At 45.3% G+C, this 144,179-nt stretch overlaps 1 protein-coding gene across 1 annotated transcript; it reads right to left on the minus strand.

Moving 5' to 3' along the window:
• Positions 1-1,378: 1,378 nt before the first annotated feature.
• Positions 1,379-83,244, minus strand: pcdh19 (protocadherin 19; the record flags this gene model as incomplete). The annotated part of the gene is made up of 5 exons (XM_080746173.1): positions 1,379-2,140; positions 29,468-29,640; positions 33,747-33,805; positions 77,575-77,920; positions 81,098-83,244. 5 exons carry the CDS (start codon positions 83,242-83,244, stop codon positions 1,581-1,583), a joined length of 3,285 nt encoding a protein of 1,094 aa, XP_080602299.1. The 3' UTR covers positions 1,379-1,580.
• Positions 83,245-144,179: the final 60,935 nt, after the last annotated feature.

Here is a 144,179-nt window from a genome sequence, read left to right on the forward strand (position 1 = left end):
ACTTTTTTCTAGTAGCCCACACAGAAACTTGATGGCACGAGAACTGACCAATAAGAAACTCTTTACAACAAGGTAGACTGCAAGTCAACAGTTGCCAGGGGTCACACAGTAAACAAAAGAATAATCCAAGTTCATTAAAAAAAAAAGAAAATCAGGTTCAATAAAAAGCCAAACAAAAAACAAAATAAAAAGCAAGTTAATTTCAAGTATAACTTACTGATAAAATAACTACACAGCATTAAATATTCTCATTATACATTTTTAAATTATTTATAAAATATATTTTGGCATATATGTGTTTTATTTTTTTTTGTAATTTTTGTGTTTGTGTAACAAACGCTACTGTAGCTTCAGTTGAACACCAATGTTTATTTTTTTTGTCCTTTTTACTCTTGAAACAAAACATTAAAGGGATTGTCACATAACAACAGGATATTAAAAATGATAATAGGTAAACCCTATACAGAGTTTCACATAGCAAGACATAAGTGACGATCCCTTCCTATCCTAGCCCCATAGTCAAAAGTCAGAAAAAAGTACAAGACCAGAGCACAAAGTTCTAATTTGTGCTCCACTGGCTACAATCAACGTTGGGCAGAGGAGATTTCAAAAGCAATAAGTCTTTTTTTTCTTCTTCTTCTTCATATAGCTCAGTTGGAACACGAGGATCTGTCTGTCATGTTGCCAGTGTTTAATGGCTGGCCAGAAAAGAGAGAGTTTAATTTAGCTCCATCTGTGATAGAACATAAATACTGTTAAGGACCTCACAGTCTGATGACACGTGGATGTCCTCAGGGATACGGAGAGGTTTCCCCTCATCAGGCGACAAGAGAAGGGGAGGGGGGGGGGAAATGAGACAGCATATTTTGGGCGCGTCTACCTTTCCTCCTCCCGTATGCAACGGGAAAGTGCGGGCACCTATCGGAGGGCCGTCGGTCGCTGCCAGGAATCCTGTGCATGTCTGTTGTTGCCTGTTGGGCTTGTCACAATGTCAGAGTTCACTGTACAAAGGAACAAAGAGCGACGGTTCTTTTGCCAGCTAGAATTTAACGGCAAAAAGAACGAATGAAGGCAAATATCAGTTTGTAGTACAAAAAGTAGTTCAAAAGGCATAACTGTACTTCAAGAATTGGCACCGCAGGTGTCCACACGGGCTGTGTATTCTGCTTTGGCGCAAGGGGCTGAGGAGCCCCACCGGCCCACGTCCATGTAGTCAACAGTAACCTGCCTGTCCACTCACTCCAGACCCATAAACAGAAAACGGAAGAAAAAGCAAACAAGGAGAAAAAGTACTGCAACTACAACAAAGCCACATCCACTACCTCAGCTTTAGAGCACACAGCTAGCTGCAGCGCACTACAGTTCCTTTATTCGCGGCTTGAGCTGGTCCTTGGATGTTGCGTTCTGCACATTGGGGGTGTGTCTGTCTACATCCACAGCCTGACTTGTTTTTTTAGTTTTCTTTTCCTCCGGCGTACACACAGCTATTGCGGGGTATATATATGCGAGTTTACACTGTGTATGTGTAATTGTGTATGCATGTCGGTGCATGTGTGGTGTGCGTGGGGGAGAGAAACTCGCTAGAGCACGATGTCCTTCAGGCGCTTGCTGCTCGGGGACTCCTTGTCGCGGCCGTCGTGCAGGAGCGTGTTGATCTCCCGGACGGCCGGTTCACTGTCCTTCCCCTCGGGCTGCCGCAGCAGGCTGTGGTTGGCGATGCGCTCGGCATCGCGACATTTCAGTGTGCCGTAGGTGGACGGCGGCTTGGACGCGGGGCTCTTCAGGTGCACGGGGGAAGTGATGGGGCTGGCCGCCTCGCGCCCATTGCCGGCTTCGCGGACCGCCCCGCCGTTGGCCTTGGGGCTGCACACCTGCGACTCCTGAGTCCGCTTGCCCTTAAGCTCTCCCCGCTCCGCATCCTCGGGGCCGTCCTTGCCGAAGGTGGCAAAAGTCCTTTTGGCGGTGCCGTCCTCGTAGTGGGGCACGTCCACCGTGGTGGCCTCGATGGACAGAGCGATGACATTGCGGCCATGCTCGGGGGACTTGGCGCGCGCCGGGATGGGCACGCGAGGCATCCAGCAGCGGTCCGAATGGCCCAGGATGCGGCACTCGTCTTGGCAGTGGAAGCCTTCACTCGAGTCTGCATGGACACATGGGGGGAAGGGGAGAAGATGGGATTGTTAGATTTGTCTGCTAAAGCGGACCATTTTTCACTTTTTATTCCACCGTCATTTGCATTCCCTTTAAAAGATTTCCACATGCTTTTTCTTCTATGGCTTTCATTATATTGAAACATGTCAAAGCCGTAAATTGAGAAGGAAAAAATCACACCCGTGTGAACTGAGCGGTGGTTTACCCACCAACCCCTAGAGCTTCGAATTAATTTATATTTAATTAAAACAACAAATCTGCAGCACTACTCGCGTGTAACGTTAAAATGTGGCTGGTCTCGCGAGGCAGAAGTCTCCATTCGCCGCTGCAAAAGTGGGCTGATCTACAAGTCCACAATGCGTCACTGATCCAATAGGTTGTGGGCTTGTAGATTAATTAAAAGGGTGCTTGTTTAGCGACACCGACATACAGCGAAGAATAAACCTCCAGCTACTGAACTTTCCCTACACTGACCGTCCTCCGCCTAGCAGACAGTGCTTTGCCTCTTGAGTTAAACGTGCTCACGTTTCACACAATGTAACTTTAATTGATTCAGAATGATAACGAGTCAAGCTGAAACGGGCGACTCATTTGGTAGGGACGGGAAGGCAGACTGTTTACGAGACTTCTCCACCGAAAACACTGTGTAAAGCATGGATTTCTTCTCTCACGAGTCTGCCTGCACGCAGCCACGTTCACGGTAAAACTCCCTCCGTCCCTCTGTAGACTACCTAATTTGGTTCAAACGAAAACATAATCCATTGGTGTGATTATAATTGCTCGTTTCACATCGTGGTTGTTCCACGCTTCGCATAGACGATGCGATGATACTGCTCTTGCTTTTACCAACGCCAGTCGTCAGGCACGTGCACACAGACATCAAACGGGGCTTGAGCCCCTGCCCTTTTAAGAGAGAATTGTCCACCAAAGGGCCCTTTTAGAAATGTCAGCCCCTGCCTCTCTTAACATTCTCTGCACGTCCCTGACCAACGCGTGAGAGAGAGAGAGAGAGAGAGAGAGAGAGAGAGAGAGAGAGAGAGAGAGAGAGAGAGTGTGTTGTCTGCCTCAGTGGTGCGTGTTCCCCACACTCAAGCCCCCACCGTTGCGCTGTGTGTGTGTGTGTGTGTGTGTGTGTGTGTGTGTGTGTGTGTGTGTGTGTGTGTGTGTGTGTGTGTGTGTGTGTGTGTGTGAGAGAGAGAGAGAGAGAGAGAGACAGAGAGAGAGAGAGAGAGAGAGAGAGAGAGAGAGAGAGAGAGAGAGAGAGAGAGAGAGAGAGAGAGTGTTGTCTGCCTGCCCTGCTCAATAGCGCCCCTCCTTTAACGTGTGTGTGTGTGTGTGTGGTCTGTGTGTGTGGTCAGGAGAGGTATGGCCGGCGACAGACATACACGGCAGGCGACAGACATACACGGCCAGTAACATCTTGAAAGCGAATCACAGGAGCGGCTACCACCGCTCAAAAAATAAGTGCTGAAAAGCCTGTGGCAATCTGCAAAGCCCAAGTTGAAATTCTTATGCATAATTTGCTTTCCTTTTTAAATATGGGATTCCACATAAGCTTTATACTAAGTTGCACGCTGGTGTCTCACACTGAAAATGGTGGATCTACAAGCTCACAACCTGATGTGCTGTGACACATTGTGAGCTTGTAGATCAGCTATTTTTGGTGAAAGACACAATGCATAATCAAGTATGCAGTAAATCAGTCTCTTGCAGCTTCACCAGTACTTCCTGGCAAATGGAGCTGCATGGGGCACTTCTAATGTGCCAATTAAATGATGTATTGTTAAATCAAAAGTCCATTTGCAGCTTGTGCATAATTGGGTTTTCTGTAGCAACACTTGATAAAAGGGGGAGTTTAAACAGTGCAATCAGATAGCTCACTGAAAGAGACACCAGACGAGTTGTGGTATTGTTGCCTGGTTCATCTCTCGCTGTGTCTCTGTCATCTGGCGCCGAGTTATAAATATGTAATGATGTTTTAACGCCGTCGAGAAAAAAAAAGATTTGTCTGAGTCTGTATAACTGCACACTTTCTGTCTTTGTTGTGTTCAGGAGAAGGGCTTTCAAGACAATTTCTGCATCATTATAACAACAAGAAATGCACTGTTGTTCAAGTTGAAGCGCTGTCATTTTCTCTTCCTCCTACCTTCGTTTCTTATCTAAAAAAAAAAGTGTCTTTAATTCACACAAGCTCTCTTTAGTCATCCAAAGGACAGTATTTGAAGCTTGAAGTCTTTTGAATCCATGCATATTTCATTTTTAGCCATCTGCTCTGATAACCTAACAGGGACATCCAAGATGTCCTTATGTTTACAAATGACCTTAAAAGAAAGCTAGATGGCATGCTCACTCACAAAGTGGCACAATGTGATCATCACACACATAAACCAAGATTCATAGGGGAGTCTGTGGCTGAAATGAAAATAGGTAAGGTATTTTACAATGCATTTACGGATTTGCAAACTTTGTCTTTGAAACAAAACCGAAAGCCAATGATCCTTTGTTGCCTTAATTGAGTTCATTTTAAACAATTCAGCCACAGCAGTCCTATAGTCATTTGTCTTCTAAATTCCCACTATGCCAACATGTCTTCATGATCTCTCAGTTGGCCCCGGCCTTGTAAAAGAAACTGACAAACAGATGTGCAGTGACACATTTCTAAGCCCCCCTATTGCGCATCTCTCTCCCAGGGCAAAGTGCCCTCCTCCCGACTAGAGGCCCAAGGTGACAAGAGGGGATTGTGGGAGGGATTGCCATCGACCCCGGTTCATGCGCTTACATCTGGCACTCGCAGCTTGACAGATCACCTAATTAAAATCACTAATTATCTGTTTTTCTCCCATCTTTGCCGCACTCTGAGGGGCACCTCTGCTTAAGGCCTGGGGATCGATATTTAAAGATCTTGGCGACAGGACTTTCAGGGGCAGGTATACCAGAGCTGACTATCATAAACTGTAATCTGATGACTTGGTGAGAGAATGACTGACTGGTTGACTAAAGGGTCTCACCGGCTGTTTGACCCTATCTATCGTGCTGGAATCGGGGATCTAATGGCCTGAATCACAACAACAACACAAAGGCCAAGCATTCAAGCATCGAGAGTAGCAAATATCAATTCCACCATGAATGTTTGATGGTGAGATCGTGGCTGAGGATAACCTACTGTACCTTCAGTGTTGGTGTGTGTGTGTGTGTGTGTGTGTGTGTGTGTGTGTGTGTGTGTGTGTGTGTGTGTGTGTGTGTGTGTGTGTGTGTGTGTGTGTGTGTGTCAGTGGTGTAAGTACCTTTACTTAAAGGGCCACTTCACCTCTGGGACAACCCTATCTTATTTTATTGTTGTTTGGGACAAGATCAACACAACCCTGAGTTATTTTTTGTGTTCAATCTGTTTTTTATAGATATTTTAGTATTTCAGCATGTACTAGTGATGCATTTTGCATCATCAGTGATCAGTCATCAGTGATCATCACTATACATGCTGAAATCTATAAGCTCACAATGTGTCGCGATGTGACGCTTTGTGAACTTGTAGATCTGCTATTTTCAAAAGATTTATAGACATTTAAAAACTTGAAATGGGACATTCTGCACAATGAGTACTTTCTACTTTTAGTATTATACTTTTGTACTTTTTCAAGAACGTTTTCTATATTGCAGTATTGATACTTTTACTTAAGCAAGGAATGTGAGTACTTTTTCCACAACTGTTTTGTGTGTACTCTATACTGTACAGCATGTGAATGCGTGCGATGCTCCACAAAATGCACATTCCAGACAACCCTCCGTCCCCAGGGACAGATAGCGTGAACACAACTACAAATAAACTTCTGCATCAACTGCTGCATTCACCGCAGTGGCCGCCTAAGTGGCCGAGATTTAGTCTGTGATTACAATGCCCAGGTGAACACACACACGCACGCACGCACACACACACGCACGCACACGTACACACGCGCACCACACACACACGCACACACCTACACATGCACGCACACTACATCTTAAAAAGTATTCTCATCAGTAAAAGTCAGATGCACAGTGTTTACACGGTGTGTGAGGTATCCCACTATGAACAGACATGTGGACAGAAGCACCTGTCTATGGTTCTAAATTCCTTTGATACAACTGCCCTTTGAAAATTGAGAACATTGAACCTGTTTCACGTGTGGCAAAATGGGCATGTATATATATATTATGTGCAAATGTGCTCGACCCACCCAAGCAGCTGTCCCTTACAACCCCGCAGAAGCAAAGATACCAAGCTGGTGGATTTCAGTAAAGATATTCGTTCGCAAAAAAGTACACAGGGTTCCAATCAGAATGTAATAATGTAATCAATTTTCTGCACCAGGTACTAAGAAAAAAGAGGAGTAGGCCTATAATGGATTGTCAGCTTGGCAGCCACACAATATCGACTAAGGAGGTTTACATTTTTTCATTCAAATCCCATATCCTTTTTCTTATCCAGCTTATACCACACTTCAATGTATTAGTTTTTATGTTGGATTCTCCTGTTTGATGTCTTTTGTCTGATAGGTTGCTGCCAATGGATTTAATTTGAAGGCGTGATCATCATAGGTATTTGGCGTGGCCAATTCGTCGTGGTCTTGGAGGTGCAAGCAACACCAGTATCGGGATTGTGTTTTTGAGACGGATCATATACAGCGTTAAATATACTGTAGATATTCTGTCCTAGCGCAAAATTATGTATTTTTTGTAGTACTGTATCGTGTAGTAGCTAGTTGTGCAACATCTTATGACTACCATAATGATATTCATTTCACGATCTCCCAAGCCATGAGAAGGATCCAACTCCATGTCAGAATTACCTTTTGTTTACACCTCCAACACACACATCCCCTGCAACAAGGAAAAAATCCCCTATATTCTGCACTAGCTAAAATAATGTTGTGTTCCGGTAGTGTAATAGCCAATTGAGCATGTGTTTAAAGGGCATGAATTTGCATGATGCAAAAAAAATGTGACACACATCAAGATGGGATACAATAAATGTAAGCTCCATTCTTAGTATCGAGGGAACTTGACTAGAAACTATTGATCAGTCTGAATGAATGCAATTTCCCTTGGATTGAAGCCGTTTTCTAAAGCATGTAAGGCATGCCAAAGTTCTGTGCTCTATAGTAAGATGTCCGTGCATTTGGAGAGAATCCCATTTACCGCCTTTTTTTTTGGAGTGTATGATGGAGCAATCTTGGTTGAAAATTACATTGTTGTGAAAGCCGAGAGCCATTAACACAGACACATCCTGTCTCCTCTTGGAGTTCCACAAACAGCAGATGTCACTGTCAAAGATTGCTGAGGGAAAAAAAGGGTGAAAATGGGATGGAAGGAAAAATGACAGACTTTCAGCCCCGACAAAGCAGGATCTCTCTTCCCATTCCAAGGAAGGAACACAATGTAATGCTAAGAGATGAACCAATTAAATGGCTTCTGCAGCACTGCTGAGGTCTGTAAGTGAAAAAAGCACAGAGCAGGGCACCTGCTGTGAAGGTCTATCCAAAGTCACGAGGAAAATAAGCTTGCCAATCAGTAGCAGGAGCAGATTTAAAGCACGGTACGGAACACTATGTCACTGGGAATATTTCCTATCTAGGATTTAATACCTATTAATTACTAAAGGAGCTCCGTCGGGAGGCAGAAGCTGGCTGCGTTTTTCAGTGTTCCATATTTGAAATTGAAATAACTTTTGGTGGCTGGAAAAAAAAGAGAGAGAAGAAAATCCCTTCAAGTCCCTCAGCAAACGCTGTGCTTTAATTTTGAATCAGGGTTCAAAGGCATGGGAAGGCAGTGGGGAGCATTTTGAATATGTATGCGCTGTTACACGCGGCACTGGCAAATAAAAAATATTGCCACTTCAAATACAAAAAGAAAACCAGTACTCTCCTGATAGAATGGGCCATGTTTTGCCAGTTGTTGTTACCTGAAATAACATCAGTTTGCATCAGCAGGGGGAGAAAGGCCACATGTTCCCCCTCATTGCAGCCTCCTGTGCTGCAATCTACCAGCAGCTGACTCCATTCCCCTATTTTCACTCAATCATGAAGGCTTCGGAACTTTTAAGTCACCGCAGACAGGACTCCAGCATGGCGCTCTCTGAAGCTGACGCACTCGTTGCTCAATTTACCCTCGCGTGCCGCCTATAATGATTCCTCCATGCCATACACCTGGAGGTGCTATTTGTTTGCTGCTAGCTGGGAGAGAAGGGCTGTGTTCATTAGAACAGACACCGCCACTACAAACTCTGAGCCTCCACCAGAGATTCTGCGACCTGCTTGGCAGCCATTGAAGCCGTCCTTGGAAAAGGAAGGCTGCTTTCCCTCCAAAAGCAGCTGCCGAAAAGCCTCCAGGTTGAAGACAATGATGTAATCCTATAAAAGGAGGGGGAGAGCAGCGAATGTGATCGCTTACACTAAAGATGGCGTGGATTAGATGGCCGGGGACTTTTGATTTGATGCAAATCCAAATTCAGGTGACACACTCTCATTTTCTGTTGGGTAGTTTAATTGCAGCCACAGGGCTATGGGGACTTTGAGTATGACACAATTCAGTCACTTAACTTCACAGCTTGATGAGCCCTAAAAAAAGAATTTGGAGCAGAAGCTTGGTATGGTAAAGAATCTATACCACTGTTGAGCTGAACCGGTATCTATATGTTTTTTTTTTCTTCTTCTTCTTTTTGCAATAACACCAAATGAAGGTGATACTAAGAGAACAGAAATCTGTTCAAACACCTTAAAATATACCCATGCCAGGTGATCAAACACAGAATTTAAAACAAAAACATTACTTGTGACTGTCATTATTTCCACCCACGCTGCTGTTGACATTCTGCCCTACATCCACATCTTTAGACAATGCCATTCTATGTGGATTCCCTGAAAAGACAAATAGAATCGCCTCTGTCGAATGAAAGGACAAGCGGGCAAGTCTGACATTTTCATTTTGTCTCTTTCTGTTTGCTGCATGAGTGCCGCCGTGGACGGCTGCATAATGAGAATGAGTGGAATTGTTGCTGGAGTCCCTCTGACCCGTCTTAAGGACAGACTGTTGGCCAAGGCTCGCCGTCATGTCTGCAGGGCATCAGTCTGCATTTGCCACTACAATGCTCTCTGCCAGTGGAATGGCTGTTTTAATAATTGCTCTTATATTCATTTTCCGTCCTGGCAGCCGCGTGGCAAATTATGAAGATTACATCTAAATTGTCACGACAGTCTCTCGATAGAGCCTCCGATGCGCGATCTGACAGCGGAGCCGCACTGGGAAGTGGAATCCCTTCCTATTTAACGGGAGCACCTGTCGAATAAGGGGGATGTGGCCGTTTTGTCTGCAGCCGCCGGTTGGTGCGGTGGCTCGGAAATCCACTTCAAGGCCTCTATTTTTTTAGGTTGAGGTCTGCTCGAGACCCGATTAGCCGGGCGGCGGCTGATCCAAACGCTGGGAATGGAGCTTAGCTTCTAGTCTGCTATAACTGGAGGATAGTTCCGTGGCCGACTAAGGCTGAAGCCTGGCCAGGCTGCCTCCTACACTACTCACCAGGGAGAGTCCAAGCGCTGCTGTCATGCTAGCCAGCCAATTCAGTCTGTGGGCCATAAATCAGCCTGGAGGCCTGGCTCCTGAGGGAGCGGCAAGATGGAGTGTGATGGTCTTGTTTTTACAAACAGTAGAGGGGCACCCTTACTGCGCCACGCAGGCCATTATTCTCGGCACAGCACTGAGTCCTCTCTCTCTCTCCCCACAGCATCTGGTTCAGTCACATCAACCCTCCCTGCACACGCACCATCCATCCATCCATCCATCCCTTGCAGCTCCCCTCGCGAGCCCCCCAATCCTCTGTGCCCCTCCCCGACTCTGCCCCCGCTTTCATCTCATCAGTTTCACTGCCTCGTCTACATCAGCTTAATTAAATAAATCTGTCACCCAAAAAAAATCTCTGCCTCTCTATGTTCTGTCTATCTGACCGCCAAGTCAGATAGACACCCTATTTGACTTCTAGTCAAATATTAATTATTGAGGAAATTGGACTCGCTGGGTGGCCTTGTTAAGACTGTCATATGGCCCCAGTTCCATTTCTGAGCATTAGCACTGTACCAGCCAATTTATCAGTACGGTATTCACTATCTACTGTAGTCCACTGAGCATTGCTGAGTGTGTGTGACAGTGCATCACTTCCCACAGACCTGTCTGTTTTCTACTCAAAAGGTAACACAACGTGACATGTTAACTTAATGTACAGTATAGTACATTCAGTGACACAAACAAAAAAAGTGACCATTTTCACTCTGCTGCCACTTATTTCATACTGGAGGGTTTGGTTCAACCTGTTCCCGTTACAAGCATTGCTTTCCTTAATTATTTTGAAAGCTGGCACTTAATTGCGTCGGTTTCCTTTCACGCCTCGGCCCTCCTTCTGCCTCCCCTCACTATCTGTTGGCCCATCAACCCCAGTGTGTGCATTCCATAGCAGGTCTCGGTATAAAGAATGAATTTCCAAACTGGTGTTGACAAACAATGCACTAGCTTCTAAATTGGTACAAACAGCATCTGCTTAACAGCTGTGTAACTGCGGCAGGAGGAGCAAAAAAACAAAGCAATCGCTATGCTGTTTTATAAATCACTTTGTCATTGCAGTGCGCTGTTTCCTGCAAAGGCAGAGGCGCTAGCCAATGGACTGCTTGATGTAGTGGTAACGATGCAAGCCCGTTGTCACAATGACATACGCGGGTGGGCTGGTTCCAGTGCCCTGGCAACTAATTCTATTTTGCCTGAAAGGTGTCTCTCCACACCCTGCTATGCTGTGGGCTCCATTCCTACCAGCAATGGCAGTTAGAGGTCACAGTGCCCAAGCAAGGGCTCTATAAATGTCATCGCAGGCCCCGGAGAACTTACCCTTGGCCCGCACCATTACATATGGAGATATGGAAAGCTCCGAGGGGCACGTTTCCAAGTGATCGTGACTGATCTGGTGTGATCTGTAGGTTTCCTGGGCAAGCCAGTGTAATAATTTATGTGGTGGCTTTCACACGTTACACTGAGCCTGAGGCTTCCTCCACAGTCGCGCTGAACTGGATTTAACCCAGGCGGACATGCATGAAGAGTTAAGCCAGACTGAGAGAGGCTGAACTGGGCTAAACGGAGAAAGGAAGGTAAAGAGAAGTTCCTTAGAGAGGGAACAATACCAATATGGCACACTGTGTATATATACTGTATATCATCAAAGAGCCAGGAAGCCAAGCTATATTTGCGTGCAGTCAAACCATTGTACTGGAGTATCGATAGAAATAACAGGACAGGGTGCTGTCCGGTTAGCCCTCCTTATCAACCACTTAAACACTATGTACTTCATCTAGAGGTGCTATTTTTCTGCTATCGTCCCCCATAATATGACATACCCAGAATTGGGATGCTACGGGTCGTGTGGTTAAAAAGTAAACATAGACGTTTGCCCGTTTACAATACAAATCTTGACGGAAAGGTGATTATATCTGGGTATTCTAACCGAGGACTTCCTCACTTTAAGGCGCCATATACATTTTGTTTTTACTTTAGGAACAAGTCTTTCATTGGCATGATTTTAACAGTTCAATGCAGAGCATCTCAAGCTTTTTTAAATGTATGTACAGTGCCTTGGTATTTTCTTCTTTTCTTTTTTGACAGTATATTAAGCACCATTTTGTCTGTACAACAGTATGGGCCTTTGGAACAGAAAGTAGTACACCCAGTACATTTTCTGAAAGACAGAGGCTAGGATGGAAGCAGACCATGAATAGCCTTGTATGTCGTCTATGTCGGGCGGAAACCTCCTAGGTCCAAAAACTGTTACTTTTCAGGATTCATATCCAAAAATAGCAGATCTACAAGCTCAAAATGCTTCGCTTCTCGCCAGTTTCGAGTTTGTGGATCTGCTTGTGTGTGACGCTGTAGTATGATCAAGTAGGGAGTTAATTTATGAAATTAAAGAAAAACATTTAGAATATGGACATACTGTAGGTTTCTGCCCGACAACAGTGATTAACGTGCACCAGTGTATCATGTACTGTCTGGGGAGCACACACTGGACGCGAACGGCTGCGCAGCGTCGCGCCGCGGTATCGACGCACATGAAGTGCCGCACGGTAACCCCAACTGGATGCGGCGCGCTGCCAAACAGTACATCCATTTCCCCGGTGGGGAGAACCATGGGAGAACACGTTCAACGCGCGGCAACGCTGGATAAATAGAACAGTGGTGTATCGGCGCGGCAGGCGACGCGGCAGAGCCGCGACTGCGCGCGTCTGACGCCGCCGGTGTGGGTTAGTTCATTGAAAATAACGGGGCCGTATGTTTTGACGCGCCGCCTCCGCGCCGCCTCCGCGTCCAGTGTGGGTTCCCCTTATGGGTGACCACAGCCAGTTTAAAGAGCATATAAGACACAGTGGTGAGGACTTTACAGCTTGTAATGAACCGTCTAAAGACACTTGTACAGAGGGATGCATGACATGTCTTCCTGAAATGATTGGTTGCAAAAAAGAGATTCTTAATCTCAATGGATTTTACTTTCCTGAAATACATTTTAAAATTCAGTTCATCATTGCTGTCGGGTGAGAACCTTGTATGTCCAAAATGTTCCTTTTTCATTATTATTTAAAAAAACATTTACAGTGAAAATATCTGTGACACTCTTGTATGGTGAAGTAGGTCATTCATTTATGAAAATAAATAAATAACAAAAAATTTGAAATATGGAGATGCGAGGTTTCTGACAGCAACGTTATGTTAAATTATTCCGATTTGTCATTAAAGGCTGCTCTGCTCGACTGCCAAAAATTCACGGATAATGAATGACCTCAAATTGAACGTGGTCTCTTATTGCTTAGCGACGTATTACAACAGTACTACACTCTCCCGAAGGTCAGCATGCTGCCAGACCATTGGGGGTCCCAGTTGCAGGCATGCATGCCCACTCAGCCATGCCAGCCCGCCCATCCGCCCGACCCGTCCGCCGATCTCTGTCGGCTTGGCTTGCTTCCTCTGCCACGTATCTGCAGAGGACATTTTTAAATACACTGGAACGAATGCTGCATTTCTGTGTTTAAGCTTGACCGAGCTAGCGAGCTAATTTGCTCCTAAACCCTTGAGTCTGAGAGGAACGAGGGGGGACAGAAACAGACAGTAAATTACATCCGCGAGTGGGGTTGAGAGCACGAGGAAAGAGCTATTGAGGGGTGGGGGGGGCTAGGCTTGGGGAAACGGGCCGTGGTAGTTGATGAAGTGATCAGGGAGGAGAAGCACATTGCATGAGGTCACATGGGCTTTCTCTAGACTCCAAAGAGACGACCAGCCAACAATAGTACCGATGGGATAGAGATGGGACTCATTGTAAGTAAATCTAGGGCTATTTGTGATCTGCTAGTCTAAGTCAGTGTTTTTCAAAGTGGGGGCCACAGCCAACAGGGGGGCAATAGGAAAGGAGAGAGAGAGAGAGAGAACAAAACAGTTAAACAATACAACTAATGCATATAAAGTTAAGATTATTGTGATTTATTTTCAAAAATAGGGAGATAGCAGCAGATCTACAAGCTCACAACCTGTCGCACTGTGGGACATGGGAGCGTGAAGATCAAAGTCATACTCGCAGAAGAATAAGGGCACACATCTTCAAACTTGAGTGTGAAGCCTTGGGAATGCTTTGCAATTAAAGGAACACAATTATAGACTTGTACAGTATGTCATACTTGCTCTGCAGAAGCCAATACAACTAAAGATGTTTCACCGGTGTGATTATTTCTGTCAGCCAAGCCATGTTCCCCCCACCACACACACAACACACAATACTCTCGCAAAACATGACCAATCATGGTCGAGGGAAATGGATTTGCGATTGAACACGCTTTTTGAACAGCCTACACAATCTGCCTCGGTCCACAGGAGGAAATCACGCCACTCTCACAGCCATAAAGAGCTCGTATTGTTCCTTCCCCCGCCGCCAAGTGTCGGTTCCATCATATTCAGTGGAAATAAACACAATACTTCAATGCCTATCAAGCAAACCCACCTGAGCATCGCCCCAGCCTGAGCTGGACAAATCAATGTGTTTTGGACCAATGTCTTGGTCCAAAACAGCTGGGTCCGCCGCACCAGGGCAGAATACTTCCTCTCTCTCTCTCTGTGAGCTGGAAGGCTGCCTCAGAAAGAGCAGCCTTACATAATTAATGTAATGTGCCTTCTCATTCAGTCATGTTCGCTCTGCGTCAGCGAGGACTATGTGTCTTATATTCCATTTCATCTTCGTCGCGCAGGCACCAGCATTCACTCCACCGTTTCTTTCTCTCTTTTCCCTCAGATTTCCCTACATCCAAATCTACGTTTTTTTTCTCCTCTCCTCTTCTCTTCTCCCCCCCTTGTCCTTCTTTTCCTATAATAATTTTAACAACCTCTATAAGTAGGCCGTAGGCAGCCTGCTGAGTGCAGTGTCTATATAAGAGCTATGGTTTAGCTGTGCAGGCAGAAACTTATAAGAAGGGTGTCTGCCTTAGGAGCTTTTCCAGTAGGATTTGATGGGTGCGTCTTTCTAATTCCCACTGACCCTCACAGACAGTGTCACAGAAATGGCGGACAAACAGTGTGGCAAAAATCCATTTGCTACATTGGACAGAGGAAAAGCAATAGAGGAAGCTATTTTTTATCATCACAGTCACAAAGGCTGTGAGTGGTATAAAGTGTTGCTATGTTGCAGACATTTGGGGAGCAGTGCTGCTGATTCTGTCCCAAGGTCTTCTGTCATAGTTGCTGCGGAGAAGCCCCACGCGCTGCGATAGTACTTAATATCAAGCAGTCAGAGGCCATGTCCATGGCATGCCTTTAGCCATCCACCCACCCAGTGATGTGCTACAGAGAGGATTGTCAGCAGTGAGCCAATCCAGGGGAAGTGTTGGTATCTAAGACATGCAGACAGAAGTGGAGGTGGGAGAGCGAACCGGAGAAAAGAGAAGGAACTAATAGGCACATCTTTTCCGATTTGAGGAACATGACTATGTAGCATACTTGAGGATGATGGCACGGTTCTGACACAGTGGCAGTAATTGGATTCCCCAGGTCCTGTGCCCACTCGCGATACCACTGCTGGTCTAGGGAACGTGAAAAGTCCTTATGTGTGGCAGTGCAGCTCGGTGCAGTAGAGTGGAAGTGACAGGTGTCAGAGATCCAATTCCCCCACTCCTCTCGATCCCCGGATTCCCCTTTCCCTCTGGAGACAGCTGTGGATCAACCTGCCCGCTGCTGAAGCGAAACGCCAGTGCCTGACACTCGGATGCAAGACCACGCCGCAAAGAGGATAAAGGGTCACAGGCAGGCTGCACACCAGCCAACACACACACACACACACACACACACACACACACACACACACACACACACACACACACACACACACACACACACACACACACACAACCACACACACACACACACACACACACACACACACACACACACACACACAGTCGAAGTGAGAGAATAACAAGATTTGGAGTATAAAGTAAGGGATTGTGTCTGTGCAAGAGAAGACCCAGACTCGTCCTGTAGGGAACCCGTCATCCAAACTAATAGCCATGTGGCAGTAAATCAAATCAGACGTCTATTGTGAGCTCCTCTGAAGCATCTGTTGTGAGTGCTGCAACATATGAGACTGCTGTTTGCTAAGATACTTATATTTGGCCTTATTAGGATGCCTGTTTTATCAAGTTTCGTTTCTGTTCATGCTCCTCTGCAGTCCCCGCTGGCCTGCAGTTGGCACCCTTATTTTTCAACTCTGCACCCTCCTTTTTTTTTTACCTAGAGGGCCCTATTTTTGTCCATGCTAAACCCCTTATCCCTAAACTTATTTGCATTTTTTTTATTTTTTAAATAGTTCAAATAGCTGATCGACAAGCTCACAACTATTTGAAGTATTTTTAAAATCTTTTTCAAAATAGTAAAAAAAGAAGTCTAGGGATAAGGTGTTTAGCATGGACGAAAATAGGGCACCTAATCTCTTTGCCGAAAACAACAGATCTACAAGCTCACAACGCGGCTATAAGCTTGTACAGTAGATAAGCTATTTTTGCCGTAAGTTTGCCTATTTCGAGCGAATGTTCGCCCATTATGACTTGCCCAGAAGAGGGACGTTAGGGTTAATGCGGCTAATAATGGTGCTGTGTCCCGGACCTCCTATGGTGGTTCCTATGTTATGGAGGCCAGTAGCCTGTCTGGCCATAATGCTCTCCCCTACTCTCCGCATGCGGCCTCAACTTTAATGGGGGAGAGCACAGGAACAGGCACATCATTAAAAAGAGCCATTCTGAAGCTTTCCTGTCTGCCATTAAACTTAACAGCCGACCTCTCCCATTACCTTTTTATTCTCCCTGTTAAAGTGGGTAGGGAACAGTGAGGGCTGAAAAATCACAATTGGCTGGCGGACTATATCAATTGATTGAATTTCATCTTTTCTTTTGGGCAAAACAAGATAAGTTGTGGAGTGGAGAAAATAAACGCTTATCTGCATTCCCGTGGTGCACTGGGAGTTTCTTTCTTTCTTCCTCTGTCTTCTTTCGTCGGGAAATTCATCGCGTAAATAAAATGTGCAGCTTTGAGGGACTGTGACACAGTGTAACCACAGATACCTCATGGTCAAGTGGGGGGGAGAGCATTCAGCGTCTACAAACATACATGCACAGACGCACTCTCACTCTCTCTCTCTTTCTCCCCATCTCTCTGTTGCAGCAACATCTCTCATCAATACTCTTTATGTTGCTAGCATCCGCAGACTGCTTCCCTGTAGGCAGACCTGCACAAAATGTTGAATTACAACACAGTGAGCTCATCCAGACAAGGTCTTACAGGGGACGGCACGCGGACACCGACGCTAATAGCTGAAGGAAATATGGCATTGATAGTGGAGGGCTAGGACGACCTCTCCTCAACCTGTGCTCTGGAGTGAGAGGAATAAAATAATAAAGAATCCAAAAGAACACCACCGCGCCTCACCCAGCTTTATGTTTTATAAGCCTCGGCTGAGCACAATGTTTCTGCAAGGGGGGGGAAAAAAAGAGGCTGCATTTGGAATGAGCAAGTCGTTCCCGCTGAATATGCATCGGGGAGGCAAGATATGGAAATGCCGTGTGCCCAAGGTAGTAACCTTTTGTTGCCATCCTCATTGCGAGAGGTAGGACAAACATGCCTTCACTGCCACAATATTCCACCCAGGCTTTAATGTTTGGAGGATAAAGGAGAGGATGATATCGTCGTTGTCGGGTGGAAACCTTGTATGTCCAAAACCGTTCGTTTTGTAGTTAGCGTCTTAAAAATGATTTAAACTAGTGAAAACAGACGATCTACATGCGAGGCGTTGTGTGCTTGTAGATCTGCTGTTTTCACTACTTTCTTGTAACAGCCTTGTATGATGAAGCAGGGCTTTACTTAACGAAAAAAACTCACAAATTTGAAAAATGGAGATACGAGGTTTCTGCCCGACAGTGACGATATGCAAGGTATAAAAACAAAAGCCGGAGAGAGTAGACAAGAAACGGTGGCGGAGACATTAATTAAGCATGAAAGACAACGAGATCTTATGTGGATTAAAAGAGAGAGGGTCTACCTTGTTTCTCACAGTAAGGAAGTGATGGGGGTTAGAGAAGAAATGCACGTTGCTGCATTGAAGGAGAGTCCCCCCCACCCCACCCTGTGTCTCTTCCTCTCTCTCTTGCCCCAGCTGCAGTGATAAATGTCTCTTTGTATTCCGGACAGAAAACTGTGTGCTACAATGTACTTGTCAGACGACAGCTGATTTTTCCCCCCTTAAACAGAGCAGAGTATATTCTTAATCTCTCCCATTCGTAGAGGGGATAGATAAAACATGCCTCCTCCCAAGACACATTATTCCCAACGCCCACCCCTTCCATTCACCACACGTTCATCCCGATCGCGCACGTGCAGGTGCTTTGGCGTGTGCAAACATTACCCATGCACAACGCATAGCATGTGCCACCGCGGCATACGCGCCTATATTTCACGGCATCCTTAACGCCTACAGTATAACAATGGTTCCACTATGAGGGGCTCCTAAATGGGAGTGGAATGCGGCAGCTAATGGAGTTGATTATAGCTATCTGGGTTGTGGGCCGGCTGCCAGACTCTGCCCTGCCTGGAGGGAGCACACAGGCCGCCTGGTGTCTGATACCCTGGGATCCCTGTAACACAAGCCCTGCTTTGGCAGTCGCCCTGCTACTATCCTGCATTGCTTACAGCCACACATCGAGTCCCAGTCAAGTTAGCCTTTGTGCGGCGCAGTGGCCCCGGTCGCTTATGGTAACGCGGTCAAGGTGTCAGCCAATGATCACGCGCCATTTCCCAAATCGCCTCCTCCGAGGCCTGTCGCAGCGGGGCAAGGTCACGAGCACTGGGGCTGCGATAGGTCGTGACATTATAAACGCGAGGCACGGACCTCGCCTCTGGAGAGGGCCCCCGGGTCATCAGCGCCGAGGCCCACTTTCTGGATTCCCTGGTTGTCGCTTTGAGTACAGATGATGTAGCGGCAGCAGCTCCGCCCCGCAGAGCCCTTTATGGCAGTGGTCCTCAACCTGTGGGTCGGGGGGGGGGGTCCCCAAATTATTTTGTGGGGGTCCCCAGATGATTAACTTAATGTGCAATATCGTTCTCTCACTCAACAGTAACCGAACCAGAATAGGTTTAAGTGTAGAGGATATAGAGGAGGGACAATTTAAGGACTTTTTAATACCTCTAAAAACATTGGTTAAGTTGTCAAATATTAGAGGTGGAAATTGTGAAAATAGCCGATCTACATGCTCACAACGCCTCGCGTTGCAAGGCGTTGTGAGCATGTAGATCGTCTATTTTCACAACAGAACCGTGTTATACAAAATGTTATGCCTCAACTCTTAGTGCTCGTCAGGGTGGGGGTCCCCAGTTAAAATATGATTATTTTGGGGGTCGTGGCCTGAAAAGGATGAGAACCACTGCTTCATGGTCACGCCCAGAACAGCATTAATGCCCCTGTGTCCAGGGGTGGAGAAGGGGTCCCACGCCATGACCTCTGAGGACTGTGACACGCCAGTCTGGAGGAGGAGGAGGAGAAATGGCTGCCCGCTGTGGCTTCGCAGACGAGGAGCAGAATCAATCAGAACCACAATAGGCTGGCAGACTGGAGACGATGCAACGGGGTTGTGCTACTAGGATTTCACTGTTTCCCCCTCTGGCCACAGTCTTTCCCTCCCGCGCCATCTCTCCCTCTTCGTCTCTCATTACCTCTTCCTTCTCTTATTAACCTTTAAATACACACGCGACACGTACACAATGCACTCACAAAGAGAATTTCATCAATTCAGCCGCGCTCTCCTTCCTCCTCTCTCGTCCACAAATGTTGGTCTCTCCCCTACAACTTCAACGTATTACCTGGTCTTAATCTTCCTCCCTCTGTCTGGGATCATCCTTATCCCTGTGTTTTCCCATCTGCCGTCGATTGGGGGCATGGCTTGGCGAGGTGTTCCACAAACAATTGTGATTTCGCTCGGTTTCTGAGGAGATTATTAACACACCTTGCATGCCACAGCATCATGAATAAGCAATGGAGATCCGGAGCCCTATTTTCCCTCTCTGCCTCTCTCACTCTGCCTATCCTTTACTCTGTGTGTGTGTGTGTGAGTGTGTCTCTCTCTCTCTCTCTCACTCTCTCTCTCACACTCTCTGTCTGTCTGTCTCGCTTTTTCACTCCCGGGCGCGATGTGAACTGAATGCCAGGATTGTCTAGAAAATGAGCTGTCAGTTGAGGCTCTGCAATGAGATACATCAGACTCATTGCGAGTCCTAGAAAAATAATGAACCATTCCCATTTCTTTCTCTGATACGTTCAATACGCTATCCATGACAAGTGCAGGGAGATAAGCAGTCCCCTCTCGAGCTGATTAAATACACTGGGTGTATTGAGGAGGGCTTTGGCAGAACGTGAGTTCAGGGGATGCCATTATGGTATTATGGTATTATGTTGGAAGTCATGGACTGCAGATGAAGTCTCTCCTTTGTGTGTGTGTGTGCGTGTGTGCGTGTGTGTGTGTGTGTGTGTGTGTGTGTGTGTGTGTGTGTGTGTGTGTGTGTGTGTGTGTGTGTGTGTGTGTGCGTGCCTGAGGCAGTGCTCATGATATTCAAAGGAAAACCAAAACAGTCCTGTAACAGTCCTTTATCCCCCTGTGCGTCAACTTTTTCATTGTAGGGCTGACACTTTGTTTACATCCTAGTCTATAGACTAGAATGTAAACAAAGTGTCGGTCTGACAATGGCCAAAATTATTATTTTATCATTATTTTACGCCTTTTGTGGTCATTTTTGAATAGAAACACATATATGAAGCTTATTTTTTTATAAAATATTTTCGAAACATTATTTTTATTTTAGCATCCGTTTTTCAAGAAAAAGTTGACTATAGCTCCTTTAAATATATCCTATATATGAAGAAGGACTTGCATATCGGTGCTGTCTCGCAGAAACCTTGTATGTTTAATTGTTTTCGTAAATTAAACTATATGACAATATATATTTGTATTTTATACTTTGTCATATGACAGTTTCACACGAAAGAAGTGAAAATAGCCGATCCACCCGCTTGCAACGTGTTGTGAGCTTGTAGTCTATTTTCTCAACATTTTAAAGATATGGGGGGAAAATCTTCACAAATCTTCACCTATAATGCCATGCCCAAAACAGGGCATGGTCTGTATTTGGGTTTTTCAAGTATTTTACTAATGGAAAGTATTAAAAAGAACTTCGTAACTAAATATTAATGACATTGTATCCATACAACACAGGTTATCGTTTTTTTATTTTAATTTAAAGAAATTTAAAAAAAAAAGTAACCATACAAAGTTCCCAGACGACAGTGACAATATGACTTTGAAAAATATAGAGCAGCTTGCCTTTTGAGTGACGTTTGAGGGCTCCTAATTTTTAATGACATGCCCTTAGCCAAAGTGATCAAACTAGACTCTAGAGCATTATTACCGCGTAGCTATGCTGGTTCTGGGAGAGTCTTACGTCAGATATATTTCTAGGAACTCGCTGCATTAGATTATTGAAATTTGCCAAATGTTTCAGCTAAAGCAGAGAAGATGAGCACAGGTCGACACAGCTTGAAATTAGATTTTACTTCTATATATCGTCGTTGTCGGGTGGAAACCTCGTATCTCCAAGTTTCAAATGTGTACGTTCTTTCGCAAAGTAAACAAAAGATCACAGCAGATCTACAAACACACAACGCCTCGCGGTGCGAGGCGTTGTGTGCTTGTAGATCGGCTGTTTTCACTATTAAATCATTTTTAAAATGATAAATGCAAAACAAACGGTTTTCGACATACAAGGTTTTCACCCGACAACGACGATATTATGCTCTCCTGTATATAATTTCATGGGCACAGTTTGCATCATAAAGATCCATCACACCTGCTTTCATGAACCCTCTGTGTGCGCGTGCGTGCGAGAGCATGCAGTGGCGTGGCACCGCATCTTTCTTAATACTCGCGTTGCATCGAGCTGTTTGTCATTGTCAGCCATCTTGCCTCCATACGTTCCACATTAGATTAGGCAACAAAACGAAAAGTCTAAATCAAAATGGATGGTCCCGGTATAGTGTTTGTATGTTAATCTGATCATACGCTGATCATGAGGCGACATGCACTGTAGCCATGCAGCCAGAGGCACAAGGAGCAGAGGTTTGATGTTTCATTCGCTCACATGTTGAGTCCTCTGCTGCACTCGGTGGGGTTATCTCTGCAAGGAAACACACTCCTACCTGTCAGACAGATCATTTCCTCTACTGCTTTTTTATTTTCTCCCTCTCAGACTGCTTACTAGACTCTGAACTCACCTCTCCATGTGTCTGTCTGTCTCTCGCTCTCTCTCTCTCTCTTGTGCGTGTGCACGCGCACACACACACACACACACACACACACTCTGGCTGTCAGCACGGCCCCGTTCCTGTTGCTGCCCTGATTCTGACACCTGTCAGCGTTTTCATTAAGTAGATCAGAGAACTGTAAACTAGAGACGTTTCCATGTTAAATTTAGGGGCGAGTTTGCAGCATAAACACAAGGTGCTGCTATACCCTTTTATTCAATTCAAGTGCTTGACTGGCACAAGCTTGAGAGATATGTGGCTTGGAAATATATTTGCAGTCAGTCAGGCACGTGCACACATAGACATCAAAGGGGGCTTGAGCCCCTGCCCTTTTAGCCGTCTGTAAAAATAAAGTGACCTCTCCAGACAATGAATGCAGTTTTTACTATGGTGAAAGACATGCAAATGCCCTCTTTCCATTCAAGAGAATTGCCTTGTCTAAATTATCCTGAACTTGAAGGCAGCATCTTATGTTGAAAGAATTGTCCTCTCTGCGTAGAAACCAAGCATCAAAAATAGACGACCTCCAAGCTCACAACGCGACGCGTTGTGAGCTTGGAGGTCTGCTATTTGCGATATTTTCACCAAAAGGGCCCTTTTAGAAATGTCAGCCCCTGCCTCTCTAACATTCTCTGCACGTCCCTGCAGCCAGTAGATGTGGAGACAAAAAGAACGAGAAAGACGGAGTGGGAAAACGAAGGCGGCAAGACGGAGAGACTTGAAATCAATTAGGAGCGGCGAGACCCTGTGGATCCCGCGATGGAGGAAGGGAGCGATATGTTGCCCGCGGAGAGGCTTCCATTCCTGGACTCGGGCTTCAGGAACACGCCCACAGGGAGCGACCAGATAGATGAGAGATATCCTCTCGGGGTGGAGGTTATGGAATGTGTCAGGAATGAGAGAGGCTTGTTCCTTGCTCTGGCTAATTGAGCAGTCTTTGTGTCCCTCCGAGTGTAATAAGCCGCGGGGAAGATCTGTCTTTTCTTCTCTTCGACAATGAAACACTTTTGCGCCGCCGCCGTTAATGTCGCCCAAAACGAGACACCGGACCGCGAAGCCCACAAAATGGACACTGTGAGGAAAGATTACCAAGAGTCTACCTACTGTAGCTGTACTCCCCTTTCTCTGCAGCGGCAACTTCAGTGATATAACAATACAACAAATCTTGAGCAGGGGAAAAGCGTGGCTCATCCAACATCCGCGAGGAATTAAGTGTGAGGGCTACGACAATCAAAGGCATTGGAGAAAAATAGCAGATTTAGCTCTCTTTTGTCACCAGGCCTCCTCAAAGCCTGCTCTCTTCCTTCTCTCTTGATAACAATTGACTTCTAGAGCCAAAGCTGGCATGTCGTACATTTCCAACCAAATCCCCTCCACTTCACGGACATGCCTATGAAGATAAAAGCATGAGAATTCATTTCGTGCAAGGCGCTTCTATGGCTACAGTGGTATCTTCCATATTCACTGTATCGAGATACGAAGGAGCTAAAAGATAACCCTTAATTTATAGATTTGAAGAGATTTAAGCGTAATTTGTTCTTCACATAGCCTCCTGTTCCTCATCTAATCGGTTGTGTGGGGGGACATTTGAGGTCAGGTTCTCAAAGCGAGCGCCAGCCCATCTTCAGACAGGTTTCAGCACGGCGGCCGCTCATTCACCCCAGTTTCTATAGTCTGTAAAACTGTTGGTTCCAAAGCACGGCTTTGAGAGTTTCCACGCTGGCAGATAGTACAGATGTAACGGCCCGCATTGTCAAAGCTGTTCGCTGAAGGAGAGAGAATATCGCAACAGTACAGGAAATGGACAAAAGCCAGTAATAAAGTGCTCAAAGGATTCCGAGGAGAGGAAGCGTGCTCATTGTGCCGTGGAAGCCACATTCATGCGAGGAGATGAGCTTCTGTACATACAAAGATTCCCACTCGACGTCTGCAGGCCGGTGGGAGGTAGCAGGTCTTTGTGCAGAAGGTATAGCGGGGTGTCCCCCTGTGTAAACGGCACCTTTAAACACAGCACTGAGAAAGGTAAACATCTGTGCTTAAAAAAAAGCCCTGGAGTTTAACCCTTCCTCATCAACCCCCCCTCCCCACACAAGAGAACAGAACAATAAAAATACAAAGAACACACGTTTCTTTTGTGTCTGTTGTGCCTTGTGTTGTTCTTGTTGTCGTCCTTTGGCAATTGCAGGCTCTGAACTTGTTTTCTGCTTTGGCTGCCAAGAGAGGCAAACTGTGCACCAACAGAGCTATTCCCAGCAGACAGCTAAACAGCGGGGTGTTTAGTGAACGCGCCTATTTGTTTTCTGACAATTCCCTCCACTCACTCAAACGGAACTACCGGCCGGTGTCCATTTATGTCAATTAAGACGGACGAGCTCAGAGTGAAACCGCGCCTTTCGCCGGTCACTGTAACCGCCATGATAGTTCTCATATTATACAAACCTCAACTGTTCCATTTGTGCCTCTGTATACCCGGGCAGGGGCGTCACACCAAATTCTGGGCCCTGGGTACAAGGATTCACTGCGGGGCCCCCCATGAATGTTAACTATTGAAAAATAGCAGATATACAAGCTCACAGCGCGGCACCGAGTGCCGCGCTGCGAGCTTGTAGATCTGCTATTTTTGAAAAATCGTGAAAATGTGTGCCAAGAAACCTATGTTTCCATGTCAGTGATGCTCAAACTTTTTCATGTGAAGGACCCCCCATCTCAAAATATTTAGTTCCAGGGACCACCCAGAAGCAAAATTTGAGTTACAAATGTTCACTTAAAAAATACATATATTCAAAGATTTGCGCACATTTTCACGACTTTTCAAAAATAGCAGATCTACAAGCTCGCAGCGCTGTGAGCTTGTATATCTGCTATTTTTCAATAGCTAAAGTTACCAGGGCCCCTCCACCTTGGGCCCTGGTAACTCAGTCCCACTTTCCAACCCCGTGTGACGCCCCTGTACCCGAGTCAATCAGCGCAGTGGAATGTGTAACAGGAATAAGGAAGCTAATGTCCTCGCGGGGGGTTGGGTGGGTGGGGAGGGGGTGGTTAATGGAAGAGATAGACTCAATCGCGTGTCACGCCAAATCTGTCCGACCAAAGCACACCATCGTATACAATTTAACTATGCAATTAGACCGCCGAGATGGTAATGGAGGGACAATTCCATTTGCCATGTCATTACATTTCGGCGTGTACACAGATCTTTGGTCAGTTCATTTCATAATTATGCGCAGCTCTCATCATCATTCCGCTACCTCCAGGGTTCGAGTTATGTGGGGGCCAATGGGGGCTTAGCCCCCATAGATAAAGTCTGGGACCCCATAGTCAAAAACCCCTATGGGGTCTCTTTTTTTCCCAAGTGTTTTTTTTTTTTTTTTTTTCCTCCCCTGCGCTCTCTGGCTCTCATCAGTGGCGGTTTTAGGCAGAGGCTACTGCCATCTTAGCCTGAATGAGACATCTCTGATAAACCTCGCATAGCCAGACTTACTCGTGTCCCTGATTGGCTCTCACGGCTCTTTGCCATTGTCCCATTGGCCAAAAAGAAAAAGCAGACATTTCTTGACTCCAGAAGAACTCTTTGGGAGTTTCCGCCCCGCCCCCCTTTCAGAGGCTAGTGTGTGTTTACTTTCGCTTTGACAATGCACGTTTATATTTCTGGATATGAGAAAAAGAAAAAGAAAAAGCGTCAAACGGGACTGCGGCAACAGCGAACAGGTAAATAAACATTCTTGCACTGTCAGTTGTAACTTGTGTTGTGCGATGATCATGGAGCCACGTTGCTGCTTTAGTGGCGATAAGGGCTGAGTTGCGTTAGCCAGCTGCCTTGCGTGTCACGGATAGACTTGTAATGCTGCTGTTTTGTAATCTCTCCTACCTCGCTGTCTGACTATCTTGCTGGCTGGTGCATGTGGAAAGGGGCAAAGGGAAAGTGTAGTGTGCCGTTCCCGATTGTTTAGCAAAAAAACCCCCGCGGAAACCCAAATAAAATGCGATAAAAACGCGATCAAAACCGCGAAAAACTGCCAATTTTCACGCGCGCGCTGCGCGCGCACGAGACGTGATGACCCCCCCCCATGTAGGGCTCCCATAGCTCTGGGAGTATAACTCGAACACTGGCTACCTCGATGCAGCCACTCGCCATCTTTTAAGGCAAAGAGGAGACGGACTCAAGCGGAGCCATTTTCCTCAGTGCTCACTGCCTCATTTTTGACAGGGAGCGGGTAAACAGCCTCTTTTGTGGCTTCTTCTCGGAGAAGACTGCAATAAATAAATAAGAAATAAAACCCCACAAATATATACCAGACATCCAATTGCAATTCCAAACAGATATTTCAGTCCTTATCTATTCACTCTGGTCAAAAAGACTGGGTAGCACTGAGAGAAAATAGCCTCTTGTTGTGTTTAGTAGCACTGCATTGTGTTACACATTCAGGAGGCGCACATCCATTTGGCTGAAACAGATATAATCACCCCCGGCGTTAATGAAAAAAGAGCGGCCTCCGAGAGCTCCCTCCACTTGTAATATTGCTCATGTACATCTCGTCTAATTGTCTCCAATAATGAGATTGTAGGCACTAGAGGTCTTGTCAGGACAATTTCTCTTTTTTTATATAAAAGAGACACAGGAATATTTTTGAGCTTGTGAAATAATAATTGCGGCCCGGCGACCAATACTTAGCAAACTCACTTATCATTGTTCATTACCGTCTGACACTACTGGGGGAAGAGCTCCGTGTGTGTGTGGAGCTGATTCCAGCCGTAACCTATTGAAAAATAGCAGATATACAAGCTCACAGCGCGGCACCGAGTGCCGCGCTGCGAGCTTATAGATCTGCTATTTTTGAAAAATCGTGAAAATGTGTGCCAAGAAACCTATGTTTCCATGTCAGTGATGCCCGGCGACCAATACTTAGCAAACTCACTTATCATTGTTCATTACCGTCTGACACTACTGGGGGAAGAGCTCTGTGTGTGTGTGTGTTTGTAGCTGATTCCAGCCGTAACCTATTTTCCTAGACTGAAGCTGTGTGTGTTTATCTCCCATCCCAGTCATCGCAAAACCAACCACACGAGGCACATTCCATTCACACAAGCGGCCCTGCTTTCAAATCCCCATGGAGATCAGTGTTGTTGCCAGATCTTCGAAAGAATTAAGCAACTGGGGTTTCTTGGAAAACAAGTCCAAAAGAAGCGACTTAAGGCTGCATGCTGAGCACTTTAAACCTAATGTACGTCGTCGGCTATTTGAAAATAGCCGATCTACAAGCTCACAGCGCATCGCGATGCAACGAGCTGTGAGCTTGTAGATCTGCTATTTTCAACAAAATAAAATTGAAATATTTTGGAAACATTTTAACACACAAATCTAGTACAGTGGTCCCTGGCACAAACATGTTTTCAGATGGGGATAGGCGGACAATTACATATTAATTTGGGGGTCCCTGACATACAAATATTTTAAACATTATTTTGGTTTAAACTGGTTTAAACAACATTATGAAACAAGCACAAATAAGCAACTACACTTTAGAAACAAGGCAAACAAATACAGTATATATACGCAACCAGGCAACTACCAATATTTACACGCAACCTTACAGAAAAACAAGTCGCTTAATAATAAGCAGACATGACAACATCGATAGAGATGAACAACAAAATGGGAGTTCTGTAACATTCGATAGTCAATATACCACGCAACACAAAAGCCAAACAGCCACAAGGCTTTGCAGGTTAAATGCCAGCTTGATTAAATGTACCAGAACAACCGCATGGGTCAGAGGATCCGGAGCTAACAAGTGTCATTTACAGGTCCTTCAGCTAAGCCCACACACACACTTCACAATGAGCTGATAAAAACAGACCACATAATAATAATACAAATAAATACTAACATCCATGTGAATTATTTCATTGTGCATTCACAGCCAGTGTGATTTATTTTCCTTCTGTCTTCCTTCCGTAAATGTTTTTTTTTTCCCTCTCTCCCTTTTCTTTTTCTCAGAGGAGTGAAAAAATAGAACACTCTTGTATGTAAACACAACTCGCGTTCATAAAGCGGAACACGGTGAAGACAGAAGCATAATATTGTGGGTTATCTCAGGGAAAGAAAGGGAGAGAATTTAATTGGCAATTCATATTTTTTTAGTAGGTATAATGCTTAATTATTGCTGTCACTTCCTGTAGAGTGGAAGTGACTGGTGTGAATGGTGATGAAATACTCATAGTTTTCCACACTATGGTGCTCTGTTGCACACTCAGAGCACTTGTGTATTTAGCCTTCCCTTTGAGCTCGGTAAATATCCTCAGGTGCATACAGTTCCAAGCCAGTCTGTTCTAAACTGCTCTATCCCTTCTCCCTCTGCCTAAACCGTAAAATCCTGACTGTTAATTTAACTGCAGTCTCAAAGTTACAAATGGCTCCATTAACACTGAGGATTTTTACTGTGTATTGTTGTATGGCTCTCATCATAATTCAGGCTCTCATCTCTCGCTTTCTCTCTGATACCCTCTCTCTGACCTACTATCCCCTCTGTCCTACTCTGGAACGTTGACTGGCTGTAGTTAAGAACGAACATGACCCTTTACGCGGACTCCTGGCAGCGGCGAGGATGTCTTCTTGAACGGCAAGTCAGAGACGAAACATCAACGTTAATTCTCCCGCTAAATGATCCCGCTGAATAATGGATGAGGGCACATGGAGAGACATGGAGATGACGTCCACCTCCCCTACCTTTGTCAGACTAATTGCTGCCATTCAAGCGTGTCTGAAGTCAGGGAAGCTCCTCAAGAAGCAGACATGGCCACTATAACTGTCAACACTGATAGCCAAGCCCATATCAAAGGCTAGCGAGCGTTGGCCGGGAGAGATCCCCGCACATTAGCCACCCTCGGTGGGACATCAAAGACGGAGCCGCCGCCGCGTTCCGAACAAGGCACATCTGAAGTCTTATCTGGCAATGGGTTACGATGCACCGTAAAGGATGCTCATGTGGTATGAACATAGATGGGTAGTCCAGCACGCACGCACGCACAGCAGACCTATCTTGAAATTGAGGTAATAGACTCATAATAAGGCTCTTTCGGTTCCATAAAAACACAGGCACATGCACACATGTCATGCACACATGCACACCAGTGGCGTCAGTTCAGCAAAAGCTAAGGTATGGCAACATGACTGGTGTCTTGCACGCACGCCTTCGCATGCGTGCAAGACACCTGTCATGTTGCCATACCTTAGCAACAGGCGCATGATGAATTTAGAAGTACATTTTATTTTTATCCCTCTGTAGCCAAAGTATGGCATACCTTGCCATACCCAAATTGACACCTCTGACGCACACACACACACACTCACACACACACACACAAACAATGTTTTCCTACCTTGCTCGGGCAGCTGGCAGACGTTAGGGGGGACGGTCATGTTGAGCACGTCGTTGACAGCCGTGTCCACGTAGTGGCCTCTCTGGACGTCATGTTCGCTGTCGGTCTGGTCGCTCTCCTCGTGGCCGCTGTCCTTCAGACTGTTCCCCTCCAGGTCCTTGAACGTTGACGTGCTACATGGGGGCCAGGAGGGGGCAGAGACAGAGATTTTGATTAACTGTCACATCACCTTTTCTTTTCTCTCTTGCACTTTGTCGCCGCCGCCGTCGCCGCGGCGGTGCACGCGGCGGCCCTGGCGCCGGCGGCGCGGCACGAGCTGTCAGCCCGCTCCCCCGTCCTCTCTCTTGTCCTTTTCATGCGGCTCCGCTCCGTGTCTCTGAAACAGGGACGTGCTGGCCATTGGGAAAAGCGGGACAACTCCCGAACGGCCGGTTCATTCCCGGCCGGTCCAGGCCGGCCATTAGGAAGAAATTAAACTGTTTGCACAAAGTAAAAATTAAACTGTTTGCACAAAAGTAGTGAAAACAGCAGATCTACAAGCACACAACGCCTCGCGGTGCGAGGCGTTGTGTGCTTGTAGATCGGCTGTTTTCACTAGTTTAAATCATTTTTAAAATGATAAATACAAAACAAACGGTTTTGGACATTTCCACCCGACAACGACGAAATATAACTCATGTACAGTAATTGGCCCATTGGCTTGTCACTTGTCATGATCTGAAATGGCAAATCTTTGAGTAGCAGCAGCGCTATAGAGAGAGATCTCTCTCTATAGCACGCAATGAGGGCCTCTCCAACTCTTTTTCCCGGGCTGAATCAGGGGCCCAGCACGTCCCAGCTCTGAAGCATCGACAGCAGATGATGAATAATCCGTCTTGAGCTGATACTTATTACTGTTTACTTAGTACAGCACATTACTTGTGTTACACAGTACTTTGTGTTGTACGTTTTGGACCATTACTAGTTGTTAGCACTGCTGCACCAACATGTCACTGCATGTACAAGTACAGTATGAGCATGTGACAAATTCAATCATTGAATCTCCCACTACATTTTTAACGATGTTGCTCTGCAGTAGGCTAGTGGGTTGGTGTGTGTGTGTGTGTGTGTGTGTGTGTGTGTGTGTGTGTGTGTGTGTGTGTGTGTGTGTGTGTGTGTGTGTGTGTGTGTGTGTCCATCTGGCCAATCTCCGGCACTACTGGAATGATGGATGTGAAACGTTGCACTCACACTACCAGACTCACACTACCAGGCCAAGTAAGAAGCTCTACCAACATTTTCAAATCAGCTAGAACTGTCCGCTTCATGTTCAACAGGCCATGCCCATTTCCGCCATTTTGCACTTGCTTAAAAGCACACTTTTTGCTACTACTTCAGATCTCATTCGTGATCAAGATGTATCAGTCCGATTTTTTCAGATAGAATTCTGATTGGCTATGATTGGCTTGAAGTTTGCTGGCCCTGGGTAGCCAACTCGCCTTGGCAGAGATCTTCACTCTTGACGAGCTTGACTAGTATCTTACTATTATTCTCCCTCCATTCTCCCAGTTATTCCATTCACGTTCTAGTACACGCACACACATTAGTACACACATTGCCACCTGACCCCAGCATCTCCACTTGCAGCAACAACAGTATAATAAGAATACGCTTCTGACATGTGTCAAGGGCTTTTTCTCTCTCTCTCTCTCTCTCTCTCTCTCTCTCTCTCTCTCTCTCTCTCTCTCTCTCTCTTTTCCTTTTCTTTTCTTTCAAATTTAATAAACAGCATGGCAGCTGCAGGCTGTTTGAGACGGGGACATTTGGGATGGAAGCGCTGACTTCAAGGGCATCCGTGAACAAACAGAAGACACTCGCTACAATCAAACAAATGCTGCCTGTAATCAGGAATTCCTGGAATGAAGATGGATGTTAGGAAATGCTGGAAGCATTCAAACTGAGCATCTGTCTTGTTTAGAGTCTCGCAGTCAATAAAGAGGGTGTGGGTGGTGGGTGGGTGTGTGTGCGGACGGGGGGATGGGGGGAGGTGGGGGCACACACAATCAACAGCTGCACAGTATGAGCGTGATTTCCCCTCATTTAATTTCCACCCCACTGGAACAAGTATCACTTTGCAAACAACTCTAAAGACGGGTGAATAATGCAGGAACATGTGGCCTCGCGTAGAGAGAATATGGGGAGGGTAGAAGGAGAAGGAAAAACAAAGCTGTGAAGGAAAAAGGAGAGTTGGAAGATTTTGAAGGACAGTGCAAGGTAGCATTCCTTAGCTCAAGCCTTACTCCCAGGGGCGTCACAAGGGGGGGGAAAGTGGGACTGAGTTACTAGGGCCCAAGGTGGAGGGGCCTGGAATTATTAGCTATTGAAAAATAGCAGATATACAAGCTCACAGCGCGGCACAGAGTGCCGCGCTGCGAGCTTGTAGATCTGCTATTTTTGAAAAAGTCGTGAAAATGTGTGCAAATCTTTGAATATATGTATTTTTTAAGCGAACATTTGTAACTCAGATTTTGCTTCTGGAGAGCCCCTGGAACTAAATATTTTGAGATGGGGGTCCGTGGCCAAATACATATCATTTTGGGGGTCCTTCACGTGAAGAAGTTTGAGCAACAATGACATAGAAACATAGGTTTTTCAAAAGACCTAAGAAGGATTTGAAATATTCAAAGACTTGCACAAGTTTCACGATTTTACAAAAATAGCAGATCTACAAGTTCGCGGCGCGGCACTCGGTGCCGCGCTGTGAGCTTGTATATCTGCTATTTTTCAATAGTTAAAGTGAATCCTTGTGCCCAGTTGGTGCGACACCCCTGTCCTGCACGTTCTTGCACTCTGTGGCCAGCCTGGGAGAGCGGCGGGGCTGCAGCAGTGTAGGCAATGCTGGCCCTGATGTTATCACTGTAATTGCACCTGTCCCGGGCCTATAGCCTCCCTGGCTCCATGGGGGATTCCTTTGTAGTGTGTCGCAGAGAGACCACACCTGAATGCTCTTTGTTTACATTAGCCAGAAATCTCTTTTCACGAGGAAATTGCAATAATGGCTCCTTAGAAAAGCCCCCCGCATGGCTGGCAGGCACTCAAAACAAAAGGCAGAGCCCCTGCTCCATAGCTGCAGGCAGGGGCAACAATTGGGTATGGCAGGGGTATGCAGCTGCCATACCTTGGGTCCAGGGGGGAACATAAAAGTTACTTTTAAATATAAATCCATGAATGTCTCTTTGTCTATCTGTGCTGGTTATTATGTTGTTAAATTACAGTAAAATAACTACAAATGCAAAATTTCACAACATGGTATTATAATTATATTCTCCACACTTGTATTCTCCCCATCTTGACAAAATGGTATATTCCCAGGTTTCGCAGGTCAGCTGCACAGGTGTAATACATTAAAAATGTAGTTAATTTTGGCATGTTTACTAACATGCCAAGTTTAGCTGCACTTGAACAACCGGTCCAGGCTGCCATATCCAGCCCAAGAAACCGTAGAAACTAGGGGAAAAAATGTATTCTTAAAATAAATGTATTGTGCCTGTTGCTAAGGTATGGCAACATGACTGGTGTCTTCGCGTGCGTGCAAGACACCAGTCATGTTGCCATACCTTAGCTTTTTCTGAACTGACGCCACTGGTTGAAACTGGGCCTGGTCACAGACTGGTCCAGACCTGCAGGGCATCATTACTGTGACCCCCTGCATTCCTACAAGCCTATCTAATATCCGGCTTCAGGTGGACTCCCAGTAGACCTTATCTTCCCTCACAATGAAAACGTTTGTCCTGCACTCAAAAGAAGAAGAAGAAGAAGAAGAAGAAGAAGAAAAAAACAACACAAAACCTAATTATAGATTATCACGGTGCTGCTATCTTGGGAAAGGAAGTCTGTCTTCGCGGGAACGACTTATATATCCTCGGTTTTCAAACAATGGGATGTCTTTGATATAATTTGATCTTATTTTTAACCGTGTCACCTGGGTCGGGTTTATTCCTCAACTCGTCACACGTTTTGACTGTTGCGTTTTTGCACAGGATGAATAGGAAAAAAAAATTGGAAAAAAAATGTTTAAGTAAAAAAAAAAGAATATGTTCACTGATGATGGCACTGAAGATGTGCACTGTAATATCACAAGTGTCAAAATTATCGAGTCATATGATGCATTCCTGCAGTGCAATTAGAGCCCTCCCCTCACACCCGTGTACATGAAAAAGCGAGCATGCAAACGTAGGCCTTCATTAGGCAAAACAATTACCGATAACAACGGCAGATAACAGCTCTAATCAAGACATACCTTTTAATGAGGTGAGCTCTGCTGTTCACATAGCTGGAGTCAATGGAATAATTCTCCGTCTGCAACAGAGGGGTGTATGGGGTGGGGTGGGAGGGGGGAGGGAGGGAGGGGAAGGGGGGACAAAACAGAGACGGTGCATTTAATTATGGAAGGAACCAAAAATAATGTTAGCAGTAATTGGCTTTCAATAGAAATGTTACTTTACACAAAAGCCCCGGTGAGCAGCCCGGTGCTTTCAAAGGGCTGAATCCTATTCTCTTTCAAAGCACACACACACACACACACACAGAGACACACAGAGAGAGGCTGACTGGGAGTCAGGGGCGTCACAATGGGGGGGGGAGACTGAGTTACTAGGGCCCAAGGTGGAGGAGCCCTAATTATTTTATACTTTAGCTATTGAAAAATATCAGATCTACAAGCTCGCAGCGCGGCACTATAAGCTTGTAGATCTGCTATTTTTGAAAAGTCGTGAAAATGTGTGCAAATCTTTGAAATGTATATATTTATTTAAGCGAACATCTGTAACATTTTTGTAAATTTTGCTTCCCGGGGGACCCTGGAACTAAATATTTTGAAATGGGGGTCCGTGGCCAAATACATATCATTTTGGGGGTCCTTGAAATGAAAAGTTTTGAGCACCACTGACGTAGAAACATACAGTAGGTTTTTCAAAAAACCATAGAAGGATTTGAAATCCTTCAAAGACTTGCACACATTTTCACGATTAAAAAGAAAAATAGCAGATCTACAAGCTCGCAGCGCGGCAATCGGCCGTCTCGGTGCCACGCTGTGAGCTTGTAGATCTGCTATTTTTCAACAGTTAAAGCACAAAAACGTGAGTGGATATCCTTGTACCCAGGGCCCAGAATGTGGTGCGACGCCCCTGCAGGGAGTTGAGAGCTAAGGAGAGTGCTGCAGTGTGCACAGCCTCCCCTCCCCTCTCCTCCTCCTCCTCCTCCTTCTCCTCCTCTCCCATCCTCCAGCAGCCTCTGCTCGCTCCTCCACTGCCGGCCAGGCCCTGCTCTTTAAAATGGAGTCATTAGACTGGACAGCGCATCGCAGAGACAGCGAGAGAAGAGAGAGGGCTTCCTTTTTTCTTTTTCGCTCTCTCTCTCTTCACCTTTCTCCCTTTTTCTTCCCGCCCGTTTTTTCTTCTTTTTTTTTAAAGATACATTAATGTATAAATATTAAATAAATAAACGGGGAGAAGAGAAGGAGATGAAATTAAAGGGTGCACCGGGGGGAATCTTAACTTCGGCAATTGCGGATGAAAAGGCTTCTCCCGCCTGAATCTGCATACGATGGATCTCTCTGACCCACATTAGAGAACACAGTTCAAAGGCGTCCTGCATTCAAGGCTTTTTTTTTTCCTTTTTTTCCCTCCTCCCCCCTCCCCTCGCCTCCCCACAGTGAGGAGTGGCGGAAGGGAGCGCTGACAGAGGAGTGTGTGTACATTGAGCAGGTACAGCCTCCTCCAGCCCCCGTGTGCCTGCCAAGCATCTACTGGCACTAGATAAGATGTCACAGGGCCAGAGGGTATCAAAGCCTCTCAAGACTTTCCTCAGACTAGCCACAAGCCTCAGGATTACAACCCTTCGGCAAAGTTTTGATAAGATGCAGGTGAAAAATATATAAAAAAAGGGAAAAAAATGAATAACGTCCCGTTTCACTTTAAAATTCCAACCGTGTTGATACTCCATCCAGATAAAAGCTGGGAAGTCAATGGTTGAGTTCCACGGGAAGTCTACGGCGCACCAGTATCAAAGCCGTGATGAAAAAAAAAGTCACCCCCGCGATAAGAAAGGTTAATGTAGGCGCTGAGAGCACGGGCGCTGATTATCAAGTGAGCTGCGCTCGCTCAAACACAGCCCTGCTGGTTGAGGGACCCGCGGCCGTGCATGCATGCGCTGCTTGGCGTGCAAGCTGACCAAACGCATTTGGACTAGAAATGGCACTCATGCACACACACACACCTCCCTTATTAGATTGATGGGATTGAGCTATTTTTTTATTATTATTATTCTCTCCAGTATGCAACCTGTAAATCAGTGTTTCTCAAAGTGTATTCCAGGGTGGGTTCCTTTAGGGGGGTCTAAATGCAAGTATGTAAATGCAAGTGTGTACAAATTTGTACACTGTCAGAGTTAAGGGGAGACCTTGAATTTTACAAGTTTGAGAAACACTGCTGTAAATGTCTGCGTGGAGTCGTACTGTAAAAAAATAAAAATAAAAAGTACCCCTGTTTTTTATTAAGCTCCCACTAACCCCCCCAAGCTGCAGTCTAGTCTACGAAGAAATGTAAGAGCTTGTTAAATGCTACCAAGCACATGTCCGTGTTTGTTTAGACTCCATATCCAGTGCCACTTTCTGACAGCTTCAAAGCTAACATGAGCATGCTGTACGCCGCAGTGCTATCATAAGGGCTCTGCTACTCATATTCTTCCCCTTCTTTTTCCTGGAAAGTTGTGTGAAGCCTAACAATGTAATATGTCAGTGGGGTAATTATCGCCCACTATCCCATTTCCAGTGTCCGCCGGGCCTGCCAAAATACCTTCCGTCACTAGGAAATAAGGCATTGTTTGCCGTCTCACCTCCATGCCTCCTAATTACCTCTGTCGACAGATAATATAGTAATTAGTGTCTGTGGCAGGGCAGGCCCTCTGATTGAGATTTGTTAGACTGTGATGCAATCTGTATGCACCGAAGGTTAGCGTCATTCGCTCTGTCTGTGTCTCTCTCCCCTCGCTCTCTCTCTCTCTCTCTCTCTCTTTTTACCGTCCACCCCTAATTAAACTTTAACTCATTGCTACCAAGGAGATAATTTGTAAAAAGCCATTTTAATTAGCATTTTATTAGTGGCCCTTAATTTGAAGCACATCGTGTTTGCACTCCACGAGCCTCTCCTTTGTTTCTGTCTGCTTAATATCAAGGTAATTGGCATCAGCAATTATGCCTGCTACTCATACGGGCTTGTACGAGAAAGGAGACAGGAGTTTATCAGCAAAAGTATACTTAGACTAGTTAATTAATGAATCAAATATTAAAGTGCCACGTTTCACCAAAGGACACATGGCAATAATTTCTATAGCACTAGAATATATGTGGCACGCATCACGCACACGCACAACACACACACACGACACGTATATGTTAATGTATGTGTCCTGTTGGGTGGAATGTAGCCACCTGTGCTCCATTTGGGTCCCAGTAAGTACTCATTATACTGCCTCTCCACCTAGCCGTGCATCCAGTGAGAGACTAATGAACACGCGTGGCGCGGAGTAACAAGGCGAAAACTTCATTAAAGAGACAGGATACAAATTTCCTTGTGAATTTCACTCTGGCTCTTACCTATAATTGGTTTGGATGGTACCGTTGGTTAAGTGTGTGTGTGTGTGTGTGTGTGTGTGTGCGCGTGCGTGCGTGCGTGCGTGCGTGCGTGCGTGCGTGTGAGCGGGTGCCCGTGGCCGTGCATGTAAGCCTCAAGAGGAACACAATATGCCCTGGATTTCACAGTGTGTCAGTGTCTACGTCATTTCCCATAATACAATACTGGCCCACGGTCTTTTGGTAGAGCCCTCTTAAACAAAATAGAAGGTACTCAGTAAAGGAGAGCCTTCATTGCATTCAACCACTCAATGTTTTAGTCATTGGGTCCTCCAAAATGTAGTTAATCTTAACCACTTAAACCCTCTGAACTAACGTAAACTTACACTTAAGCCCCGTTCACATTGAGCCGATCCCGGGGCCGAGGATCCCCGATCAGATTTCGGGAGGACCCCCCGGGAAAATCGTTTGGTCGGCCCCGGAATCGGTCTTGGGCTTGAACAGTACCCCGACACGATCGGATTATGTTAATTAGCTTTTTTATGACCTCGGGACTCGTCGGGAGCACTCACGATAATATCAAAAAAGTTTGATATTCTCGGGTCATCGGGTAGGAATCCTTTACAATTATTGTCGTCTGAATGAGCTCACGGGATTGCTTCAGATTCTATGAAGCCAGCTCCTCCCTTTTTTTTAGGCTGCGCAGAGTGTAGGCTAGATCTGTCACCTCACAATAGAACAGCCTACACTTTTATTATTATTATTAGCCTACTTACTTTTTACTTTAGCTTACTTTCTCCCTAAAATGAGTTCCAGGGGGTCCCCAGCTAAATGATATTGAGGAACCTAGGCCTGTCCCTATTCTATATGCTTGGATGAGGTGGTGGGGCAGTAAAAAAAAAAAAAAAAAGCGAGAGGTTAAACTTTTTTTTATGCAGTGTATGCTGTTCTATCAACTCACAAAAAGCCTTTTCCTTTTTGGACAGTTGGTTGAAAGCTTGGATGAGGCAATGGCTTTTATTAAATCAATGATATTGGAGATGCGACACTCTCAGCCGTGCCTTGCTGGATGCGCATCACATCTCGCGTCTCGCTTGCCAAAAAAATAACTGAATATATAATTATAATATCTATAAAGTGAGCAGCGGCCAGTGTGCGCACAGTACCTAGAAGACTACCAACCTACCTTTGTTTTTATAATGTTTTGTCATGATGGCGCAGTTATCACTTGTGTGCAAAGGACGATGATACACGAAAGAAGAATGTAACACCAACTTCTACCAATTAATCCATTGCTGTGACAGACAGGCTGAGACAGCCAACGTGCTTCCATGTAGACTACATAATCCACTGGGTCCAGCTTGGTTCAGATCAATCATATCAACATAACAGTAATAACACCAACCAAAGTCTAAAACACGGTGCCGTCAGCAGCTGTGTTGTGTGAGTGACAAGCCTGATTTGCGCTTCGCCGTATCAGCGACCACCACCTGGAACTGATGCGCTAATTATTGATCTGACCAGGGGTGAGATGCCATGGGCTCGCGTGTGCTATAGTTTCGCGCAATGATGTAATGATTAATTTGAGCAAGATATAACATTTTAAAAGGCTTTTATAGGCCTAGCCTAGGTCTACTCTTAATACTTTTTTCACGATGTAGCGCACTACATGTTCAAGTTCAAACTCTTTCATGCTCACAAGACTTCACACAACATGTCGCTTTGATGTCATGGGCAATTTCCTATATTGATCAGATACACATACACACCTGAAAGCATTCACGCTGATGAACAGATAATTTGAGCAGTGATGGAAAAAGTACTCCAATTCTTTACTTAAGTAAAAGTATCAATAGGCCTACTGCATTATTAGCTACAAATATGGCACAGACAGAGAGAGAGAGGGAGAGAGAGAGAGACTCTTTATTATAGACTATAGCGAATATATTTGTTTAATTTCGCCGTTTTAATATTTAATTAGTAGCACTGCCACTGAAGAAAGCACATGCGTGCCTTTAATTGTTAAGAGGCTGCGCAAAAAAAGAAAAGGAAAAAAAGCAGCTGATCAGCGCTCGACGGCACTGTCATTTGATGCACATTTCCAGTAGGCTACTTTATGTCACCCATCCCCGCAGATAATGTGATACACGCTCCATATAAATGACGTTCCAACCTGCATCTTCGAGGTGGCTTTTGATGGCGTTTCACCTCGCTAAAAAACCTCCATGATTTTCACCTTCAACAGATTGGCAGCACTGCGGGACTCATTGCATATGCGAACAGAAGGTAATAAAATGGATTTGGGAGCATAGCCTAATTACAATGGATGTCTCATAAAAAACAATATATATTTTATAGTTGAAGGGCAAATACACTTATACACAGTAGTATGGTCAGCAATGTGCGAACGTTAGATAGCGAATATATTTGTTTAATTTCGTCATTTTAATATTATAAAATCACAACCCATTTCCTTAGAATATATGTATGTAAACATGGTTTCATCTTAAAGGAACCCTTTCTGTACATCTTGTACCCCTGTGGGTCCCGATCCACAGGTTGAGAACCATCTAGTCGTGTCTCTCATGGCACCACCCCCCCCGAGATCGTGGGTGGCTAGAATCGCGAGACGTCGGTCTCATTTGTAATGGTCTGAGATATTTCACTTGGCACAGCGGGATATACCGGGCCCGAATTCAAGACTGTCGTTTGAAATGAACACCGATAAACCCCCGGGCACGAGATCTGATTGGATCCAACATCGCGTTTCGTCTGTGAGGCTCTTTAGTCGGCCGGTGCCTGCTCTGAACCCTTTTCCCCCCCTCCACACCAAGGCTCTTCCCCCGAAAATAGACGATCCACAACGCGCTGTAATGCGCTGTGAGCTTGTAGCTCTGCAATTTTCTGTGAACGTCCCCATCAGAGTAGGGACACTACTAACGGTTCAAGTGGTTAAATGGCCTGCAGAATATAGCTTCTTCCTTTTGACTCTCTATTAATCAGCGGCATCAGAACAGATAAAATCCTCCACATTTCCTCCATTATCAAATAGTCAATGGAAGTAAACAAACAAGGCACGCGAGGGCTTAACCTTGGGCATTTCTAAGTCACTGTGCAGTGCCTCTTCTGAGGGCAAATCGGATGCATTAGCCTCGGCTTCCTGCAAAGAAATGCAACGTCCGTCCGCCCGCCCCCGCATCTCGGACCAAACTTTAAATTGGAGGCCATGTCAATATATCTTGCCCGGGAGGTCGAGTTTCAGGCCGAGCAGAAGATGAGGGCCCTCTTAACTACAGCGCGAACGCCGCAAATGGCTACTTAATCAGGTTGGACAATGTGTTGTTGTGATCCGAGCGGCCCCAGTTTGGCGGCAGGGGCCACTCTATCCCCCTAATTATTGTTCCGTTTCATCTAGTGGAGGACCAGGGGAGAGGAGCCGGAGTCCCTCGTTACGTCGGGTGACTGATGGCCGTTGTCAGGGCCATCGGGGGAGGGAGGGTGGAAAGAGAAGGGGGGGGGGGGTGGGCGAGGCTTGACCTGAGAGCCACTTCTGGCCTACAGCAGTGGTCCTCAACCTGTGGGTCGGGACCCCCAGGGGGGTCCTCAAATTATTTTGGGGGGTCCCCAGATGATTAACTTAATGTGCAACATTGTTTTCTCACTCAACAGCGAACAAACCAACATAAAGTTCATAAAGTGACAATTTAAGGACTTTTTAATAGCCTACCTCTAAAATGACAGATTAAACATTGGCCAAATTGTCAAATATTAGAGGCAGGAATTGTGAAATTGCGAGGCGTTGTGAGCATGTAGATCTGCTATTTTCACAATAGAACCGTGTTATACAAAATGTAATGCCTCAACTCTTAGTGTTCGTCAGGGTGGGTGGGGGGGTCCCCAGTTATAATATGATTATTTTGGGGGTCGCGGCCAGAAAAGGTTGAGAACCATTGGCCTACAGTATATCGACACCGGCACGATTCTCCCCTCTTCACACTTTGCCTGTTCCCCCTCCAATAAGCGGGGCGGTGGGGTGATGTGGGGGTGGACATGGATCGAGGGGGGGGGCTCGGTGCTCTAGCTGCCCGGCGAGAGGAAAAACAATCTCCTCGCCTAGTTGCTGCCGTGAGATTTGATTTGCCTTCCTCCCAGCGTGACAATTGGTTCCGTAGCTCTGGATGCATGCGTGTTCATTGTGTGTGTGTGTGTGTGTGGGGGGGGGGGGGGGGGTAGCCACTGACAGGGGATGGGGATTGGGTGGGAGTCACAGGCTTTGCAGACACCAGTGGTTACACCAGTAAGCACCAGACAGTTCAACAGATGTCAGAGAGAGAGAGAGAGAGAGAGAGAGAGAGAGAGAGTGTCACACAGCTGTCTTAATATATGTATTATCTAGGCTGATACATCAAGCAATGCAATTAAAGTCAAATTTGAACATGGAAGCAAGCTGGGAAAAAGTAATTATGGACAAATTGAAGTAACACGCTCTAGCAGCAAATTAATATTGAAATGATTGCAAAAGGATGACAGTCTCCTGATTGTCATCGTTCAGTCCGTGTGGCTCATTCCAATAGAAGCACAGTTTAATCTTTATACAGTACGCTGTCATGATATTTATATACAGTCCATTATTCGTTTGTATCCTTATATGCACAATATCAATTATTCAATTATTTACTGGCGGTTAGTTAACTACATAGAAGACAGCCATTTATAGAACCAAACCTTGCCGAAGTATAAAGCAAAGGGTTACATAAAATCATATGCAGAACAATAAGCATTTGAAGGAAGTAAGATTTAGAGAAGTTAGTGCTTTGCGTCGGTGCGTCAGCGCAGCTCTCCTAATTAGCTCTCAAGTTAGCTGCGAGAACTTCCCGTTACACAGCTGTTTATGACTTGAAACTCCCCCATAAGCCCCCTTGGTTATCTCATTTCCCACCGTACGAGAGTACATCACCGAAGGAAATATATACTGTACAGCACAAGCCTCAAATGGCCGGTTTGTTTTTGTTCATGGTAAATGTGCAGGTCTTAGCCTTTGCTCATAGTGTTGGAGGCTTATCCTACTCATGGACTCCCTCAGGTCCGGGCAGGAGTTGTGCACAATAATGAGCCTTGTTGATATCCTCTTCTTGGGGGAAAAAAGACAGACGGCGCTCGAGAATGAGAGAGAGAACCGGGGGGAGCCGACAGGGCAAGCCATTTATAATTAGAAATAACACGTCGTTAGGCTAGACGTGGCGTGGAGAGTCATGGCGGCGTAGGTGAAGAAGAGAGGAGAGGAAATGAGTCCAAATCCTCTGTTGGCTGAGGAAAGGTCAGTGTCTGACTACGTGTTTACACATGCATATATTCCTCCCTGCATTAATGCTGCAGTGGAGAGCTGCAGAGAGGAGATTCGGTTTGTTTCTCTGCGTGTGTGCGACGCGCACATATTTATATATGCTGATGTCTACACGCGTTGGTTATTCGCGTGTACCTGGGTGATTTATCCCCGGCAGTATCCGGTGTTTCATTTAACCCTCCGGTAATATGGACCCATTGCGGAGTTAAATTAACACCCCTGTGTGTCACCTATATACATGGAATAATATATCGTCGCTGTCGGGTGGAAACCTTGTATGTTCAAAACCGTTCCCTTTTTTTACTATTATTTTAAAAGCGAGTTAAAGTAGTGAAAATAGCCGATCTGCAAGCACACAACGCCTCGCACCGCGAGGCGTTGTGCGCTTGCAGATCAGCTATTTTCACTAGTTTTGTGCAACAGTCTTCACGAAAAAACATCCAAATTTGAAATTTGGAGATACGAGGTTTCTGCCCGACAACGACGTTATGCCTGCGTGTGTAGTGAGCCCTGAGAGCGGGGCTGCCGAGCCGTCGCCTCCCTCAGTGGCTTCTCATAACATTTTTAGACGGCGGAAAACAAATGGCTTCACCTCGATCCTTGTCGCCGCGCACTTCTCCTTCTGTGCGTGTGCAGCAACACACCCACGCAATCACAATCTCCCTCGCCTCGCACTCTCTGTATTCCGGCTCCCCCTCCCCTCCCCGGAAGAAAATTGCTACTCTGTCCCCAAATTAGGGCCGGCCGCCGGGCTGCCCTCCTCCCCCAAACCCTTTCCCTTCCCCTTCCCCTTCCCCTACCCCCACTCCACTCCACTCCACTCCGCTACCCACTCCACTCTGCACTCCAGAGCCTGCACCCACCCAGCAGCACCTCTTGCTGCTCCCGAGCAGCTCAGGCTACAGCGCTCTGTGTGGCGCCGCCCACGACAAAGACACAGAGAGACCACCACTAGCACCTGCCGGGAGCGGGCTTATCCTGTGTTTACCAATGTGCGAGGGTGGAAACGCTTATGAGCCCCTCGCTCGCGACGTTCGCCAGGTCCCCCTCGGCAACTACCCACCCTCCCCGAGCTCTCGCATACATCCGCATGCATGTAATGTACACAAACACAGAACACACGACACACGCGCACGCACGCCACCCAAAACCACCTTCTTCTCTATTATAGAATTTCCCATGGATCCTCTGCCATCTGCTAGATTATAGATTTCCCTCTTCTTTTAGTGGAGCCCGTGCCCCTCGGGGAGGATCAGCGGGGAGAAAAAAAAGGTTGAAGGAGCGCCCGAGGCAGAGCCATGGTTGTGGATGAGATTACATTTTCTATTTTCTGCCTTGCTAAAGGAGAGGGGAGGGACGGGGACGGGGACTGGGGGGAGGACGGGTGGTGGGGAGGGGACGGGGACATGATGAATTCAGGGAGTTGTTACCATTTAATATCAACTGGCTCCCCTGCAAACTCAAATTATAGACAATCAATCGTGACAAAAGGGGGCAACACGTGATGAATAACCTGCCACGTTCCCGGCATCATTTCACTTCATCACTCATCAATTCACCCCCTCGAACCCAATTGCCCATTCGGGAATCAATCACGTTTATGAAAGTGACTGATTTTGGAGAGGGTTTGAAATGGCTGTTTTTTTCCTTCTTATTATTATTATTATATATTTTTTTCTTCCCTTCCGTCATTTCTAAACTGCCTTTCGCCACTGTCAGGCAGAAACCTCGTATCTCCAGGTATTTTCACTACTTTAACTCGCTTTTAAAATGAGAGTAAAAAAGGGAACGGTTTTGGACATACAAGGTTTCCACCCGACAACGGAGCTTTGCTTTGCTGCAGTTTGTAGCATTTCTGTGCTCTATTTGACTTCAGGTGCCACAACATTATTCTCATGAAAATAAAGGAAAGGAGGAGAGGGGGGAAAAAAAGACATTGGCACACTTAATCAAATACTACTGCCGGCGTGGGGGCCACATGTTGTGGCCTTGGTCACAAAGTGTGTTATGGGGGTCATGTGGTATTGTTTGGGGCCGACCGTGCAACCGGTTGTCGGAAACACAATGAAACGAGATACGCAAACACGACGACCGCTTCCTGGGTTGTGCTTCCCTCTCATTTATTCTGTCTTCCCGTGTGAAACAGGACAAATATTTACCCATTCTGTCTCAAAACAATCGCTCCCTTCTCTTGTGAAGCGAGTAGCGAGAGAGAGGGGGGAAAAAAAAGGCACGGTAGCAAAGTCTATTGTCTTGCTCTCCTTCCACACCGGGCCTGGATATAGGAAATTGCCCAATAACCCCCCCACCACCCCCTGTTTTTTTTATTGCAAAGCAGAGTCAATAGCGAACACCGGTCTCCATGCCACTCAGGACCATCGGCTCCAAGCGAGTTTAGGCAGGAGGGATGTGATTAATTATACATACATTAATAGCAACTGGCATCAATTATTCATGAGCTTCTCAACGTCAAAGCTATTTCCCCCCTCTTTCAGAGTGATGAAAAGATTTTAAATAATAGCCCCGCGCTCCCTCCCCTCCCCTCCCGGCCTCTCCCCGCCCGACAGACGTCTGCATTCCGACGTAGTCTGCTGACATCTCCAGCCAGCCAGGCCCGCCGCCCGTTGTCTTACCGGGGAGTCTTTGTTCTAACCTACATCAAGCCTTAAGCTCCACTCTTACACTTGTCGTATGACGGCGTCGCGGAACGGAACATAACCGTTCTGCAAGTTCACAAGGCGTCGCCGCGGACAGTGGTGGAAAAAGTACTCATATTTTATACTTATCAACACTGCAAAGTAGACATACTCAGTTACAAGTAAAAGTCCAGAATTCAAAATGTACTGGAGTAAAAAGTATTGGCATCAAAAAGTACCAAAAGTATAACATGTTTGAAAATAGCAATACAAGCGTCGCGACACGTTGTGAGCTTGTAGATCGGCAATTTTCAAATAGCCTTGGTATAAAATAGGTCTAAAGTGGATTAATGTGTATTTTATAATATTATAATTTATATCTGCAAAGTATCCAGTAACTAGAGTTTTCAAATAAATGTAGTGGAGTAAAAGTACAATATTTGGATTTGAGAGTAGAAGTATTGGAAATTGGAAATACTCAAGTAAAGTACAAACACCTCAAACTGTTACTTAAGTACGTTACTTAAGTAAACGCACTTAGTTACTTTAACACCCCTGGCAGCGGATGCGACGCCGTCGTTCATCACGACATAACTCGGCCATTATCGCGGCAGTCAAATGTTAGCTGAGTAGCACCTGGTGTGGCGTTTAGGTTCAGCCTCGGTGGCTTCATGTAAATCATGCAAATGAGGACATGAAGTGCTCCGGGTAGCAGGTTAGCAGTGCATCAGTGAATATACGGCAGGTGCTATCGCTGCATGGCGGCCCCTTAAGTCGCGGGAGGAGGGGGGGTTCGATTTAACTCCTTTTGTCTGAGGAGAATCTATACATGTCCGTGTCTGTCGTCTGTGTGTTTTGTTAGGGAGCTATACTCCTATATCTGTCTGTCAGTTGAGCAAGAAAAGGGGAACGCTTCTCTGAGATCAGGGTTTTACATACTAAACAGAAGAGGAAGGGAGGGGAAAAGAAATACTTGGCTATCTTATGCTGGTCCCAAAAAAGAAATCGGCTTACTTTTTCTCTAAGCCCGCGGAACCTAATCAAACTCAAATAGCAAGAACTTCCCCCTTTGGCGAGTCCCCGAGGGATATTCCTTAATTTGGATGTCAGGCCAAAAAGTTTTCACACTCCCTTCATGCTCAAATCCGTTAATGTCGGCTTGGCGCCACATAAGAAAAGGTGGGTGGGGAGATCCTTTTGAACAAGGCGTGGAATTCTCCGACAGGGCCACGAAGGCAACGTTTAATCCAGGTAGATTTAGTGGGATCTGAGCCCATCCGGGAAACCGGGCATGGCAAACAGAAGTTATTCCAGTCATTTTAGCTTCCTGAAAGAATCACCTGCATGTGTTTTCCTGTTTTTTTTTTTTTTTTTTTGTCAAGTCTCTCCTCTGTTGTGGCCTATATCTGTTAGCCAGCGTCGAACAGGAAGGGGGACACAGCAATTTAGTGTACTAGTAAATCCCACAGGTTTAGCCAACCTCCGCCCGGCTGGGCGTTTAAAATAAACATTCAGAAAAACCCTGTATTATATAACCAGGCATTTCTTCGTTGTCGGGTGGAAACCTTGCATGTCCAAAACCGTTTGTTTTGGCATTTTTCATTTAAAAAATGATTTAAACTAGTGAAAACAGCCGATCTACAAGCACACGCGAGGCGTTGTGTGCTTGTAGATCTGCTGTTTTCACTACTTTTGTGCGACGGCCTTGTAAGATGAAGCAGGGCTTTACTTTGCGAAAGAACTTGGGAGATACAAGGTTTCCACCCGACAACGACGATATGCCCAAGACGGCTTGTAGACATGCAGCAGGCAGCACGTTATATTTCTTTAAGTCAATTTCCCAAATAGACAGATGTTTCAGTATTAACTTAAGGCGCATATAATAATGTGTTTTGTTATGCCACAATGTGGTGGAGTACACTGCAAAATCCTGGGTGTCTATTCAACACTGAGAGGGTAAAAATGGACCCACTACGAGCTGGAGTAGCTACCATGCAAAAATCCTGGGTTTCTGTTTAATGTTGCGAGTGTCAAATTGGAGCCACTCTGCAGTAGGGATGGGACGATAAGCGATGTTATCGTTTATCGTGATCAAAAACACTCGTGGAGATTTATTATATTGTGATATCGTCCTCCGTCATGCACTGGGATCAATTCACCTTTTATTTGCCAAGCTGCATATCTACCACTTAAACCCTCTATATTTGGTAAAAGGTACTTAGAATATACGTACTTGATACAGTTTTTTTTGTTTCACTCCATCAAATGCCTTTGCCAAAAAATTGCCGATCTACAAGCTCACAACGCGCCGCGTTGCGACGCGTTGCGCCGCGTTGCGACGCGTTGTGAGCTTGTAGATCTGCTATTTTTTGGCAAATCTTCCGCCCCGGGATAATGGATTTCGATTATCGCGATAATATCGTAAATCGCGGTTTCTTTCGTCCCAATAATCGCGATATGAATTCTTCATATCGTCCCATCCCTACTCTGCAGTGTGCAGAATGCTTCCCTCTGAGGTGTGCCTTCTCTTCATTCTCTGAATACTGTTGTAGGAGGCAGCCAGTCACATTAGCTTTGCAACAGAGCCCCCCACCCACCCATCTACCCACCATACACCCACCTTCCTCTGCCTCCTCTTCCACTGCTTGTCTGTCACCCGCTCCTTCTGTTGCTACGGTATCATGCAGGTTCGTTTCATACCGTTCTCTCTCTCGCTCTGACCCCCCACCCCCTTCCCTTTACTTTACCCCACTCTCTCTCTCTCTCTCTCTCTCTCGCTCTCGTTCCCTCACTGTGACAAGGCATCTTTCCAGACATTCTTGTCGGATGGAGATTTGCGGCAGCTCATTACAGACTGGGAGGCTCTGTGAGCGGATGCACTCACTCTGAGATGGATTGAGTGGGTCTGTTTATTGACATGCCTTAATCTGACACTGGGTAAAGGGAATGAGTCACCGCCTCCAGTCGCCACGGCCACACCGCCGGCCCTCTCTCTCTCTCTCTCTCTCTCTCTCTCTCTCTCTCTCTCTCTCTCTCTCTCTCACTCCCCGGCAAACAGGGGAGGAGGAGGCAGCGGCGGGCGGGCGGCGTAGCGAAGGGCCCAGGATTTCTCGAGTGGAACTTCATCAGCGCTCATTAATCCCGCTGCCCCCGGGCCGCTCGCTCAAACAAACCCCTGTTTACACTGTGTGTTGGCTGCGTGGACTGGACGGGCACTGACTGCGGCTCCCGCAAAAAAAAGAAAAAAAGAAAAGGCCTCGTCAGGTGCTCGGACCACAACCGCGCGCAGTGCACAGGGGTGTGACCTAACTAATTGCATTTACTCAAGCACCGGTGTTAACCATTTCAACCCCCGTAGGGTTGAGTAAAGTCCCTCATAGCGTCACTGTCGGGCAGAAACCTCGTATCTCCAAGTTTCAAATCTGTACTTTTTTTGCTAAGTAAAGCCCTGCTTCATCATACAAGGCCGGCGCACAAAAGTAGTGAAAACAGCAGATCTACAAGCACACAACGCCTCGCGCTGCGAGGCGTTGTGTGCTTGTAGATCGCCTGTTTTCACTAGTTCAAATAATTTTTAAAATGATAAATGCAAAACGAACGGTTTTGTACATACTGTACAAGGTTTTCACCTGACAACGACGATATACTAATGTATTTTATGTTTTATGTTAGTGTACTAAGAATAACCCATCGACAAGCTTAAATTTCAGCTGAAGCTTTCCCCACAAGTCGGATGCTGGGGTTTAAGTGGTTAAGTAGAATTTCAAGGTACTTATGGGGTTATTTCCATTTCTTTTTTCTTTTCTTTTTTATCCCATGATTTTGTAACCCATTTTCACCCAGTGCCAATTGCCTATGTAATCCTGGGCTCTGCTCTCCCTCTGCCGCGCCTGGGGAGACAACGGACTGACCTCATGCTTCCTTCTATGCATGAGGAGTCCAAGTTGCTTCTTTTCACCTAACAGTGGGGATTTCCCCGGTGAATATAGCTATATAATGGATGGGCCTAAGTGGTTAACGATCAGGTCTAAGAAATTCCCTACATTAGAAAACAAATGTTTCAGAATGGCTCAAAATAGCCAATCTACAAGCTCACAACACGGCGCGAAGCGACACGTTGTGAGCTTGTAGATCGGCTGGTTTCACTTGTTTGGGTCCCAGGCAAACGTCTAATTTCTCTTTTGGGTATTGAGCTAAAAAGTTTGGGAACCGCAGATATACAGCATATGATTCACTTTTGCTATGCTAATACTTTTTTTTAAACTTTGACTTCAGTAAGATATTGAATATGAGATGTGATGTTGCTACTTTCACTTACGTAAGTCAAAAATGTGAGTACTTCTTTCATCACTGTGCATGCACAAGCGAATGCTCACGCATACTGTTGGCACACAAATATACAGACACAGATTGGAAGGCACTCGTAGCCAGGCAAGTGCACAGGTAGCTACACAGTTAGCTACACACACACACACACACACACACACACACACACACACACACACACACACACACACACACACACACACACACACACACACACACACACACACACACACACAGTACACTACACGTACACACACTCAAAATCCACCCTACCTAACCCGCGCCCCCCTTGAACACACTACTATCTGCATACACCACCAGCTGCCCAACCGGTGTCCATGCGCTTTGTTTGACAAACGAGAGAGCTGGGGCTCTAACAGTTTTGGATATGATCGGGCTCAATGCCAGCAAATTACAGAAAGGAGCTTTTTTGTTCCAAACAGATGGGAGACCGGGATCTGCGGCTCACACCACAACAACGCAGCTCCAATCAGTGATCTGGTAATGGAAGCCTGTTAGCTTTCTGATCCTGTTTGCCGGCGCTTCACTATGAAGCACATCTGGCAGTAATATTTTGTCGCCGTCGGCCGGAAACCTTGTATGTCTAAAAAAGTATCAGTTTGATTGTTGTATAGTTATTGTTTACTCAGAAGCTCTTGTTAATACTTTTCATTGTTTACCCCCCTTTTCTCCCCAAATCAGTCGTTATGCACATTTCTGTGTTGCAATGGTATCCTACCGACTCACCTGCCAGTGAGGAGCCCCCACCGAGAGGAAGTAGACCCTTCGTCCTACTCCTCCCGCCCAACACTCCCTGCTGACCGGTGTGGCCCCCTCTCCCGCCCGGCTTCCCTCCCCCGAACCCGGGCCAATTGTGTTCACATAAGGCGCATTTCCACTGCAGGGCCAAGCCAGAACCAGAACCAGAACTTTCCAGAACCAAGAACTTTCAAGAACCTGTGAAGTTCCAGAACCAAGTTCTGCTTTTGTTTCCATATAACCAGACCCAACCGGGAAGCTCCACTGGTCAGCCTGATTTGGCTGAGACAAAACAGCTGGTCATTTTAACAGCAGCACATTCGGGAATCTAAAATCTAAAATAACAGCTGTATGTAAATACGTATATTATTAATTACTACGGTACTTTCTGAATATAAAAATCAAACCCAAGTTTGAAGTGAGCGGTGGTGTGTGTGTGTGTGTGTGTGCGTGCGTGCGTGCGTGTGTGTTGGGGGGGGGGGGGGGGCGTGCACCCGTGTGTGTGAGAGTGTGAGCCATACTTGCTCACTCAGGCCACCACTGCTATTGCAGTTGATGCTCAGGGCAGACTAGACTCAACAGCACCTCTCTGGTCACACAGGGTACTACTCAGGCTACATACACCAGAGGCTACATACAGACAGACAGACAGACAGACACACAGACACACACGGATACACACACGGCCACGCTATGGAGACGGTGTGACCACCGCTCAAAAAATAAAAAAAACAATAGAACGTTCAAACAAGCTGCTGACTGAGCGTTTGGTCGGTACGCTGCCTTTGCTCTAGGGAGGAAAAAAAAGCGTCTCCCTCTCTCTCACACACACACACACACACACACACACACACACACGCGGCGACGCACGCACGCACGCACGCATGCGCACACACACACACACACACACACACACACACACACGTCACAGCACGGCTCGGCTGCTGCCTCGCGACTCGGGAGTCTGTAGAAATGCGTATCTCCACCGTAGTTTGTTGTCTGTCTATCGACGTACATTTTCTTTATTTTTGCTTGGCACCGTGTCTGTCTGCTTGTGCACTCGACGCTCATTTCAGAAAGACGACGGCGACGGAATTCGTTTGAAAATCATTTCATTTAGAACGGATGCTTCTAGCTCCTTCTGGATATGGCGTCGCGTCCATAGTGTTTCTGTGTTTCTGTCTGTCGGAATAGGATTTTAAAAATGACGCTGTTGTGTTGTGAGAGATTTCTCCCCGTTCTCCTCGGTGTCGTTACCTCCGCTCGACCAATCGAGAGCCGGAGCGCTGCTGGCCCCGCCCATAGGTTCCCAGAACTCAAGTTTAGTTCTACATCAGGAGCAGGACCTAAAAAAGGTTCCAGGAGGTTCCAGGAACCTTGTCTGGAACCGGGCCGTTCGCAATGGAAACAAAACCATAACCAAAAAAATAGGTTCTGGTTCCTGAAAGTTCTGGTTCCACCTTGCAGTGGAAAAGCGCCTATTGACGCCCGACAAAGCTGGATGCACCACGGTGCCTAACCCTAACCTCAGTAAAACTATGCCTAAACCTAACCCAAACCCTAACCTCAGTAAAACTATGCCTAAACCTAACCCATACCCTAACCCTAACCTCAGTAAAACTATGCCTAAACTTAACCCAAACCCTAACCCTAACCTCAGTAAAACTATGCCTAAACTTAAAAATCACACTCGTGTGAACTGAGCGGTGGTGTGTGTGTGTGTGTGTGTGTGTGTGTGTGTGTGTGTGTGTGTGTGTGTGTGTGTGTGTGTGTGTGCAACAGCGCCCCTCCCTTAACATGTGTGGTCAGAAAAGGTTACTGCAGGCTACAGACAGACACGGAGACACGGAGACAGACAGACCCACACACACGGCCACGTATAGGAGCGTTGTGACCACCGCTCAAAAACCTAACCCAAACCCTAACCCTAACCAAATTAGGACTAATGAGATGTAGGACTTATGGGCAGTCCCCCAACCGCTCTGTGGTGGTGGGCAGGGACTTTTATCACTGCTTTCACCTTCAAAAGTATTCCAAAGTAGCGCAAATTGCAGAGCGCAAATTGCAGATCTACAAGCTTGTATACTTTCGTGGGACGCTCCTGTACGACAAAATAGGGTATTTATTTACAACAACAACAACACAACAACATAAAAAGTTCAAATATGGAGATACAAGGTTTCTGCCTGATGGCTAGGATTTGAGGTCTTTCTAGGCAGCTGTCAGCACTGGGATTGACGGCGTGGTGTTCACATTTGTACATCCAGCTTGTTAACAGGACAGGGACAAGCTGCCGTCTGCAGGACATGTGTGCAAAACAACAATCTAACTCTGCTGTGTCCTGTAGTCTGACTCTTACTGTTGCCTGTAATGTGGCACCGTGTTGAAGCCGTCTGTTTGAATGTTTGAACATTTGAATATGCAAATCCCTGCACGCTTTCACCTTTTGCTTGGGCGCGTGAAGGATTTCCAAACCAATGTTAGGCAAAATTGAGAAATACGAGAGCCTTAGTGTATGACGGGGAGGAGAACCAGAGCACGTGCAGTCGCGCGCGCGCACACTTACACCCACGCACACATACACACACACACACTGATGACATGCAGCAATGCACATTGTACATTCACAGTCTGCAGGGGATAACACCCATCAGACATTTACAGTAAAACACACACACACACACACACACACACACACACACACACACACACACACACTCTCTCAGAGGGGCAGAAAGGCTGAGCGGCGCCTGCTGTCGTCTCTGTCAGAGTCAGAGCGCGCAGAGTAAAAACCCAGAGAGTTCTTTTAACCCTGGGACTGGAAATATGGGTCAGGTTCTTTTTTTGAGCGGTGGTCACACCGTCTCCATAGCGTGGCCGTGTGTGTCTGTCTGTCTGTCTGTCTGTCTGTCTGTATGTAGCCTCTGGTGTAGCCTGAGTACCCTGGGTGACCAGAGAGGTGCTGTTGAGTCTAGCCTGCCCTGAGCATCAACTGCAATACACACACACACACCCCCACACACAGGCACCCCCCCCCCCCCCCCCCCACGACCACCGCTCAGTTCACACGGGTGTGATTTTTTATTTTTTTTTACACTCCGTCGCGTGGTTAAATCGACACCGGGCGTTCTGCGAGTGTGGGAGCTCGTAGCTAGCAGCTTGAGAGCAGAGGAGGCGGTGAGGTGTGTGTGTGTGGGGGGGGGAGGGGGGGGGCGTCCAGATGCAGCAGGTCTTTGAACCACTCGTGTGTGTGTGTGTGTGTGTGGGGGGAGGAGGGGGGGATTTCCAGCGAGCTGAAACACACACACACACACACACACACACACACACACACACACACACACACACACACACACACACACACACACACACACACACACACACACACACACACAGCCACACTGACTTCATTTAATTTAATTTGAAATGTTTGTGGGGCAAACAGTTTTTTTTTCCTCTCTCCCTTTGTTTTGTTTTCACTGGAGGGCAGAGTGCCGAGGAGGATATCCAGGGTCAAACAATAACAGACGGTAGGTGTCGTTCCCTTTTCGCTCGGTCTACAAGGACACGTGCACACACGTCGCACGCGCACACACACACACACACACACACACACACACACACACACACACACACACACACACACACACACACACACACACACACACACACACACACACACACACACACACACACACACACACACACACACACACACACACACACACTTGTTGAGCCCTAGATATCGTCGTTGTCGGGTGGAAACCTTGTACGTCCAAAACCGTTCGTTTTGCATTTATCATTTTAAAAATGATTTAAACTAGTGAAAAAAGCCGATCTGCAAGCACACAACGCCTCGCACCGCGAGGCGTTGTGTGCTTGTAGATCTGTAAATAAATATCACGTAAATAAAGCCTGGTTTATGCTCCGCTTTTGGCACGTCCAAAAAATAGCAGACCTACAAGCTTATGACGCGCCACAGACCTAAGCATGCCGCTTGACTATTTTCGACACATTATGAATCGAACTTGAGGCCATAGTCTGTCCCCGCACCCGGGTTCGAATCTGACACGAGGTTCTTTGCTGACTGTCATCCCTCCCTCTTCTCTCTCTCTCTCTCTTTCTGTGTCTGTCTTTCTCTGTCTCTATATTTCTCTCTCTCTCATCTCTCCCTCACTGTTACTATTATCAGAAATAAAGCAGAAGTGATGAAACAAAAGTCTTCTTTAAAGTCTGTTGTTTTATTGGAATGAATGTGTTGCTCTGCGTATTCGCCTTGACTTCCTTGAAATGAAGACCTTAACTCCTTTTGTTCTGCCACCGTAAACAACTTATAGTAATTATTGTTGCTTATCAGAGAGTTTGAGTGTGTGTGTGAGTGTGTGCACACATGTGTGTGTGTGTGTGTGTGTGTGTGTGTGTGTGTGTGTGTGTGTGTGTGTGTGTGTGTGCGTGTGCGTGCGTGCGTGTGCGGCTGGCTGTAGGAAGCCGTTATCTTCTCCAAATGATATCTTAGGGGTGAATGTTTATCTAGTTTGATGCAGATTGGTGACTTCCTCTTTGGCTCTGTCATGCAGCGGTACATAATATTATTTGTCTCTTCTTTATTCATGGCTTCCTGATTAACAGGCAATCATACTCCTTCTGGGCTGATGTGGTTTGATACTCCAAAGTGTAGAGAAATCCTTTTAGTTAGCCCCCACTTCACCCGCCCAAGACACCTAATGTGCTTTAAGTTTTGTAATCTGGGAGTTTAGTTAAATGAAAAGGGAACGCGAGAGTAACAAAAGTCGGCACACAATCGAATGATAAAACCCCCCGTTGTATTCCAGCAGAACACAACTTTGTGCCGTTAAAGGGATATTTCACTTTCAAAACATATTTTAGTCGTTTTATCGTCTAATCAGGCTTTTTATGAACACCCTGAACAGTTTTTAAGTTGTTTGATTCAATATTTAGATATTTGATGTCAATGTTATCCAGCCCTCCAGGCCCAGGGCCTCTCCCCATACACACCCATTGTAGCTTCAAACTCCTGCTCACTTACCAGTAAGACTCCCTAATCGGGAGATAAGCGACCGTAGGTCTCGCTAGAAGAGGGCCATGTGAGAAATGAGGGGTGGGGTCTCCGCGTTGCCTTGGCGGACGAATAGGTACCGGCCCCGGCTCTCCCGGACGCTCCTAGGCCGAGTTAGGGCATTTTATGTGAGCTGCAGTGGAGGGGGTCCTCCACTGGGGGCGCCACCACTTTTGCATCCGTTCTGGAGTAGCAGGAGTGGGTGGTCCCCGGGAATTCCCCGTGAGCAGCCCCGTGGGGGTGGTCATTTGGTCATTTTTGCACATTTGGTATTTCTTTTACACCTGGGGGTCCCCCAGGGACCTGGGGGTCCCTGGAACTCCGGGGGTCCTTGGAGGTTGTAGTTTGGCAGGTAAGGAGTGTGTGTGCAAAATCTGGCATGGATCGGGGCAACGGTTGCGGAGATATGAGCAGGGCAAAAGTGTGACGTCTGACGTGTGACGGACGGACGGACGGACTGACTGACTGACTGACGCACGGACACCTGGTGGAGCTTTCTGTAGTAAGTGCGACCTACGGTCGCAATTAGGATGAGTCACCAGAAAAAAGAAATGGGTGTGTTTAATGAATCTATCATGGTTAAAATGGAGTTTGAAGTTACAATGGGTGTGTATGGGGAGAAGCCCTGGAGGAGGAGAGCCTGGTAACATTTACATCAAATATCTAAATATTGAATCAAGCAAATTAAAAACTGTTCAGGGTGTTCATAAAAGCCTGATTAGACGATAAAATGACCAAATTTAAGCAGGCAAAACAAACAAAATGAAGGCCGTTCTGAGGAATAAAGAGCACCTGACAGTCGTTACACGGTAGTTATTCCAGTGAGTGAGCACACTTGTACAGTGTCACGTGCAATACCTCCCTCTAGGAGAAAACGTATGGCAGCGGGTGGCCATGGAGTCCGGTGTAGCCAAAGCCTGCCGGTTGTACAGTATGAAAGCTTCCTTTTGTTTTGTGACGTCGTGCAGCAGGTGACAAGAGTCTGCGATAGACCTGTCCCGCCGTGCTGGCAAACGACCTTTCGCTACATCCAAACGCCGGCCACAAAAGCGGCAAACAAAGGGGAGAAAAATTAAAACGTGTAAGCTGTGAACAGGGACGTGCAGAGAATGTTAGAGAGGCAGGGGCTGACATTTTGAAAAGGACCTTTTGGTGGAAGTATTCAAAATAGCAGACCTCCAAGCTCACAACGCGTCGTGCGAGGTCGGCTATTTTCGGTGCATGCATACCACTCTGATCTAAGCATCATCAAGTCAATACTGGAGATGTGGCGTAATGGCATGGATTTCGACAGAGAGGGCAATTCTTTCAACATAAGATGCTGCATTCAAGTTCATGAGAGTTTGGACGAGGTCATTCTCTTAAATGCTGCCTTCAGGTATGGCATGGAAAGAGGGCATTTGCATTTCTTTCACCATAGTAAAAACTGCATTCATGGTCGGGAGAGGGCACTTTTTAACAGACGAATAAAAGGCTCCCTTTTGATGTCTATGTGCACATGCCTGCAAACACCGGCCACAAAATCAACAAACAAAGGAGAGAAGAATTAAAATGTGTGAGCTGTGAACACGCCCTGGCTCCGTCCGGGACGATAAAAAGGAAAAACTACCACTGACGCCTGTTCAAAACCATCAAGCGCTCCCCAGCCATCCTCTTGTGAACCCCCTCCCGCCTCTCGCTCTCTCTCTCTCTCCCTCAGCCCCTATCAAAAGATGTTACAGTGTAGGATGTCAAAGCAAAAAAAAAAAAAAAAAAAAGAGGGAAGAGAAGTAATCTCCCTCTCCTTTTTGATCACAAGTGGAATAATTGGAGCCCTCTTAGGCTCATTACACGAGTTGCCCGCCAGCTGAAAAGACAGCTCCGGCGACTGGCCCCCCTATTCATTCACGCCGGATCTTTGAGAGAATATTGCTTTCCTGTACGAGCCAATCTTGTGTGCGATGCGATGAGGGGATGTGACACCTGAGGTCCTGCACCCTACATTAATAGGTAATTCCAGCACAAAACGCCTTTGAAAATATGTCTTTCAACCCGCAGACTGTCAAACATCCATTCTGAGCTAGCGGAAGGAAACTACAACAATCTGGTTCTGTAATAAGGTAATTATGCATATTGCACAACACACACTCTCTCTCTCTCTCTCTCTCTCTCTCTCTCTCTCTCTCTCTCGTTCCATTTTGGCAGTGTAGTTCCTCTCATTTACATAAGATATTGCATAAGTGTATATAGCCGCCTCATTTGGCTGTCCTATTACTAATAGCCCGCTCCTCATTGTTATTACAACTACTGCTTGTAATTATTGTAACTCTAATTACTATTACTGTATTACCCAGATTAACCCTATTCCGGGTTTAGATCACCCGCATTGACAGGAGCCACAGACAGTCCCCGTGAAGAATGGCACCCATGTCCCTTCAGATAAATCCAGCGTAATTAGCTGTGTGTGCCTTACAGGGCCCATGCGATGGCAATAATTAGTGCTACAGTAGCAAAGGTCAGGCAAAACAATTTAGCGGAGGATGCCGTCCGCATGTGTAATGAGAGGAGGAGGAGGCACAAGAAGAGGAAGGTGGTCGCCTCCCCTCTTCGTTTTTTCTGACACTGCATGCCCGGGTAACCGCTCTCTGATCAGTAGGGATGGGACGATATGAACATTTCATAGCACGATTATTGTGACAAAAATAAATCGTGATTTACGATATTTATCGCGATAATCAAAACCCATTATCCTGGGGTGGAACATTTGCCAAAAAAATAGCTGATCTACAAGCTCACAACGTGTCGCGCTGCGACGCGTTGTGAGCTTGTAGATCGTCTATTTTTTGGCAAAGACTTTTGATAGAGTGAAAAAAAAAGACTGTATAAGTACATATATTATAAGTACCTTTTATCAATTATAGGGGGTTTAAGCGTTACCGGATATGCAGCTCGGCAAATAAAAGGTGAATTGATCCCAGTGCATGACGGAGGACGATAAATTAAATCTCCACGATACGATTATCGTGAGTGTTTTTTTAATCACGATAAACGATAATATCGCTTATCGTCCCATCCCTAGTGATCAGTTCACTTTTGTATCAAGGAGCGTCCTCCCAAAATAATAGGAATTGAAAAGCCATTATAATGCCAAGTAGACTCCCGGCTAACGTGGTTAGAATGGATTGATGATTAGATTTGAGGAAAGAGCTATATCACGGATCACGGCCCGGGCTGTGAGTTGATGTCAGCCGGGAATTGATTCTCTAACTGTGTGGCGTAATGACCGCCCCATCACCTTGGAGTTTTTCTGCATTCGTTACGTTTAAAGCCTGTTGCTATTTTATGTTTACCCACTGTTATCACACTAAAGATACTGTGTGCATCGGTGGCACTGGTTCCCCAAACGGTGTGCCGTGCCCGGGAGACAAGACCAGGTGTGCCTTGGGATTTTGTGACAACAGCTACACATGACACATAATTATTGCAATATAGGCTAGTAAGGCTACTATGAATTATCATATAAATTACCATAACTAGTACCGTTGTTTCCTGTTTCGATTGGCACATTTCATCCAGGTTTTTTTCATCTCACTCACTCACGTCACTTTGTCTGCTGACATCACTCAGCAACGAAATAAACATAAAATAAACAAAAACATAAAATAAAACAATTCACAGGAGGCAAGCAGTGATCACCCCATGATGTGCACTGCAATGTAGTTTCAAATGCACTACATTGAAGGCTTTTTTTGAGAGTGAAAAAATAAGAAGACACGTGTGACATGTGTGATCTGGGCAGCTTGCCCCAGTAAATGTGCCAAGCTCAATATTGAACAACGGTATACTAATATACTTTCAACCAATGGCATTATAGGTGGGGGGAGGGAGATGACATTCTCAGATTTGAAAATAGCCGACTTTCAGAGCTTGTAGGTTTGCAGGTGTGCCTTGAGATTTTGACTTTGACACTCCATTGGTATGGTATGGTGCACAAACTTTCAGAAAACCTGTAGGTGGTTATACTGCATATAGCTGTGGGGTTTGGGGGGTGGGGTGGGGGGGCTCCATCCAGAACCCGTGCACAGGTTAATGAGCTGAGTTCAAAAACGTTGACACCTAGTTGGTAAACAAGCACTCACATGCACTGGCATATAACCTCTATTTCTACCCTGTACACCCCCCACGTGGCCTGGCCTTCTCTGTCTTGAGAGCAGTGGTGTAAAGTACATTTACTTAAGAGGTATTTGTACTTTACTTGAGTATTTCCAATTTCCAGTACTTTTACTTCTACTCCATTACATCTCAAATATTGTAATTTTACTCCACAATAACAGAGGATGTTAGAGAGGCAAGGTCTGAAATTTCTAAAAGGGCCTTTTGGTGAAAATAGCAGACCTCCAAGCTCACATCACGACGCGTTGTGAACTTGGAGGTTGGCTATTTTTGGTGCATAATCATAAGCATAATTTCTACACAGAAAGGGCAATTCCTTCAACATAAGATGCTGCTTTCAAATTCTGGAGAGTTTTGACAAGGCTTGAATATTGCCTTCAGGTATGGCATGGAAAGAGGGGGCATAATTTGCATTTCTTTCATCATAGTAAAAACTGCATTCATGGTCTGGAGAGGGCACTTTTTACAGACGGATAAAAGGGCAGGGGCTCAAGTGTGCACGTGCCTGTCCCCAGGTCCTTCTAGCCTGAGCCCAGGAGTCTCCTCTGTTCTCCCTCACCTCACCCCATCGTGCTCCGATGAGACAGGCGGCTGCCTCACGCTCCAAAATAGCACCTCAAACAACACATACACAACACTCACGTGTGCCATGTCGACCCCTATTCCCTGTGGCATCTCTGACAACACAAGCTCTCTCTCTCTCTCTCTCTCTCTCTCTCTCTCTCTCTCTCTCTCTCTCTCTCTCTCTCTCTCTCTCTCTCTCTCTCCTCCCCAGCAACAACACTTCATTAGCACAGATAGCAATGATCACGACTAAATTGGTATATAAGGATAAACCTCAACTGTTTCTCCTGCCTCTCAAAGAATAAACGATTGAGACCTTCTTCACTGATACCCGCAGAAGGGTGCGCTACAGTTAGCTGCATACTCCAGTGATTATTATTATTATTAGCTGAGGATAGCAACAGTGCTGGCACAGCACAGTTCGGAGATGGTTTAATGGTTCATAGAGTCAAGGCTCAAAACATTAATTTAAGCACACGTGTCGTGTCCGACACCCCCCCTCCTCCAAACACACACACACACACACACACACACACACACACACACACACACACACACACACACACACACACACACACACACACACACACACACACACACACACACACACACACACACACACACACACACACGCACGCACACACACGCATGCACGCACGCACACACACAGAAATGAGTTGCCACGTTTGTATGAGCTTATCCATTTCTTGAAAAGGAAAGTAGTTTACTTGTCATAATTGACAAAAGTAAATGCTAATCCTTTATTTTTTTGATAATTTCCTTTTTTGTTTTCATTGTATATTTTCATAAATTTGGTCTTAAATCCATAATATTTGCCCTAATAGATGCTGGGGCAATGTTGTCAAAGTATGTACAACATGTGCGGTTTGATTATCTGGTAAGCAAGCTGTGTGTGTGTGTGCGTGCCTGCGTGCGTGCACTGCATTATAATAGTCTTTTTTTTATTGCTGTACTTAGATCTTTCTTACTGTAGAGATTCTCCAGAGAGGAGGAGACATAATATGCAAAGATCCGTAGAGCTTTATGACTTTAAGGCTTTGAAAATGGTGAATTGTGATTATCATTGATCTCAGTTGTCAGATGCCTAATCTCTGTGACACAAATACACAAATAACCGGCCACATTGGGTGACTGGGAGCCCTCCTCCCCCACATTTCAAGTCCCTAAGAAGTGTTAAGGGAAGCGATGATAAGCAGACCCTTATCCTTTTAAAGACGTTCCCATAATCCAATGGCGGGAGGGAAGGAGGAGGGGGGAGGGTTCAGCTTTAAGGGACTTAGTCTGGATTATAGCTAGTCCTCCAAATTAAACCAAAAGTCAGCTTTATGCAGTTGCTCATGCAAGCCTGGTGCTGTGCTTTGCGTGGCTCACCGCAACAAGCGGGGGCCGCCTATAATTAGAAAATGTCTCTTATTCGGTCGCCAGGGTGAACCAGCCTGGCCCAATCCATTCCAGTCACATCCCAAACTGAACATCCATTCCACTCTCTCTCTCCTCTGCCTCCCAACCCGGGGTCCCATGCCTACCCACCCATTGTCTTCCATGCTGTGCACCTGGCTCCCACTGGCAACCAGCTTAGCTCCAGACAAGCTTCTCAGCCAGGGCGAGCTAGGCTTCTCTGTCCCTGTTGACGACGCCTCCCACAGCCCAGCAAGGCCAAATCTGGAGCTTAGGCACTAAAATAATCATTACTTGGCGCAGGGGCGTCAATTGGGTATGGCAGTGGTATGCGGCTGCCATACCCTGGGTCCAGGGGGTCAAATAAAAGTTACTTTTAAATATAAATCCATGAATGTCTCTTTGTCTATCTGTGCTGGTTATTATGTTGTTAAATGACCGTAAAATAACTACAAATGCAACATTTAACAAAATGGTCACTTTAACAAGGTATTGTAATTACATTCTCCACACTTGCATTCTCCCCATCTTAACAGAATGGTATATTCCCAGGTTCCGCAGGTCAGCTGCACAGGTGCAATGCATTATTGTTAATTGTGGCACGTTTACTAACATGCCAAGTTGAACAACTGTTCCAGGCTGCCATATCCAGCCCCAGAAACCGTAGAAACGGGGGAAAAAATGTAATGTACTTCTTAAAATAAATGTATCATGCCTGTATGGCAACATGACTGGTGCCTTGCACGTGCGCAAAGGCGCGCGTGCAAGACACCATACCTTAGCTTTTGCTGAACTGACGCCACTGACTTGGCGAGTGACACACAAGTGAAAAGTCAAAGCATTTTGCTGCCGTCCCTATCCTGCCCTCCCCTCAGCACCCTTGCTATTTTGACTGGGTGCCTATCGCACCCAAACAAAAACGGGAGTGCTCTCGCAACAAGAACATGCCGGGCTGATAGAGTGAAGGTTTCTGGAACACGCTGAGACTGGAAATCCCCCGCTCTCCCACTAGAATTTGTGGAAAAGTATTTCTAAACTAAAAAGGCAACATGGTTTTCAAATGAGTTTGTTACTTATACTGTGCCTACCAATTCCAAGGCCAATAAAACGTGTTGTGACGCCTAATACAAAGCATTAACCACGTTCAACCTGGTATCGCTGTTTCGGCCATGTTATTATACAGTAGGTGTAGAAAACCTTCAGAAGTTCCGAAAATGCTCACAAATTAAATAGTGAAAATAGCAGATCTAGAAGCTCAACCCACATCGCATCACGACACGCTGTAAGCTTGTAGATCTGTTACTTTCACTATTTGTCATACGACAAAGTATAGGGCTTAAGACCAAGGAGTTAATGAAGTAGCTTCCAAAACAGCATCGCCATGACGGACCAAAGCATATAAATACCATTTATACGACCCAGTAACTGAAAATCAACGTGTGCATACTCTGCGTGTGCGCGTGCGTGTGCGCGCGCGCGTGTGTGTGTGTGTGTGTGTGTGTGTGTGTGTGTGTGTAAACAAAATGTACAGGCCAGGCAGGGCATGTGCATGTACAGTACACGTGCCCTGTCCGTGTATGTAATATTAACAGCCCTGTCAGCCTGCCTTAACATAATGATCCCTCAGCACTTTGGTGCGATCAGAACGCCCCGAGCACAGCTCCATAGTGACCCTGTTGCCATGCTCCCAGAAGGGACGTTTCTTTTTATACTATACTTCGTTTGCTTTCATCGTCTTCCAGACAATATTGTTGTCAATTTTTTACAGGTCACGACTCGAGAAAAAATACCGTTTTCTTTTCCTACCAAAAATGTAATATATGACGTTTTATTTTTATAAATGAAAAACAAATACGAATTTTATAAATTTTCAAACAAACAAACACATCTAAGAAATTCCATAAATAGATAATAATAATAATTAAGAAGTGAAGTGAAAATAGCCGATCTACAAGCTCACAACGCATTGTGAGCTGGGTAAATGAGATATGTCAGCCGATCTTTCCTAGTAAATGATTTTTATTTTATTTTCACTTTTAAGTCAAAAAATATACTGCAAGTCTTTCTCAGCATCTTCCCAAAAGGGTATCATAAATCAGAATGTACAGTATACTGCACTGTCCAATCTCCCTCCCCGAAGGAACAGGCAGCACCAGCACCACCACTGAACCACAGCTGCCTTACGAGCTCATTAGCTCCCCCCAGAGGTCGGAAGCTGGGAGCCATGCTACTAACAGGCGGGGGGAGAGCAACAGGGAGCAGGTGGGGGGAGGGGGGGTTGGGGGAGCGAGGGGTATGGTGGTGGGTGGTGGGTCTGCCGGGGGAAAGGAGTACCGCTCGGAGCCGTCTGACGGTGGCCGTTTTCATTCATTAAGTCAGCCACTTGTGCCGTGGTATGTCGAGCGCTGAACGTGACGGGAATGTCAATGCCGAGGCCCCATTGTGCTCCAGCTCTCCAGACAGCAACTCAGCCCTAAGTATTGTTTTTCCAGTGACATGCGAGACTTCAGAAAAGAGCGGGTGGAGTCGTTCTTGCACTCCCCTGCATGGCAAGACAATCATAGCTATTATCATTAGTGCTGTTTTCACCATACGTGCCCGGCACAGCTAGGGTAGGTATTTAATCCATTCCCAGGGCAACACATGCAACACTGTGTTGTCTTTCCCGACTTGACCCGGTATGACTCGAGCGAAGAGATGGGTTCCCTCCTCCTCCACCAGGAAACTAGATATATGAGCGTGAATAAATGTGCTTTGGCCGTTTTCTGAAAAGCCCCAATCCCGGGAAAACAAAATCGGAGCCGAAACAGGCCCACCTGAATTGCTTTCAGGGAAAAACCAGATAATCAAAATGCTAAACAGGCTTTTGAGAGTAAAAAATGAGCCCGACTTCCAACAACAAATCCCCTACACCTAACATCAGCAAATTCTCCCGCTGAACTTTTATTCAGTACGCTGTGTGTGTGAGTGTGTGTGTGTGTGTGTGTGTGTGTGTGTGTGTGTGTGTGTGTGTGTGTGTGTGTGTGTGTGTGTGTGTGTGTGTGTGTGTGTGTGTGTGTGGCTTTTTAAAGCAGTCACCCCGCATCCCCCACGCCTCCATCAAGCAAGCTATTCTGGTTGATGTCAGTCTGGATGAGAATGAGTGCTTTAGAGTACTACACACATCGCGTAGAAGAAAAGGAGTCCACGCATTGAGACACGGTGGGGGGGGAATTGGGGAGTTTGGGGTGTCTAACAGAGGGACAAAGGTTCAGGGAGGGCGGGGGGGGGGGGGGGGGGAAAGATGAATGACGTATAGGTGATGGAATGAATGGAGGATGGAAGATGATGGCACAGAGGGGGAGCGGAGGACTTTGAAAGAGAGCCGAGGCCCGAGTCGCTGGCGACACGGGGCGGGGAGGGAATACGGAGGGGGGGCTCCCTGAGGCCCCACCGTACCCGCCCGGTCATAGCCCATTAGGCTGGCTGGGAAGAAAAACGCTACAGCTCATTACATGCTTTGCCTCTGGTTCTGTGGATGAACAATGCACAATTCCGCTAGCCCGCTGCTTCTCTAGCCATGCCACTGCCTGCCTTGCCTCTGAGGCGGCACCGATATTGCTGCTCCCGCCGCGGATCGCCTGCCAATAGCCTTCCACGCTCGTCAAAACATCCAGTTCACCGCACTCCCCGATGCAAACTCCCAGGTTTTTGTCAAGTTCCTAAGAACAAAAGTGCTGTATGAAATTTGTTCAATTGAAAAAAGCAGCGTGGGGGGGAGGGGGGAGGGGGCTTCACCGCAGGGGGAGAAAGGGAAAAACACAAAGTATAATGCAGCGTTTGTGTCTGCACTATAATTCCGTTAGCTCTCCCATCTTTCTGCTTACCGTTTTTCTTCCAAACATCAAAGCGAGTTGTCATGTGACAGCACGGTGATTCTCTTACACTCATAAGCTGAATTAGCTGTGATTCAAAGTCAAAATTAAAAGCGGGGGAATAGCGCTGACGGAACAGAGCCAAATATACCTGATGATTAGATGAATAACGTCACTGTGGGGCAGAAGCCTTGTATCTCCAAGTTTCAAACGTGTACGTTTTTTCGCGAAGTAAAGCCCTGCTTAATCAGACAAGGCCGTCGCACAAAAGCAGTGAAAACAGCAGATCTACAAGCACACAACGCCTCGCACCGCGAGGCGTTGTGTGCTTGTAGATCGGCTGTTTTCACTAGTTTAGTAAATGTTTTTAAATGATAAAAACTAACGGTTTTGGACATACAAGGTTTCCACCCGACGACGACGAAAACAACAGCGTGCAACCAGGCCACACTGAAAGTCCATGAGTGCCGTGACTTGTCTGCACTGCAGTAGACTAACAAGACTCAAGTATCCATCCAACCACCAGCAAATTGGCGTAACTTTCTACTCTTTGTCCTCCGTATTCTGCAATTATGCATGCAGAAGTTGACATTTAATCTGACGGGGGTGCTAAAGCTAACTAACATCATCCTGCTTCCTCTTTGTTTCAAAGCGAAGAGACAGGATACTTGGAAAAGGTCACTTGGAAAGGCCGCCTCAAAAAAAAAAAGAAATAGTCTTTTCGGTGACCCTGCAGCTCACAATGAGTATTGTTACGTTCCACTGCATCCCTCCCCCATCTCCCTGTCATTCAAAGACAGGATCACCGCTCACAAGAAGGCCGTGGGAACGCTCTCATCAATGTAGGCAGCAAGTCTGGCAGTAGCTGCCGCTTCAACTGGGAGAGAGCAGGGAAAAGAAATAAGGAGCGTGCCATTATCCGTGAATTTCTAATTAATACCTTTTCACTCTCCGCAGTTGGATGATTTTTTTCCACCCTAACAATGATGGTCATTATTATAAAGTTGTAATTACTGTTTTCTTTTTCTTTTCTTTTCTTTTTTTCTCCCTCCCTCTCATGTCGTCTGCCATTTTCATATGGGATGGGGCCATTCAGGTTTTGTTTTTCTCAACGGCTCGGATAAGAAGAGAGAAAAAAAGGGAAAAAGTTAATTTCCCCACAGAGAGACTGGGAGTCCCTTGTTTGTCTTATCAGCTGAGTGGGACAAATATATTGGAGGGGTGTTGTCAAATCCTTTGGCGCATGCTTGTACATGTACAAAGCACTCTCCTTTAATATTCCTAAGCCAGAGGGAGAGCAGTAATGAATGCTTATGGGCATGTTATTCTTGGCACACGCAAGAAACAATGGGGCAAATAGTATCTCGGTTTATACAGTGTCCAGAGCAAATAGCCTTTACTCTCGGCCATCGCGTCTGGAGGCTTGTGTTTTAAGTATGCAGGCTGACCTTTCCTCTAACATTAATTTAACTGCAGGCGTTTTCAAACCCTGGCAGTAAAATCTGTGATAATGAGAGACGAGGTTAAGAGAGAGACAAAAATCATTTAATGAATTTATTTTCTGCCTCTCCTGGAGCTGTCCGTTGATGTAAGCTTTACTGAGACCTGTTTGCCTTCATTAAGACGCTTAAGAAACACTGCCATTGCTTCACGGCAGGAGACTCGCATGCACACAGCTGTGCCTGAAAACCTATGAAATCACTTGTCTTACATAACAAAAGATTCACACGCAAACCCACGAAGAGCATTTCTAACATAGCAGGATACAACCACATGACATACTGTACCAGTAAGACTCCCTTATCGGGAGATAAGCGACCGTCAGGTCGCATACACAAACTTTAGAAGGCAATGGTAGCCAATCAGGAGGGAATATGGGAAATGGGACAGATCCATGTTGATGACATGACTTATAATAATGTCTACCGCTTTGCGTGATTTTAGGGCAAATCTGTAGGAGCAGGGTCCAAAAATGTGTTTTGCAAGAATGGGCGTCATGGTGGCGCTAGAAGAGGGCCATGTGAAGACTATGAGACATACACACTCATTCTTTTATTTTATTCATGAAATACTGGAACCCACTGTTTAAATGTATTTTCTCCTTAACGAGGCGACAACTCATCGCAATACCAGCTTTGTAATTTTAATAGTGCTCGGCTGGTATCTCCGTTTTACCAAGTAACTTTCTGGAGGCAGGGAAGCTGCAAACAGCAGATACTCTAAACCAGTCTGCCCCAAGGTAATGTTGACGTAAGTCAACGTGCTCCAGGTCAGGACATGTGAGAGTCCAAGGACTGCCGTGGAAAGAAAACAAAATGTGGCATATTTGTGTCACAGCGTTTAATTTGAGGAATAAAAACAGTGCTGCAGGAAACTCATTTAAATGGATAATTACGTCCGAGCCGCATTGCTTGCGGGGCTTAACAAGGTGCGTAATGATGTCCCCTTCTCCCGCGATAAACATCATCACTATGTCCATTTCCCTCACTCCATTTAGCCTGTTGGCCTTGCATTCTCTCCTCATTTACGGTTGGACCCATCACTCTAGACCCACCATCATCATTACCCCCTTTATTGCATTTACGTGTCCAATAAACACAGTCTAATGTAAATAGTTGATGCACTTAAGCCATTACATGAGTAATTTTGGTTCCACAAAACGTTCCTTCTTTGATGTTTTCAGTGAGATAGAAAAAAGATGAATGGTAATGCTTTTCATATGGCTCTCAAAGTGAAATGAAATGTTGGTTTTCCGTGCTGTTGTCTTAGAACCGAGAGATTTTTTTTCCCGAACAGATGAGCGAAGTTAAGATGGGTGATCAAATAATGGAATAACTTTGTCAGATGATTTTAGCTAATTTCATTTCATTGTGTGCCTAAACTGAGAGAGTAATATTCACAAACACAATTAGGAGTCAGGTGGCAACACATGAAACTGCTTAGTGCTCACAAAATATGTATTGTAACATTTTTAGAACAAAAGGCAAAGCAATTGCATGTGCTCTTCCTGCTAATCCTATTTTAGAATATGATGCAGATGAGTGCTGATATTCTCAAGTGATCTGACTGTTTGATGTCTGGAGGTTGCACTTCCGAGACTTGAAGATAAGAAGAAGGTGCTTTGCGAAATCAACGCTTACCATAAATGACAATTTGGATCAAAACGGAATAGATCTAACTAACCATAACAACCAAATATGGGATGCTTTTTTAATCCTATTTCCGTGTCTTTCAGGTGCACCGCACAGAGCTGAATGTTGTCTTTACTCTTTAATAGGCCAAGCAGCAGAGGAGGAAAAGCTATTGCTAAGCCAACGATGAGAAAGAAAATCATATTCTTTCTGTCTGTCCTGAGAGTTTTACATGGTTTGAATTTTGAACAAATAATAGGCTTTCTACCGTATATCTCTGCTTCATCCGAGCATCCTCCATTTCACAGAGAGAGAGAGAGAGAGAGAGAGAGAGAGAGAGAGAGAGAGAGAGAGAGAGAGAGAGAGAGGGGGAAAAAAACAGCATTTGAGCCAGGCAGTAGCAATACAGGTTATGGAATATCATTGGACCTCTATAAATAGGTATCCATATTTCTCCCTCTCGCTCTTCACTCTTCAGGCCCTTCGTGCTCTTTGTCCACTGACCTCCTTGCCAAGCATTCTGCTAATAGGTCACATGCAGTTAAGGGCTGACTACACTGACACACGTACGTGCATCAGACCCTGTCACTCATGCGTGTCTTGACACTTAAGCTGTTCTGAGGGAAGATGCTTTGATCCCAACAAGAGGGTGGAGGCCGACATGATTGGCTGCCTCGGGTCGCTATGTATTTGTACTGTATCCCCCCCCCCCCCCCCCCCTTCACAGTGAATAGCACTGTGAGATGGGGGCTGGGGGTCAAGGTTACATAAACCCAACCAAGGGTAAGACTGCCTCTGGTTGTCAATCAAATGTACACGTGTCACAGCTGAACATCACTGTGTCACTCACACCGTCATTCATTATAAGAGTAAACTGCACAAGGAAATGTAACCGACGGCCGCCAAAGGTGCCATCACTGCCAAATAGAGATGGGACGTTCGCGAACGAATCGAGTCTTTTGAACGGCTCTTTGAAATGAACGATGGGATCCTGTTCGCAGTAGGGAGCCGTTCCTTTCTGAATGAACAGTTGTGGAAAAGGTACAAACATTCTTTACTTGTGTAAAAGTATCAATACTGCAATGTAGAAATACTCTGCCACAAGTAGAAGTTTGGAATTAATTCTTTACTGAGTAAAAATACAAAAGTATTGGTATCAAAATGCACTTAACGTACCAATAGTAGAAAGTACTCATTATGCAAAATTCCCATTTCACAAGTTCTCCAAGTAATAAAATGTAGAAAAACACATTTGAAAATAGCAGATCTACTGTACAAGTTCACAATGCGTCGCAATGCGACGCATTGTGAGCTTGAAGATCGGCTATTTTCAAATGTCTGAAATGTATATATGGCCGAAATGTATATAAGTGATTTGTAATTATAATCAAAATCTATCAAGTGACAAGTAACTATAATGAGTCTTTTGAACGGCTCTTTGAAAGGAACGGATCCCAGAGATCCGGATCACTTCAAAGAATCATAAATCCCATCTTCACTGCCAAAATACAGTATCCTTGTAATTCTGACACACCAAGTGCTTTCTGTTGCCTTATAAAAATGGACACTTGAAAAACAGAGCTTTTCTTATCAAAAATAGCCGAGTTGTGGTGCTTTGTGAGTTTGTAGAACGATGGCGATGACATTTAGACGGAAAACAGCGGTCCGAGTACAGTTGTAACTAATTTTTACAAAGAACCGATTGGGTTTAAGTTGTTCAAGTCTCTGCCTCACAAATACACAACCCTTCTCAATAATTACCAGGTTCATCTGCCAACATCTGAAGCGTTGGAGATAAGACAGCTCCCCCTCTTATCACCCCTTTGCTCACGTTTTCCGAGGCGAGAAGACATTAAAGCATGCTATGTACACCACTCTTTTTTAACTGATATGAGAAGAGAAGAAAAAAAAAACAGCTACACTGAATTTCAAGTTAATGCAGACAAGGATCCGTTGCCTCTCTACATGATCTTTGGATCTTCTTTGTTCTCCTTCAGCCTGATTAGTCTCCTTCCACTTCCTGCAGATAAGAGATGCCTCTTATTCAAAGTGTTTTTAAGTGGTGGTTGCTCCCTCATCAGAGCTCCTCGACCGCCTCGGAGCACTCTGCCGCAAAACCTCACATCGAGACACTAGCTGTCTATGACCTTTCGTTTATCTTGTATCGGCTTCGGAATGCTTAAACAGATTAGCCTGATGAAATTTGCAGAAATATACAAAACGACCTTGTTTAAATAGTCAGAAATGCGTTCTCTCTGTGTATCCGTGGCTTAGAAGCAAAAGTAGATATATTGAAGAACAGCTTGCCTTTCGCAGATGTTTAAAGGGGTGTGATATGAGGTACTTTATTACGATACCGAAACTGAAACGAATGGTGGTCTGGTTAGAACAAAAAAAGGAGATTGGGTTGGATATCACTGTCGGGCAGAAACCTTGTATCTCCAAGTTTCACATTTGTACGTTTTTTTCCGTAAAGTAAAGCCCTGCTTCATCATACAAGACTGTCGCACAAAGCTAGTGAAAATAGACGATCTACAAGCACACAACGCCGTTTAGATAATTTTTTTAATGATAAATACAAAATGAATGGTTTTGGACATACAGGGTTTCCACCCAACAACGACGATATATTCTCTTAATTACATCATCGTATCTGGATTAGTTGCAATGATGTCACCGTTCACATCTCATATTAATGTGACATCCCATTAGAAGAAATGATGCACTGCATGTGTGCTCATGTAGACACGCTCGCACTTGCATCCATGCAGAGTGAAAGTGCATGCATGTGTGTGTGTGTGTGGGGTTGATTGGCAGCTCCTGCAGATGTGTCATGTGCGGTGACAGCGTGTCATCTGCTTTGCATGCTCGGTGTATGGAATGTTTGAATTCACATCTGTACATATTGTCCTGATGTGATTGCAGGGGACTGGCAGCCTTGGAGCCCCTTGTGGTTTGTTTTCTCCAGCAGCCACACCGAAATGTCTTCCTTACAAATGCCAAATTTACACGCTGTTCCGAAAACTAAGAACCATGTCGCATCACAAGGTGTTGCAGATCTGTTCTTTTTGGGAAGCTATATAATGTAATATGCTGGACACTAACTGAAAGATGTGTTTACCTAACTTTTTCCCAACACAATGGATCATCTGGACAGCATTGAACTAGATTAAAAATGAAAAATAAATTATAATAAGACCTGGAGATCAATGGATCCGGCAGAAAACAAGCTAAAACGCCAATTTACAGTCCAACTCCCCTTTGTAATATTTCATTTAGCACCATAAAGAAGCCTGATCAAATACATCGGCTGTGTAAAAGGCTAATGTAGAATAAATCAATAATCCAAGAGAACATATTTTTCTGCTATATTCATTAAGTGAAATCACAGGTGTGGGGGAGCCTGAGCACACATTACGGATTCAAAAACACGTTCTAGCCAAAGGCCATTCCTTTACTGTATAATTGTCTCCCCCACCGAGCGATTCACTATAATTAAGCCATGCAAGACAGCTCTATTCTCCGGTGAGCATTCGTTTTAGTGCTGCCACAGGCAGGTCAAACAAACACCTTGCAGCTGATGCACTTCAAAACAATGGACAGGGATCTTCAGGGAGTGTTCAAGATGTACAGTCTCAGGAGAGAGAAGACAACATACACACAATGCAACTACAGCTACCACTGAAGACCTGTGGGAGGACATGTCACTGTTATCTTGGCAAAGGCTGCACCTGCGTGTGGGTGCACGCATGCGCACACGCGGGTGTATTTTGTGCTCTGTATGCGTGAGAGGCATTTGTCTATGACAGTGGTTCTCAACCTGTGGGTCGATTATTTTGGTGGGTCCCCAGATGATTAACTTGATGTGCAACATTGTTTTCTCACTCAAGAGTAAACAAACCAACATAAAGTTTAAGTGTATAGAGGGTATCTGCACATTTCTAAAGTGACAATTTAAGGACCTTTTAATACCTCTAAGATGACAAATTTAACATCGGCCAAATTGTTAAATATTAGATGCAGAAATTGTGAAAATAGCTGATCTACATGCTCACAACGCCTCGCAACAATAGAACCGTGTTATACAAAATGTAATGCCTCAACTCTTAGGGTAGGGGGTCCCCTGTTAAAATATGATTATTTTGGGGGTCGCGGCCTGAAAAGGTTGAGAACCACTGCTCTATGAGACTGGAGATGCGAGCCTAAAGCAACATCTGACACACGTTTGCTGATTGGGCCACAATAACAAACACTGCTTGTAAAATATACATCTGGCAACATCACCTCAAGAAACGCACAAAGAGACTCACTGCGGTTACACATCTCCATTCATAAACATTGCCAATCAGAAGATTGACTTCAATTATTCTAAATGGAGGTGTCACCTAAACCCTAACCTCAGTGGGGGTATTTCTGAATGGGGATGTTTCTAAGTGGCGGTGTTTCTGAATGGAGGTCTGCCCCCACTCACTTACTTTCCAGCACAGATTGTATCTCTCGCTGAAAATCCTGCATCAAATAATGATTAGAGTGGACAAAAATAAATATATGCAGTAGGCGCTCGCGTTAAAACCCAAAGCTCTTCAGAGGAGGATGCATGAATCATGGATAATTACCAGGTTGCCCTTCGGATGAACAATTAAAAAAAACTGCCCGGCTAATCACATCAGTGCAGCCACACAAGTGTTCTAGACCAGTGGTTCTCAACCTTTTCAGGCTGCAACCCCCAAAATAATAACTGGGGACCCCCCACCCTGACGAGCACTAAGAGTTGAGGCATTACATTACATAGAACGCAGTTCTATTGTGAAAATAGCAGATCTACATGCTTGTGAGCATGTAGATCTGCTATTTACACAATTTATTTCTCTAATATTTGACAATTTGGCCAATGCTTAATTTGTCATTTTAGAGAAGTCCTTAAATTGTCACTTTAGAAATGTCCAGATAGCCTCTATAGATAGACTTAAACGTTACGCTTGTTTGTTTACTGTTGAGTGTGAAACCAATGTTGCACATTACGTCAAACAACAAAATAATTTGGGGACCCCCCCCCCCCCCCCCCCCCGGGGGTCCCGACCCACAGGTTGAGAACCACTGTTCTAGCCAGACTGAGGGGACATGCACCGCAGACTTGTGTAGTCGAATGGGTTTCAAGCCCAGACTTGCACATTGTGTGACAAACCTATTATCAGTCACTTCACAGGAGTTCTGTTTGTGCTGGTGTCGCAATTACATTGACTGTTTTTTACTCAGTGGCCACGTTTGGATATTATAAAGCTACTGTCTTTTTACGAACGTTCACAACGGGAAGGGAGAAAACTGTGGTCGCAATCTTTGAACCTGCGTCGCTCATGATGGATTGTGTGATATTCCTCTTTCACCATACTGTATCTGTCTTCCCTTTATCTCTGTTCAGCTCTCTCTCTCTCTCTCATATCGTCGCTGTCGGGCAGAAACCTTGTATCTCCAAGTTTCAAATTTGTATTCTTTTTCGCAAAGCAAAGCCCTGCTTCATCATACAAGGCTGTCGCACAAAAGTAGTGAAACGCCTCGCGGTGCGAGGCGTTGTGTGCTGTTTTCACTAGTTTAACTCATTTTTAAAATGATGTATGCAAAACAAACGGTTTTGGACATACAAGGTTTTCACCCGATGACGACGATATACTCTCTCTCTCTCTCATATACACAAAAAGAAGCACACTAGCATTCACAAACACTGTCTCTCTCATATACAGTACATGCCCACATAAACATACACACCGCAACACCCAATCACTCTGTCTTTCCCTTTCTCTCTGTTTATCTCTCTCTCTCTCTCTCTCTCTCTCTCTGTCTCTCTCTCTCTCTCTCTCTCTCTCTGTCCAGGGGAAATATGCCCAGGGCCGGGTCAAAGAGATGTTTGTCAACGTCATGTGCAAGGCGGAGCGCGATGGCACTAGCATGTTAAGCAGCTCGGGCCCTTTATCAGGCCAATCAACAGCCTTCTGAGAAAATGAGAAAATGCGGTGGGGCTCAGACACCTGGCACTAATGCACATTTATCCCTCCCTCGCTGCTCACTTCTCCGCCTTCCCTCCTTGTCTCCATTTCTGCCCTAATACAGACCCATCAAAACACCTCCATTGCTTTGCATATGGGATCATTGGAATCAATCTGTCACATTCGTCTCCCTCTCCTCTTTTTCATTAGCCCGAAACAAATAAAGGCTCGCCTAATCCTGCGGCAATGATGCTTTTATTGGATGCTTAAGCCGCAAGACACTGAGAGGCTATTGCTGGGGTTTTGTACTCCCGTTTTGTTTGTTGTTGTTTTTTTGTGTCACAGAGAGGTAGGGTGGTGAACCAACCTGCCGCTGCCCAGAAGGGAATACGATCCTCTGCTCTGAACCCCCCCTCACCTACTGTCTTCACAACCACGCACGTGCACACATAGACATCAACGGGGGCTTGAGCCCCTGCCCTTATATCTGTCTGTAAAAAGTGCCCTCTCCAGACCATGAATGCAGTTTTTACTATGGTGAAAGAAACGCAAATGCCCTCTTTCCATGCCATACCTGAAGGCAGCATTTAAGAGAATTACCTCGTCCAAACTCTCATGAAATAATTGCCCTCTCTGTGTAGAAATCCATGCCATTACGCCACATCTCCAGTATTCACTTGATTATACTTAGTTTAATGTGGTTTCAAGTACCGAAAATAGCCGACCTCCAAGCTCAAAACGCGTCGCGCTGCGACGCGTTGTGAGCTTAGAGGTCTGCTATTTTCCACCAAAAGGCCCTTTTAGAAATGCCAGCCCCTGCCTCTCTAACATTCTCTGCACGTCCCTGTTCACAATTAATAAGACTATCCCACTATTCCTCATTCTCTGTGAATGTTACAGACAGACATGCACATGCACACACAGACACAGACAGAAAGACAGACAGACACATACTGCATGCCTCAGACACAGTCCCCAGTAAATCAGCATGACTGTAAGTGGGTCTCATTGACCTCTCGGGATCCAATCCGTGCCCAGATCTCTCTGGATCCGATCAATGGATCGATAGCCATCTCCTGTTTCTTGTTTTGTTTTAAGGCGCATGCCCCCGCCAACCCCGCCAGCAGTCTCACGCTGAATGTCAAATGAAGATTGGTCTCATCAATTATAAGTGAGTGGAGCAGGAGCTCAATTGTTGCCGACTATAGGAGTGAACATGGTAGAGCAACACAAACGGACGCACGCAGGCACACACGCAAGCACACACATGCACACACACACACACACACGCACGCACGCACGCACACGCACACACACACACAGCAACACAACACCCCCTCCTCCCAAAGGGACATGAGAAGAAGTGGGTCAGGGAGAAAGGTTGTCCAAAGAATCCAATAAACCAGTTCATACAGGCAAAAGAAATCTATAAACTAAAGATCAGTTGGTCTGCATTCACAACGCCAGCTTGAATAGCCATCCAAGTCAGACCGTCACCGCTCTGCTGCTGCAGCCATGCATGGCGTGTCAGTAGAATAAACCCGTATCGCGAGGCAATCCAGCGGCCAACAGTGCAGAACTGCCCTGGCCTCGCCGCGACATTCGGAGTCGAATACAGGGGTGTCGCACCAAATGCTGGGCCCTGGGTACAAGGATTCACTCACATTTTGTGCTTTAGCTATTGAAAATCAAACCTCGGTTCGAAGTGGAGCGGTGAATCTGTGTGTGTGTGTGTGTGTGTGTGTGTGTGTGTATGTGTGTGTGTGTGTGTGTGTGTGTGTGTGTGTGTGTGTGTGTGTGTGTGTGTGCGTGTGTGTTTGTGCCTGCACAACAGCGCCCCTCCTTTAACTTGTGTGGCCACTCAAGGTATTGCCAGGCTACAGACATACCCAGCCAGCCAGCCAGCCAGCCAGCCAGCCACATAGCCAGCCAGCCACAGACATACCTGTCTATTGGGAGCGCTTTCACCGCTCCAAAAATAGCAGATATACAAGCTCACAGTGCGCGGCAGCATCTCAAAATATTTAGTTCCAGGGACCCCCCCCCCCCCCCCCCCAGACGCAAAATTTGAGTTAAAATTATTCGCTTAAAAAAGACATATATTCAAAGATTTCCACACATTTTCACGACTTTTCAAAAATAGCAGATCTACAAGCTCGAGCTTTTATATCTGCTATTTTTCAATAGCTAAAGTATAAAATAATTCCAGGCCAGAAGAGCTATTCACCGCAAATTTTAGGTGATAAGCTATCCATCATAGTCAGTCACGGTGAAGTGCTACACTGTGACTGACTGGTCTAGATCGACCAATCAGTGAACGGGGTGATGGGCCGATCTGTCTGAAAGTAAAAACAGAGAGATGTGTCGAGTAATGACGTAATGTTGTAGTTTTATGACTTAAAATGACTACACCGCGGTGGATAGCTTATCACCGCGGTGCCTACTATGATAGGGGCTTTACTGGTATGACTAAAGGTGCTATAAAGCAATAATGAAATGTAGGGGTGCCGTGGATGAAAATGTTATTTACTGGGGTGACCCGAGTCAAAACATTTTGAGAACCACTGAGACAGAGCATTTAAGCAGTGATTATTCTATCTTCTTGCACCTGAAATGGCACGTGGTGGGGCTGATTAGCTGGGTCAACGCATCTGGCAGGTGTTTAAGCCTGTTACGTTGCAGTTCAGCGCATATACACATGGACGAATGCACGCACACACACTCACACAAACACAAGGGAAGTCACATAATACATTCTGTCAGCCCTCCAAATTCTGCTTTGGCACGGCTCGCACAGTCATAGGTCAGCCCTTGTGTCATGGGTCCTCAGGAATGCCTTAAAGGATTCCACTCAAACAGACCCGACTTAAGGTCACATCTGCCGTTTGAAAAACGGTTCTACTGTCCCTGAACAGGGATGCATGGTGAGTGACACTCACACTATAGCACAGACTCTCTGGAAGCCCTGCATAATATGACCTTTGAATGCATTGGGAGAAGAAAGAAAAACATCTGCACAGCATTCCTAGTACGACACCTCAAAACCCCACCGCCCACCCGCACCACCCGTTCACCCGCCATAACAAAACACTGCATCGACGCTGACCGCTGCCGCTGGATATTGTTAACGGAGCCCAAACGGTCCGGTCATGACGACGGGTCTCCTGTCACTCCCTTCGCCTCCCATCACCCACCTCCCCAGCAGGCAGCCGGGGCAAGTCTTTAGGACAGAGCAGAGAGTGGAGTGGGTCTCACCTCTGGCAGTGGCATGCCGTTGATGATGAGGTCAGGCTGCTGGTGGCTCTGCCCGGTGAAGGGGTGCTGATAGCCATGGTTGGGGGCGGAATTGCGTGAGTTCTGGTTCTCCACGTTGAGGAAGGTGCTCTCGGAGCGCCTGCAGCCCAGCGGCAGGCTCTGCTGGTGGTAGTCGAAGTAGTTGAGCGAGGAGGTGAGAGACGAGCAACTCACCACGTTCATCTTGTCCGTCTCCTCGACGTCGCGCGGCACCAGGCGGATGTCGTTCTTGTTCAGCTTCTTCTTCTTGCTGGACTTCTTCTGGTTGCCATACGAGTACTCCGCCACCCTGCGCAAGTAGAAGAAACTGAACAGACTCAATAAAGCAGTGCTCCGTCTCACTCTCCCCGGTCCACACGGCCAAAGTGTTCGCCCCTGCCCCCCCCGTACCACCCACCCCTCAAAAGCCCATGCCCATGCTGGCCATGTGGGTGCCATTCGACGGCGGGCAGGCTCATACACAGGGTTAGTGACATATTGGCACGGCGTCGGCCAGCGGCCAATTTGCTCTTACGCCATGCTCGGGTGGGGAGACTGGGTGCTGCCTTCCCATCCGAGTGTTACCTAAGAGTAAAATGGCTGCTGACTCAATACAGCCAATGGGCTGTATCCAGGACCGGAACGGCAAACACGGAAGAGATGTTCCGCACCTGGTGCGCAATGGAGCCGCCGGTAACACCCCTAATTCGTTTACATTTGCATGCTCGACAGTCAACATGTCACAAACAGGCACAGAATGCAAACATGCCAGAACCACAGAAGCAAAGCAATATAAATGACTTAGCAGCGTCACCAGTATACACAAACATATTCAAAGCACACAGGTCACACGGTTAATTAATACCATGTACTTTTTCCCCCCCACCTGCAATATGGAGTGCAGGAGAACTGTAGATTAAAATGTATTTATCTAGTCTCTGTTTGCCGAGCATTTTGACTATAATCAGACCAAATGAGGAACATTACATAGTCAAACTTTATCATGAGACGCTCCCACTGGGAGGACATCTGCGTTCGCCTCGCAGCCCTGAGAAGCACAGAGAAGCTCAATTTCAGGCAGCACGTGTTTCTTTTTTTAAATGCTTTTTAATGCTGTTAAATGCTATCTGCACCTCAAGTCTCAAACATTTGCATGGCTTCCCACTCTGGAGATGTTCATCATCAATATCATAATTATTATTTGGAGCATATTGTCACTGTCGGCCAGAAACCTCTTTTTCACCAAGTAAAGCCCTGTCGCACAAAAGTAGTGAAAACAGCCGATCTACACAACGCCTCGAGCGTTGTGTGCTTGTAGATCTGCTATTTTCACTAGTTTTGTTCATTTTTAAAATCATAGATACAAGACGAACGGTCTTGGACGTACAAGTTTTCCACCCGACAATGACGACATACATCTTTGCACTGTAACAGAACTATAGTTCAGTGTCTGGATTGGCAGCCTTAGACGTAGCACGCAGGCCCCTACAGGCTCCTACTGCCAGTGACTCACAACGATGCAGGTCTGAGGCTGGCTGCTTGTCTCTTCCTAACATAACCCTGGCTCAGAAACGATGCTCTAGTTTGTCTATCTCTCCCCCCCACCCCCACCCCCCACCCCCTTGCTTATTCCTGTTTCCTTTTTTACAGTGATTCTGAAAACGGTTTCTCCAGTGATTTTGCAGAGGGTAATGGGAGGTCTGCCGGTAGTCTATCTTTTTTTTCTTTTTCTTTTTTTGTTGTCATTGCTCTCTCCACTCCCAGGCTCAAATCGAAAATCGGAGGAGGGAGAGAAAGGTATTTTGTGTCAGACAGACTGACAGAAGACGGGCAATAAATTGCAAATAAGAGCTCCACAGTTTGGAGGTGGCTACCTGAACATGCGGCGCTGATTAAAGCACCCAGCAGGGAGAGAAGCTCCTGCTAAGAGGGTGAACTATCGTGGGTGGCTGCATGTGCGTTCTTACATTCATTGTTTTCCACATTGTTTATTTATTTATTTCCATCGTGCTACCATATATCACTGAGACCGAGTCTGTTATGTTGCAGCAGCAGCGAGTGCTGTTGAATGAATGAAACGGGTTTTGTATTGAAAAAGCATTAAAGCTACATTACGATTATGGCATTGTAGATCCCATTATACTGTAACGATACCAAGGAATACGTATTACTTATTTTCCCCCTAGTAGACCCACAGTGCTTTTGAAGGTGTTTAGCAGAACAATGACATGTTGCTTGTAGCAACAAGCTAAAGGTAATGTCTCTTTATGAAGCAGTGTTAGTTATATTGCATGATGACATGACAGCTCATTCCCGGGAGCATTCGGAATGATAACGTACTGTTCATCTCAGCCAGAGCTGTAGGGGAAAACCTTGAAAACATAGAACAGGGGTGCTCATCTCTAGCCGACCATGACACGCGAATGGAAGTACACCACATTTGATTTCTAATCAATAATGATAAATATGCCCTATAATTCCTATATTGCCCATTTTTACTCTTTCTGTAAGCCTAGGGGAGGTTCCTGTCTTTTGAAATGGCTGGTTCAACTTCATGTCAACAAAATTAGGTTTAGAGCAAAATATGATTATGGCTTCAGGTTAAATTCACAAATCCAATCTATATGTAAATTTATAGTGGTAATGTAGCATGGGGAAATCAAAGCCAGCTAGCTGATGTGCAGATTGATGAACAAAACAGAGTTTTCAATATGCCAGATCCAGAAAATAATGTTATACTGAAAACTTACTTAGTTAAGTCAAAGGTGCAATGACCATGGCAATGTTCAAGTCTCTATAGGTTGACTAGAGGAGTAACTATTTATCTGTACTATATTAGCAAAAAATAATGAGGTAAATGTGAATAATCAGACTAGATAAAAGCTGCAAGCTCTCAATCAGCCATGTTGGACACTCAAATAATAAATCTGAAGGAATGGTGGGATGGCTATAGGAGGTTAATTGCCTGGTAACACACCCACAAATTGAGCATGACAGTTGGACAGTCATATTTATGACCCAATTGGTTACAATCAAAAGATTAAATCAATCAATCAAATTCACATAACATGGATAGTGGGTGGGTGGGGGGGGGGGGGGGGGGTCTACAGAGAGTGCCTAATCCAAAGTCATGTTATTATCTGCTGCATTTCATTTGTGAAAACCTGCAGTCCTCATCATCAGCCTCGCACCCAGGCCTCCACAGGCAGTATGACATTTAACAGTGCGTTCACAACCAGCCAGGAACTCACACTTAATCTGGATCCTCTCTCTCTTCCTCTATGTTGCACACAAATACACATGCACACAGACACACACTGCACACACACACACACACACACACACACACACACACACACACACACACACACACACACACACACACACACACACACACACACTTACACAACAACAACACTGTCTGAACACTGAACAGTTGAAGTGATGTCGGCGCCAATTAAGACAACATGAAAACATCAATTACGCTACGAGACGTCGCCAGTACCTGCAGTTGTACGTTCGGATCTCCTTGTTGTCCCTTTTGCACTTCACGGCAACAAAGATCATGGTGACGAACAGGATCGCCGCGATGGAGCCCAGGGCGATGATGAAGATGAGCGACAGGTTGACGGGCCCAATGGACTCCTGTGCGTTCAGGTCCGGGGACAGGTAGACCACGATGTACGCCGAGGCCGACAGGGAGGGCTTCCCGTGGTCGCGGGCCACCACCGTGATCTCGTAGGTGGACTTGGCGCTCTCACCGAACATCCGGGTGGAGCGCACCTCTCCGTTCACCTGGTCGATCTCGAAGAAGGTCCTGTCCCCCTCGGAGATGGTGTAAGTCAGCCGCCCGTTCTCCCCCTCGTCGTAGTCATCGGCCTTGACCTGGGACACCATGTAGCCCACCCCGGCGTTCCTGGGGATGGACACCTCCGCCGTGCCGTTGACCAGCGGCGGGTTCGTCATGACGGGCGTGTTGTCGTTCACGTCCAGCACGACGATCCGCACCGTGGCGTTGCTCGACAGCGAGGGGTTCCCGTTGTCCCGCGCCAGGACCTTGAAATCGAACGTCCGGGTGTACTCGTGGTCGAACGACCTCATGGAGTAAATGCGGCCCGAAGGGTTGATGCTGACGTACGTGTTGACGTCCATGTGCTTGATCTCACTGGGCACTATGGAGTACGACACGGTGCCGTTCATGCCCAGGTCCGGGTCCTCTGCGGACACGGCCAGCAGACACGACCCGGGCAGGTTGTTCTCCATGACCATCTCCTGGTAGTGGGGCTTCAGGAAGTGGGGAGGATTGTCGTTCTCGTCCGTGACTTTGACCACCAGCGACTTGGTGGCGCGCAGGGGAGGCGTGCCGCTGTCCTCGGCCTGTATGGTCAGGTTGTACGTGTCCCTCTGTTCCCTGTCCAGCCTGCCGTCAACCAGGATGGTAGAGAAGCTCTCGTACTCTTGCAGCCTGAAAGGCACGTTGCCCTGAAGGCGGCACTGCACTTTGCCATTGGACCCAGAGTCCTTATCAGAGACTCTCACCAGTGCAATGACATACCCGCGCTGAGCGTTCTCTGTCACCTCCACCATCTCCGTGTTCAGTGAGAGCAGCATGATGACGGGCGGGTTATCGTTCGCATCCATCACGTTCACTGTTACTTTGCAGTGAGCGGGGATGGAGTTGGGACCTAAATCTTTAGCCTGCACGTCAATCTCGTATATCTGCGTCGTCTCATAATCCAACACACCGTTGACGGTGATGATGCCAGTTCTGGGGTCAATTTTGAACGCGTCCCTTGTTTTTTCTGTGACGTAGCTGTTAAATGAGTACACAATCTCTCCATTTGTGCCCTCGTCTGGGTCTGTGGCGTTCAAGTCTACGACTAGTGTGTTAATGGGCGAGTTCTCCATCACATTCACAGTATACACTGGTTCATCGAACACAGGATTGTTATCGTTCGAATCCATTACTTTGATGTTCAACTGGACCGCGCCTATCTTTGGCGGGTCTCCACCATCTTCTGCGCTTATTTCATACGAGTAATGGGACTGGGTCTCTCTGTCCAGTGATTTTTGAACCACAAGCTCAGCAATTTTGGACCCATCCCCTCTCGTCTTTATTTCTAGTCCGAACAGCTCATTTGGGGTGATGGAATAAGACTGCACTCCAAAGATCCCTGAATCAGGATCGCTTGCCCCCTCTAGGGGAAATCTGGTTCCAGGGGAGGCATTCTCTGAGATTTCAATGTCAATGTGACTCGTGGGGAATCTGGGTGCGTTGTCATTCAAATCCTCGATTTCAACTTTAATGACACAGATCTCCATAGAGTTTGACATCACTTCCAGGGAAATAATGCACTTTGGGTTCTGTCGACAGACCACGTCCCGGTCGATTTTCATTTGGGTCGTAAGGATTCCGGCTGGACTGAGTTCCACCCACCGTGGCTCAGAATTGGAAATAACCCGCAAGTACGGCGGCTGCGGTGCAATCTGAAATCCCTGCTTCTGTGCGTCCTTTGTCACGTTTCCAATCACGGAGCCGGGCTTCATCTCCTCGTTTATTCCGTATTTCAGGTTGATAACAGCATCAGCCCCGACCCAAAGTATAAGTGCCACAAAAATCAATTGTATTAATTCCATCTCCTTGGATTGCATTATACCTGTTGAGTCTTCCTTTAGCCTTAAAAAAATAATAATAAATAAATACAAAATCCTGGACGATTACGCACACAAATGCATGTCAGAGATAACAGGCAAAATGTTCCCAGTTATTCATCTCATGGAACTGCTGCTCGGGGGAAAATGTTTTAATGACGAATGGCTGGTTCTTTTACGCAAATGATAGCATGGCGTGTGCAATTCTAAATAAGTCCTTTATTGTAGTCTTCTTCTCGGGCAAAGCACATCATCTGGTCTGCTGCAGCGTGCGGAATGTTGGAGAGAGGACAGATATGTGAAAACATACTGAATGCTCTCAGAGCAGTGATTTAGACATGGAAATCGGCGCTGCGCTCATCAGACAGAAAACTGATGTTGCGCACGACTCAAATGATAAACTGTCCATTTTCAAGTGGGCCAAAAACGAAGGTAAGAAATTGCAGGTAAAAATAAATAAAAAAATCCAATAAACAGATCCACCAAAAAATATGTTCCTTGTAAATGAAATAACGGGGCTCAAAAGTATCTGTTAAATGTCCTCCAATGTGTCGATGCCAGACAATATTTAAGCCGCATTTTATATTGGGAGAAAAAAAAGAAACGAAACGAAACGTTATTCGTCCTATTACAAGTTGTAGATTTTCTTCCTCGGGCGATCAAAGGCGATCAAACCGCACATCTCATGAAAAAAAAGAAGGGAAAAAAAAGGCTATAATGGATCTTGCAGTCGCAAAAAAATGATTCAACAGATTAGTCCGGTTATCTCAGGCTATAAAACAAACGATGCCATTGCAGGAATGTCTCATTGCAACACTGAAGTCCAGGGCACGGTTACCTTTATTTTTAATTCCAGGCACGCAGATGTAACCTCCTGTCTCCCCCTATACAGCTCTCCACAAGTCCTGCTTATTAATTTCCTCAGATTTCAACACTTTGGAGGAGAGAGGGGAAAAAAGGCAACGCATAAATATCCCGTTTTTAGTTAGTTAGTCCATGTAAGAATCCACAGAAAAAGCAGCCAGCAGACGGTGGGAGGAAACGGGGCAAGAAAGAGGCAATAATAGCTGTCAAAAGAAGAGGCATGTGTCTGAATTGCAGCAACAACAAAAAAACAACTAAAATCACAGAATATCCAGTGTGGTGGTTGAGGCTCTGCTCGCTGCCAGTTGCTCCAAAGCTGTATAGCTGGGTCCGATACGCGCTCCGTCCACTGGCGTCACGGTGCACACTGGCTGCTGAAACGCACTGAACGCACGGCTCAGCGCCGGAGCGCTCAGTCTCAGGACCCGCAATCCCCGCAGCCAATCGGAGCGTACACAGGAGGGCTGGGTTTGCTGGTGGGCGGGGCTGGAGCGCAGACTACAGAGCATGAAAAGCCGGCCAACTACCTGTGCCTGTGTGCAGACGGACCACTGAATGGGCGATTATAATGTGCAATATTTAACGCGTAGCAAAGTATTAAGGCCAGATGTCCGCCGAGGGGGGGAAGAGCTCATACAACGGTTTAAAAGGTTTACCCCAAACTGCTTTTCGCGTTGCGGTTTGCCAGTTTCCTTCGATTGGACGACGTTTTAAAGTCTGCTGAATGCTGATCAATATTTGCAACTAGACTGCACTCTAGGTGCCACTGCCAACTTGCGTCTCGTGAACTCGTGGGCGTGGCAATATATGGCCTTCATGTGCGCCAGCAGAGCGCGCAAGTAGGCTACTGCGATCAGTGCTGTTCGGTGCTGTCTGTATGTGGGTGGGCAAGTTGGCACTCTGTTGAGGTCTAGTGCATTGTTATTTATATCAGGTCCACGTTTTGGTGGTGGCGTCACCAAGAACGCTGCTCCCGCATTGGCTGTACTGTCGGCTGGAATCAGCTGCAGGTGCAAGTAATTATGACTATACGCTATATTATTTCAGCCTGACAAGGCTGTTATTGCTCCATCATATTATGTAGGCTACATTGTTTTCAAAATTTTATAGGGTTCAATTATATATATTTTCCCCGCCTGGCTGCTCCACCCATGTTTGCTTTTTGTTCCAGAGTGCATTTTCCGGAGGGTTGCCTGCATATCTATGTTCTGTAGACCCTGGTGTCACACATCCAATACATTGCTTCAGCTCACCCTCACGTCACGGGGGGACAGCAGTGTTGAGTAGGATCATGTTGTTATTATTACATCCCTGGCTGGCTGTAACACACTTGACTCCGCGAGGAAGTTGAAAATCCAACAACCGGTGTTATAATGCATGCAATGACTCATTGCGCTGCATATGCACGCCACACACACACGCGCACACACACGCACACGGCACACGCGCGTGCGCACACGCACACGCACGCACGCACGTGCGCACACGCACACGCACGCACGCACGCACGCACGCACATACACACACACACACACACACACACACACACACACACACACACACACACACACACACACACACAGTCTTGCTCAATTGTCTGAGATTTTGTTTTGGGTAACTTTAAACTCATCAAGGATGCTATTCGTATACTATTGATTTGGTGTTACTATAAAGGCATATAGACCTATATATAGCCTATGCCCAGCAAGATACAACATAGGTCTACATATTGGCACGTGTGGATTTCAATTGCATATTGTCAGACATCAGTCAATATCAATATGATATTAATCTGTCAAATTAACTAGACGATTCATCTTTCACATAAACTCAAAATGGCATGTTGCTAGCTCTCTCTCTCTCTCTCTCTCTCTCTCTCTCTCTCTCTCTCTCTCCCCCCCCCCCCCCCCCCCCCCTCTCTCTCTCTCTCAGCCCCGTTCAGCCCGTCTCTTTCACCAGAATGATTGCCTTCGAACACAGCATCACTTCGAGCGCAACCCCATTTTAAAGTCACAAGGGTGACACCTAGCGTCCGGTTAGCGCTTGGCTTTATTATTTCCAAAGTTGCCTGGCAGACCCAGCTGTTTCTTTTTTTTCCTTCTTTTTACCCCGTACACGTGTTGACTCAAGAACTAAAATGTGTAGGCTTGATAGATTTATCTTTACCTTCAAACACAATTGTGCGTCACAATTTTGCTCATGGTGATTGTTTGGCCCATGCAAATGCAATGCATTTGAGCTTGAACTATAGGCTACCCAGTAAACACTAGCCGTCATTTAGCCCAATGGTTATGTTTAGCCCTCATTTGAACCGTCTATCGTCAGTCTGTCTATAGACCGATTGTAGCTGATTACATTTAATCCATTATTCCATACTTGTTGATTAAAAAAACAGCTTTAATATCCACACCTGGTTTTCAAATATTGGACTAAAGTAATTTTAAGAGCCAATTTCACTATATAGTCTAGTTGAGTTGTAGCCGTCATCTGAACGCTTCCATGTAACGATATATCACCGTGTTGGACAAACGTGTGTTAGACCATCTTTTTTTTAAATACATTTTTATCAAGTTGTTCATTATCGGATGCTAACAGTAAAGTTTGAAATGATTAGATCTACCGGTTCTACATCGTAGTTGTAGTTGGATCCACATGAGCAGTTTCCTGGCTAATTAGCGTCTGTCAGACGTCTATTAGTCCTTTTAAAAGGGGTATTAAATAACGCCGTACTAAATGCCTCGGCGCTCGACAGTCGACTAAACTTAAAAAATAAACTCAGATAATGACCCACAAGCTCTCTATAGCAGACCATTGGGTTACATAATTCATTCTGACACCAACAGACACAAACACACAAGACCGGCCACATTCCCACCCCCACCATACGATAATGATTAAATAAAATCGTTTTATAGCTATCCATCAATATAAAGTTAGTTTGTGTTGTCAAACAAAATGCACCGACCCAAAACGAACAGCGGGAGGCGATATCAACTACTTATAGCTGCTGGAACACCTACGGAATCACAAGCTGCCGTGGCCGAGCGGTAGCGCGCAGGTTTCAAGGACAGAGGTTCCCGAGTTCGAACCCCGTCGACTCCCAGTGTCAAATAATAACAGTGCAAGAAAATCATCACAAATTCGATCAGCTGCGGTGGTTCAGGTAGGATACGGCTCTCAGAACCAAGGAATAGTGATTTTAAATCCTGCTGGCTGCCATCATTTTCACTACATTTTCACTACTTTCGGCGGCCGCTAGGGGCCGCTAAAGGCGTTTAAATGACGGTGATGTATAGCCGGTGAAAAAACTTTAAAATTTAAACTCGTCACAGACCGGATCTAGCTATACGTCCGGTTAGGGCGAAGACGTCATTTGAACGCGATTTAACCCCCAAATTGCTTAGTGGGTATATTATGAAGACATTATAAAAATGCACTGTATTGTTTGTGGACCCAACAGTGCATACTGTAGCCTACTAACTGAAGTCAGTTGTAATTGTCCTTTATCACTGAAATTATTAGCACCAGAATGCAACAATCAAGCTTGTTACAGTATCCAAATACCAAAAAGGCAAAACAAATATGCATGTGATTTTTACATTGATGTTGTGTGTGTGTGTGTGTGTGTGTGTGTGTGTGTGTGTGTGTGTGTGTGTGTGTGTGTGTGTGTGTGTGCGCGTGCGTGCGTGCGTGTGTGTGTGTGTGTTTTTAAACTGTTCTCAGGGTTGAGACTTGTCAGTGTTTGAACTGTTCAATGCTTCCAATGTAATGTTTTTTTTTCTTCTCTCCAGAGGTTTGGCTCTATTTTCGTCCATGCCTTAGCCCTTTTTTGGAGCTGTGTGGAACACAAGCTCCCTATACGTGGCCGTGTGTGTGGCCGTGTCTGTGTGTCTGTCTGTCTGTCTGTCTGTCTGTCTGTAGCCTACAGGACCTTTTGTGACCACACGAGGGCGCTGTTGTTCAGGCCAGGCCAGACACACACACACACACACACACACACACACACACACACACACACACACACACACACACACACACACAGCTCCACTTCGAACAGAGGGTCGATTTTTTTTTACTATTTTAAAATACTTCAAATAGCCGATCAACAAGCTCATAGTGGAGATTGGCTAGATAAACTATTTACTATTTTTTAGTAAAAAAAAAAAAAAAAAAGTTTAGGGATACAGGGTAAGGCATGGACGTAGCTGCTTATCTTATCTTATCTTATCTTATCTTATCGTGTAATCTAGGCGGTTGACTTTCCGTCAGCAAAGATGGGTGGAGGGGGGAGCAAAATAACTATTCTTCGTTTCCATAAAAGCTTCACATTTATCAGGCTATATGTGTTGCAATGGGAGACTTAAATTTCATGTAGCGATACACTAATGGCAGAACATTACACACTAATGGAGCAAAGTGGCAGTTTTGAATGGTTACAACAAAGTGCCTGTTGCTTTTATCTTGGGTGAAGTTGTAATATAGCTTTCCTATTCAAATAAAACTTTTATATTGAGTGGTGTAAATGTAAGCAGTCATAATGCTGTTGCTTTATGCCTCTGTCTCGCTGAGAAGGGTTGCACGTTGCATATACTGTACTGTAACAAAAACAGACTAAATCATTTATACTCCCATCTTATGAGGGTGTCGCAGAAGACCAGGGGTGGCGCACCAAATTCTGGGCCCTGGGTACTTTAACTATTGAAAAATAGCAGATATACAAGCTCACAGCGAGGCACCGTGAGCTTGTAGATCTGCTATTTTTGAAAAATCGTGAACATTTGTGCAAGTCTTCAAATCCTTCTAAGGTTTTTTGAAGAAAAAAAAACGTATGTTTCTATGTCAGTGGTGCTCAAACCTTTTCATGTGAAGGACCCCCAAAATTATATGTATTTGGCCACAGACCCCCATCTCAAAATATTTAGTTCCAGGAACCTCCCCAGAAGCAAAATTTGAGTTACAAATGTTTGCTTAAAAAATACATATATTCAAAGATTTGCGCACATTTTCATGACTTTTCAAAAATAGCAGATCTACAAGCTCACAGCGCGGCACTCGGTGCCGCGCTGTGAGCTTGTATATCTGCTATTTTTCAATAGCTAAAGTATAAAATAATGAAGGCCCCCCTACACCTTGGGCCCTAGTAACTCAGTCCCGCTCCCCACCCCCCCCACCCCTTGTGACGCCCCTGCTGTACTGTAAGCAGGGGTAACAAAAACAGACCAAATCATTTATACTCCACTCCACCTTATGAGGGTGTCGCAAAAGACTGAGTATAAATCAGACTTTTACAACAACTACTTCTCGCTTGTTGACGCTTGTGTGTTACTCTATTGATTTTGCCACCTTGTCAGAATACTGAGTGTTGAGTTGTGGGTAGATGTAAAGATGGGTATCTGCTGGTAGACATCCGTTTTTGTTTCCATCACCATCATTTGGTCAGGGTAAGAAAGGGAAAGAAAGAGAGAAATTGATTGGAGACACTCCATCTGATCTGATCCGATCTATTAAAGTGTCAGTCATCCAGAGCGCAGAGGAATCGGCCCCATTGCGTGTTATCACTCTGCATACTATTCTTCTCGGTTTGTTTATCGACGGCTAACCACTGAAAAATATGGTTCCACAAGCCTTTGTGTATATGAGAAATATGAAGCCATCGTACGCTGTGTTGAGCCAGGCTGAAAGGGGAAGACGCTTTCCTTCGCAAAGGAAAGGTTTGCCATTGTCATATATTTGCATTACACTCAGTTTAACTCGTTCAAATTAAGAATGCATAATAAAAGTCACAGAGCAAATAGAGAATTGTACACTACAAGGTCACTTACATGATGCATGTTTACTCTAGCTGATTGGTCACATTTCATTGTGGGCTTTGCAAGCACATGGATACTTTCAGTCTGCCATGCATGGCTGCATTTATTGACCATGAATGACAGTCATAAAATAACTTTGTCAAAAGTCCAAAGTGTGTGTGTGTGTGTGTGTGTGTGTGTGTGTGTGTGTGTGTGTGCGTGCGTGCGTGCGTGGGTGCGTGCGTGCGTGCGTGTGCGTGTCCAGTGTGTAGACACACACAAGATACACTGTCCACATGATATCATGTTCTGTTTATAACATTAGATCTTGTTTCCATTGTCCTGTGTAATTGTGTATACAGCACTGATTTTTGCTTTGAAGAGTTGTGGGATTGTTCTTTAACTTTAAGACAAGAGAAAATCTGGGCAATTTAAGGTCATGTGAGTTTCACGACCTCACTGGCGCTTCTTCTTCTTCTTCTTCTTCTAGCATACTGTATTTGAAGCATTTGTGGTGTAAGGCTTGAACCAGTATACTGTTGAAAGTACACAGAGAATAACTGATTTCATTTCGTGTCTTTTTTCCCTCTGCTGCCAAGGAAAGGCACACTTCTGTAGTCTGTCCCACGCTGCTCACTTGGAAAGGAATATCTAAGCTCCTCCGACCGATGGCGTTATCACCCTGTGCCCTGATCGACATTGGAACTTGGCCCATGCACAGGCACAGGACTCAACGCCTGATTCATACTTTGTCACACACCGGTTTCTTGCACAGAAAATAGACGATCTACAAGCTCACAAACGCATTGCGCTTGGGATTCACTGTGAGCTTTTGGATCGGCTATTCTGAGTGAGAGACACAACGTACAACCAAGTATAAATCAGGATTTACAGGTGCTAGCAGAAGATACCCAGAGACAGGCAGCGGTGCATTGATTTCCAACAGGCAAGATTGCCACGCTTATTTTGGCCGTGGCTGATGATGAACTTCTTATTATGGTCTTCATCCAGACAGTGTCCCAAACAATTGATTCCGCCTAAGCATCCCTTGCCGGAGGCAAATGCTATACGGCGCGTTCTTTCAGTTAAGAATAAGTGCTTTTGGGGGTGCCGATAGCTGAGTGTTTAAGGCACGTACCACACACAGTAGGCTCTGATGCCTGACAGTGAGTCCCAGGTGCTATTTCCCAAGCCTGGTGGACCGCGATTCTCCCCCTGTTTCCTGTCTTTGCTGCACTGTGGACTCTCAACAAAGGCAGAAAAAGCTCCCAAATGAACCCCCCCCAACGCCCCCTGGTTTTCAATGGGTGACGTGGTCGTACGACGAAGCATTAACTAGAAGGAAGGGGAACTGACAGCCTTAATGTATGGGCCAGTCGTCAATGACGACACGCCCTTCCACACTGAGCCTTGCCACAAGACATCAATTAGTATCAACTCACATCTTGGGGCACGGACAGCACCTCTGGCACACCAACCCACCCGTGAGTTACAATTCTACAGGAGTGGGGTATTTTTCTCTCTCACTCCATAGTACCAACTATTTTTATTGCCGTGCCAGTGGTTGTTGTTGTTGTGGCACTTTTAATTTAATCCTGTTTTCTAATCCTAATGTCCCAAAAAGCACTGGCCCAGAAAACCTATGCCGGTTGAATAGAGGAAGGAAGCTAGCGCACACAGTGGGTGTCATTCAGTCAGTGTTAATACTGTGCTGCTCTCCTCCCACGTCTCATCTCCACCTCCTCCTCCACCTCCTCATTTCCGTGACTCCGTGGAGTGGATATATTTGTGCTTGGTGTGTCATGTTACTCTCGCATTCAACAGTATTTGTAGGTGGCCTGCACGTCCTGAGATGTGGACTCCTCTGTTATCCTCCCTGAGTTTTAGCTGGGCCAAAAATGTGACTTCTCCTCATCATGACTGCTGTTGACACACTGGGTGGCTATGCGACGACGGGGTGGCACCAGGCACTGGCACCAAATCTGCACTTGCATTTGCATTTTGCGAGTTTCCCCGAGTTTGATTTGGATGTTTCCCTGTCATACTATGTGTCATGGGTTTTTTCTGGACCTGCTCTCCCAGGTCTAATGACACAACTGTTCTTCCCTGCACAGCACAATCTGTTGTGTTCATTTAACTGTGAGAGTTAACCACTTAAGCCCCTTTTAAAAAAAAAGCAGATCTAGCTATTTTAGCTATTTTTGAAACACTTTTACTTCTATTGACGTGCCCACCATAGGGATGGCAGGATGAAAGTCGTTTACTCTCAGAGTTAAATTATGACAAACAATTTTGCTGTTAGCTTTTCCTGGCTATGACCAGAGAGCGGATGCAGATGTTATTGCGTTTGAATGCATGATCGTGGCCTTTGTTACGGTAGATGGGAGAATGCAATGCAAATCATGCAAATGAATGAAAGGATTGTTGCGTCTGTTTGATGTTGCACGATGGTTTGTAGCGGTGCCGTTCATCAAAAGCTGCAGCAATTTAAAATGCAGTTTGTTGATATTAAAACAATAAATAATTAGTAACCCAATGATCCGTTTGCTTCTGAAATTAAACATGTTTAAGGGAAGGTTGTTCTATTTGTGCATAATTAATTCAACTATTTATGCTGTTAGATGATAATTAACATACTTTGTATATAGTGCTCTCATGTTTACAGCCAAATGTGCCCCCTCTGTTAAACTTTGAATATTATGCCTTTATGACAATCAATCATCAACCTGAATTGATCCACCTAATTGATAATCAGCTTTGTCAGTCCAGATGCAATTGATATGATTACAATTGGAAGTTTATGATTTCACACAGATATTATTTAAGATGTTATATGTCCATTTTCACACTTGACAGACTTATTACATTATACTGTAAAGATGCAACGAAGCAACAAACAAATAGGAAAAAAGACAAACAGTGGTGCCATTATTTATTTGTTTGTTTGATTATTCATTTATTTATTTCATGCTATTCATTGCGACCGTCAGGTCGCAAGTTACTATGAAAGGCTCCACCGGCTGTCTCTCAAGTCACACTTTTGCCCTACTCTCATCTCCGCCACCGTTGGCCCTATTGATGCCAAACTTTGCATACACACTTCTTGGATGGCAAATCACAACCTCTGATTTCTCACATGGCCCTCCTCTAGCGCCACCATCAGGCCGATATTTGCAAAACACATTTTTGGACACTGCTCCAACAGATTTTGCCCTAAAATCACACAACGCGGTACACAGTATCTCTAAAGTCATGTCATCAACATGAATCTGTCCCATTTCCCATATTCCCTCCCCGATTGCCTTCTAAAGTTTGTGTATGCGACGTGATGGTCGCTTATTTCCCTATTAGGGAGTCTTACTGGTGTATTTGTGTTTGGAAAGTATTGAACTTCATTCCCAGCAACAACATAATTCCCTTCTAGTACATGGCATGCAACAGGGAGGGGAAATAATGAAACAAATAGATATAACTTATAATGTTAGATGAATGACTCACAGAGTGTAACAAAAGCAGACATTCTCACTATTGATTTCACTTCTCACTATCTTTTTATTAAAATAATAGATGTGAGAATAACTTTTTGTTTTTTTCCCCTGGTTTCTGGGCAGTGTTTGTATCCTCAAATAGTTATCTATGTTCTCAACTCCCAACAGTTTCTCTCTTAAATCAACAAACTCACTTTACAAATTCCATTTCTTTCAACTGAATGGGATCAGCAGAAGTTACAAATGTTCTTGGAAACTGAAGGCGGGGGGTAGGGGAGAAAAAAATATTTCTTTAAGTCTGAGAGAAATTTGGATTTGGTCTTGCAATTGATTACAGTTTTGAAAAGACCTCCGTGTTTTTGCATGCCTAACCATTTGAGCCCTGATATTTAGCATTCCATCTCCAATTTCTTGCATGATGCACAATAGGTGCAATCACTGACAGAAGGGCGCGCCAGAGATTTCATTTTGATTTGATTACCCCAATGTGCAAAATCAGTTCCCTTTGTTGGGAGGCCTGGAACATTTCTTTCTTTCTTTTTGTTTCTTTCTTTTCTTTATTTTTTTCCTTTTTTGTCAAAAATAATCCACACAAACGCAACACCCCGAACAGACAATGGACAAGGTCTGTGAACATAGAGATTGCTGTTCACCTGGTGTATGGTCAATTAGCTTTGTGGTGCCGTGTTTATTCAATGTCAGCCTTGATTAATAGTCGCAACATGGAGGAGGGAACACCTGAAAGTGTACAACGGGGGGCTGGGTGGGGCATCATCTGATAGCATCTCCATATAACACAGCGCTTATCTCCTCAGCCCCTTGGGAGTGTTTACAGCTGTTTTCTAGTCAAGACAAATTAGCACCGCTGTGTACCATTTTTTTTTATTTTGCCCCCTCAGATTTAAGCAATGAGGAGTGGCGAATATTGGTAACCATGTGCATCTGCTGCGTTGCCTCGCAGCACTGAGCAGCAGCTCACATGAAGCAGCACAATGACACATGCCACTTTTAAATGAAGTAGGCTATTTCTTTTTAACCTGTTGTCACATATTTGTTTTTCTTTTATATTCCTTATCAAATCTAAATACAATATCTCTGTGCGGCTGTTACTGATTTAGCTAATTAACCTTATTCCTGGCTCTCTCTAGGGAGGCTGCCATTGCCTTTTACAGAGGGCACTAGAGTGTTTTTCTCTGTGTGCTGCTTCAAAAACATCTTTTCACTTCCTGCCAAGTAAGGAAGTGACAGGAAATTGTCTGTTGCCAGATTTTGCCAAAGAAATAAGCCCAACAGAAGCAACTAGGCTCAGTTTTACTACTTAACATTTACATTTACATTTGAAAATAGCAGATCAGCAAGCTCACAATGTGTCACATTGCAACACATTGTGAGCTTGTATATTTGCTATTTAAAAGATATTGAGGAAAAAAACTAAAATATTTTGAATATTTGTGAAACATTTTAACAACAAAAATCTGTGTGGAGGTCCCTGGCACCAGATTTTTTCAGATGGGGTCTTCGACACATAAATATGTTAATCTAGGGTTCTTGATATAAAAAGATTTGGGAACCACTGGTTTAAAAAATATTAGAAAGAAAGCCCAATAAGCAACTACACTATTTCTTTTTAAGACACAAATTGCTTATTATAAGCAGCCAAGGCAACGGTAGGTTCCGTACGGAACCATTGTTTACTTAGATATGGAAGGATGACCTCCCACTTGGGTAATGACGCCCCCTGGCGATCATTCAGAGAAACTACTTCAGCTCCCGTACTAACGTAGGTAGGAAGGGCCTGTCACTCAAACCGGAGTGACCCGCCTCCAGGCTATATAAGCCCCCGGAGGCGGAAGTAACATCCTCTTAATACCACTCTCTGCCACATTCAGTGAAACAGAGGGGCATTACGTGGGAGGTCATCCTTCCATATCTAAGTAAACAATGGTTCCGTACGGAACCTACCGTTTACTGTCAATATTCCAGGATGACCTCCCACTTGGGATTCTTAAACTCCCCTCTAAGCCACAACCTACTCTCATACCCCCACACACCCCTCATACGGGTGAGCACAGCCCAAACGGGCGTGACCCATCACCCAGAAGGTCCCAGGCCCACCGGACCTGGGTGTGAAGGCATGAGAAAATAAGGAGAGACCCTGACAGACCGAAGTCCGCCTCATTCAACTAAATGAAAAGGACAAGTCCGCCTTATAAGTAAGACACACTATATAAGGAAAACCCAGGGTCCCCCCAAAATACCCCAGGTGGCTACATGCCCACCTGTGGGAGGGGAAGATCCGACTCCTCTATGACGTAGAGGAGGCAACTGCACCCAGAACCGAATGCGCTAGCGAAGAGGATTCGATATCCAGGTGATAGTAGGCTGCAAAGGTAGAAGGCGAAGACCAATTCGCCGAAACACAAATCTCCTGAACGGAGACTCCCTTTGCCAGTGCCCACGAAGTAGCCACACCTCTAGTGCTATGGGCTTTAAGTGCCGCCGGCACTTCCACACCCGCACTAGAGTAAGCCAGCCTAATAGCATCCACAATCCACCTCGAAAGAGTGGGTCTAGACACCGGCTTTCTGACAAGAACATTGCCCATTTCCACGAAGAGCTGAGAAGAAGCTCTAGAACCAGCAGTCCTGTCACAGTAGGCCTTCAATGCCCTGACAGGACAAAGGCAATTCAGCCGTTCATCCTCCACCGAGACAAACGGAGGAGGATGAAAAGCCAGAAGAACAACAGGCTCCTTAGGAACCACCATGTTCTTAGGAACAAACTTAAGATGAGGCTTGAGCAACACCTTGAGATCATTGTTCATAAACTGCATGCACTCCGCAGACACCGAGAGAGCTTGCAGGTCACCAACTCTTTTAGCCGTGGCCAAAGCCAGCAAAAGAGCCGTCTTGAAACTCAAAAGTTTCAAAGGCATCCCTACAAGCGGCTCAAAGGGAGCCCGACATAGGCCCCCTAGAACCACCTGCAGATCCCAAACTGGGAACAAAGACCTAGTCACCGGCCTCAAACGTTCAACTCCTTGCATGAACTTGATGACCTCCGGGACTTTAGAAGGTGCCTTGCCCGCCACCCCCAGGTGACAGGCATTAATAGCCGCCAAATACCCCCTAAGGGTAGAAAATGCAAGACCACTTCTCAAGCGGTCCTGCATAAATTCCAGAATTTCCTGGGCTGACGCCACATGGGCCACCACCGGTGGAACACGCGACTCACACCAGTCCTCAAAGGCATTCCACCTTCCATCATAAGACGCCCTCGTAGAAGGCGCCTTAGCACTCTGAATGGTAGCAACCACTTCAGAAGAAAAACCAGCCGCCAGCAGGTTTAACCTTTCACGTGCCAAACCCACAGGTCTAGGACCTGCAGGTCTTGGTGGAAGATCTCCCCCCTGGCCTGACTCAACAGATCCCTGCACTGAGGCAGCTGCCAACCCGGTTCGCAAAGGAGAGGGGCGATCGCCGACCTCCACGTGCCCTTGTAGGGAGCCACCAGGAGCATCTCCAGACCGAACCTCCTGACTCTCTCCAGAGTGGGTCGGATTAAGTCGAAGGGGGGAAACGCGTACAGTAGACCTCTCGGCCACGTGTGCGCTAAGGCGTCCAACCCCAAGGGAGGACTGCCCTTCACCGCGAAGAACAACGGACACTTCGTATTCTCCGCTGACGCAAACAGGTCCGCCACTGGCTGACCGAACTTGCGAAAAAACTGGTTCACCACCCTGGGGTGGAGAGACCAATCCTCGTAGCGAGAACCTCCCCTGGACAGGAGATCTGCTCCGCTGTTGAGGAGACCTGGGACGTGTAAGGCCCTGATCGACTTGAGGCGCGACAAGCACCAAACCGTCAATTCTCGAGCCAGACGGTCCAGTGGCAACGACGACAGGCCCCCCTGTTTGTTGACATAAAACATGGCCGTCGTATTGTCTGTCCTGACCAGGACGTGACAATGCAAAATCCAAGGCTCGAAATGCTTGAGCGCCAGGAGTATAGCCATCAACTCCAAATAGTTGATGTGACGACCCCTCATCTCCAGAGGCCAAAGCCCCTGCGCTGTGCGCCCCTCGAAAGTGGCTCCCCATCCACTGAGACTGGCGTCTGTCGTGATCGACTTGCGGGAAACCACCTCGCCAATCGAGACTCCGCTGGTGAGGAACCCCTCCACCAGCCACGGAGACAGGGCGATCGCGCAGGAAGGGGAAACCGTAACCTTCTTGTACTTCAAGGAGGGCGGGATCCCGAGGGATAACATCCATCTTTGAAAAGGTCTCATATGAAACCTGCCCAAACGCAACAGATGTACTGCGGAAGCCATCATTCCCGTCAGTACCATGCAACTCCTGTAAGTGACCTCCTGGCCCACTTGAAAGGAGTCGAGACATTCCCGAAACCTGTCCACCCTCTCCTCTGAGAGACGGGCCGACATGTCGGATGAGTCCAGAAGGACCCCAATGAATGTAAGACGACTTGCTGGAGTCAGCATGCTCTTGCCGTGGTTGACTATGAAACCTAAGGCCTTCAGGTGAGCCAAAACCACTTGTGTGTGACGCGCCACTTCGTGGGCGGAGCTCGCTGAAATCATCCAATCGTCGATGTACGTCGCCAACCTGACGCCCTGCTGTCTCAGCGGGGCGATGGCTGCTTCGGTCACTTTCACGAAAACCCTCGGGCTCAGTGACAGACCGAAAGGGAGTACTGTGTACTCGTACAGGCGACCCTCGAAGGCGAACCGTAGGAATTTCCTGTGTGGGGGATAAATCTGGACGTGCTGATAAGCATCCTTCAGATCCACTGAACAGTGGAAATCCCCTTGCCTGACCGACCGTAACATGGTGGGTACAGTTAGCATCCTGAAAACGTATTTCTTCAGGTACACGTTTAGTGCCTTTAGGTCCAGGATGGGACGTAGCCCCCCCCCCCTTTTTGGGCACCAGGAAATAACGGCTCCAAAATCCCATGCGGGATTGGGTCCTGTCCAGCTCCACTATAGCACCCTTGCTTAGCAAGGAGCTGATCTCTTCTCTCAAAAGATTTGCTTTTAAACCACGCGCCCTGGTATGAATAACCCTGCTCGAAAGCGGGGGTATGTCTGCGAACTGTAACCTGTAACCCCTGGTTATCGTTCGAAATACCCAATGGCTCGGGTTGCATAACTTCCACTGGCGCGCGCAGCGTGCTAGCGTGTTTTGAGCGAGAGAAACCCCACCACTGTGCTTCCGTGACGGCGGAGCTTTTTTGGCGGCCGGACCGGAAGTGGGGAACCTGCGTATCCGTATCCGGAACGACCGGATGCGGAGCGCAAGGGTTCAATAGGCCGCATGGCGGAAACACCTTCTGGTTGTACCGCTTGACTAGCGGAGCTATTTTGCGGCGGGACCGGAAGTGGGGAACCTGCGTATCCGTATCCGGAACACCCGGATGCGGAGCGCAGGGGTTCAATAGGCCGCAAGGCGGGAACACCTTCTGATTGTACCGCTTGACTAGCGGAGCTTTTTTGCGGCCGGACCGGAAGCGGGGAGCTAGCGAATCCGTATCCGGTGAAACCGGAAGCGTTCGGTTTTCGCTCGATAGAGCGACAGGAAGAGCAAAGCGATTCGACTGATAAACAGACTCGCCCACAACTAAAGCATTCTCCCCTGACAGGAGAGGAACTTTTACGTTTAATACCTGCTCTAAGGCCTTTATGCTTGTCCCTTGACCCGGGCTCATAGTAGGCCGACAGAATTTCTGACTCAAGGTTAAATTCATAGCATCGCTCACGCGAGGGAAAATCCACTCGCGCGCATGAGGAACCACATAATTGTTTGACGTTAACATTACTGGTTGCTGATAAAACCTGTGACTGATTAAAGAGTCCTGACAGGACTCCATCATTCTTACAGGAGGCATGCATAAAGGAGTCATATTGTCGACGCGAGGGATATCCCCCTCGCGCGCTTGAGGAACCACATAATTGTTTGACAATAACATTACTGGTTGCTGATAAAACCTGTGATTGATTATCGAGTCCTGACAGGACTTCATCATTACTACAGGAGGCATGCACGATGGGGTCGTCTGTGCTAGTGCGAGAGAGTTGGACAGAGACAGACTTTGCTCTTTCAACATATTTATTGCCGACACAGGAGGCATCAAATTCAACATTTTCATTTCCCCGACACGGGGTACAGAAAAACGCCCTCGTTTGGGGGGAGGGGGACCGAGAGACACCTCGGACCCCCGCCCCAGCACAATCCCCCTCTTCCGAGTGTCATTTGCGCTGTCCCCTACCGCGGCCACCGCGGTAGGAAGACTGCTGCCTGCCATCCTTGGACGGGCGGCGCGGCTGAGTGCGCTCGGGAACCACAACCTTGCTGCGGGGCCTGTCAGGCGCCCTGGCTGCAGAGGCTCCCCTGGAGGAAGACGAGTGCTTCTTAAAAGAAGCAGAGCGGCCCCTTTCCTTGACGCGGGAGGAGCGGGACGCCCTCCTAGCTTGCTGCGGTTCTTCCTGTGGCACTGTGGTGGACTCGACAATGTCCTTAGCAGCCTTAAAGAACGTGACTCTGCCCTGCAGCAGCTCCAAACCTCCGCCCATGAGGGTGGTGGGACTGTTCTCCATGTTGATGAGGGATTTATACATCTCACCGCGAGGACCCACAGGCTTCTCGCCCACGTCCCTCTTAGGCTCGAGGTCGACATAGTCGAGCCAGCGGGCTCTCTCAGCTTGGAGGTTATAATCCATGGACCTGCCCATCCACTTGACCGCATGCCAATTGACCTTTAGCATGATGTCGAATAGGGTGTTTAGCTCCGCAGTGTGTTCCCCCGTGGGCAGACCTTTGACCAGGTCTTTGGTGGAAGCTAGCAAGAGCTGGATAAGATTAAGGTCCTTAGCAGCCAGAGCAGCGGACCGGTAGGCGTTACGAGCCCTGTCCGACTGCAGCTTGTCCTCCAGGACAGTGAACCCCGGCGGGTTGGTGCCGACGGGGCCGACAAACGGCCCGTTTTTAGCTGTGCCTACATCCTTGTACTGGGGTCTGACGGAACCCAGAAAGGATTGTGCCAACAGGTGGTCCAGGTTAGGGCAGGTGGACATGCCTGCCTCCGCACCGCCAACCAAATCCAACACAGAAAAAGGCAGCTTCCTGGGGTCTTTGTGTGTCTTCCATGAGGAATGGAGGGCCTTGGTGAATCCTTTCACCAGCGGCAGCCTGGAGAGGACATACGGGGCGGGAACCGAAGGCTCCTGCCCGGGCATTTCGTCATCATCCTCGGCCTCTTCAGAGGGGAGAGGAGGTGGCAACTCCTCTCCAACTCTGGCAAGGGCTCTCATGTAGACCGTGAGATGATCCAGCATTTCTGCTGCAGAATCGACGTCCTCTGCTCCCGCTTCACCCGCTTGACTGGCGGGTGGAGGGGCAGTGGTGCCTGAGGAGGACTGGGAGCTCCCTGCGGCGTCCAGTTGACGTGCTGGAGCCGCAGGGGCATTACCTTTCACTGTGACCGTGAGTCGAGAACCATCGTCCTCGACGGAGTCCTCCTCCTCCTCGGCCGTGTATCCAGAGTATTCAGAACCAGAACCCTCGCTCTGACAGGAGCTCAGGTCCGACTCTCGCCTGAAAGTCTGGACTGTTTTGGTGATGCTCACGTTGAGGGGAACGTCCCCGACGGTCACATCCGAGCGTTTCTTTTTTGGGCACCGCGCCCGAAGGGGAAAAGGCTACCGGAGGGATGTTAGCCTTCTTGGTCGCCTTCTTAGCGGCGACTTCACCAGACCCGCCAGCTCCAGTGACAGTGGAGCTAGCTGCGGTCGGTTGCGCGGCAGGCGGTGTCTCATGTAGCACGGCGCCATCTTGACTTGGAATGGCGCGCTGTTTGCCAAACGGATCTCCGGAAGGCAGCGCCGCACCTTGACCAACGGTGCGGGCCGCCTGGGGAAGGAAAGACTGGGCTGTGGGGTTGAGAGCAGTGGACCCACCTGGTGGAGCGCAGGCCCCGAGGCCTGCCCTGGCTAGGTAGAACCGGTGTACCAGTACATCGTGGTCGTAGGCCACGCAGAAGTCACAGAAGGGTCCTGCTCTCCCCTGAGGACTCAGTGCAGAGAAGGCGTGTGCAACGCCCATGCAGCCGACACAGAGAGGGTGAAGATCCTGTCCGTCGATGAGTCCTGGACAGCCTGGACATTGCCTCGGCAGGAAGGCCAGAGGATCCATGGCGAAGCACTGTAGCAAGAGTTAACAAGAAGCATACAAGCTAACAAGCTAACGGCTAAAGCTAGGCCACGCTTGATTCGGGCAGGGCCTGAACAAGCGGTAAGCAGTGTAGCTAACGTTAACAAATAGCAGACGAGCTAACAAGCTAACGGCTAATGCTATGCCACGCTTGCTTCGGCGGAGGCCTGAACAAGCAGTAATAATCCTTTGTTATAGAAGGAAATAACCGTCGTTTTAGGACGGGACAAGAATAAGTATTCTTAAGTACGGGTTAATTCAACACTCGCCGGTGGGCGACTCCAATGCCACCGCTTTAGGCTAATGCGCGAAGAATAATAATACAAAGGCTGAGTTTCAACTTATCTGAATGTGATATCGCAGAGAGTGAAAAGAGGATGTTACTTCCGCCTCCGGGGGCTTATATAGCCTGGAGGCGGGTCACTCCGGTTTGAGTGACAGGCCCTTCCTACCTACGTTAGTACGGGAGCTGAAGTAGTTTCTCTGAATGATCGCCAGGGGGCGTCATTACCCAAGTGGGAGGTCATCCTGGAATATTGACAGTAAACACAGGTTCATTCACCATCTACTGACATTTAAATGCAAGGACACAGGAAATCCAAAGGAAGTTTTTCAGCCTCTTTTGGGATATGAACAAGAAGCCGGGGGCGGGGCCAGGAATAAGGTGAATAAGAACCCTCCGTCTCACCATGCCTACTGTGTGCTCCATCATGAGAAAGAGGCTATAATGACGAGGATAGCACAGGCCCACAAATGTTGACATGTTGACTTTCTATATTACTGTGCTGTACCTGCATGTTGAACTGTGTGTTTTTATCTTCCCATCTGCCTCTATCTCTATTCTTTTATGTGTTTCAGCTCAGGATGAACGACACAAATTAAGATTAACCATACCATTTATTGCAATGATACCAGTTATGCAATGATATTGCACCTTAGTTTGGCGATGTAGCTCTGCTGTGATAATTAAATTATCTGCTCGAACATGAGACATAATCTGATATATCACAACCCCCCAGAGCAAGCATGATATACAGATTACATAACATGAGTAACTACATTTTACGGGAGGAGGACGGGGAGGTGGAGGGATTTTTAAACCAGTAGCAGCTAAACACCTACTGTAGACTGAACATAGAACAGGAAGCTGCTTAAATAGACTGCTTGAGATGCATTGTGGGTAAGAGGGCGTATGAGAATGAGCTTGTAGCCAATGAGAATGAACATGAGGTTACAGACTGCTCTGTGGGAGTGTGAATGAATTAACTAGTTAATGAATGGAGAGGGGGTCCGGGGAGATAGCAACAACGCATCCTGCCTTCCACAAATAAAACAACTACCGCAGGCTCCATTCTCTCTATCTCACCCCCCCATCTCTTTACCTCTGTCTCTCTTGCTCTCTGTCTCTCAGGGAAACTGTGCCTTGTCATTGAAACCTGAGTGGAGCAATTAAAGAAGGTCTTGTTATTGTTGATTTTTTTTTCTTTCTTTTTTTTTCTTTATGTGAACGGCCAATGAAAAATTGACTATTTGAAAGGATATGACATTTCCTCTCTCGCACCGTCCATGGCACTGTAGTTAGCAAGCGCCGGGAGGGTAAGCACCCCTTACCCCCCCTGTGGGCACCCATATGTTGTCTGTGATCGATGCTGTGGCACGGAGGGCTGCGTGTTCATTGCTTTTCATAATGTGCCACCGGTGCCTTCGTGGTAATGGGGACTTTGCCCTATGATTGTGCCAGCTTTAAATGTTACACTTCATCACCTTAATACTGGGCTCCGGCAGTGTTCAGACACATAGTAGTGACCAGCTCCATACGGCAGATGTAATTAGTACCGTAGCTCTGTTGATTCCAACATCAGCCCATCAACACCCGACGATGTTCACCTTGCCCGCTGAGTACGAACCACAGGAGTAGAGACTAGGGATGGGATGATATGAACATTTCAAATCAGGATTATTGTGACCAAAGAAATCGCGATTTACGATATTATTGCGATAATCAAAATATCCCCAACATCCATTATCCTGGGGCAGAACATTTGCCAAAAAATAGCAGATCTACAAGCTTGTAGATCGGCTATTTTTTGGCAAAGACATTTGATAGAGTGAAAAAAAGACTGTAACAAGTACGTATATTATAAGTACCTTTTACCAATTATGGAGGGTTTAAGTGGTATCGGATATGCACTCTGCAAAAATAAAAGGTGAATTGATCCCAGTGCATGACGGAGGACGATATCACGATAAATTAAATCTCCACGATATGATTATCGTGAGTGTTTTTTATCGCGATAAACGATAACATCGCTTATCGTCCCATCCCTATAGAGACTCTGCATTCTGTGGGCGGTTGCAGTCGTGAGAGATGCCCCAGGGTGCAGGTACCCCTAGGTGGATGTCTGCGTGACTGTGTTTCTTTGTGTGTGTGCGCATGTGCGCGTGCGTGCGAGAGAGAGAGCGAGAGAGAGAGAGAAATAATCTAGCACTTTTTTATCCCTGCAAAACCTGACAAACCACCCCAGAGACTGATCTGGCTTAGCATTCAGTGTGGTATGGGGCTTGTTTGTGCTACTATGATTGGTGCAGGCTGGCTAACCTGGGCCTCGTAACAGTCCAGTCACAGTGGAGCCCCAGTGGAGTCACACTGCCTGGGGATGGCAGGGCCTGTCTTTATCTGGCCCCAGATATCAATAAAGGCAGCAATGCAGCCTTTTGGGAGGCTGGACAGTCCAATTTTCTCTCCCCTGAAGGAGGGTTATTAATTGTCCCTATGTTGTATGTGGTCTGCTTGCACAACTTACCTTTTTCTCTTTTTTTTTTTTTTCTTCACTCCGAACGTTCTGAATTCCAAGCGTGTATCCCAGAATGCAATTAGTCCTCCACCATTAGATCAAGCGACACACGTCCGCTCACCTTGTGCCTGGTCTGGAATTACGGTGAGAGGAGGGGAGAAAAGAAAGAAATCAGTATGGAAATTAGCTGTCTTCAAAGCCTCTGGCGATTAAAGGTGGTGTATAGAGCGACGGGAAGGTGGCAGTTCCCTTTGCAGATATCTGAGTTGGAGAAAATGTAGGGATACAGGCAGATTGCTTTCCTTGGGAGACCCACATCCCTATAGCAGTGGAGGACAAAGTAAATAGCATATGAAAGGCATACCATGGCATGCTGCTCAGTGTACACTAATTGCACATCCGGTTCGGAGTGGTCTGGATACTGGGCAGTTTGTATTCTAACATCAGTGCCGTGTTAAATTCCGTGGAGAGTTGGAGGTCCTCATTATTGCAAAATCTGGTTGTGTGCTTTGCTTTAATTCATATAGCCTCGCCATTTTTTTTACCCAATGAGTTGTTGCAGGCTTGAATTTAAAAATAAACGGTTTTGTATTCACCTAAGGGTTTTGATGAGTTTGCTTTCCTTCATGATCGCCATGATTCAAATTCATACAAGTACGAGATCTATTCACATGTGGGAGCTGCTCGCTACAACCACACTGCGGTGGCCACTGAGTAGCTCCACTGGGGCTGATGAGTGTTAAAAGACTGTACCAGCGTCAATACATGTCATTGTCTATTCAGCTTCAGCCGCATATCGTGTGTCAACGTAGACTATTTTCCTTTTAATGGATTTATAGAATTTCAAAATGTCTCAAAAGGGAAGCCCCTTGAGATGATTATTATTTTCAAGAGAATCCAGTAGTACAACATGCAGTACAACAAAAACATCATTGCATAGGGTTAGGGTTACACAAATACACAAATACAAGATACCTTGCTTACCATCTCCCTCCAGTCCTCAGCTGCAGGCACGTGCACACATAGACATCAAAGGGGCCTTGAGCCCCTGCCCTTTTATCCGACTGTAAAAAGTGCCCTCTCCAGACCATGAATGCAGTTTTTACTATGGTAAAAGAAATGCAAATGCCCTCTTTCCATGCCATAACTGAAGGCTGCATTCAAGAGAATTGCCTTGTCCAAACTCTCCTGAACTTCAATGCAGCATCTTAAAAGAAATAATTGCCCTATCTGTGTAGAAATACATGCCGTTACATGTCCAGAATTGACTTGGTTATGCTTAGATCAGTGTGCACTGAAAATAGCTGACCTCCAAGTTCACAACGCGACGCAGCGCGACCTGTTGTGAGCTTAGAGGTCTGCTATTTTCGACATTTCCACCAAAACGCCCTTTTAGAAATTTCAGCCCCTGCCTCTCTAACATTCTCTGCACGTCCCTGCTCAGCTCTTATGGAAGAAAATGTGATGCAATAGAATGACCTGGATTATAGATCAAGACAGTAGATCAGTTACATGTGTTTGACAGAAGCAAAAACAGTTTGACTTCCTGTTGAAAATATTAAGGACGTCCCGAAGCAGCGGGAAGGTAATAGATCTCAGAGAAGGATGGTATTGGAATGAGACCTGCATCTAAGAAAAACAAAAAATAACCGGGATAGTTCGAGTAGTTTGGTTAGATATTCCGGTATATAATAATAATAACTTTGTTTGAATAGCACTTTTTAAGAACAGAGTCACAACGTGCTTGACAGAAGAATCAACTAGAAATGCATTCTGTCGAGGTGCCAACTTGCGGCTTGCCATGTACAGTATGGCCAACTTGTGCGCAAGCAGAGCGCGCCATGAGGTGCGCTCACCACTGGCATCACCGCTTCCAACGGAAAACTGATATATTATGATATATGCCAATGCCAATTACATCACCACTGGAATCACCAGGAATACTGGTCCCTCATTGCCTGTTAATGATGACGTTACCAGAGATGCTGGTCCCTGATTGGGCAACGGTCTTAAACAAGAGATGACATCGACATACATACAGTACATACCCAGCCGATCGCAGTACTTGCGCGCTCTGCTTGCGTAAGTAATAATACAAAGAATCGACAATACTTCTTTTAGAATTGTATCACATACAAGGCCAGATGGCCTTGTATGTGATACAATTCTAAAAGAAATAGGCAACCAGTGCAGGGAATCTATAAAATGGGTGCTATGTGGTCGAATTTTCTGGAGCCAGAGCCGGTATAGTAAATCAGTAAAAATTCAATGACCATGTAATTTTGACAACAAATTGTACATAGGTAAATACGTTTTGCATTACCTATCTCAAGCAAGTTTCGAGTCTCTGCAAACTTATAGGCATACCATACTGAAAGTAATACAGAGGCTTCCTCTAAATTCTATAAAACAATGGACTTAACATTCCAGATCATCAGTATTGTGGGGGGCGCAGGGGGTATAGTGAATATAACAGATCTCCAAGCGTTCAACACAACACATCACAATGCAAGGCGTTGTGAGTTTGTTTGTAGATTGGTTATTTTCACTATTCGTAGTACAACAAAGTATCCATATTACAATTGTCTTAAGGGACTCTAGATGTTAGTTCCGCATAGAGGGACGAACCTCTAGTACTTTGGGTATAAGTGGTTAAGTAACTTGATCTTTGAAACTTTGGTCGGAAGACTTTTTGATTGGCTACGGTAAGTAAGTACTGTACATTAAGTTACCTCAGGGTGACCACATGGTTACAATGTAACAAAGTCGAGAGGATCTCCTGGATAGAATCTCCCACCATTTCTTCATTCCTATCTTTTTCTCCTCAGCCACGTTTCTTCAGCCCTGATGTACAACCTCAAGGCATGCTGAAGTCCATAATACCCACCTCCCAGGATTTCACGTAATTGCTGTTCCCTGCACCACCTTTGCTTCATTATCTGTCTTACTCGGTAGTAGGTACTGCTGCTTATTTGGACAGAAGGCGATCTGGCCCTAAGGCTATGGGGATTCCTTTACCCCATGTGTCAGTTAATGTTTACCAAGGCCCCGGGGATGGGAAAGGTTTTTTCAGTTGTTTCCTCTTTGCCCTTGCACCATGAAACCCGGCACCTGTACCATTGTGCAAGGGCAAAAAAGAAACGAAAAAGTATTCTCAGTTCTCAATGCCGGTTGTTTCATTCACGCTTACTTTCTGCTCAGCTAGCCACATATTTGGAGTCACGCATAGGTGAAAGAGAGAACGAGGAAGAGAATGAGCGAGAGAGAGAGAGAGAGAGCGAGCATGAGAGTTCCCACCCCGGTGCTCTGCTCTCCCTGGAAACACTTTTACCATTTGCCTATAAAGCCAAGGCTTGTTAGTGGTATTTCACCTGCATTCCCCACTCTCATTAACGTGTCTTCACCAACCGCCATTTGCAATTTCATCTTAGACGTCAGAGGATTCTCCCATTGTCAGCATTCCTTAAAGGCGGTGACATCCAGTGGCGGTCCGTGGTGACAAAGAGACATAAAGTCATCCGGTATAAATTGTTGGATGAAATAAAGTGTACATTACTCAAGAAAACTATGCAATGCATTGTTCTGGTTTTGCAGTGTTGCAGAATGTGATTATGATCACATTCCGCCAGCCGACAGAATATATGTCATTTTACAGTAGGTACTGTATAGGATCGGCGCATTTTTACAATGCCTTTGAGAGAGAACTCTCCGGTATTTCACAAACACCTCTTCTAGTACTCACCATCCGCTGTAGCTTTCTCTAATCGGTCCTACTCCTAAATCTCTGTGAAATCTCCCAATGGCTGTCGGCGACCCACCTGCAGCACTGTGAACCCAGAGCCGCTGCTCGAGCGCACGTGGCATTAACGTCGAACAGAGTGCATCTCAGGCAACTAAGCTAAGTCACTGTGGCATCCGCATGGCACACACAGCATGCATGGATCACACTCAGCCAGGGTTGAATACTAGGCACTCAAAATCCAGTGGTGCATGCTGGAACAGCAGGACATTATGATTATTGGGAAGTTATGGGGGGGGTTCACTTTCACCATGATATCTCTGGAATCTCTGCTCAACAATTTGTTTGTTTATTCTTGTTCAGCTTTGGCTCCTTTCCAAAATGTAGCTCAGGATCGATGCACTGCGGAACTGCTCAGGATAGCAGGGCTGGTGTCAGCTCTCACTCAGGCCTAAATATTGGCAACCCGGGATTATGCTGATAGATATTTGACATGAGGCAAGTGTTACGCCAGGGCTCCACTGCAGCCATCGGGCGTTGTTTCGCGTCATCGTCAATGCAAGGAATGTTTGCTTTTTAATCAATGAAGGGTGCTCCGTTGCCGATGTTGTGCTGCGTTTGTTGACGGCGTCCAACCTTTAAATTCGCCCAGGTTCATTTTTTGTTGCCGTCCGACACCGGCATGACACTCGATGGCTGCAGTGGAGCCCTGTTGTCAGTGTTGTTATATGTATTGTATTGTATTACTATTATTATTATTATATGTATTAACTGTAATATGAGATCATAACCTTTTGTCTGACCTCTATACAAGTTATCCTATATTTAGAATTCTAACCTGTTTTTCTAAAAAAGTTTAAAAAGAAAATCTCTGCACTCCTAAAACTCACCCATCGCTATGTGTTATTGCGACCGTTAGTTTAGTTACAGAACGGTCACATCTTGTCTCTGTGTAACGTCCATGTAACGCTTGGTTTGACAATCTAACATCAAGCTCTGACATCACTGTGATGTCAGGGGAACCACACTAATAGAATCCCTTGTATGCCCATATATGGAGATCCCTCATCAATATTAAGCTCATATCTGTGAATGCCAATATATATATATATATATATATATATATATATATATATATATATATATATATATATATATATATATATATATATATATATATATGTTAGTCTAACCTATCGCCTATACATGTCAGTCTATCCAATGTGGCTGGTTCTACAGACAGGGATCTCCATATATGGGCATAAAAGGGATTGTATGTATGTCGTCAGACAGTTTGAAACAATATTTTTTTGTAAACTGCCGATCCAACTAATATGCCCATATCTCCATGTACATGGTTTGTGGCCAAACCGTCATGACCCTTTGGTGATCTCAAGCTTCTCCAAATACTAATAAATGTTTTCCTGCTCAGCCCCAGGAAAAGACTGCATTCACAGAACTTTGTGAGCAAGAATATCTTGACTGCACTGGACTGTGGGAGCAGGAATAACTAGACTGCACAGCACTGCGAGAACAGGAATCATCGTGAAGCCGATAAAGCAGGTCTTTCACTGTTACACCTGTGGATTTATGGGTGCCTCAGCTATGGTTGTATTAGTATCGCCTACAGGGGCGTCAAAAGGGGGGGGGGGGGGGGGAGTGGAACTGAGTTACTAGGGCCCAAGGTGGAGGGGCCTTAATTATTTTTATATTTTAACTATTGAAAAATAGCAGATATACAAGCTTACAGCGAGCTTGTAGATCTGCTATTTTTGAAAAGTCATGAAAACGTGTGTAAATCTTTGAATAAGCGAACATTTGTAACTAAAGTTTTGCTTCTGGGGGGTCCCTGGAACTAAATATTTTGAGATTGGGGTCCGTGGCCAAATTCATATCATTTTGGGGGTCCTTCACATGAAAAAGTTTGAGCCCCACTGACATAGAAACATAGGTTTTTCAAAGACTTTTTCAAAGACTTTCACGATTAAAAAAAAATAGCAGATATACAAGCTCACAGCGTGGCACCGAGTGCCACGCTGTGAGCTTGTATATCTGCTATTTTTCAATAGTTAAAGCACAAAATGTGAGTGAATCCTTGTACCCAGGGCCCAGAATTTGGTGCGACACCCCTGCTCGCCTAACGTGGACAGTCTAAGCCCCCGGCAAATCTCACCGGGTCCTCCGGCGTCTGGAATGGCCGCGGAGGGGGACATGCCCCCTGCTGCTGTCCGCTTTGAGTAAATGAGGAAGTGATCCGCGGTGGAAAACGAGTGATAAATCATAGTGATTTTATAATTATAATGGATAAGCCCAAACAAACCAGTTCACATGAACAATACTGATGTAAAATAAGATATCTGAACGGCTACATATATTTGATATACAATTAAAATGTCGTGAACCACAGTCACAGGGGGGCTAGCCCAGGCTTTTCTTCTTGAAATGCCTGGATCCCGAGGCAATGGTCGTATTGCTTTGCATTCGTTAATTAATGGGCTCACAAAGGAAACTCCTGGCATTTTCTTAGTTGATTTGTTAGGTGGTGATGTTATGTAACATATCCATTGCTACATGTAATTAGTACAAACAATTAGCCTAAGTAACAGTGCAGCAATTAGAAATAGTCCACAGATCCCAAATGAGCTAGATAAGATAGTCATTCTGCTACATGTTCCAAGATGGCCTTCCAGGAGCACACATGCATTGACTTGTCCTCAGTGATCAATTCAATTTTTTTTCACACACAAAAAGAAAGTGCAAATGTGGAAACGATATGTCTCGCCCTAGGCACCGTCAAGTTCACCATTCAGTGACCTCTGTGCTGTTGTATTTTTCCAGTGTTGCAAGAAATAGCATCGATTTGTGGAAGTGCTGTATGAGCATGTGCAAATTGATGATTCTATTAACATGTAGTGTAGGTGAAAATTGAGAAACGGTGTGTGTCGCTTTGTACTAATGTATAGGTTTATTTTTGCACTGGTCTTGATTGATTTAAAACTGGTCAGAAATGTTAAAGGAGTAGTTCACCCCCAAAATTACTTTTTTTCTATTGATTACTCATGCCATGGAGAGTAGAGTTCAATAATATTTTTTGGTTTTTGTCGCATTCCTAAGACAAAAATTTGATTTGAGTAAATTTACCCCCATTGATTCCGGATGGTGACCCGTTTCGAAACGGGTCACCATCCGGAATGAATGGGGGTAAATTTATTGTTATCACATTTTTGTCTTACGAAAGCGACAAAAACCAAAAAATATTATTGAACTCTACTCTCCATGGCATGAGTAATCAATAGGGGGAAAAAAATCATTTTGGGGGTGAACTACTCCTTTAAGAGCATGAGGTACAGTAAGACATTAAAGCTAAAAGGATAACACAAAAAAGTCCTGGGGTCTTGTTCAATTTATCAACAAAGCTTACAAAATGGACACAATAATGCATATCATCTACAAATACAAACACTATGTACAAAAGAGATGGGAAATTACTTTTATCTCCCCTTTTGGTCTCCGGATAGGTGTTTTTTTTCCAGTCCACCTTTGAAAAGAAAACTGTGTTACCCATCTTTTGATGGTGTCAGGGCTTTCCACATTTTGATGGCAAAGCAGTAGAACGTTCACATCTTTGTTCTATATTTGGGTGGTACCAGATCATGGTCGCTCCCTCTAGAGTTGTGGCTGTGACTGTCACTCACTTTAAGTTGTATGCATGAGGGTATGTCTCTTTGACCATCTTAAATAACAATCCCAGTGATATTTTCTTAATCCTGTCTTCTACCCTGAGCCATCCCAAACTAGCAAAGTGTGTTGCTATTAGGTGGGTCATGCAGTTCCTAGACAACAGACACCGTTTCTATAATGTCACTGTTTTCTTCACAGCGGCGAGCATAGAGGTAGAAGCTCTGTCTTTACCTTCAGCTGCCTCCACACATCATCCAAAAACATCTGCCAGCACACGTGCCCAGAGTGATTCATACCAAACTGCCAACTCACCGGTGGTACCGGTGGCAGATTTCTGTCAGTGCTTTGTAAACAAGGGAGCACGGAAACGTAATGCACCAGTGAAATGACGATAAATAAATCCTCTATTTTAGAGATTAACAACAATAACCACCAAAGCCAGAAACCCCAAATCAGGTGGGTGTTTTAATATATTTCCAAATAAAGGCCACTGCTGGTGCCACGGCTTTGACCAACACCAACTGCTTGCCTTCTACCCTCCCCTTGCCCTTGCACTCAGCACTCCACCCTGCACCCCTGTGCCAACCCCTTAGTGTCAGATAAGGGTGTAATAAGATATAGTCAAAGCTTGGCAACTAAATCTGATATTTCACCTCGGCGAGAGATAGGACAGATATAAAAACGTATTAGGAGTGGGCACTAAGAGGATTAGAGCATGGGAACGGATGTGTGCTGGCACTTTAATCCACTCTCGCTTAACCCTTTCAAGCTGGCCAATCTGTCACATGCAAATAATAGCCCCATTTTTATCTTGTCTTCATTGACCACTTTGTACAAGATTCAAACCAGTGGCTGTCCAAGGATTCAGAAATAAGGGGAAGGAGTTACTGAAGCCAAACAAATTCACTGTGCTAATGGACAGATAACGTTAAGTCTTTAATTCCGTTCACTCAGGCGCTATCTTGGTAATGTCCGCTGCAGCAAGGTCTAACTAACAAGACGACTCCTATCTTTTTGAATGGGAAGTTGCGGATATCTAACGTTGTGGTTTACATATATTATTTACATATTACAAACTTACCAATACTTTTACTGCCTCGTGAAATGACGAGATTATCAACATTTAAGATTAGGAGAGTTTCTTTACGATATACAAAGGAAGGTTCATCGATTGGCAAGTTTTGCTGACAGCTTTGTCTTATAGGTGCTAGTATGTTTAGCATTTAAAATGGTCGATGGTCCCATTCTAAACTGTTTGCTTATAGACCTACTACTAACAACAGCGCTAGTTTTTGAGCTCACATGCATCTGTCCAATTTTCTTTGCTCAATTATGGATCCTATGCAGAAGATTTAAAGACAATCTCACAATACCGGTGTGCTGTCTGTGAGGTTGTAGATCTGCTATCACATTTGCTATGATACAATGTATTGCTGCATATCTGAATTTGTTTTGGAAAAGGCGCATAACATGTGCATGCATGCGTGCCATGGATGATCCCCCAATGTGGCTGCGTCTGGGTCTGTGCACACTTTGTATTTACACATAAACACTACTTGTGAGTGTATCAAGCTGCTTAATGCAGTATGTAGAGGGCACCTAATCTAACCTCAACATCCGGGCAGCAGCTTATCTGGTCACAAGCAGTGTGTGCCCGGTCACAGGTGAGGACCTTTTACACTTGCCTTGTGTACACTGGTATTAGCTTTAGTTTTGGCATTCCAGTGGTCGAGCCGTGTGGGAGGGGAGAGCTGTCATGCAATGAAGTCGTCTCTCTCTGGAGGAGACGGTTGTTTCATGGGAAGTGACCAGTCAAGCCACAGAGGACGCTCTGGTTCTGTCATCTAGATCGGCCCCGGAGGGTGGCGTCGGGCAACCCACCAATCCATGCTCTCTCTGGGGATGTGACCCCCGTAACCTTGCAGCCAGCGTACAAGGAGGGTGTGTGTGTGTGTGTGTGTGTGTGTGTGTGTGTGTGTGTGTGTGTGTGTGTGTGTGTGTGTGTGTGTGTGTGTGTGTGTGTGTGTAACCTAACAGAATGGCACAGCCATCAATAAACAGTCCTCTGTGGTGGGCGGCAGAGGCCCGGAGAAATAACAGGTGTCAATCTTCATTACCTGTGATCTGCTGTCGCTCCAAAAGCCAAATTATTCCCCAATTAAGGCGAGGAATTAAGGCAAGGACGCTCTCCGAATTTGACATCCCAATTAATTACTTCCATCAGATGAAGAATTGACTCCCACTTCATGTCACCTTGGAGCCCTCTTATGTGTTCTGATAGAGTAGTGTATAATTGGTCCAGAGAGCACACAATGCAAGTGTAAAGTATGAAAAGGCCTCGACAAAGTCAAGAGGAAAGACCTGTATGTGTATGTGTGCGTGTGTATGTGTGTGTGTATATACAGTGTACTGTATAGATAGATAGATAGATGGATAGATGGATAGATGGATGGATGGATGGATGGATGGATGGATGGATGGATGGATGGATAGATGGATAGATGGAGAGAGAGAGATGTAATGTTTTCCTTTTTAAATTAGATTTATCACAGATTATCTGTGATTAATCATGATTAATCACTATTAGTGATTGTCAGTTTATTTTTTTTTTATTTTTTTTGTGAAATGCGCGGGGCGGAACACGCGGTCGCTTTGATCCACAACAGCGACAACGTAGCGTCGGCAGGAATGATAACACCTCAACCCCACGGAGGTTAGGGTTAGGGTTAGGCATAGTTTTACAGAGGTTAAGGTTAGGGTTAGAGTTAGGCATAGTAAGCTAATGGCTAAACACAGCTGAGCTAGGCTAGTGGATAAACAACGAAAGAGGTGTCGCACGCACGCACACACACACACACACACACACACACACACACACACACACACACACACACACACACACACACACACACACACACACACACACACACACACACACACACACACACACACACAATTCCTTAACACCTCTAACAAAGTATTTAGTTAGCATAATCACATTTTTCCAGCTGTAGACCTTTTCCTTTATTTGTGCTCTCTTTGTTCAGATCTTGTTTGAAATAATCTGCAGAAGTTTGTGGTTAGACCATATATATCTATTAAGCACTATATAAACTATGTCCGTTTGTTCCCTTGCATAATTATGTTTAATGCACACTGTTTCTAAAGCAAGCAAGTATGATCAGGTTGTAAGACAGCAAAAATGTTCTACTTGACAATGAGAACATTCTTCCTGCTTGGTTTCATTTGGAAGAGGCAAACACGTGAATTCTGTGCACGTCCAGCTTACGCTTCCATCCATATCTGTTAACACCATTCCAGTTGTGACTAACTCTCAAGTTATGCTGTCAATTAAGTAATTAATGACAAGTATTGTATCCTGGCAGGAAGCTTCTGCCCTGATAAATGAGGTCAATGCAAGTGTCTTAAAAGTTGGGTCCTTGGGTTCAACCAATCCAAGCACCTCCACAAACCAGAAATGCCTGGGAGCAGGACTTGGGAGGTGACATATTCGATGAACAGTGGGACTGTGCAGTATTTTAGATCTGATGCAATCCCCTTCCAAATGTGTTGGCCACGGACAACTCTAATGCAGAATCCTCCACAGAATCCATTATATCAACGCCAGAGAGGCCAAAATATTCTCCATCGCTTTGCGTTAGTGATGCCTGCAGTCGGTGCAAACAATCCCCTGCTAATCACATTTTGGAGGGTGGTAATCTTCTGGTCAAACATATTTGAATCCATAAGCAGTGTTGCCAATTTTGTGACCATGCAGCCTAGTCGCTTCTTTGGGCTTGTTTTCGTAGAGTGCATCTCTCCACTCCGACATGTCTCCTTTCCGACATGTCTCCATTCCTACACTAACCCTATCTCTAACCCTAACCCTAAACCTTAGGCCCATGGGAGTGTCGCCACTTCGACAATAAGAAGTCAATTTCGGAGTGGCGACATGTCGGAATGGAGAGAGCCTCCCGTTTTGGTAGACTTGGACGCTTGTTTCTCTCACAAAATCTGGCAACACTGTGCTATAAGCCGAGCTTGCAATGTGGTCATTGCCCACAGAACCTTTTATTACACACTGGAATATAAAGTAACTTAATATTCCAGTGTGAATTAAGTGGTCTTCTTCTTCTTTCACCTAATTACCATTGGGGTCGCCACAGCAGATCATCTGTTTCCATGCTTCTGTTCTCTGCGTCTTGCTCTGCCACGCCAACCACCTGCATGTCCTCTCTCACCACATCCATAAACATGCTCTTTGGCCTCTTGCCTGGCAGATCCATCTTCAGCATTCTTCTCCCAATGTACCCCTCATCCCTCCTCTGCACATGTCCAAACCAAACTCAACCTCGCCTCTCTTGTTTCATCCCCAAACGTTCTAACCTGTGCTGATCCTGTGAACCTGTGCAGCCTGATTCATTTTCTTTTCCCTGTAAAACCATCTTCCAGTTCAACAGTGATGTGCACCATTTCAACACAAGACAGGCAAATCATTTACATCTTCCAAAGTTCCGTACTGGTCTTTGTCAGTTTTCCATCACGTCCAGGGGGGCTCAGCTATGGAACAGCCATATTACAATTTCATCCAAGTCTACTTCACTCAATCAATTTAAATATAAGCTTAGAACCCACTTGATGAAATAAAAATCCACAGTCTCCCTCACCCACATACACTTGCACCCACACCCACACCCTTTTCTTTCTTTTATAATTTACTTTTCATACTGTATATTCATTTATGCTGTTTAATGAGGTGAGATTAACCTTATAAACCCAACTGGGTTTTCTAAATCTATAACTAAATCTATATATTATATCATCTATAATATAAATAAATAACCTGCACAACCCAAGTCAATATTTGTTTCAAATGTTTTTTTTTATGTACAAAAAAATCCTCTAATTCCATGTAGTAATTTATGATACTGTCAATCCAGTGGGCATTAGGTACAGTAGTAATGAATTTTATGTGTTGTTGTTTTTTTAATTGGATTTATTATAACTGACTGTCATTCATCTCAATTGTCACGTCTTTTGTTGTTTATGAGAGACTCAAACTACTTTTTAACCAACATGTATCCTGCTTGACATTGAGGACCAGGTTGTTCTCCTGTCACAATTGTGTTCAGGTTCTCCACCTCTCTGACAAGACAACACTGAAATGTTGTCAGTGAACTTGACCCCTAACCCTATATCGCCACTTGAATCATATTTACATACATTCAGTTCTGAGCCCTCTCTAGGTCATCATCAATATGATAAATACTTTGCTGGAATAACCCATTGTATATGATTTGCTACATGTCTAGTGCCCCCTGGTGGAAAACTGTGCTCTGCATGCCTTTTGAGGCATAGACATAGAATGGTAGACGCCTCTTCTGTCAAAAAGTATAGGCATTGACGGAATTCTTCCGCATGCGTAACAGACAGAAGTTCGGTAGGCAAATCAGAGGCAGGTGGGGGCGGGTCTTTTCGTACGCAGCCTCTTAGAACAGCTGAGCCACACAACATCTGAACTGAATGGAAACATGCCAATAAAGCTGTTGAATTGAATTGATAAGTCCCGGAAAAGACACGCTGTGATTGGCCAGTAGTCACTTTGAGTGGCAGCGTGCCTTCGGCACTTCCGCCTATCCTGTTTGACGTGTCGCTCCAATGAACTCCAGCGGCGGAAGAGGTATCTAGCTTTTTATATCTATGTTTTGAGGGCTTTAAGATGATCCAAGATGGCTGCCTGCATGTAGTGCCCTGCATGTTGTTTTGAAGGGGCTTCACAGGGCTAAGTTAGAGCTGTGAGTGGCCACACAGTGGTGGAGCCCATCGATCCTCACCTCCTGGCATCGCTCCGCCAGAAAGTCAAATATCCAGCTGCACAGTCCTGGGTTTCTGAACTTAGTATTGAGTGTGGACGAGAGTATGGAGTTGAATGCTGAACTATAAACAGCATTCTAACGTAGTTGTTCTCACTGGAGTTCGCTCTCTCTCTCTCTCTGCGTCACTCACGCTTGTATACTCATTCACCCAATTAACACAGACTAGCCCTTACCCGTTCAAAGATATGAGCTCTGAAATGATGTGCAGTGTGTGGGTTATGGGGTGTGCACTGTGCACACAGTATATGAGGGATGGAAAGTAACTTTAACTGGTGCTTACATGATAATATGTAGGAGCGTCAATGTAAGAAATACCCGTTTCGTTTAATGGCTACAGAGATACTGTGTACCGATCTGCATGATTTTTGGACAACATCTGTAACAGGGCCAGTCCCCCCCCCCCCCCCCCCCCCTCCCCCGCCCCCGCGCGCACACACACACACACACACACACACACACACACACACACACACACACACACACACACACACACACACACACACACACACACACACACACACACACACACACACACACACAGATGGTTAAACATGTTGCCTCATGCTAGATGCAGAATAGATAAGCCTCATGCTAGATGCAGAATAGATAGTAGATACACCATAAAAATGCTAATATACAGCAAACGATTTGTGAAAGTGACAAACGGGCTTCACAGTTATGTTAGGTGTGTTCATATGCTAATGGTGATGCGATTTCAGATCAGTTGCTCCAGCCACTGAGGAGAAACGCTGTTTCAGACAGACAGATTTTTGGAAAAATGCTAATATACAGCAAACGATTTGTGAAAGTGACAATCGGGCTTCACAGTTATGTTAGGTGTGTTCATATGCTAATGGTGATGCGATTTCAGATCAATTGCTCCAGCCACTGAGGAGAAACGCTGTTTCAGACAGACAGATTTTTGGAAAATTATATGTTTGATGTATGTTTGCTCCCAGTCAGTGCAACACAACTTGCCTCATTCACACTTCCCTAACTCAGTTGACGTTGAGTGCTTTGTGTGAGCACTGTACTGATAGCTTTTGCTCTATTAAAAAAAAAAGAAGAAGTCATATCTACTGTATGGTTTGACACGGCGTGGTGCGTCAGTGTAGGACTGGGCTCCATCTGTGTTCAACAGCCAGTGTCTTGTGCCTGTGGAATGTATGTCATTCTGGTTTAGCGAGACGACACCCTCCTTTGGTGCGATTTGTACACTTGGCAGGGTGATTAACGCATGTGATGCATTAAATCTGGGTTGCCCAGAAAGCAATAGGGCTAGTTAGAGTGGTGCTATGAGAGTGTCCCTGTTTTTTGTTTGTAAGAAAACTAGTATAGACTACATCTGCAAGTTTGAATTCTCGCATAGGCCTACGCATCACAAACTGATACTGTATCTCGCTCGTTCACTGATAGAAAGATCTACATCTTATTATTTAAAGTGAATCTAAAACCTTGGCTTGCTCATTTTGCACTTGACTCTTGTCCTTACCAAAAGTAAAGAACAAATCGTTGTGAGAGAAGAGTGCGTGTGTGTGTGCGCGCGGGCGTGTGTGTATGTGCACGCGCGCATGCGTTTGTATGTCAGTTTTAATATCTACAGCCTATAAGGAAATGCGAAAGGCAAGTGTTTCATAGCCTCGAATATAATTGTCAGCAGAACCTTGCGTTCACTGGACGCCGGTCGAGCCTCAGTAATTCACAGTCTTCCTGTGTCCCTGACTCAACCACATTCAACTGCTTAGTAAATTGTCAGACAACCTACAAAGAGAATTATGGGCCCTGAGGGCAGGGGCGTCACACCAAATTCTGGGCCCTGGGTACAAGGATTCACTGTGGGCCCCCACATGCATGTTAACTATTGAAAAATAGCAGATATACAAGCTCACAGCGCGGCACCGAGTGCCGCGCTGCGAGCTTGTAGATCTGCTATTTTTGAAAAATCGTGAAAATGTGTGCAAGAAACTTATGTTTCTATGTCAGTGGTGCTCAAACTTTTTCATGTGAAGGACCCCCAAAATGATATGAATTTGGCCACGGACCCCCATCTCAAAATATTTAGTTCCAGGGACCCCCCCGGAAAGCAAAATCTGAGTTACAAATGTTCGCTTAAAAAATACATATTCAAAGATGCACATATTTTCACGACTTTTCAAAAATAGCAGATCTACAAGCTCGCAGCGCGGCACTCGGTGCCGCGCTGTGAGCTTGTATATCTGCTATTTTTCAATAGCTAAAGTTACTAGGGCCCCTCCACCTTGGGCCCTAGTAACTCAGTCCCACTTTCCTACCCCTTGTGACGCCCCTGCCTGAGGGGTCATGGGGAAACTGCACCACTGGCAGTTTTATCTGGGGATGCTGGAGGGTCTAGACAATGCTCCACTTATGTGTGATGACAGACCAGAGGGGATGTACAGGTCCTCTCCATAAGCTTCACAAAGCCCTCACAGCTAAAAACTAAAAACTCCTGGCATCTCCACATGAAGTTGTCCCCACAGGCCAAAAGTCAAGCTCTAAAGTATGAATTCCACACATCAAGCCAAATTGAAGCGCTACGCACGGCACGCCGTTTCTGTGTGTTTTTATTAGCGAAGGGTTTTTGGAATTCTGAAGACATTTTAAATCGTGCCACTCAGATCATGTAGAGGACTACCTTTCTCTCTTTCTCTCTCTCTCTCTCTCTCTCTCTCTCGCACAAATGATGACAAGGAATCCATTCAACAGCCCCGATGAATAGTGTGTGCAGAGAGAAATGATTAATCACCACGTGTGAACACCGCTTCTGAAACAAATCAAATTGAAGAAAAAGCACGAGGCAAACCCAGACTGCCTCGTGTTGCAGCAGACTAAAGTCGACAGGTTGGAGGAGTGCGTTTGCCTTTGCGGTGTTTACATGTCGTCTGCTCCAGGGATCACAATGGCAGAGGGGTAGACCTCTGAATGCCGTGCACAAGGCATTCAGGGGGAGCCCATTCGCTTTGAAGTGGTTATTATTAATACACAGACAGAAAATTCCTGCAGGGATCAAAACGAGACACTAGAAAGATACAGTAGTGTGGTGCAGCTGCATCCCAGGAAGCTCATTTTTCTCCCTCTGCTGGGTTAACATGTTGGTTTGATGCTCTCGCTGCCTGTGTGTAATTTGAATTAAGCACTGTATATCGTCGTTGTTGGATGGAAACCTTGTATGTCCAAGACCGCTCGTTTTGTATTTATCATTTTAAAAATGAACTAAACTAGTGAAAACAGCCGATCTACAAGCACACAACGCCTCGCACCGCGAGGCGTTGTGCGCTTGGAGATCGGCTGTTTTCACTACTTTTGTGCGACAGCCTTGTGTGATGAAGCAGGGCTTTACTTTACGGAAGAACGTACACATTTGAAACTTGGAGATACGAGGTTTCTGCCCGACAGTGACGACATGATAGCTGGAGAGAGCGCGGCTGCCCATATGAATTAGTTTCCATGGGTGTGTAATGTCTATTGGCCTATTTACGATGGTGCTTTTTACCCTCCCTGTCACTTTTTTCCCCTTTTTTGCTATGAAACTCCTCTTGCTTTCTCTTAAATACATTGCCCCTATTTCTGAGATGCGTGCTCGCCGTGTCTCTTGTGCACTGTACGAGGAGGTTTCTCATTAAACACGGTAATGAACAGCGAATATCAGCACAGGCAGGGTGCTTTATCAATCCCAGCGGTGTGGACACGAACCAAGCCACACAAGGCCTTACCTTTTTCATGTTACGCAGTGGGCCAAGTAAGTGCACATCAAATCAAACTTCTCTGCCGTATTTCAATTCACAGACCGGGAGAGATAAACAGTGGGAGTGTGTGTGTGTGTGTGTGTGTGTGTGTGTGTGTGTGTGTGTGTGTGTGTGTGTGTGTGTGTGTGTGTGTGTGTGTGTGTGTGCGTGGGGAGCGTTGTGCTCCTAACCTGGTCGTGGTGATGAATAATGAATGGGCAGGACAGGCGCAGTAGACAGTTTCCTGATGAACGATCACTGGCTCCATTGGGTCTGCATTTGCATAGGAGATGAAACCGTCGCAAAGGAAGATCCATGGCCGTTACAGTATAGTAGTAGGGTGGCGTGGCTATAAAATCGTTCAATTTTGCGATAAAAGCGCCAAACTTGGTAGATATGTTGATTGATATATTAGAAACAAATCTGGATATCGGGCCATCAAAAATTTTGATTTTTCAAAATGGCCACTAGCGGTTTGTTAAACCTTCCTAAATCACCCTCTAGGAGCGACAGTTTTTGTGATAGGAAGCTGAAATGTTGCATGCTGTGTGTGCGTGTTCATGTCAATTGGTTAAAAGGGGGTGTGGCAATGGGAGTGGCCTATCATAAAAAGGTGCATAACTTTGATATAGATGCACAGATTTGCACAAAATGTTGTGGAAAGGTTGGTCACGAACCAAATAACATCTGAGTAACTGTTCACACCATCTTCTAAAAAAGGGGTTTGTCATTAGGACCAGTGTAGTACCAGTACAAAACCAGAAGCTCCCTCCCTTCAGGTTGTTCTTCTTCACCTCCCCAATTCAACTCCTCAGGGCCAAGATCTGGGATAATGTGGTTCTCTCCTCTCGAAAGGCATTTTGGTTTTCTTCGGGTGAGGGTCGATGGCATGCCGAATCCGGTTTAGTATCATCCGGTTGTAGACCTTTGCTGCAATACAGGTCAGGCTGATGCCTCGGTAGTTGCCTAGCAGGGCAAGGTTACAGAACTGTAGGATGATGTGGTCAAGACATCAGTTCTTTACGACCTCTGGGGGTATGCCGTCCGGCACTCTTACCCTCTCTCAGTGTTTTTCATCATGGCAAACTCAGTGACCGTGAAGGGATCATCCTTGATGTTGAGGTCCTGGAGGAATGATCGTATATCTTCCTCCTCTCCATCTGATGTTATGCCCAGCAGCCCTCGGAAGTGGTTGAAGCAGGTCGCTACCCTCTCCTCACTGGTGTGTCCCTTGACCTGTCCCTCCTTGGTCCTCTTCCTTGGTCCTCGTCGTCGTCCAGGCTTCTCCATACATACTGCCTCTCACCATGCGCTGCCTGGACTCTCTGCACCCTCTCCATCAGTTCCTCCCCCTTGATGTTATCATAGGTACTGAAGAGAAGCTGTTTGGCCTCGTTCAGTATCCCACGTCTCTCCACCGTAGGCTCACATGCAAAGCCAAGCCATGCTTCCTCCACCCTGCCCCGTGCCGCTACGACCTCCTGGTGTTTGAACTGCAGGGAGCTTCTGGTTTTGTACTGGTACTACACTGGTATTACACTGGGCCTAATGACAAACCCCTTTTTTGGAAGATGGTGGGAACAGTTACTCAGCTGTTATTTGGGTCGTGACCAACCTTTCTACAACATTTTGTGCAAATCTGTACATCTATAGCAAAGTTATGCACCTTTTTATGATAGGCCACTCCCATTGCCACACCCCCTTTTAACCAATTGACATGAACATGCACACACAGCATGCAACATTTCAGCTTCCTATCACAAAAACTGTCGCTTCTAGAGGGTGATTTAGGAAGGTTTAACAAACCGCTAGTGGCCATTTTGAAAAATCAAAATTTTTGATGGCCCGATATCCAGATTTGTTTCTAATATATCAATCAACATATCTACCAAGTTTGGCGCTTTTATCGCAAAATTGAACGATTTGTCATGTTTCAAGAGCTACGCCGCTCCACTATAGCGGGGGGCAGAACAACACGCGCGACCGCTGAGCAGGTGACTCCCCCAATGTTATAATCAACCTGGTCATAGGTTGGCCACACATGAAAACCGATATGGGGGAGACTGTGGTGGGTGAATGGGCGCGGGAGTGTGGCTACATAAGTCGGGGCGGGCGAGGCACTGGGGGGCGTGGGCATTTGCGAATGAGACATAATTTGTCTGTTAATGCTGTGATATGGATGGCCCACTCTGGTTCGGAACTTCCGATTTGTATTTGTTCCATTCAGTACAGCTGTTACTTTAATAACCACATTCATTATCAGGTGACAGTTATTAACAGTGCAGCAGAGCTCTGCCACATGAGTGGGCGGCGGGGAACGTTCCTCAACAAACCCTCATAGGCCTATATGGCTCGAATAATAAAGCTGACGGTTACTGCAGTGGTGGTAAAAGTACTACATTTGTTTTACTTAAGTAAAAGTATCAATACTGCAATGTAGAAATACTTTGTTACAAGTAAAAATCCGGTATTCAACATTTACGAGTACCTGCCTAAAATGGACTCAAAGTACCAAAAGAAAAAGTACTCATGCATAATGTCCCATTTCAAGTTTCAACAATCTTTTGAAAATAGCAGATTTACAAGCTCACAATGTGTTGCATCGCGACACATTGTGAGCTTGTAGATCGTCTATTTTCAAATGGCCAAAATGTATACATTATAGGGTTGAAGTGGTTAATGTATATTTTGTAATCAAAATCTACAAATTAACTTGTAACTAAAGTTTTCAAATAAATGTATAGTGGAGATCCAGAATGTAGTGGAGTAGATCGAAGTAAAAGTATTACAATTTGGAAATATTCGAGTAAGGTACAAATACCTGAAAATTGGTAAGTAAATGTACTTAGTTACTTTACACCTCTGCGTACGGCTCTCCAAGAATAACGAGTTTAAAGCCGATGGTTACTGTAGCAGTAAATAAAACAGAGAGCCGGGTTATGTCAAATGTTTGCTGATGCATGGATTCACATGCAAAAATAAAATAAAATAAAAATAAAAACACTAAAAAGCCTGTCCCCCTCTGAGTATCCCAGAGTGCTGCTTGAATGCTGAGGTAAGTCTGATAAGGATTTCATGGTCAGTGCACCTCCTCGCAAGGTGCCTGTCTGGCCCTGCAGAGGTGAGATGAAGTGTCCCCATCAATGTCGGGGCTCTTTTTACACCTCTGAACAGCAGGCACGTGCACACATAGACATCAAAGGGGGCTTGAGCCCCTGCCCTTTTATCAGTCTATAAAAAGTGCCCGCTCCAGACCATGAATGCATTTTTTACTATGGTTAAATAAATGCAAATGCCCTCTTTCCATGCCATAGCTGAAGGCAGCATTCAAGAGAATTGCCTAGTCCAAACTCTACTGAACTTGAATGCAGCATCTTATGTTAAAAGACTATGCATAATCTAGTATTGATTTGATTATGCTTAGTTCAGTGTGGTATCAAGCACCGACAATAGCAGACCTTGAGAGCCTGGAGGTCTGCTATTTTCAATATTTTCACCAAAAGGCCCTTTTAGAAATGTCAGCCCCTGCCTCTCTAACATTCTCTGCACGTCCCTGCCCTGAAGAGTCACCTGCATGTGCAACCACTTCTCGCCTCGCCACACAGAATATCCACTGGTTTGATCAGCCTTTTGAGTCAGCTTAATCTTGCCCGACAATAAAGCTTGACCTCCTTCTCTGTTCTTCTCCGTGGCGGAATTGCCCCACAGCTCACGTATACCCGTTCAAGTGGGGCCGCAGAATCTCAGGGAATCCATAATATTTTGTTGTTAAAAAACTTGTGACTCTTGTGATTGTAATCAATGCTGTGTGGTGTTTGTCTCTCCAGCTCTTTGATAACCAGAAAGTAAATGTTCAGGAGGTGGGTCACCAATTTCATCCAATGCAGGAGAGAGTACCCATTTATCAGCTTCAATATTATAGTGCTCTAATTCCAATCTTGTCTGTGTCATCACTTACAGTTTCCCTTGCTTATCCTGCATCCTGTATGAGTTGTCTCTCTTGAATATAATAGCTATGTATCACTTCACAGTATTGTTTTTTTTTTTTTTTTTTTTTTTTCAGAGACAATCTCCCAAGACACGAGACAATATAGCTACTGTATGTAAAACTTACTTTAATAGAAATATCACTTTCTGCAACTTTTGGGACTTTTTTTCTCTCAGGATGTATCACAAAAGTGAAGGATGATCTGCATTCATAGAGCATTCTGTGTGTGTAGAGAGACAGACAGACAGACATACGAACAGAGAGACGGACATACAGACAGAACCATTCGTTCTTTGGAAAGAGATTGGGATAGTCAAGTGTCTTTCGGGGCTTTTACTGAGAGTAGAGAAACACAGAGAAAGAAAGCAAGGAGGCAGCATTACCACAGGGCCACTTAAAATCCTCCTATGAGGGCACTTAATAGAAGCATTCATAATACAGGCCTCCTTTCACCACAGTGCACTCCACTGGAAGAGTACGATCATGGAGATCTCTCTCTCTCTGTGTGTGTGTGTGTGTGTGTGTGTGTGTGTGTGTGTGTGTGTGTGTGTGTGTGTGTGTGTGTGTGTGTGTGTGTGTGTGTGTGTGTGTGTACAAGAAGATAAGGGTGGGTGTTCTGCTGCCCAACATGTTTTCCTTTTGATAGAAAATTATGTCAGATTGATTCCTGGTAGCATATATTGAGTACCGAAGTCCTGACGTCACTCCCACTACCCCTGGGTCACAATGTTATTTTTAGGGCCCGAGCACTGCACCATTGCGAAGCCATGTTGAAATGGCAAAGATAATATTCTTCTTCTTCACACAAATTGATCGTGTTTTTGAGGGCCTAACATGTAGATAACTTTATGGCATACCAGTAAGACACCCTAAGGGCGAGGTCGCGCTAAAACAACAGAGACTGACACAATATGTCCATATATGGGCATTCCCAGATATAATATTGATGACATCAGGGATCTCCATATACGGTATGGGCATACTGTAAAAGGGACAAGGACGGAATTCATTTGCAAGTGTAACTCGTGTCGCGACACCACACCACACTGGTTATCATGAGACTGACACATATATGCCCATAGATGGGCATTCCCAGATATGGGTATGCGTGTAAATCACCGCTCTCGTTTCTCATCTAACACCAGTGCAGTGTGGCTAGCATTTGCTTTGCATTACACTCTTACAAATTTACAGCTTCGATTTATGATTTCTACAAAGTTATTCTTTAAGTGGTGTGAGTAAACCTCACATGCAGGTACAAGGATTGGAGTTTAAACTGACTGAGTCATGAGCGGAGTCGTGCCAGTAGTCAGCAGCAGGCACTAATGCTGTCGCTTTAGCAACTGAAAGAAATCTGCTAAAGCACTTCTCTTAAAGATAACACTAAAGGGAAATGGTCTTGCTTCCCCTTCATTCAAATAATTAAAGGATTATACTTTTATATGATTTGCTCCTATCTTGCAATCTGGGCCATAAGGGCATTACAACCTCCAACTACTGCAGGTCAGGATCTGTCGGTAGAAATATTTTGTTCCAATAAAAGTCTGGAATAAAAAATGTACTTGAATAAAAGTACAAAAGTATTGGTATCAAATATTCTTATATTACCAAAAGTAGAAAGTACTCATTATGCAGAACGTCCCATTTCACACGTTTTCAAATGTATAAAATGTATACAACTCTTTTAAAAATAGAAGCTCTACAACATTTAGATCGGCTATTTTCAAATGGTCAAAATGTATAGGTTGAAGTGGTTAATGTATGTTTTGTAATAATAATCAAAATCTACAAAGTAACTATTAACTAAAGTTTTCAAATAATTGTAGTGGAGTAAAAGTACAATATTTACAAGTACTGAAAATTGTAAATACTCCAGTAAAGTTAAAGTTACTCAAAATTGCACAGTACTTGAATAAATGTAAATACTTTCCATCACTGAGAAACACAGATCTGGGACATACTGTAGTCTCTGCTCTCTAAAACAGATTAGTAGTGAGTGATCTTATTGAACAGCTCGTGCTGTCAGTACCTTGCACGAGGCATGGTCATACATTGTTTGGCTGAAACCATATTTCATTCTTTGTTTTTAATTGCTACCCGCTCACTTTGCAATCAATAGCTAGAGCGTTTGGCGAGCACTGTCTGTCACCAACATGATGCACGCCCTTCAACTGACAATCTTCTACCCATATTTCTTTTCCACAAGTAATGAATTGGGCTCAAGTTTCTAATAAACTTCAAATCCAATTTATTTGAGATGCTTTTCGCACTGCAGACACCATTAAGAAATATTAGAAGCCTCGGAATGGATATGACAATCATTAGGAAGTAATAAAATGGAACACAGTAGAATAAATAAATAGCAAATGTAGTCTGCAAACTTTAAGCAAAGGGGTAAGAAGAAAATATGCAGAAGACAACAAGAGCAGTGACAGCGGTTAAAGGGAATATTTACAAATCAAGTGTACATTCTAGGACATCTGAAGTCAAGTCCATATTGTTATACTGTCATGATCCAACATAGGAAAAAAGATCTCAGCAACAGTGTCGTTTTATTTCTGTTTCTTGAGGCCTTTGACAGCTCAAAGGGTGTTAGCAAAAGGAAACACTAATGAGATAAAAGGAATTCAAATCTTGTCACAGTCATTGAGGTATGCATAAGCCATGTGCCTCAAAATGGTTTGTTAAAAATCATATTCACAGGGGCTCCTCGCTGGCAGGTGAGTCAGTGGGACATACAACGGCAGTGACAACACGCAAATGTGTGTGGGGAGGAATTCATTGGCATAACAAGATAGTTTAAGTATTTTAGGAAGATTTCTTTCAAAGAGTAAAATTACATTTAAATATTTTTTTACATAAAGTGTGTCATTTTCCTTTTCAGTTTCCTCATGCCGGTCCTTCAGGCTGTTTAAAGGGGAGTCCTGGCTCCCCAGGCTGCCCCTTTTACACCGAGAGCCCCCTCAATCTGTCAAGTGACAAGATGGCCCCAGTATCCAAACCGCTTTGCTTTCCTATCCTCACTTCCACACCCCAAAACAATTTACACGTTTTCTAGGTCCCATATATTCCAGAGGGATGGTCAGGCTGAACTGCTGATGTCTGTGTGATGGGAGCGGGGTAGGCCTAATATCTTCTTATATACTTTGTGTTCAAACAAGATTAACTTTAACTTCATATTTATCATAAGTATAAAGGTGTAAAAGAGTGGGTGAAATAATCTTCTGTATAAAAATAGACATTTTCAATGACAAGCTATATAAAATACACAATATACATGCAATATAGGTGCATGCAAAATAAGAAATAAAAAAATAGGCAGAATATCAGTTTCTTGTGAAAGACATCAAGAAAGACAGCATGTACACAGTATATGGCAGAAGATACACAATATATTTGTCTGTTGTGCAAGTACTGTAAGAGAACACTAAGCAGCGTGTATAGTATTGTATACAGTAGTGACAGAGGCAGTGCAACAGCAATGGACTGAATTCATTGTCATAATGGTGTTCTGGTGTCGCAAAGATGGACATGGTGACGGGTCTGAGCGCTTGATGGTTGACAGGTGGAAACTTGGAAACTCATGCAGCTTTCATAGGTGGGTAATCTGGGTATTGCTTGCATCACCTGCTTGGCGTAAGTGGTGTGAACAGATTATGGCTGGGGTTGTGAGTGCCCTTACTTGATGATCCATTCAGCCTTGGCTACACACCGCTTCTTATATCCTGGAGGGAAGAATGATGCACCAATGCCTCCAATGATGCACTGGGCCATATGCACGACTCTCTATAGCTCTTTGTGGTCAAGGGCGGTGCGACACCCACATCAGATGGTGATGCAGCTCGTCAGGATGCTCTTGTTGTTGTAGAATGTCCTGAGGATGTGGGGGGCGGCCTCACGCTGAAGTTATTTAGCCTTCTGAGGCAGTGCAGGCGTTGTTGAGTTTTAAAAAGCCCCTCTAGCAGTCACTAGAGGCTGTGCTGCCTCTTACACACGACTGGATCAAAGTGGTTGGACAGGGTGACCGACATTGCCCTCCTTAGTTGTATTTGCCACATTCACTATCTAAGACCAAACTTGTGTGAACCGCCCGGGCGCCCCGCCAATTGATATTTCCATCCTTGGAGCAGAACAAATTTCAAGGCAATCCTCACATTAGGTTTTAAAATGTCTTTTGTACGGGTGGAAATAAGCCTTAAAGCCCAAAGTATCTTCAAGTAACGTGACTGGGTTGTACTATGATGATGTATAATTAGGCTTGGTAAGGCTGGCGCAAGAGGACTGGCGATTGGGTCACCACAACCAACTTTCGCTGACTATAGATGACAAAGGTTGTCACCTTTGTAGCACGCACGCACCCCACCCCACTCCTCCCATCCTATCCCATCTTTGCTAGCTCCTCATCACATTATTTTGTAGAATGAATGCTTTGTTCCAGTTACTTGGTCTGAAGCTGGTCCTCCTCAGAGGAGGAGACATTAGAAAAAGAAGTGTATGCCACAGGTTATTATCCGAGCAACATGGTTCGTCAGCTTCTCTCCTTCATCTCATCTCCTGGTTCCAAGGGAGGTAGTTGAGGCTGTGAGTGGGAGTCTGCTTCAGAGGTTGAGCGTGGGGGTTAGATGTCGGAAGTGCTCGTCTCAGAGGCTCGGGTCTGTGCAAGTGCACGAAATCGGCACAGTTCAAGGAGAATCTGTGCGAGCAGGGAGTACAGTTGAAATCATTTATCTGTTTATTTCCCTCTCTCTCTAGATCCCTTTTGATTTATTTTATAACTTATAACTGACTATCTTAAAGTATTTTCTAATGATGTCTCTATACCTGCCTCCTGCTGGAGGTTTACGGGCGCAGTAGACTTTGGGCTTGGAGCACCACGTTCCTGCATTAATGCTGCAACCTGTGTGTTCCACCTCCCCTGCCATTCATTTCCCGACGTTTATTTGGCTGTTTAGCCGTGGAATCATTTAGGGATGTCCAGGCTTTATGAATGTTCCATCAGGGTGCCGGGTGGCTCAGCCAGTCATAATTATGCTCTTTGTGAGCAGTGAGAACCCGAGTTTGAATCCAACTCCTTTCATGCCTCACGTGTCTCCCCTCTCTGACCTAGATTTCCTGACTTTCTATACACTTTTTTTACACTAGGAATTTCGCCCGCCTTCGGCGGGCTCATCCTAGTGCTCACATGCACACACGCACAGCTGCTCCAAGCCATGTTGCCCACAAAAAGCACAGTGGCACGTGCCTCTCTCTCTCTCTCTCTCTCTCTCTCTCTCTCTCTCTCTCTCTCTCTACGCGCTTCTGCACTGATAGTCTCTCGGAGGGGCTGCGCTCTCTAGGGGCTGTGTGTGTGTGTGTGTGTGTGTGTGTGTGTGTGTGTGTGTGTGTGTGTGTGTGTGTGTGTGTGTGTGTGTGTGTGTGTGTGTGTGTGTGTGGCTACGCCCCCCTCGGTTGAAATAGGATCCGCCGGTCCCATAGCCAATGGAGGGCGGTCACCATGGCGACGGGGGGCGAATCAGCGGATGGCTGTGCCGTGCATTCTACCGACATCTGAGCTAGCTATGAGTTGAAGTCGATGTAAAGGGGGCGTGAATGGGCTTGGAAGTGGGATGCGGCTCTAAGAAAAATGTAATAGTAGATAACGGATAGAAAAAAATAAGAAAAAGAAAACAATGCATTCACCTCCTGTATTTTGATTTTTTCTTATCCTTCTTTCAGATAGGCATGTCTTTTGAAAGGTGACTAGTGGATATGGATATGACCATTGTCGGCCGGGGAACAAAAAAATGTGAAGGGACTGATGGAATAAATGCATTCATTGTGCAAAGCACAATATGATTGAGATTGAGCGTATAATTATCAGTTTGGCAAATCAGCTGTGTGATCAATGTGCTATTGTCATGAGACAATTGACAACAATCTTACTTCTGCATTTGAAGAAAAAGGTTCACTGGGGGGCATAAAGATAAAAGCTATTTGCCTACCACCAGCGTAGATACCTGTGTTCCATTCCTATATTCCTATTTTCTCAACTGTTTGCTAAGGGCCTATGCTATCTGTGTGATTTTGTATTTAATAGTTTGTTTACTTGAAAGAGGGACAATGTGCAATAGATGTATTATTTGCCACTTAAACCCTATTTTATACTTCTGATATTTGAAAAGCACATCTACAAGCTCACAACGCATCACATTGCATCCTTGTCACTCGAATGCATCCTTGCCACTCGATTTCCCCATTCACTTTATGCATGCGCATACCCTATATATACAGCAGCAGTTTGTGCCTGGAGACAAGTGACCAAACTGAGGGTACTTTTATCCCTAGCCTCTTTTCAGTTCTGTGGCCATAACTATGACTGCAAGTGAGCCCTGGCCTAAAGAAGTCATTTGGCTTCAGGTGAGGCTCATGGCTGAAGCATTGGCAGAGGCTTTGGCTGCCAGGGAATAGTAATGATATCTGAGGGTGCGATTGTGCAAATGACTCTCTCACCTGCACACACGCACAATAAATAGAAAGTGAGAAAACTGGACAGTGATCTGTCCAATAAGATTGACTGGCCAACACACTGAGGAGAACATTGATGAGGAAGGACATTGATCATAAATTGGGGACAGAAATTGTTATTGCCTGAGAGGGGGTCCTCAGCAAAATGTGTTAAGCATCACAATCATTTTAACCATTTTATCCATATAAAAAATATTATACAAGCTTTCGAGCTTGTAGGCCTACATTTTTTTATTACATTTGTTTCAATCTTGAAAGTATTGCAAATACTGAATTGTTTTTGTATGAATTGTATTGGCACGAACTATTTTCAGATGGGCGTCCGCAGCCAAATACATATCGTCACTGTCGGGCAGAAACCTTGTATCTCCAAGTTTCGAATTTGTACGTTGTGAAACTAGCAGATATACAAGCACACAAGCTTAAATCATTAAAAATTAAAAATAGGCCGACAAAACTAACGGTTTCTGCCTATAGCGTCCGATCAAACTTCACTAAAATATTTGACAATACACCCGAAACCAGCAGAATGATTTGTTGACCAGTATATTTTCTCACCAACATGTTGACTGCCTTAAAGCTTTCAACTGGCGAATTAATATTGTCTGGCACAATAATGATGATGTCATTGTCTCAACTTCTCTCGTTCCTCTGTCTCTGTCTCTCCCATCCCTACGACACCCTGGACATCGCTCTAAGCATCCTAGACATCCTAGACTCTCCCTCCCGGCTCCTAAGCTGTGGAATGACCTCACTCGCCACTTTCCGCCGCAGTCGGGAAACTCAACTTTTAGCACTCGTCATTCCCTGTACGACTCCTTGCCTATTTTAGATGCTATGCCAGGTTTATGTTACTGTTTGGTTGACCACAAATGCAAAGCATGTTATTTAGATCAATGGTTCTCAACCTTTTCAGGCCGCGATCCCCAAAATAATCATATTTGAACTGGGGAACTCCACCCTGTACAAGCACTTGGAATTGTAGGAGTTGGCATTACATTTAGTTTGACTCGATCTATTCCATTTTGAAAATGGCCGATCTACATGCGTTGTGAGCATGTAGATCGGCTATTTTCACAATTTCTGCCTCTAATATTTGACCAGAGGTACTAAAAAGGTCTTTAAAGACCTTAAATTGTCACTTTTGAAATGTGCAGGTACCCTGTATACACTTATACTGTATGTTGGTCTGTTTACTGTTGAGTGAAAAAACAATGTTAACATTAAGATAAACATCTGGGGACCTCCCCAAAATAATTTGGGGACCCCCCCCCCCCTTGTTTATTTCTAGGGTAACCTTTCCGCTGGCCATTGGAAATTGACAGACAGACAGACTTCTGTCGGGGATAGGGAATCAATAGGGAATCAATGGGAGTGGGAATCAATAGGGAATCAATTGGTCGAGCTTCACATGACAGTTAGCTTACTTTAGAGTATAGTCACGTCAGCAACCGTCAGCAACCACACTTGTCATTTTCAATTGCTTCTTTTGTAGTTATTTTTTTGTTATTCACTCTATTTACTTCATATTTACTCCATCATTTGTTCAACATGGTTCATTTACACTAATCTTGTACATTGTGAGATACTCTGGGTAAGATTTACATTACAATATTATTGTAATTGTAAATCTTGTAAATTAAAGAAAGGCATGACAAAAATAACACACCTCACCAAGTGCTGTAACAATAGCGCTCCCTGCTCCTCCTGTAGTTAATAGGATGCGGGTAAATGCAGGGGACAAATTTCACTCATGTGCAAACATACAGCGACAAAGTGGGGAGCAAATTATTATAATAATATTATTATGGGCTTTGCTGACACAACGGCCAGTGTATATCCTTGATGGAGCGAAGCTCGCATCCACTGATGCTCTGGGCTGTCCGCGTGACCTTTTGCAGCAGTTTGCAGTTGAGGCCAGTGCTGTTCCCATGGCAGCCACTGATGCTTCCACAACCAGTCAGCGGTGCATCTAGTTGAAGTCCCATAAGATCTTGGGGCCCCGTGCTGAAATTCTTCAGTCGCCTGAGGTGAAAGAGGCGTTGCTATGCTTTTCTCATCACTTGGCCCTGTGTGCTGAAGCTGCCGACTCTCTCCACAGGACACCCATTGGTGTAGATGGAGTCAAGTCTTTCTCCTCACGTCCTGTATACCAGTGGTTCTCAACCTTTTCAGGCCACGACCCCCCCAAAAAAATCATATTTGAACTGGGGACCCCCTCACCCTGACAAGCACTAGCAGTTGAGGCATTACATTTCGTTTGACTTGGTTCCACAGATAAATATTGTTACTTGCCGTAGCACTTGCCCTAACCCTGATGACCTTGCAGGCTACAAAGGTTAAAATGAAATTTAGATAGCAAGTTATGTATTTTTTTTTTACTCTTTCTAGATAATGTTTGAAATGTTTTTATATTGTAGTTTGTTACTTTTGATGGAGAAATGGTGAAATGTTTTTATTTTTCATTTTAGCTGTATTAAAAGGTTTCTTAAATGGCCGGTTTCAAGAGCTATTGATGAGTTTTCTGAAAAACATAAAATATTTATTCAATAACAAATTACAATACAAACATTATGTAAAAACCATAGACATCACATTGTTCTGTGGAGAACAAATTTACAATTTAGTGATTTAGCAGATGCTGTCATCCAGAGTGACTTACAAGTGTGAGATCAGAATAAGCATTAACCCTAGTTCATGCTTGTGTTCCCAAAGAGAACAATGTAGTGCATTCAGACAAACCTGGATAACAAGTGAACATCAAACCTAGCATCTGTCTAAATAACATTTGTGGTAAAAAAAAAAAAAAATCAGAATTCAGAATAGACTTTTTTTGGATGTGTCGTGTATCGTATCGTATGGATGTGAAGAATCAACTGACGGCGAGAAAACTAATGTTACTGCCACCGAATTAGTTACATTTTCTGTATTAAATATGAGTGACTATCGTAAACTAGACTGCACTCTGTCGAGGTGCCAACTTGTGCCACGTGCACTCATAGCCAAATATGGCTGGTAATTCGTGTCACTTTCCGAAGAAAACGAAGTGGGTCATGATAGCTGTCTGTGGGTGCATGTGGGTGCAAGTTGGCATTCCGTCCAGCCCAGCCTTTGTACTGTCAGCCTTGTACTTTTTGCTTTGTTATTGCGACCGTAAGTCGCTATTTATGAAAACTTGCAGCTCATGTGTGTCTGTCTGTCTGTGACACCTCATGCCTCATCCCAGCTCAGCAGAAGGATATAGCTGACCTGTTCTGACATCACAATGAGTCATATCCATATTTTGGAAAATATGCCCTCATTTTGGCCACATTTTGCCCAACTTAAACAACCAACCGCAACGCGAGTCACACTTGAAAATTAATTCTGTCCTTGTCCCTTTTATGCCCATATATGGAGATCCCTGATGTCATCAATATCTGGGAATACCCATATACAGTATGGACATATTGTGTCAGTCTCATGTGGTCTATGACATCAAACATCTATGATGTTAGACGTCAGTCATCTCCATATTTAAGAAAATATGGCCACATTTTGGAAACATTTTGTCCAACTTAAACAACCAACCAGGTCTGTGCATTTTTTGGTCAATGATCCCATGCTAAGGGCCAGTGCTCGCCCAGCAGACTGCTTGTTGGTGGGACGTCACTGGGAACGCTGCTCCCTCATTGGCTCTCTTGTTTCTTTTTTTTCTTCTTTTTCTAGTTGTTTTTATATCGCACTGACCTTTGGACACTCTGCACTATTAGGTTGTGTTAGTAGTTTTGAGTATTTTTGCTTGTGTTTGACATGATGGTGAGATACTTTTTGCTCTAACTAGCATTGATTTGATTGATTTTGATTGGGGGCACTGTATATACTGTATTGATAGTTGTGCCTAAGGACACTTTATGTGTGTGTGTGTGTGTGTGTATATATATATATATATATATATATATATATATATAGAGAGCAATATATATATAGAGCAAGGTATGTCAAGAAAGGGAACGAATAATATATATATATATATATATATATATATATATATATATATATATATATATATATATATATATATATATATGTGACGGAGAGAGTCGCAGCCCCAGCCTTGAAGCCTCAAAAGTCTAATATCTCCCCCGGACCAAACTAGTGGTTAAGATATTGGACTTTCGCGTGGGAGACCCGGGTACGAACCCGGGTGGGGAGGTTCGGATCACCTCCGTTACATTGGTGCCGTGACCCGGATTCGGGCTTCCCCGTAGGAGGAGGTCAAAGGGGGGTGAGTGTGACGGAGAGAGTCGCAGCCCCAGCCTTGAAGCCTCAAAAGTCTAATATCTCCCCCAGACCAAAGAGATGTCTCTTTGGTCTAGTGGTTAAGATATTGGACATTCGCGTGGGAGACCCGGGTACGAACCCGGGTGGGGAGGTTCGGATCACCTCTGTTACATATATATATATATTATTCGTTCCCTTTCTTGACATACCTTGCTCTTTACTGTACTCTGTTCTTGTTTTTTATTTATCTTTATCTTTTTTCCTACTTCTCTGTAACTTTGTAAATAACCTTATACTGCTGCGCTGCCTCTGGGCAACTGATTTTCCCCCTTGGGATAATAAAGGTATCTATCTATCTAAAGGCCCAGCCTTTGTACTGTCAGCCACATACCCACCCACATACAGACAGCACTCATCACCCTATTTGTGCACTCTGCTGGCACAAATAACTACAGAGACAGTTTGTTCATTTTTATCCCACGATTTTGTAACCCATTTTTCACTCAGTCATTGCCTAAGCTGTAATCCTGGGTGCTGCATGCTCCAACCTGGGGAGAGCCCCAAACTGAGCTCATGCTTCCTTCAGTGCATGATGAGTGAGCAGGCCGCTTCTTATCACCTGACAGAGGGGAGCTTCCCCGGTTGGACGTAGTGTGTGGAAGGAACACGTTATTCCAACCAGTTCCTTGCCCCTCCATCAGGCGCCCCAGCTGGCCAGGGGGAGGCATTATACTGTAGAGACCAGGATTACAGCATGTTTATTGTGAGGGTACCTACCCTAGGGGACATGGGGAGAACATGCAAACGCCACACAGAAAGGCCCTTTCGCCAACCCCACCTAGGGTGTGGGCACTGATGTTGCAGAAGAGAGAACACACCCCCAGCGCCCACAGCGTCCCCGGGCGGGAATCGAACCCAGGACCTTCTAGCTGTGAGGTGACAGTGCGACAACACATCCTGTGAATTATAATATAATATAGATAGAAGATAGATTATTATCCTTATGATTATTATAACCTGCTACTACTACTAAGGCAGTACCCATTATCAGAGTACATGGAGGCCAGTCTATGACGTCTATAACGATTAGAATGCAGATAAACTGAAAAATATTTTTGTTACTGACAACAGCTGCTGGCCGTTGCTAGATTACAGGTATAGGTAAACAAGGTGTAATAGATGTGTTGTGTGAGTGCTATATATCTGAAGATATTGGCGCTCATTAGAATGTGTCTCTGCAGTCAAAATGTGAAGTCGGAACTACTGGTATAATTATGCAATAACTCACAGGGCATGCATGGTATATTGTCATTATATCCCGGCTAAGGGCCGTTGTTCGGCCCGATGCAAACAACACCCCTTAGCTGTGAAATAATGACAATATAAAGTACCACAGCCTGCTGTGAGTTATTGCTTAATCACATCATACCCCGGGCAGGTTGTGGTCTCCTTCCTTAAGTTCTATATCTGTGGTGTTAGGCACTGGGCAGTGATGGAAAAAACTACTAATTTTCTTTTTACAAAACCTACTTAATAGTATCAATACTGCAATGTAGAAGTGCTCCGGAACTCAAAATTTACTTAAGTAAAAGTCACGTTGATTCATAAGTGAGACTACAAACGTATCTACACTTTCAGAGTTACAAATAGCATCAAAATGTACTAAAATGACTCATTATGCAGAATGTCCCATTTCACAAGTTTTCAAATGTATATATTTTTTTTGAAAATAGCAGATCTAGGCTACAAGTGTACAATTCTGAAGTAAAAGTACAGTACCACAAAATTGTACTTAAGTACAGTACTTGAGTAAATGTCCTTAATTACACTGGTGGTGGGTGGTCTTGAAAACTAATATCGGTGTGACTGACAATACAGAACTAGTATTACTATTACAATTGGGAAAAATCTAATGTAATAATGTCTGTTCATAAAAAGCTGTCAAATTAATAAAAGAGTCCCATGTGTAGTTGATTCAGCCATTCCACTCACAGAACCCTGTTGAGTGCCTGAGATAATGGTGGCATATGTATGCATTTGGTTGTGCAGTTCCAATTTCTTGTCAAGGCCAAAAAGAGCGCTTGGAGTTGATGAGCAATGTAATTTGCTATACAGAATGTGATTATCTAAATTTTTCATTAGGCAATAATGCATTTTGATGGGGCATCATTTGATAGGCACATTCAATTCTCTTTCTCTATCTCTCATGCACACGCTCTCTCTTGCTGTCTCTCTTTAGCCATGATGTGTCATTACTTTGCCTTCATCCAGTAGCACACACGTACGCATACACACTCACACTGCGCAGGGGTATTACTATGCTTGTGAGGACTTGTGAGGACAACAACCGCAGCGCGTTGTGTGGTTGTAGATCGGCTATTTTCAGTGCATGACACCGGTTCAAAGAAAAAGGTACAAATCAAGCATAACTCTAAACCTAACCTCAAAATCCTAACCCCTAAATGGTTAATCCTAACCACACCTGTAAGCCTAACTCAACAAAAATTGTTCTAAATATACAACTTCAGTAGTCAGGGCCAGGAAAAGTGTGTGTGTGTGTGTGTGTGTGTGTGTGTGTGTGTGTGTGTGTGTGTGTGTGTGTGTGTGTGTGTGTGTGTGTGTGTGTGTGTGTGTGTGTGTGTGTGTGTGTGTGTGTGTGTGTGTGTGTGACTACAGACACACACGCACGCACAGACAGCTGTTAGAGCAGGCTCCAGAGAAGAGCTTATATAGTGAAGAGATTATGATGGGTAGTTATAACCCTAACTCAAATAAAAATGTGTTGGAGATTCTTTATACACTAACAAGACCTCGCCCATATTAAGCCAGTCCATGCCCCATCAGTTTCCAATCTTTCTTTTGGAACAGTTTTATGATGAGCCTTGGGATATAATAAATAAAGACCATGATTGTGGGTATATGTAGGCTATATAACGTCGGTTTTCCCCTTTTTAGATAAGAGAGTGTAGAGAAATTTGGAAGTTGAAGAATGACATGCAACATGCATCACCACCCGGAATGAAATTGTCTACCGGAATGTCCCCACTCCCCAGGATGTAATTATTATTATTGTTATTATTATTATTAGTTATTACCCATATTATTAGTCATATTATTATTATTTAGCTATTATAGTGCATTTTTCATGTTGTGAAATATCATCAATCCAGCTGTCGCCCGGCTGAATGAAGTCTTTCACCGCCATGGCAACAGAGTGCATTCAGGAACACATCATGCATTCTCTCTCTCTCTCTCTCCCTCTCTCTCTTTAAAGCCGGTCTTTCTAAATCAGTGCAATCCCTTTCGGGCGCACAGAGACTATGCATTGCATTTACGGCTGAAATACAGTATGCTGCTTATTTGATAAAAGAGAATAAATACACGCCACCGGTGCGTCTCTCCCTTGGACCACTGCCTGGGGAAGCTGAGTGTTTTCAGTCCCCACTACAATGCTCCCCCAGCAGAGTGCCAAGCACAGCATGTGTGGTTCATGTACCACATTTCTCTGTATTTGATTTCTACCCCGCTGCACCCCCCCTCCCGCTGCACCCCCCCGAACACGCATGCACGCACGTGAACAGGGGCGTCACACCAAATTCTGGGACCTGGGTACAAGGATTCACTGCGGGCCCCCCATGAATGTTAACTATTGAAAAATAGCAGATCTACAAGCTCACAGCGCGGCACCGAGTGCCGCGCTGCGAGCTTGTAGATCTGCTATTTTTGAAAAATCGTGAAAATGTGTGCCAAGAAACCTATGTTTCCATGTCAGTGATGCTCAAACTTTTTCATGTGAAGGACCCCCCCATCTCAAAATATTTAGTTCCAGGGACCCCCCAGAAGCCAAATTTGAGTTACAAATGTTCACTTAAAAAATACATATATTCAAAGATTTGCACACATTTTCACGACTTTTCAATAGCTAAAGTTACTAGGGCCCCTCCACCTTGGGCCCTGGTAACTCAGTCCCACTTTCTTACCCCTTGTGACGCCCCTGCACGTGAACACACATGCACAGGGGCGTCACAAGGGGGGGAAAAGTGGGACTGAGATACTAGGGCCCAAGGTGGAGGGGCCTTAATTATTTTATACTTTCGCTTTTGAAAAATAGCAGATATAGAAGCTCACAGCGAGGCACTGCGAGCTTGCAGATCTGGTATTTTTGAATAGTCGTGAGAATGTGTGCAAATCTTTGAATATATGTACTTTTTAAACGAACATTTGTTAACTCAAATTTTGCTTCTGGGGGGTCCCTGGAACAAAATATTTTGCCACTGAAATAGAAACATCGTTTTAGAAGAATTTGAAATATTCAAAGACTTTTTTTTTCACGATTTTTCACAAATAGCAGATTGACAAGCTCGCATATCTGCTATTTTTCAATAGTTAAAGCACAAAATGTGAGTGAATCCTTGTACCCAGGGCCCAGAATTTGGTGTGACAACCCTGCACACGCGCACACACATACCACCACCGTGGCCCGCTTCCATACATCTGCAAAGGAATCCATTCAACCTCAGCTTTTCTAAGCCCAGCAAAGGTTATGTGTGGCATACATTAGCATTGCTTTTCACACGGCTCAGGCAATTACCATGCACAGGTAACACACATTGTTAGCATGAGCAATGTTATCATATGTACCAGAAGAAATTGGGTGCATGTGGGGTGCGGTGGTCGGGGTTTGGATGAGGCTGCCGGCTACAGACCACAGTCCGCTGTCTCTTTTCTGATGTGGTTGGTGAAAATGAGGCCTGCTAGGCTGAGCAAAAAAAAGCTGGTGTGTTCCTCTGAAGCGGAGCGGGTTAGCTGTCAGAGGCAGTCATGGATGGGATGCTCCTATCCACAGCCTATTAGAGTGCTGTTTATCAATGCCGCCGCCGATCAGGCCAGCACCTGGTTTTCCCATCCTAATCTGGACTTCATAACTGCTACATATGGTGCGAGCTCACTTCATTATATGTGGGCACAGGTTCCTCCACGCCACCCCAAATAAGATCCCAGTCAGGCGGCAGGTGAAGTGTAACTGCTAGCGAGATTGCAGTGCTCTTGTTCATCCCAGTGGGCCCAGATGTGCACACATTTAGTGAGGGGGCCGACAGAGAGAAAGGAACAAGTGTGGTTTCTCAAGGCACAGCTATACAAAAATCTTACTTGATCTACATTACATGATATACTGTATATGTTATCATACATATCCTAGATTTATTTTATTGTAATTTTTTGCAAGTGTCCTTTCTTTTGCTGATAACAAATGTCCCTCTGATGAGGAACATGTACTCCATTATTGATAGCAAATGCTGGTATCAATCCAGTGTTTAGATCGTTCCCCCATGGCACTTTGTATGTTGTTGGTTTCCATTTCTGCTTCTTGCAAATGAAACTGTCACGTCCTCACTTTAACACAACCGTGGAGGGTGTAATTGCATCTGGGATTTCTCGGACTTCCCATTTCTATTGTTTCGGAACCGGTATGCTGAATGAGGGACCTGTGAATTTAATCTCGGTAGGAATTTGGAGCAATCTTGCAGTGGTTAATAATTCAGCCTCAGGCTGGGGGCTTGCGTTGAGGTGAACCATGACGCAGCTCTTGTTAAACATTCATGTTCTCAGCTGTGCCTTTGCCTCTTGAAGGCATTTGACCGCCAGAGCGATAACTCAAAAGGTAAAGGCCTTTCACAAGCATTAATATCAATTTGATGTCTGCACCGTTAGACCTGCACCTTGCTCAACAGTGGGTCTGAGCTGCACAGAGCCACCACTGTTACTACACCACACAACGAAGACACCGTTCTTTTCTGAGTGTTCCCACTGAAAAATGAATTGGTTCAGAATCCTAAAAGTTGGTTTCAGTATTGTTTAACTAAACAATACTTGTTTTTTCTTGCCCTGAACTGGGAACCAAAGTGAGCGTGTCACTATTCTACAGGTTGGAAGATGCAGATGCGATTTAACAATGGCAAAGGCAAAATCTATGTTTCTATGTCAGTGGTGCTCAAACCTTTTCATGTGAAGGACCCCCCAAAATTATATGTATTTGGCCACGGACCTCCAGCTCAAAATATTTAGTTACAGGGACCCCCCAGAAGAAAAAATTGAGCTACAAATGTTCCAAAGTGGGCACGTCACTATTCTATAGGTTGGAAGATGCAGATGCGATATAAACAATGGCAAAAGCAAGCAAGCAAAAATCATTACAGTTTATTTAAAAAAAAGGATAGAAAAGGGGAACTCTAACTGGCATTGAATCTCCACTGTGAAGTAAGTGTGTGCGTATTTACGTAAGTGTGTGTGCGACTGTGCGCTTGTGCGTGCGTGTGTGATATTGTGGGATGTGATGTACAGCAAAGCTGACACATGGAATGTCACAACATAGATACACATAGAATATCACAACGCAGAAAGTTGACAAAGAATATCACAACGTAAGAAGTACACGTGGAACACAACACAGCACAAATCTAGCAAAGTTGCACTGCAACGTATGGCATTCCAATGCTCAGCACCTATATATACAGTATACTACATGATGTCAGCTGGGGGGCTTTCCACCAGGGTACTTTATAATTATTTACAATAGCAGCTGCCAGTCATTCAAGTGTGAAGGAACATGAATAGGGAATTGAAAAAGGTATAGCTTTCTGGATTGGGGGGGGGGGGGGGATCTGCTGTCAACAACAATGCGAAGCAGCGGGGCAGCAAGCAGGAACCCTGCCCCACTGAAATATAACGTTGTTGTCGGGTGGAAACCTTGTATGTTGAAAACCGTTCGTTTTGTATTTATCATCTAAAAAATGTACTAAACTAGTGAAAACAGCCGATCTACAAGCACACAACGCCTCAGCCGATGTGTGCTTGTAGATCTGCTGTTTTCACTAGTTTGTGCGACGGTCTTGTATGATGAAGCAGGGCTTTGCTTTACCAAAACATGTACACATTTGAAACTTGGAGATACAAGGTTTCTGCTTGACAGTGACGATAATACAAGTTATGGTCACAAGTCATTGTTGCTTTAAACATCCTCATAGTGGAGTGTTATCCAGAAATGCGTGTCTGTTTTGGTTATAACTTGTCGTATGGCTGCATACCTCGCCGAATATATTCAGGCGATATGGCAATACGACTAAGCATAAATTAGCCTTTAGGTTTCTCAGTGCTTCATCGACATTAGACACTTCATTTTATCTCTTTGCTCTTTCGTTCCATTAAAATGCTGGTATCATAATTGTGGAGGCCAATTGAAGACTTTCACTGAGTTTTCTCAAAACGGTAAAGATATATGATGCACCTGAACGCTGTGCCTCCTTCACTGCGAACCAGCAGCGAGCTCATCAATCACGCTCACAGTACAACATAAATTAGTTATTTTTGGGTGGCGATGATTTATTGTGGATATGCAGCACTAAATTGTTTTTTTTCTGCACTTTCATAACTCATCTAATTCTGCCAAACAACCTTCTTTCTCTGGGCAGGTCAATGTCGTGCTTAGTGCATGAATAGTGAGCTTTAACAGAGATAATTGATTTTGGTCGTTCCGGGGTTTTGGCAGGTAACAGGTGCAGGGGCGTCACACCAAATTCTGGGCCCTGGGTACAAGGATTCACTCACATATTGTGCTTTAACTATTGAAAAATAGCAGATATAGAAGCTCACAGCGCAGCACCGAGTGCCACCCTAGTGTCCATATTCTGAGAACTTTAGCCAAAAATAGCAGATCTACAAGCTCACAACGCCTTGTGCTGTGAGGCGTTGTGAGCTTGTAGATCGGCTATTTTTGGCAAAGAGCTTTGGTGTAGAGGGAAAAAAGAGCAGAAAAGTACAGATGAAAGGTCAAGTTTATTAAGTATTAACCATTCAAGTGGTTAAATATCTGAAAACACAAATTGACATGAATCCAAAATACACTGATGATTGTGCTGTCAAACGATGAAACTGTATGGAATCTGGGGGTCCCTGCTTCATCTCTCTCTCAACTAAGGGG

The sequence above is a fragment of the Nannobrachium achirus genome (assembly GCF_963921795.1).
Source record: "Nannobrachium achirus genome assembly, chromosome: 17".
Lineage (NCBI taxonomy): Eukaryota > Metazoa > Chordata > Actinopteri > Myctophiformes > Myctophidae > Nannobrachium > Nannobrachium achirus.